Source organism: Neoarius graeffei, chromosome 2, assembly GCF_027579695.1.
Source record: "Neoarius graeffei isolate fNeoGra1 chromosome 2, fNeoGra1.pri, whole genome shotgun sequence".
Classification (NCBI taxonomy): domain Eukaryota; kingdom Metazoa; phylum Chordata; class Actinopteri; order Siluriformes; family Ariidae; genus Neoarius; species Neoarius graeffei.
Window position 1 is genome coordinate 77392361 of NC_083570.1, and position 144179 is coordinate 77536539.

Genomic DNA, 144179 nt, shown 5'->3' on the forward strand with positions numbered 1-144179 from the left:
TTCATATTTTGCTAACATTATTATATCTTTATTGTTTGTTCACATTGATATTTTATTGTTTGCATTTCTTGTTCTATCAATTTCTTAGTTACATTTAAAAATTTCCTTTGTTCTTGTTCTCTGTTCGTTTAACACATGCTGTTGATTACTGTTTTACATTAATTGTTTGTATAAGTTTTAGAATAAGCTAAGTTTTGCCTCACCATGCAACTAACTTGTTTATAGAATAAGCTTTGCCTGTAACCCACCCTGTGTGATGTAGACATATTTTCCTTTTTTGTCATGGTTTCAACTTTGGCTCATATATTCTCAACATTGTAGATATTGAATTCTCACCACTGTAGATATTCTTATAGAAATAGAAGTACAATTAACTTTTTAAATACACCTTTATATAATAGCAACAAGACACACACAGGCCAGTCCCAAGTCTGGATGAAAGGTGAGGGTGGCATACTAACCCTTATCATGCTGGATTTAAATAGGCATTTTTAATGCCCATGAAGAAGTTTTATTTCTTAATTAATAAAATATCATGAGAATAATTGACAAACCATACATTTCCTGAAAGGGTGGACTTTTTGGAATAATCCAGTGAGATTTTTGCAAAGCCTTACCTGCTCAGGGGTGACTTATAACCCTAATTACCTGTTAATTAGCTAATTAACAGGTATGCTCAGGTGAGCCAAAAAGGGGTGAAATGTTGTATTTTTTTAATGAGACAAGATATAAACACCAAATTTTCAGGATATGTCCTTGGGGGAACTAGTATTACATTTTTTGCAAATTCAGCTCATTTGCATAAACCGTTGCCATGGCAACAGCAGATACCCTAGCAACTGGGGGTATACTGGGTTTAGCATGGTCTGGTTGTACCAGAGAGGGTCAGAATAGTTATTTTTGTTGTAATGAACTAATGTAGACCTAGTTTGGCTATTTTGATAGATTTCATCATCTTTGGATATTTGAATAATATATGGGATCAGATCTAATTTACCATATTATTTTATCTGTTCTTCTATTTCAGTCATAGCAACCAACATTTATACTTCATTCTTTAATCACTAAAAGTTGATACACGTGTAGCCATATTTCTTGGCAGTGTATGCTGAAATTTTGATATTAATATACAAAGTCTGAACGATTTTACACCATCTGAAGCTAAAGCGCGTGTGTTGAAATGCTGTTTTACGATTTGGCAAGTTGTAAACCGAGCGTGACGTCGTGCGCTCTGATTGGCTGCCGAGTTCAAAATGAAGCCGTTCGTTAACACCTGATAGTTAATTTATGCAAGATCGTATTTAAACTGTTTACCTGGCCTTTTGCCAGGTTGGGGAGCGTGGAGTTTGAACATATTTCTATTTGAATTTCACCGTTCTGATGGTCTCCTTGACGCAACCGTCTTCGTCTACAAGATGCTATTTTCCTGCCAAAATGACGCTTCCAAACAGCACCAAACATCTCCAAAGATGCACGAAGACGACACTCCTGCCGCGGAGCGGAGTGTGACGAAAATAAAGATGGCAGACCTCATATCGAAAAGGTGCATTTTACGAACAATTTCTTCACAATTCTGGGTAAAATATGAGTAATAAAATTTGTTAATTTGTATCGAAAACATACTGGCCCGCCCGGGCCACTGTTTGGCCAAATTTAGTGGCCCGAACTGGCCCCAAAGACGTAAAACACACTGCTGGGCCATCGGGCAAGTGCTAATGTCGAGCCCTGAGTGTGCATGTGACAAATAAAGGTTTCTTCTTCTATGAATGCATAGCACTAATTATGTAGAAAGGGATGTATACTTGCTACAATCAAAAGGAAACACCAGGTAAAAATATAGCCACACAGACACACACACACACACACACACACACACGAGAGAGAGAGAGAGATCTGGGGATAAAAATTAAGACACCACAGCAAAATTATCAGTTTCTCTGGTTTTACTATTTATAGGTATGTGTTTGAGGAATATAAACATTTTTTGTTTTATTCCATAGACTACTTACAACCTTTCCCCTAAATTCCACAGGGGAAAACACACACACACACATATATATTATATAAATAATGTGTGTGTGTGTGTGTGTGTGTGTGTGTGTGTGTGTGTATGTGTGTGTGTGTCACTGAGAGAATTTAATTGCAGAAAATGACAACTGGTCAAATTAACAAAAAAAAGGGTTTTCAGATCTTCAGTAATGTATAGAAATCAAGATCATATTCAATTTTAAACAACAGAATACTAATGCTTGAATGTAGGCTGAGTTTAGAAATCAGTATTTGGAGGGAAAACCCAAAAATTTATTCACAGCTTTCATGCATCTTGACATTTTTTCCACCAGTCTTTCACGTTGCTCTTGGGTGACTTTATGCCATTCCTGGTGCAAAAATTCAAACAGCTCAGCTGTGTTTGAAGGCTTAGAACCATCCATCTTCCTCTTGATCACATTCCAGAGGTTTTCAATGGGATTCAGATCTGGAGATTGGGCTGGCCATGACAGGGTCTTGATCTTGTGGTCCTTCATCCACACCTTGATTGACCTGGCTGTGTGGCACTGTCCTGCTGGAGCACCTAATCCTCAGAGTTAGGAACATTGTCAGAGCAGAAGGAAGCAAGTTTTATTCCATGAAAACTTTGTACATGGCTTGATTCATGTGTCCTTCAGGAACAAAAACCTGCCCTATTCCAGCCTTGCTGAAGCACCCCAAGATCATCTCCAATCCTCCAACAAATTTCACAATGGGTGCAAGACACTGTGGCATGTAGGCCTCTCCAGGTCTCCGTCTAACCATGACCAGGTGATGGGTATATCCATCCATCCATCCATTATCTGTAGCCACGTATCCTGTACTACAGGGTCGCAGGCAAGCTGGAGCCTATCCCAGCTGACTATGGGCGAGAGGTGGGGTACACCCTAGACAAGTCGCCAGGTTATCAAAGGGCTAACACAGAGACAAACAATCATTCACACTCACATTCACACCTATGGTCAATTTAGAGCCACCGATTAACCTAATCTGCATGTCTTTGAACTGTGGAGGAAACCAGAGCACCCAGAGGAAACCCATGCAGACAAGGGGAGAACATGCAAACCCCACACAGAAAGGCCCTTGCCGGCCGCTGGGCTCGAACCCAGGACCTTCTTGTGATCTTGTAAAATTATTCATCCCCCTTGGTGTTTGTCCTGTTTTGGTGCATTACAAGCTGGAACAAAAATTGATTTTTCTTTTTTTGGGGGGTGTAGCACCATTTGATTTACACAACATGCCGACAATTTTAAAAGGTACTTTTTTTGTGACAGAAGCAATAATTAAGATGAAAAAACAGAAATCTGGAGTGTGCACAGGTATTCACCGCACACTTTGTAGAGCCACCATTTGCTGCAATTACAGCTGCAAGTCTCTTGGGGTATGTTTCTATTAGCTTAGCACATTTAGCCACTGGGATTTTTGCCCATTCCTCAAGGCAAAACTGTTCCAACTCCTTCAAGTTAGATGGGTTGCACTGGTGTACAGTAATCAAGTTATCCCACAGATTCGCAATTGGATTGAGGCCTGGGCTTTGATTAGGCCATTCCAAGACATTTAAATGTTTCCCTTTAAACCACTCCAGTGTAGCTTTAGCAGTATGTTTAGGGTCATTGTCCTGCTGGAATTTGAACCTTCATCAGCTCATGTACAACACGATTTTGTGGAATAATTGTTATATATACACACACACATACATACATACATACATACATACATACAGTGGTGCTTGAAAGTTTGTGAACCCTTTAGAAATTTCTATATTTCTGCATAAATATGACCTAAAATATCATCAGATTTTCACACAAGTCCTAAAAGTACAACCCCAATTCCAAAAAAGTTGGGACAAAGTACAAATTGTAAATTAAAATGGAATGCAATGATGTGGAAGTTTCAAAATTCCATATTTTATTCTGAATAGAACATAGATGACATATCAAATGTTTAAACTGAGAAAATGTATCATTTAAAGAGAAAAATTAGGTGATTTTAAATTTCATGACAACAACACATCTCAAAAAAGTTGGGACAAGGCCATGTTTACCACTGTGAGACATCCCCTTTTCTCTTTACAACAGTCTGTAAACATCTGGGGACTGAGGAGACAATTTGCTCAAGTATAGGGATAGGAATGTTAACCCATTCTTGTCTAATGTAGGATTCTAGTTGCTCAACTGTCTTAGGTCTTTTTTGTCGTATCTTCCATTTTATGATGCGCCAAATGTTTTCTATGGGTGAAAGATCTGGACTGCAGGCTGGCCAGTTCAGTACCCGGACCCTTCTTCTACGCAGCCATGATGCTGTAATTGATGCAGTATGTGGTTTGGCATTGTCATGCTGGAAAATGCAAGGTCTTCCCTGAAAGAGACGTCATCTGGATGGGGGCATATGTTGCTCTACAACCTGGATATACCTTTCAGCATTGATGGTGTCTTTCCAGATATGTAAGCTGCCCATGCCACACGCACTAATGCAACCCAATACCATCAGAGATGCAGGCTTCTGAACTGAGCACTGATAACAACTTGGGTCGTCCTTCTCCTCTTTAGTCCGAATGACACGGCGTCCCTGATTTCCATAAAGAACTTCACATTTTGATTCGTCTGACCATAGAACAGTTTTCCACTTTGCCACAGTCCATTTTAAATGAGCCTTGGCCCAGAGAAGACGTCTGCGCTTCTGGATCATGTTTAGATACGGCTTCTTCTTTGAACTATAGAGTTTTAGCTGGCAACGGCGGATGGCACAGTGAATTGTGTTCACAGATAATGTTCTCTGGAAATATTCCTGAGCCCATTTTGTGATTTCCAATACAGAAGCATGCCTGTATGTGATGCAGTGCCGTCTAAGGGCCCGAAAATCACAGGCACCCAGTATGGTTTTCCGGCCTTGACCCTTACGCACAGAGATTCTTCCAGATTCTCTGAATCTTTTGATGATATTATGCACTGTAGATGATGATATGTTCAAACTCTTTGCAATTTTACACTGTCGAACTCCTTTCTGATATTGCTCCACTATTTGTTGGTGCAGAATTAGGGTGAATGGTGATCCTCTTCCCATCTTTACTTCTGAGAGCCGCTGCCACTCCAAGATGCTCTTTTTATATCCAGTCATGTTAATGACCTATTGCCAATTGACCTAATGAGTTGCAATTTGGTCCTCCAGCTGTTCCTTTTTTGTACCTTTAACTTTTCCAGCCTCTTATTGCCCCGTCCCAACTTTTTTGAGATGTGTTGCTGTCATGAAATTTCAAATGAGCCAATATTTGGCATGGAATTTCAAAATGTCTCACTTTCAACATTTGATATGTTGTCTATGTTCTACTGTGAATACAATATCAGTTTTTGAGATTTGTAAATTATTGCATTCTGCTTTTATTTACAATTTGTATTTTTTCCCAACTTTTTTGGAATCGGGGTTGTATATGGATCTGTGACACCTGCATGTTTCAGCTTTCAGATGTAACGCAATTTGCTGGTTTAATCTAAAATTTTAATCAGCATGATGTTTTCCGCGCATCACCATCTTGGTGTGACATATTTCCATCTCATCTCATTATCTCTAGCCGCTTTATCCTGTTCTACAGGGTTGCAGGCAAGCTGGAGCCTATCCCAGCTGACTACGGGCGAAAGGCGGGGTACACCCTGGACAAGTCGCCAGGTCATCACAGGGCTGACACATAGACACAGACAACCATTCACACTCACATTCACATCTACGGTCAATTTAGAGTCACCAGTTTACCTAACCTGCATATCTTTGGACTGTGGGGGAAATCGGAGCACCCGGAGGAAACCCACACGGACACGGGGAGAACATTCAAACTCTGCACAGAAAGGCCCTCGTCAGCCATGGGGCTCGAACCCGGACCTTCTTGCTGTGAGGCGACAGCGCTAACCGCTACGCCACCATGCCGCCACACATTTCCTTCGTTATGCTTATTAGTTAAAGCTCCTCATGTTCAGCTATTTCTTTACTGTAGGTCTGTTGGGCCATATAGGAAAACAGACCCAAAATGTAGAAAAGTGACCCTTACTACATCAAAATGATAACATCTCGTCTGCATGATATTGTTCTTGTGAGACATAGGAAAATGCCATGCACAATTAAAAAAGTTGAAAATTTCAGATGACTTCGCAGTCAGTACCTTTAATGCAGCTGAGTTATGAAGCCAATAAAGCCCAAAGTAGGCCTGAATTAAATGACTTAGGAATATGGAAATTGTATCAGTCTGTTTTAATCATGCTTCTAAAAGGCAAATGGCCAGAATTCAGAAAGGAGAATTAGTGATTTATCAGCCCTTTTTTAGTCCTCCTCTTTTTGGTCCCTCATTCTTCGTTCAAGACCCCCTTACATGCACTTTGTTTGTGTATAGGTGCTGAAGAGCTCTTACTCTGTTCTTCAGTTGCACCGGGAAAACATTTGTTTTGACATGGTACTGGATTGCAATATTAATTCTACCTGCTAATTTGAAAGGTTAAGATAGGCTGTGGGGGGAATAAATAAATAAATTTGACATGCTTCTGCTCACCTGCACCTCCTTTTTTAATGGAGATGAGGTTCAGTGTTACCTTTATCACAAGAATGCAAAATGGGGGATGGGGGGGTCAACAAAGAATGTTCATAGCAGGTCTTGGAAGAATGTTCATTTAATAGGTTATTTGAGAAAGCAGAAAAAAAAAGGCAGTGCAGGTAGAGAGGAGTGTTCTTATCAGAGTTCATTAATGTAACTTCCTCTCACAATAGGGCCTGTGCATAAAACTCTCAGTCTCCTTTAATGACTGGATATGTCCAAAGCAGCCAGTCTGTGCAGTCTTCCAGCACTCTAACAAATGAAAAACTGCCACAGTTGTGGACACACGCACACACACACACACACACACACACACACACACACACACACACACACACACCTATATATTTAAACTTTGACAACCCTATTTCTATGTTCTATGAATGTATCACAAGCAACTCTGCTTACACACATGCTGCTATATGAGGCAATCAAACCAGCTTCTCTCACTGACTTTAAAACTTGCTTAGTGCAGTGACATTTTTGTGATGACAAAAAAAAATTCACTTTTAGATTTTTCTTTGACATTTTAATGGTAGAAATATCTGCTGACAGAAAATTGCAACAAACACATTTGTGTGTGTTTACAAATGTGTGAGCAGTCTAGAATTTTTTGTATCTATATGGCAATCAATTTGGTGAGTGTGCAGTTCATTAAATTCTGTTAATTATATGATGGTCTGTATGCAATGGGGCATTAACTTCTGGGTTGTTTTTTCTTATTTGTTTCACACAATTTTTTTTTTTGCCATTTAGTTTATCATTCAGCAAATTAGTGTTCTTTCAGCAACCTTAAGAGATGGGACTGGACTTGAAGTGAGAATATACACTTTACGTGAGACAGCTATTATTTTTCTCTTGTGTCTGTGCTAAGAGACAGTCAGAAAAGATGTTATCCTAATTGTCATTGTCAACAAAAATGGGTTGCATCCATGGATGGTGAAGTATCCTGTCAGATTGCAGGCTCTTATGGATGCAGATGCAGGAGAGTGCGGGTGCAGTGCAAACTGCAGATAAAGCCGAATCAGGAATTGTAGTCAGGAAATGGGCGGAGGTCGATCAATCAGCAAACAGAGCAGTGCAGGGCAGATGAGAAGATGAAGTAGGAAGTAAATGTAAACAGTGGTCTTTAACAGAAAGTCAGTCAGAAAACAAATGGCTTGGTAAAGTCAGGTAGGGGACACAGAACGATACCTTGCGAGGTGTGTTTGTGACTGCTGAGCTTATATAGGGAAGGTGATTGTGGGATAATTGGAGACAGGTGATGTAGTTAAAACTCTGGTTATGGGGGGCACTGTGTATCATGGGAAGTGTAGTCTGGAGCGGCCATGTTTGGACACTGCGCCGAACTCAGGTTTTCAGTGCTGTTACTGACACATTCATTTTCTATAGAGGATGTGCAGTCACATGACCCGTCCGTGTTTACTCCGCCATATTGGACGGCTTCAGGATTGTTTACCTTGCGCGAGCGTAATGGATCCAGGAAGTAATCCCCAAGAAAATTCGCAAAATACCCGATCTACATCGCACGATAACTTGTCTAAGTTTGTTCAGCATCTTGAAGGTGACGTGAGGCAGCGTTACATGGAAAAGTGTTCCAGGTTGGGGATTGCAGAGCCGTACAATTTGCCACAATCCTTGTTCAGGGAAATTCGGAGCTGCGGTGCCGGCGATTTGCCCGATCTGGCCTACCACGACATTTATAATTTTCTTGTTAATCGTGAATCGTGTTACACTGGCAAAGCCCTCAAAGCTTACAAGAGCCTGGAAGCTTATATTTTGTTGCGGGATGGGTATCCCAACTATACCTCTGGAAGGTTCCGAAGAAGAATGTCTACTTGATAACCTCACGGGTAAGTGGCATTAAGACGTTTATCATAAAGAGACTATGCAGGACGTTTTATCGTAAGAATGTTCTAAATCTAAACTCCGTTCCAGATAATGACAGGGTTGTAAATATGTATGTTTTTGTCTGAAAAAAAAATCACAAATCACCGCTATCTTTATCTGTGCAGAATTATTATTCAATATCAGATATAAATGTATTAGAAGATTACACCTACCTGATATGAAGTGTTCACTACAAATTCGGCTGGTAGAACTGGGGTACCAGTTTTCTCTTCGCACAGCGGACACCCATTTTGCACGTCTCTCCTCGTCTGCGGGGAATCTATAAAATGACAGGCCCTCCTTTTGGCCCTGTCTATTGGTACAACCAAATGCTGAACAAGATATAACCATTCTCGAAAGATCTACTCCCACACACTTGATAATTAGAATGGGTTCGTCTAAGTTCTATGCACGGCCATGCCGTCCAAGATGGCAGATAAACAAATATCACGTGACCTCGTGACGTCACGTGCACGCTCTCTATACCACATATTCATTGCAGGTCATGGGTGGGCTGGAGGCAATCACAGTTGACATTTTGCATGAGGCAGGGTACACCTTGGACAAGTCTCTAATCTATTGTAAGGCTAAAGGCCAATTTATGCTGACCACCCAGTCCTCGCAGACGGTGTCGCAGATAGTGTCTGCGTAGCCCTCCCACCTTCGCAGATGCTCTGCGCGCACCTCCCAAAAATTGTGACCACTGCAGAAGCCTCGCAGACAGTGTCGCAGACTAGAGGGCTCTGATTGGTCCACTCTACATCCGCTGTACACGCACTCCCGCTTCCCTACTTTCCCGGTTTGTTTTGTTTTCACGACCGGCATTTTTAAAAACACAAGCGAAGCTGGAGCAGCACGAAGAGCGGTTGATTGAGGAAGTACGTACATCTATACGACTCCAGTTCTAGTCATTATAAAAAAAAAAAGTTCTAGTCATTATAAGTAACCGGAGGATAAACACTCCACTAACCACACCCACTAACTACTCCTAGTGACTTTGCGCCCCCTTGCGTTGTGCCGGTGAATAACATCACGCACGCCTATTTCTCCCCGCTCAACAATAAATTACAACTGTCTGCGAAAAGCTATCTGCGAAAGCCTTGTCACAAGAGCATGCAGAGGCCTTAACACAGAGACAGACAGCCATTCGCACTTAGCCAGTTGACCTAATCTGCATGAGTTTGGACTATGGGAGGAAACCAGAGTACCCAGAGGAAACCCACGCAGGCATAAGAATATGCAAACTCCACACTGAAAGGACCCTACAGGTTCAAACCCAGAACTTGCTTGAAAATTTCTCCACCAAGGGATGAATAAAGTTTCTTATCTTTGCTGTGGGCGGCACGGTGGTGTAGTGGTTAGCGCTGTCGCCTCACAGCAAGAAGGTCCTGGGTTCGAGCCCCGGGGCCGGCGAGGGCCTTTCTGTGTGGAGTTTGCATGTTCTCCCCGTGTCCGCGTGGGTTTCCTCCGGGTGCTCCGGTTTCCCCCACAGTCCAAAGACATGCAGGTTAGGTTAACTGGTGACTCTAAATTGACCGTAGGTGTGAATGAGAGTGTGAATGGTTGTCTGTGTCTATGTGTCAGCCCTGTGATGACCTGGTGACTTGTCCAGGGTGTACCCTGCCTTTCGCCCGTAGTCAGCTGGGATAGGCTCCAGCTTGCCTGCGACCCTGTAGAAGGATAAAGCGGCTAGAGATAATGAGATGAGATGAGATCTTTGCTGTGAGGCAACAGTACTAATCACTGCATCACCATGCCACCCCAAGTTTATATCATTTAATAAATGTACAATTTTATACATTTCTGATTTGTACTTTGATAGAAAGTAATTATCCAAAAGAAAAAAAATTGCAAGGATAAAATACCCTGTGACAAATGTTCATATCATCAAATGTCCAGCATGCCATATTTTGCTAGTGGATACTTATTCCACTGGGTTGTTCCAATAATGTTCCACTATTACATAAATTGATATAAGGATTATGAAAAAGAATAATTTTAAAGAGAGCTTTAAAAAAGTATTAGAAAAGAGTGTAAAAAGTGATTAGGGCTCCTAAAGTGTGAACTGGATAAGTTTTAGCTATAGATTAGCAAAGAATCCAGAAGAGAAAAGCAGTAATTAATATTTGATACAATTTTGAGTGTGAATGATATAATGACACGAGTGTAATTGATCTAGTCTTCTATAACATACAGAAGAATTTTTAATTTAATAATCAATGCTCTGAGATGGCTATCTGACAAATTGTAGGCCAGGAACCATGCCCTGATCTTTAACTCTAAGATGCCCTGGAGTGTGTTTTACTCAATCCAACTTCTTATGAAAAATTGTGAAAATCTGTAGAATGTGTGTGATGGTGCTATCAAATTTTCCCTCAATCCAAATATTATTATTATTATTATTATTATTATTATTATTATTATTATTAATAATAATAATAATAATAATAATAATAATAATAATAATAATAATGTAGGCTACAGTCCTGTATAATACATATACAGATGAATTTGAATTCAGTCCTTTCAGGTAATTTACTTGATTATATTGTGTTCATTTACTGACTAAATCTAGTAACGACACCTTATATGAGTCAAGGCATGGAGTTTCAATAAAACATTGAGTCTAGCCACCAGTGCTTTATAGCATAATTTCAGCTTGAAGGTAAATAAGTTGACAGCCTTCTAGGTACTGATTAGGGGGAAAACATCAGAATCAGAATTGTATTATAATTCTACAGCTGTGCCTCTACTGAGCACTGGCACAGATTAGAACTAGAAAAGCACTCGGAGAGCGCAGACCTCCACCAAGAATCCTTTAAAAAATTCCGGGATCCAGACGGTGATCCGGATCACTGCCAAAATTTAATGGATTGTTACTTGTGCCCAGTCACACCTCTGGAAAAAATTTCATAGCAATCTGTTCATAACTTTTTCCATAATGTTGATAACAGACAAACAAACAAACAAACAAACAAACAAACAAACAAACAAACGCTACCGAAAACATAACCTCCTTGGCGGAGGTAATTATGCTCAAGAGTCTTCTTTCTGATGTGTAATTGTTGGTGTTTTCATGAAAAGAACATGGTACTCTGACCTATCATATGTGTTTTGAGAAAGATATGGGTGACTGAATGGAGTATCACAGTGCACTGTAGGTGACAGCTGTGCTAGGGCTTGTTTGTGTTTGGGGTGTAGGGCACAGTTGTGTGTGTGTGTGTGTGTGTGTGTTTAAATAGCTTAAGACAGCTGATGCCTGTCATCCAAAGCACCTTTTTCTAACAGAACATTCATCATGAACAAAATCAAATCAACATTTTAGCTCTGTGGAATGACAAGATAGAGTAGTTGATTTTCTGGATTTTCCACTTTCTTTTTCTTTCTATCACTTGTGTGATGTACCTCGGATTGGTCTCTTACAACCCGTGAAGATTGTTGAAACATGGCAGGAGCTGTGATGTGCTGCAGTTATGGACACATTCCACTGTATGCAGTCTCATTTCTACATCATGCCCTGGTGTCCACTAAGTTCCATATCTCTCTTTTTCACATACTCTTTCTGCTCTTTTTTGTTGCGAGAGTTTCTCTTCCTTTCTCACTTGGTTTGTCTCTTCATTCTGTATCATTTTATTCTTTTCTGCACCATCCCCCTCCATACACACTTTCTCATTTTGATTATCCTTCTCTAACATTGAGATATCATTATCTAGCTTCAACAGAGTGCCACACTGCCCTGTCAAATTCTCCCAATTTTCTGTTTTCTTTTCTCCTAGCTTCCTCTTTTATTTCTCTCCTTTCTTACCCAAGCCCTGCTGATATATACCCACAGAATGGCTGCTTTGAATCTGTCCCTGCTGAAGGAAGGTTGTGTTGAGCTGAACAGAGTGATATTAGCAATAGAGGGTAGGAAAACGATTCCAGAATGTTGGCATGTGTCCTGCAGTGTCTGCCAGACCTCTCACCCCAGTGGCACAGCAGCATTTGGCTCTGCCTGTTACCTATTCTTTGTTGCAAACCGGAAATTTGTCTATTCTAATTCTAAAGGTTGTTCTCATGCTTATTAATCTCATACACATATGGTTGATGTGACCAAATACAGTATAAAATTTGTAATTACCCAGTATGATATTACCAGCAGTGTGACAGCTGAGCTAAGAACAGAGGAGAAGATGTAGAAAGATAAAGGAGTTAATTTGCAAGACATTTCTGTCAGTGTCAAAAATAGTAATTCCTAGAAACCTACTACATAATGCACATGACCCTAATTTCGCTCAGTAGCATGTTTCAGTATGAGATGATCATAGTCACTCCTTAATATAGGACATGTTTAAAAATCATATGTGTAACAATTAATTTAAAATGGAGAAGATCACAATTTTTACTAAATAAGGCTTGTCTTTATCCCTGTGGTGATTAATTGTACAGTTGTCAGAGTGCACCTACGGATAAAATCACAGGGGAGAACGGGTGCGTTGCAAACTGCAGACAGAGCCAAATCCGGAAATAGGAATCATAGTCAGGGACGGGTGGAGGTCAGTCGATCGGCAAACAGAATAATGTAGGGCAGATGAGAAGACGAAGTCGAGACTAAATGTAAACAGTGGTCAAAACAGGAAATCAGGCAGAAGTCTAAACAGCTCAGTAAAGTCAGGTACAGGATGCAGAACAATACTTCACACTGACTGTTTGTGAGAGCTGAGTATATATGTGCTTGGTCATTACGGGTAGATTGGTGACAGGTGATGTAATTAGAATTCTGGTGACGGGTGCACTGTGACTGTTGGGAATTGTAGTCCTGAATGGCCATGCTTGGAGGCTGCTCTGAGCTCAGGTTTTCAGCATCGGTACTGACAACAGTGATGCCAAGAAATCATTTTTACCTTTGAATCTGAAATTATTCAAATCTGATTGGTGATGCAAGCTTCCCTGACAGAAAATATAAATTGTGTGGGTGTTTAAACTCCAGTGTTCATCTGTCAGTTTTGCAACCGTTGTGTTCAGAGACGTCTCATTTCGTTATCTCTAGCCAGTTTCTCCTGTTCTACAGGGTTGCAGGCAAGCTGGAGCCTATCCAAGCTGACTACAGGCAAAAGGCGGGGTACACCCTGGACAAGTTGCCAGGTCATCACAGGGCTGACACATAGACACAGACAACCATTCACATTCACACCTACAGTCAATTCAGAGTAACCAGTTAACCTAACCTGCATTTCTTTGGACTGTGGGGGAAACCGGAGCACCCAGAGGAAACCCACATGGACAACATGCAAACTCCGCACAGAAAGGCCCTCGCCGGCCACGGGGCTCAAACCCGGACCTTCTTGCTGTGAGGCGACAGCGCTAACCACTACACCACCGTGCCGCCTTTGTTCAGAGATGTGATTTGTTTAAAAATAAATGGGCATCCGCTAAATGAATCGTCTCCCTCTCAATATGCATGAGTTATCTCTTCTTGTGCAAGAACACAAGTGATAGCCACAGAATTAATTATTTCTTTATAGGTACTTCTTTTTTTTTGTGGTGTGGTGCTTATGCACAGGGTGTGTGTGTGCTGTAGTGCTGCTTCCAGCTATAGCCACCATCTAGCTCAGTGAGCGAAAAGAAAGGCCAAGTGCGCAAGCTTTCTCCTGGTGGTTTAATGGCTGCCACACCAAGACTCTTACAGTGCCTCCTCGCTGGCACACCATGGGTAATACTGAACTGTGAGGGATCTTGGAGCAGGTCTGAGCCCCAGAGGTGCTGGGGCTCAGACCTGGTGAGCAGGCCCACTGGTGTGTGGACACACCCTGGCACTTGCCAATCAGCCCCCTGCTGCCTTGTAGGGTAGGCCTCTTCAGGCAAAGGCTAGGAGAAGGGCACTCTGAATTAAACCGGGGCAGGCGAGGCTCATCAGTCAGGGATGGCAGCTCGCCTAGGAGAGGGAAACTCTGATCACAAACCTCCATTGCCTTGCGGCTACACCTTTATGAGGAAAGGCTTCGGGAGTCAACCCTGAGGAAAAATCTGGAGCTGGAGTCCCTAATGTGGTCCAACATAAACAGAGATGTTCTTCCAGCAACTCCTGCAGCCAGGCCGCCTCCAAGTGTAATGCCCCGCATCCCCTTGGGTTCAGTCAGTGCAGCCAAGAGGGGGACCCTGTTGACTGGGCAGCACAGGGTCTCCATACAACTTGCCCAGGCTCACGCCCTGGAGAGGTCACTCCAGTCTCGCCACAAGGTGAGAGCACAACACGGAAGACAGCAATCACAGGTTATAAGTCCCTACTTGATTGGTGGAGAATTGGATGCCACTGATTGTCTTCGATGGTGGGAGGAATTATCGCATTCCACTGGTCAGCTACCACCCGCCTCAAGCCAGGCAGCCCCCGGACAGTAAGGTGCTGACCCACCATGGTCTGCCTGCTCTAGTGGGTGCCTTGAGCTTAGAGCATGTGCTCGACAAGCAGATTGTCAAACCTGCACCATGCAATCACCATAGACACACAATGAAAACTCCAGCTTTTCGAATTGCAAGCTGGAATGTGCGTACTATGTGCACTGGACTATCAGATGACCTACAAGAAATCAACGACATCTGCAAGATACCAGTGATCGACATGGAGCTGCACAGATTAAAAGTTGACATTGCAGCCCTTCAAGAAATGTGTCTTCCCAAGAATGGATCGCTCAAGAAAGATCACTACACATTTTTTCTGGCAAGGGAAAGGCGCAGAGGAGCCAAGAATGCATGGAGCTGGCTTTTGCAGTCAAAAACTCTACTTCAGATGATTGAACCCCCTACAGATGGCTGCAAGCGCACACTCACCATGCGCTTGTCTACGATGGCTGGTCCTGTAAACCTCATATGCGTCTGTGCACCAATGATGCAAGCTACTCCTGGAGCGAAAGACCAGTTCTATGAGCTGCTAGACCACATAGTGCACCAGATCCCCTTGTGTGAACACCTCTATCTCCTAGGAGATTTTAATGCCCTAGTCGGAGCTGATCGCGAGTCTTGGCCGACTGTGCTTGGTCACCATGGCATTGGAAAGATGAATGAGAATGGCCAGAGACTCTTAGAACTGTGCTGCTATTGTGGGCTGTGCATCACCAACACTTTCTTCTGAAACAAGACTTGCCACAAAGCATCCTGGAGACATCCAAGGTCAGGCCACTGGCATCAGCTGGATTTGGTCATAACTAAGTGTACCTCCCTCAACAGCATGAGGAACACAAGGGCATACCACAGCGCTGACTGTGACACTGACCACTCACTCATTGTGTCAATGATAAGACTTTGACCAAAGAAAATCCACCTTTCAAGGAAGAAATGCCAACCAAAGATCGACACCTGCCACACTACTATCCCAGCCAAAAACCCAGAGTTCCTACAACACCTCGGAGAGTCACTGCCAAACATCCATGCAGAAACTGCTACAGACAGGTGGAACTCACTTCATAGTGCCATCTACAAAGCTGCTGCCCAGACATATGGAAAGAAGGAGCAGAAGAATGCAGACTGGTTTGAGGCCAATATAGTGCAACTGGACCCTGTCATCACCGGCAAGAGAGAAGCTCACCTTAACTACAAGCGTCATCCCAGTCAGAGGAACCTACTCGCGCTCAAGACAGCACGCAAGGAAGCCCAAAGAACAGCCCGCCGCTTTGATAATGACTACTGGTGCCAGCTGTAAAACAACATCCAGCAAACATCCGACACAGGTAACATCAGGGGGATGTATGATGGCATCAACCAAGCCACTGGCAAGCCAACAAAAAAGACTGCTCCCCTGAAATCAAAGACCATCACTGACAAGACCAAACAAATGGAACGACGGGTTGAATACTACCTGGACCTATATTCCACTGAAAACTTGGTCAGCCAAAGAACCTTAGATGTCACAGACAGCCTTCCTATAGCAGATGAACTGGATGCTGAACCCACATTAGAAGGACTTAGCAAAGCCATCGATGCCATTAAGAGTGGAAAAGCACCGGGAGAGGATGGAATTCCACCTGAGATCATCAAATGCGGGAAACAAGTCCTGCTTGAGCCACTTCATGACCTGCTTCTTCTTTGCTGGAGAGAGGGCAAGGTACCCCAAGATATGTGCAACACCAAGATCATCACCCTGTATAAGAATAAAGGGGACCGAAGTGACTGTAACAGCTACAGAGGTATCTCACTGCTCAGCATCACTGGCAAAGTCTTTGCCAGAGTGGTACTCAGCTGACTGCAAGTTCTTGCAAACCGAATCTACCCTGAGTCTCAGTGCACCTTCAGAGCTCAGAGATGTACAGTGGATATGATATTCTCAGTACGACAGCTCCAAGAGAAGTGCTGGGAGCAGCAGATGCCACTGTATATCGCATTTATTGACCTCACCAAAGCCTTTGATTTAGTGAGCAGAGACGACCTCTTCCAGCTCCTGCACAAGATTGGCTGCCCTTCCCAGTTACTCAGCATCATTGCTTCTTTCCGCAACAACATGCTAGGAGTAGTGAGCTACAACGGAGAAACCTCAGAGCCTTTTGCCATCAAGAGCAGCATAAAACAAGGTTGTGTCCTAGCACCAACTCTGGCATATTTTTCTCCATGCTGCTAAACTTTGCATTTAAAAACTCCACAGAGGGCAGCCACCTGCACACAAGAAGTGACGGGAAGCTATTCAACCCGGCCAGACTATGAGCAAGGACAAAGGTCTGCACCGTGCTCATCAGAGAACTGCTCTTTAGGGCCGGTGACACCGCAGATCTAGCAACAGCCAGAGCCAACCTGTCCTGCGGCATCAGAGAGGCAAAACTTCAGTACAGCATAATACAACCATAATACCAGTGCCAAAGAAGCCCCTCCCATCCAGCTATAACGACTATCGGCCCGTAGCACTGACTTCCATCATGAAGTGCTTTGAGTGACTGGTCATGCAGAACATCAAGTCCATCCTCCCTCCATCTCATGACCCATTCCAGTTTTCATGTAGGTCAAACAGGTCCATTGAGGACGCTATCTCCGCTGCTCTACACCCAACCCTCACTCACCTGGATTCAAAGAACACCTATGTGTGAATGCTGTTCTTGGATTACAGTTCAGCATTCAACACAATCATTCCCCAGCAGCTAATACAAAAACTCGGACATTTAGGATTCAACACCTCTCTTTGTAACTGGGTACTGGACTTTCTTATAGGGAGGCCGCAGAATGTTCAGGTTGGCAGTAACACCTCCAGAACCATCATGCTGAGCACAGGGGCCCTACAAGGGTGTGTGCTCAGCCCGCTGCTCTTCACCCTGCTGACACATGACTGTGTACCAATCTACAACACCAACCACATCATCAAGTTTGCGGATGACATGACTGTAGTGGGCCTCATCACAAACAATGAACCCAACTACAGGAATGAGGTGAGCCAACTGGTCCAGTGGAGTAAAGACAACAATCTCTTCCTGAATGTGGGGAAGACCAAAGAGATTGTGGTCAACTTCAGAAGAGGTCACTCACAGCATCCCCCTCTGACCATTAACGGTGCTGCAGTGGAGAGGGTGAGCAGCACCAAATTCCTAGGGGTGCACATCACTGAGGACCTCTCCTGGTCCAACACCACCACATTGCTGGCCAAGAAGGCTCACACTCGCCACTACTTCCTCCGCAAACTGAGGAGTGCACGAGTTCCCCCCCCAATCATGTGTTCTTTCTACAGGGGCACCATTGAGAGCATCCTCACTGGCTGCATCACTGTGTGGTATGGAGGCTGCAATGCCTCCTGCTGGAAGACTCTGCAACACATAGTGAACACAGCCAGCAAGATCATTGGTACCCCTCAGCCTTCTCTTACGGACATCTATCACTCCCATCTCACCCACAGAGCCATCAGCATCGCTGGTGACACCTCCCACCCTTCACACTCACTCTTCAGCCTCCTGCCCTCAGGGAAAAGGTACCGGAGCCTCCAGGCCTGCCCCACAAGATTACTGAATAGCTTCATCCACCAGGCTGTCAGGATGCTGAACTCTGTCCACTACCTACCCCCTACCCCTGGTCTGTAACACATTCATTCATTCAAGAAACTATTTCATCCATTTGCACATCACACTACAATCATTTGCATTACTGTTGTATCTACTGCTATTGCTCATTTGCACTACTGCTCATATACACCTCATAAGCTACTCTTTTAAGCAACTTCTCCATTACAGATTTTGTACTGTATTTGCACTACTGCTATTTTGTACATTGTTTAATTTTAGAGTGTATTTTTACCTATATTATCTATATATATATATATATATATATATATATATATATATATATATATATATATATATATATATTGTTTTTCTTAATATACATATTTTTTTAATCTGATTTTACAAGTAAGGTGAGAGAGAAACGGCATGTCAATTCTCCTATATGTCCTGGATAGTGAATTGACAATAAAAAATCTTTGAATCTTCGTGGATGACTTAGCCCTGACCGCCCATTCTGTAGAAGACCTCCAACTCCTCATCGGTCAGTTCTCCACTGTGTGCAAGGAATTTGGTCTAACAATTAGTATCAAAAAGACAAAAGTTATGGGTCAGGATGTTCCATCACCTCCATCCATCTACATCAATGACCAAGTGCTCCAAGTGACCAGCAGCTTCACTTACCTGGGCTCCACTGTCAGCTGTAACCTGTCCCTTCACCACGAGCTGGACAAGTGCATTGCCAAGGCTGCAGGTGTCATGGCCAAACTCAACAAGAGTGTCTGGAGCAACAACCTCCTGACAAGCAACACCAAGGTCAAGGTTTACAAGCCCTGTGTCCTGAGCACTCTCCTGTATGGCAGCAAAACATGGACAACATATGCCAAGCAAGAAAATCATCTTGAAACCTTTCACCCATGCTGCCTTCAGCGCACTCTAGACATCACATGGCGCGATAAGGTTACCAACACCTTTGTACTCAAGCATACCGGCTGCCTTAGTAAGCATCTCACCCTCTGTCAGAGAAGGCTTACTGGCTGGGACACGTGCACCACATGCATGATGGCCGCATCCCCAAAGACCTCTTGTATGGTGAACAGGCATTGGGACAGCGTGCAGTCAGCTGACCGCTACTCTGCTTCAAAGATGCGTGCAAGCGCAACATGAAAATGACGAATATCGACCCCAATGGATGGGAGAGTCTAGCAGGAGACAGGGGAAGATGGCACCACGTAGTCTGCTCTGGTATCAAGAGAGGAGAGTCGCACCAGAAGCTGTTAGAAAAGAGCAGATGAAGGAAACTGAGGCAACAAGACCAGGCCCTCAACCCATGATCACACTACACCTGTGTCAACTGTAGAAGAGATTGCCATGCGAGGATTGGACTACTCAGCCACTCCCGACACTGCTCACAACCAGACTGACAACCACCCAAGGCGCTACCATCATCTTCCGAGATGGACAGATGCCACGACGATGACTTTTTTCCTGATTCTCTTCTTTGTATGATTATATATATATATATATATATATATATATATATATATATATATGGCGGCACGGTGGTGTAGTGGTTAGCGCTGTCGCCTCACAGCAAGAAGGTCCTGGGTTCGAGCCCCGGGGCCGGCGAGGGCCTTTCTGTGTGGAGTTTGCATGTTCTCCCCGTGTCTGCGTGGGTTTCCTCCGGGTGCTCCGGTTTCCCCCACAGTCCAAAGACATGCAGGTTAGGTTGACTGGTGACTCTAAATTGACCGTAGGTGTGAATGTGAGTGTGAATGGTTGTCTGTGTCTATGTGTTAGCCCTGTGATGACCTGGCGACTTGTCCAGGGTGTACCCCGCCTTTCGCCCGTAGTCAGCTGGGATAGGCTCCAGCTTGCCTGCGACCCTGTAGAAGGATAAAGCGGCTTGAGATAATGAGATGAGATATATATATATATATATATATATACACAAGTGTGTGTGTGTGTGTGTGTGTGTGTGTACTAGTGCATCTCAAAAAATTAGAATACCATGAAAAACTTCCTTTTTTTCATAATTTAATTCAAAAAGATAAACTTTCATATATTCTATATTCATTACATGTAATGTGAAATATTTAATGCCTTTTTTGTTTTAATTTTGATGATTATGGCTTATATCTCATGAAAATCAGAAATCCAGTATCTCAAATTATTAGAATATTCCCTAAGATCAATCAAAAAAAGGATTTACAATACAGAAATATCCAACTTCTGAAAAGTATATTCATTTATACACTCAATACTTGGTTGGGGCTCCTTTACCATGAATTACTGTATCAATGCGGTGTGGCATGAAGGTGATCAGTCTGTGGCACTGCTGAGGTGTTATTGAAGCCCAGGTTGCTTTGATAGTGGCCTTCAGCGTATCTGTATTTTTGGGTTGGGTGTTTCTCATCTTCCTCTTGACAATACCACATAGATTCTCTATGGGGTTCAGGTCAGGCAAGTTGGCTGGCCAATCAAACACAGTAATATCATGGTCAGCAAACCATTTGGTTGTAGTTTTGGCACTGTGGGTAGGTGCCAAGTCCTGCTGGAAAAGGAAATCAGCATCTCCAAAAAGCTCATCAGCAGATGGAAGCATGAAGTGCTCTAAAATCTCCTGGTAGATGGCTGTGTTGACTTTGGACTTGATAAAATACAGTGGACCAACACCAGCAGATGACATGGCACCCCAAATCATCACAGACTGTGGAAACTTCACACTCTGCTTCAAATATCTCAGATTCTGTGCCTCTCCACTCTTCCTCCAGGCTCTAGAACTGTGATTTCCAAATTAAATGCAAAATGTACTTTCATCTGAAAAAAGGACTTTGGACCACTGAGTAACAGTCCATTTCTTTCTCTCCTTAGCCCAGATAAGACACTTCTGACATTGTCTCTGGCTCAGGATTAGCTTGATATTAGGAATGCGAAAGTTGTATCCCCTTTCTTGAAGATGTCTGTTCGTGATGGGTCTTGATACACTGACACCAGCCTCAGTCCACTCCTTGTGAAGCTCTCCCAAGTTCTTGAATCAACTTTTCTTGACAATCCTCTCAAGACTGCGGCCATCCCTGTTGCTTGTGCACCTTTTCCAGCTACCCTTTTCAGCAATTACCTTTTGTGGCTTACCCTCCTTGTGGAAGGCATCAGTGATCATCTTCTGGACAACAGTCAAGTCAGCAGTCTTCCCCATGATTGTGGCTGTGTGTACTGAACTAGACCGAGAGATACACTGTGTTCATACTGTTTTACTCAAACTCGAAATGAAATATTCTCATATTTTGAGATGTTTTTTTTTATGTTTTTGTACTGTATGCCATACTGATTAAAATTAAAATAGAAAAATGCTTGAAACATTTTAGTTTATGTGTAATGAGTCTATAATATATAACATTTTCACTTTCTTAAATAACTGATGGAAAATATTGAACTTTTTCACAATATTCTAATTTTTTGAGATGGACTAGTGTGTGCACGCACGTGTGTGTGTGTATATATATATATATATATATATATATATATATATATATATATATATATATATAATATACCAATAATATGAAAAAAAACAAATTCAAGTTATTACTCTGTTCACAGGCACTATTTATTTCACTCTCCTCCTGAGTTAGCTTGGGGGCTAAATGCTCACATTTTAAGACCAAATGAAAAGCATAATGAGTAATCTCTTCTTCACATAAAGTAATGTCAATTTTCCTTTGCTCTGTTGAAATTCTCCTCTGGTAAATTTTGAATTTAATTTATTCTGAACTAGCTAAACCAAACTTTCTAACTGTGCATAAAAATCAATAATGAATTAAACATGAAAAGATGGATTTTAATGCTATTACTTGGCAAAGTCAAACAGGGAATTGCATGGGAAGAGAGGGATTCTGTTGGAGCTGAAAGTGAGTTGTAAGTTCGCATTTTGGCCTCATGATCCATTCATTAAACCCAATTTGAAATGGCAGCTATTAATCCACAAGTGAACCATACTAATGAATGTCATACAAATGATTCTTAAAGCATGAATTGTGCACCCATAAGTGTCAAAAAATGCAAATGCATGACTACACTGGCTCAGATTAGAATATCATACCTAAAGCTATAAATCTGGGCTTTCCCCCCATAAATGATCCCAAGAGCAAAACCAAAAGAATTATTACACACTTACAGTTCAGAATACTATGGACAGAATTCTTTGAGGAAGAGATCACAGTCTCTGTTTCTTTATGGGTAATCTGCATCTTGAATTGCATAAATGACTAGCATAGTCTTCATGGCCATGTCCTGATGTCTTCTATCAAATTATTCTCAGCACCAACCTGATCACTCAGACCATCAAACAGTAAAATACTGGTCATTCCTAAATGAGCGTTGAACAAAAAAAAAAACCTTGAACTGTAGTTAGCCCAAAGTTTTGGATTTCTCTCCTAAACATTGAAAAACTTGTAAATAATCCTAAAGCACATTTGTTTTTAACACCTGAACAAAAAATTGATAAATGTACTAAACTTTACTGCTTTTCAGATGTAGCTAATTAGATCTTTCAGTTTTTGTTTGTCTTGTCTTTGAATTTTTATCTCTTTTACAAAGTACTTAAAACGCTCCAATAGGGATCCAAGAAGAACTCCATTTGATACAGTGGTGCTTGAAAGTTTGTGAAATTCTTCCAGATACCTTGAAACATTTCATGATATTATGCACCATAGAGGGTTCAATATCAAAATTCCTTCATATATTTCTTTGTGGAACATTGTTTTTCATCATTTCAATAATTTTCTTTTGCATTTGTTGACAAACTGGAGATCCTTGGCCGATATTTGCTCTTCAAAGACTAGGTCTTTCCTTCAAAGACAAGGGCTCTCTATTTTGATTACAGTCATCAGGTGACATCACCTTTTTCAAATCACACCATTATTAAATTGTTTTACTTCATTACTAGCCCTAAATTGCCCCATCCCAACTTTTTTGGAAGGCATTAAATGCAGGAATGGATGTATATTCACAAATGAAATGAAGTTGACCATACAAAACATGAACTATCTTGGGTTCATACTGTCTGCAATGAAATACAAGTCAAAGTAATTTTACAAATCACTGTTTGTTTGTTAATTTGCATTTTCCATACTGTCCCAACTTTTTTCTGATTTGGGTTTGTATATTAAAATAATACACACCAGGGTGATATACCCAACACTAAGTTAATTATTTTTCATATTCCAGCACTGTCTGAGATGTGCTATTCCACATATATCACTGTGATGCAATGACAATGTTTCAATTTTAATTGTTGATTTGCCAACAGTTATAATGTTTAATGAACAGCACACTACTTTTTAATGGTGTGTAGTTATTCAATGTTGTGGAATGTCTGCAAGACAAGTTAGTTCCTGCTACTCCTTATGTTATAGCAGTAAACCCGCACCTCTGTTTCCTCTTTGTCTCAAATAAAAAATAGCTTCTCATTTTACAAAGAAACTGGAAAGCATGAACTCCTGTCCTAAAAACTTTCCTATGCTGAGAAACTTTACAAAGCACTGACTGTTACAAAGTAGAGACACTCTAGAATCTTTCCAAAAATATAGATAGATAGATAGATAGATAGATAGATAGATAGATAGATAGATAGATAGATAGATAGATAGATAGATAGCAGCACGGTGGTGTAGTGGTTAGCGCTGTCGCCTCACAGCAAGAAGGTCCGGGTTTGAGCCCTGTGGCTGGTGAGGCCTTTCTGTGCGGAGTTTACATGTTCTCCCCATGTCCGCGTGGGTTTCCTCCGGGTGCTTCGGTTTCCCCCACAGTCCAATGACATGCAGGTTAGGTTAACTGGTGACTCTAAATTGACCGTAGGTGTGAATGTGAGTGTGAATGGTTGTCTGTGTCTATGTGTCAGCCCTGTGATGATCTGGCGACTTGTCCAGGGTGTGCCCCGCCTTTCGCCCGTGGTCAGCTGGGATAGGCTCCAGCTTGCCTGCGACCCTGTAGAAGGATAAAGCGGCTAGAGATAATGAGATGAGATTGTTAGGACTGGGACTGTTTTGGCCTCTAGAGGCCGCTGTTATTTCCTTTTTGTGTCATGTTTGTTTTGGCCTCTAGAGGCCGCCACTGTTCCTGTGTTTTGTGTTTGTGTTAATTGCCTGTTTAGTCCTGATTATTTTCACCTGTGTTCAATTTAGTTTGTGTATTTATACCCCCTGAGTTCAGTCCTCTTGTCACAGAGTCTTTGTGCTGTTATGTTTATCTCCAGTTTCCTCTGTACCGTGTTCTTTGTTTTGCACTTTGCTTTTCTTTTGGACCTAAGTATTTACTGTGTTTTTGGATCTTCTGAGCGTTCAGCATTTTGCCTTTCCTTTTGTTTTTGGACTTTGCACCTTTGGATATTTTTATTTTTTTTTAATCTTCTGAGCTTTTGGATTTTCTTTTTTTGTTTTTTTATCGGATTGTAAATATTGTACATAGTGTAAATAAACTGTTGTTTGATACTTTTTCTACTTCCGCCTCACACCTCTGCATTTGAGTCATCCCCCTGGTGGCCTAGTGGGGCTTTGCTGGATTATCACACCAACGAACCAGGTTTGAATCCCAGCAAATCCCTAACAGAAAGACTCCGTCATGACCGACTCAGCAGAGGCTGCTTCAACTGTCTACCCAGCCAACCTTCAGGGAATTACGGCAGCTTTGACACGCTTCGGAGCAACCATGGACGCTCATGGACGTACGCTCACCAGCCAATGTGAGGCCCTTGCTCGCCACAAGGAACTGCTTCAGCAAATTGGGAAAACCCTGGCACAGCTGACATCTCTGTCGGCATCTCCTGATCCAGCTCCCGCTCTTGCTCCTGTGCCTCCTGCCATGCTGCCTTCTTCACTTCACGAACCCAGCCTTCCTGCACCACAGAGGTACAACGGCAAGCACAGTGAGTGCCGAGAGTTCCTTACCCAGTGTCAACTTACCTTTGAGCTTCAGCCTACCACCTACACTACGGATCGCCGCAAGATTGCCTTTGTGATCACCTTATTAGCTGGTAAGGCGCGAGCCTGGGCTACTGCTATCTGGCAAAGACAGGGACCTGAGTGCCTTGATTTCCAGCTGTTTTCTGAAGAGATGCTTCGGGTCTTCGATCAGGCGGACATCAGTACCGACGCAGCCCGAAAGCTCATGTCCATCCGGCAAGGAGGAAGCGTCACAGATTACGCCATCTCATTCCGGACGCTCGCAGCAGTAAGTGGATGGAACGAGACTGCCCTGGTGTCACCCTTCCACCATGGTCTGTCTGACCCCATCAAGGACGGTCTGACCTCTATTGGATGCCCAAGTGACCTCGAAACCCTCATCTCACATGCTATTCGTCTGGACAACAGGATGAGAGAATGCCACCAAGCCTTGAGCCCCCCCAGCCTCCCTACCTCTACCTGGAGACCGTCTACCTCCTTCAGTGACTGTCCAGAACCCATGCAAGTGGGTCGTACTCGCCTCTCCGCATCTGAAAGGGAGCGGAGAAGGAGGGACAAGTGCTGCATCTACTGTGGCAAGCCTGGTCACTTCCGAGCATCATGTCCCGAGCTCTTGGGAAAAGGACCACCCCGTCCAGCTGAGGGAGGGTTGTGACAGGGCCTACCCTCTCTCCCAGACTCCCTGGCCAAGGAATCTACATCCCGGTCTCCATCTCCTGGGGTGAGTCTGTCCACTCTTGTTAAGCTTTGTTAGACTCAGGGGCAGCTGGGAACTTTATGGATATTCACTTCGCCCAAAGCGTCAATATTCCGACTGCACCTCTTGAAGTCCCACTGTCTGTGTCTGCCCTCGATGGCCAAGCATTAGGTGATGGAAGAGTCACCCAAGTTACTTCTCCAGTCTTCCTCCAGTCTCAAGGTCACAAGGAAGAAATATCACTGCACCTGATTCCTTCACCTGAGTTCCCAGTTATTCTAGGCCTTCCTTGGCTTACTCGCCACAACCCTCGCATAGACTGGGTAACTAGCCAGGTTGTGGAATGGGGCCCTGCATGCCATGCCTCTTGTCTGCTCTCTAGCTCTCCTGTGTCTCCTGCCGAGCCCCCTGATCTCACCGAGTTATCTCAAGTTCCCACAGAGTACTGGGATCTCAAGGAGGTATTCAGCAAGAGCAGGGCCGCCGTTCTTCCTCCGCACCGGGCCTACGACTGTGCCATCGACTTGCTCCCTGGGACTACCCCTCCTTGTGGCAGACTGTTTTCCCTCTCTCAGCCAGAATGCAAGGCCATGGAGGAATACCTCAAAGACGTCCTGGTCTCTGGGTTCATTCGACCCTCCACCTCACCTGCTGGTGCCGGCTTCTTCTTTGTCGGCAAGAAGGATGGGGGGCTCCAACCATGTATTGACTCCAGGGGCCTGAACAAGATCACTGTGCGCAACCAATATCCCCTTCCGCTGATGTCCACTGCTTTCGACCTGCTCCAAGGCGCCACCGTCTTCACCAAGTTGGACCTACGGAACGCATACCACCTCATCCTTATCCGACAGGGAGACGAGTGGAAGACCACCTTTAACACCCCGACTGGGCACTACGAATACCAGGTGATGCACTTCGGACTCACCAACGCACCAGCTGTTTTTCAGGCCCTAATCAATGACGTCTTAAGGGACATGATTAACCTGTACGTTTTTGTCTACCTCGACGACATCCTTATCTTTTCCAAGACCATGCAGGAGCACCGCCACCATGTCCGCCAGGTTCTCCAGAGGCTGCTACAGAACAATCTGTTCGCCAAGGCCCAGAAATGCGAATTTCATGTTCCCGAGGTCTCCTTTCTGGGATTTATTGTATGGACAGGCCAACTCCAAATGGACCCTGCCAAGACCCTGGCCATCCGGGACTGGCCTACTCCCAAGTCTGTTAAGGATGTTCAGCGGTTCTTAGGATTCGCTAACTTCTACCGCAAGTTCATCAGGAACTTCAGTTCTGTAGCAGCACCCATGTCAGACCTTACCAAAGGGACAGGTGGATCTTATGTCTGGTCTCCTCAGGCAGAAAAGGCGTTCAAAGACCTCAAGGACCGCTTCTGCACGGCACCCATTCTGGTCCTCCCGGACACCTCCCAACCATTCATCGTGGAGGTGGACGCCTCGGACAGTGGTGTCGGCGCGGTGCTCTCTCAACGTTCGGAAGGAAAGCTGCACCCCTGCGCTTACTTCTCCCACCGCCTGAGTCCTGCGGAGTCCCGGTACGATGTGGGGGATCGAGAACTGCTAGCGGTCAAACTGGCCCTTGAGGAGTGGAGGCACTGGCTGGAGGGAGCGCAACATCCATTCCTGGTTTGGACTGACCACAAGAACCTGGAGTACCTCCAGCAAGCCAAGAGACTGAACCCTCGACAGGCTAGGTGGGCCCTGTTTTTCAGTCGGTTTGACTTCACCCTCTCGTACCGCCCCAGCTCCAAGAACACCAAACCTGATGCACTGTCCAGGCTGTTCTCTGCCACTAACAGGGAGAATGAAGTCGGGCCTATTATCCCTGTGTCCCGGATTGTGGCCCCTGTCTGCTGGGGTATTGAGGAGGCTGTCCGACGAGCCCAACGCCAGGACCCCGGTCCTGGGACGGGGCCACCGGGCCTCTTGTATGTCCCACATCAAGCCCGGGCCAAGATTCTCCAGTGGGGTCACTCTTCCCCTCTCACCGCCCACCCGGGAGCTCGGAGGACCCTGGACTTCCTGAAAAGACGCTTCTGGTGGCCTAACATGGAGAAGGAAGTAAGGTCATTTGTCCTGTCCTGTGAGGTTTGCACCAGAACCAAGAACCCACGACAGCGTCCCCAGGGTCTCCTGCATCCTCTGACCATTCCCCGGCGTCCCTGGTCCCACGTGGCAGTCGACTTCATCACGGGTCTCCCTGAGTCACAAGGTAACATGGTCATTTTGGTCATAGTTGACAGATTCTCCAAGGCCTGCCGCTTCATACCACTGTGCAAACTCCCCTCTGCTCTTGAAACAGCGAAACTTATGTTTAATCATGTCTTCCAAGTCTTTGGTCTTCCACAGGACATCGTCTCAGACCGAGGGCCCCAGTTCTCCTCCCGAGTGTGGCACGGGTTCTGCAAGGTCATCAGAGCCACTGCCAGCCTTTCCTCTGGGTTTCACCCACAGTTCAATGGTCAGACAGAGAGGCTCAACCAGGACCTGGAAACCACCCTGCGAGGCCTGGCTATGGATAACCCGACATCGTGGAGCACCTGGCTGCCATGGGTAGAGTACGCCCACAACACCCTGCAGTCATCGGCCACCAAGCTGTCGCCATTCCAGTGCCAATTCGGGTTCCAGCCACCTCTGTTCCCAGACCAGGAGGAGGACGTGGGGGTGCCCTCGGTCAACCAATATGTGAGACGGTGTCGCAAGACCTGGAGCAAGGTCAGGAAGACCCTCATACAGACCTCCAGAACCAACCAGACTCAGGCCAACCGCCATAGAAGACCTGCCCACGCTTTCCACCCTGGGCAGCGGGTTTGGCTGTCCACTAAGGACCTTCCGCTGCGGGTGGAGAACCGCAAGCTTGCTCCTCGCTACATTGGCCCCTTCAAGGTGGTGCGCAGGGTGAACCCTGTCTCCTACCGGCTCCAGTTGCCCCGGACTCTGAGGATCAACCCCACTTTCCACGTTTCCCTGTTGCGGCCCGTACTGACGTCTACGTATGCCCCTGCCCCTAGGAACCCCCCACCCCCCCGCATCTTCCAGGGTCAGACTGTGTTCACTGTGCATCGCCTGCTTGACTCCCGCCGGGTCCGCGGCGGGCTGCAATATCTGGTGGACTGGGAGGGCTATGGTCCTGAGGAGCGCTGCTGGGTTCCTGCTCGGGATGTCCTAGATAAAGAACTGTGTCGGGACTTCCATTCAGCCCATCCGGATCGCCCTGGGAACGTCAGGAGACGCTCCTGGGGGGGGGTCCTGTTAGGACTGGGACTGTTTTGGCCTCTAGAGGCCGCTGTTATTACCTTTTTGTGTCATGTTTGTTTTGGCCTCTAGAGGCCGCCACTGTTCCTGTGTTTTGTGTTTGTGTTAATTGCCTGTTTAGTCCTGATTATTTTCACCTGTGTTCAATTTAGTTTGTGTATTTATACCCCCTGAGTTCAGTCCTCTTGTCACGGAGTCTTTGTGCTGTTATGTTTATCTCCAGTTTCCTCTGTACCGTGTTCTTTGTTTTGCACTTTGCTTTTCTTTTGGACCTAAGTATTTACTGTGTTTTTGGATCTTCTGAGCGTTCAGCATTTTGCCTTTCCTTTTGTTTTTGGACTTTGCACCTTTGGATATTTTTATTTTTTTTATCTTCTGAGCTTTTGGATTTTCTTTTTTTGTTTTTTTATCGGATTGTAAATATTGTACATAGTGTAAATAAACTGTCGTTTGATACTTTTTCTACTTTCACCTCATGCCTCTGCATTTGAGTCATCCCCCTGGTGGCCTAGTGGGGGTTTGCTGGATTATCACACCAATGAACCAGGTTCGAATCCCAGCAAATCCCTCACAGAGATGAGCTTCTCATTTTACAAAGAAACTGGAAAGCATGAACTCCTGTCCTAAAAACTTTCCTATGCTGAGAAACTTTACAAAGCACTGACTGTTACAAAGTAGAGACACTCTAGAATCCTTCCAAAAATAAATAGATAGATGGCGGCATGGTGGTGTAGTGGTTAGCGCTGTTGCCTCACAGCAAGAAGGTCCGGGTTCAAGCCTTGTGGCCAGCGAGGGCCTTTCTGTGTGGAGTTTGCATGTTCTCCCTGTGTGTGTGTGGGTTTCCTCTGGGTGTTCCGGTTTCCCCCAAGACATGTAAGTTAGGTTAACTGGTGGCTCTCAATTGACTGCAGGTGTGAATGGTTGTTTGTCTCTGTGTCAGCCCTGCGATAACCTGGTGACTTGTCCAGGGTGTACCCCGCCTTTCGCCCATAGGTAGCTGGGATATGCTCCAGCTTGCCTGCGACCCTGTAGAACAGGATAAGCATTTACAGATAATTGATATATATATATTTTATATCACAGGTTATATCTTGCTAACCTCTTCCCAGAGTGTTATGTTATTTAATTCAGTAAAGCATTAGGAACAGAATTAAAATAAAATATTCTTAACCCAACATGATATCTTGAGTTGACAGAGCCAAAGAGCTTTTCCTTACCAGTGTTGTGCATGAACGCACTAAATGAGCATAGTTTATTGAACAGTTAACTGAGCGAATCAGTTTGCAAATAATGACTGTGAACGTGAGTGTCATTCACTCCCACAAGAAGGTCCTGACCAGAAGGTGGTGGTACTGCACCAAAAAACTGTTTACCAACCAGCAAAAACCATCAGAAGAAGAACTGCATTCTACTGCAGCACCTGAACCAAGAAATTACATTTATAAACCTATCTATTTTGAGTTGTCCTGCTTTATGATACACTAAGTGGTAAATATTTATATTCACCTTGGTTTTTCTTGGCTTAAAAAAGTTCTTTATGCTTGTTGTTCTATAGGAGTATGCAGTAATTAATTTCATTTGGGAAGTTGCAATGATTGGGGCTGGGGAGGGCTAAGTAAAAGGAGGTTCTCCTGAAAAAGAATAGTTCAGAGCAACTCATTAAATATTTTTGGAAGAAATGAACATGAACTAGTTCATTTTGTGGACTGTGAACTATGAACGTGAACTACTTCATTTTCATCTGTGTGAACTGAAATTTGAGCTAGCTCTTGTTAAGTGTGAACTTGCACAACACTTTTGTTTACTGTCTCTAATTTTTAAAGACACACACACACACTAAACATATTTTGCTTCCATGTTATCTTGCTCTACTTTACCACTATCAGGGATGAGAGTTTTCCACTTTTCGGCGGATTTCCGCTTTTTCTGAGGAAAAAACGACCTTTTTATATTATGCCAAATCCGTTGAGAATTTTTTTTAATTAATTTCGGGGGGCACGGTGGTGTAGTGGTTAGCGCTGTCGCCTCACAGCAAGAAGGTCCGGGTTCAAGCCCCGTGGCTGGTGAGGGCCTTTCTGTGCGGAGTTTGCATGTTCTCCCCGTGTCCGCGTGGGTTTCCTCCGGGTGCTCCGGTTTCCCCCACAGTCCAAAGACATGCAGGTTAGGTTAACTGGTGACTCTAAATTGACCGTAGGTGTGAATGTGAGCGTGAATGGTTGTCTGTGTCTATGTGTCAGCCCTGTGATGACCTGGCGACTTGTCCAGGGTGTACCCCGCCTTTCGCCCGTAGTCAGCTGGGATAGGCTCCAGCTTGCCTGCGACCCTGTAGAAGGATAAAGTGGCTAGAGATAATGAGATGAGATGAGATGAGATGAGATGAATTTCGGGGGGTTGGGGTATGTTCCTTCATGCTGTTCAAACTTTATTAACTCCAACGATGTTTACACATTATTTGTAAGTCACCATCTTTAGTCTCGTTTAAATCTCGTTGAATGTGATGTAAAATTCATGTTATCTACATTGTTATTGGTCAAAACATCGATGTCGAGACCATAATAGCCAATCAAAACAGTTTTTACAAAGACACCCACATCCGCTTTCTTTTATCAAAACTTACACATGTTCGTGAGCTGCATATCAAAAATACTTTCCTCTAATCGGCGTTTTTTCTCAAGATGCTGAATACTATTGACAAGCTAGATGAAGCGAAGGCATGTGAAATTGATGCTGGTATAAAAAACAAGTTTAGCAAAGCAAAAGGAAAGCAAGAGAGGAGTGTGAGAGAGAGCAGAAGAGAGCCAGGTTAGAGCATATAAAAACACAGGAGGAGCTGGCTAATGAAAGAAAAAGGAAAAAAGAGAGGACTGATAAGCTTTTGGCTTTGGCCAAGAAGCTGAAGTCTAAATGATCAAATGAAAATTTGTTTCAAAAATAACTGGGAACTGTTTTGATTGATTGATTGATTGATTGATTGATTGATTGATTACTTTATTCTGAACAATAAAGAAAGATATAAAAATAAAAATTTAAATAAAAAATACAATAATCAAAACATCATCATAAACAAACAGAATAGCGTAGCCACAAGGCAATAACATAATGTTCAGAAAGGATTAGGAAGAAGTAATAACTTATCCAATCCTAACCCTCTATACCACCGCTAATCAAATGTCACTTTCCACCATAATAAACTATATATACAAAAGAAAACAAAAGCAATAAACAAAAAAGAAAACATACCAACATACCAAAACATACCGACATGGTATAATATCGACCAAATCAAATCATATATACAGATACTTATGTTATGCATATATACACACATACAATACATATATACAGTACATACATATACACATACCTATAACTATATACTAAATACAAGAAGACCAGTCACAGACTTACTCTCAATTTCATCATCACCTATATAGTCTGCCTGTCCTCATTCTCATATATTTTTATTAACATGTTTTTATATAATTTTTTAAACAGTTTTATGTTGGTGCTATTTTTGAGTTCATTTTCCAGACCATTCCACAATTTCACCCCACAGACTGTTATGCACATACTTTTCAGAGTTGTTCTAACATTTACTCTCTTAAAATTAATTTCCCCTCTCAGGTTATACCCACCCTGCCTTTCCATAAATGTATTTTGTACCTCACCCGGATGAAGGTTATGTCTTGCTTTATACATAATTTGTGCAGTCTTGTGTTTAACCAGATCCGTGAATTTCAGAGTGTGTGCTTTTACGAATAATGCGTTTGTATGCTCAAGATATCCCGTATTATTGACAATTCTTATTGCTCTTTTTTGTAATGTGCATAACGGCTGCAGGTTAGATTTGTAGGTATTACCCCATATCTCCACACAGTAGCTCAGATATGGAAGTATGAGTGCATTATACAGAGTATGTAGTGATTTATAGTCCAGAATGTGTCTTGATTTCCCCAAAATTGCAGTAATCTTTGCTATTTTTGCTTTAACATGATTAATATGCGGTTTCCAGCAGACTTTATGATCAACAATCACACCCAGAAATTTTATTTCATAAACTCTTTCTATGGTTATGTTGTCAATTTTCAATTCAACTTGAGGGTTCGACTTATATTTTCCGAATAACATAATCTTTGTTTTACTCAAATTCAATGACAATTTGTTTACATTAAACCACCTTTTTAATTTATTCATTTCAGTTGTGATTGTTTCCATAAGCTGCTGTGCATTGTCCTTGGCGCAAAAGATGTTTGTATCATCAGCAAATAAAATGCATTTCATTATACATGATACATTACATAAATCATTAATGTACAATATAAACAGCTTAGGACCTAAGACAGACCCTTGCGGTACTCCACATGTTATGGGCAAATAATCAGATGTGTGATCTCCAATTTTTACAAATTGTTGCCTGTTACTTAAGTAGCTCCTCACCCAGTCCAAACCAACCTCTCTGATACCATACCTCTCTAATTTTTTTAATAGAATGTCGTGATTTATTGTGTCAAATGCTTTCTTTAGATCTATGAAAATTCCCATAACATGTTTTTTATTGTCTATACCATTTGTGATTTTCTCAATAAGTTCCATTAATGCCAGGGTTGTTGATCTGTCTTTCCGGAATCCGTATTGACTGTCAGCTAAAAGTTTATATTTTTCAATGAAGTTGTCTAGTTTTGCTGTGAACAGTTTTTCGAGGATCTTGGAGAACTGAGAGAGTAAAGAAACTGGCCTGTAATTTGTGTAATGGTGTCTATCTCCACATTTATATAAAGGTATAACTTTAGCTATTTTCATGTTGTTTCGAAATTTACCAGATTGAAAAGACATATTACATATGTGAGTAAATGGTTCTGCAATTTCTTCAATAACTTTTTTTATTAAACTCATATCAATATCATTCCAGTCAGTGGAGGTTTTACTTTCACTTCTCCTTACAATATCTATGACCTCTTTTATGCCAGCTGCACCAATGAATATAGATTTAGGATTTCTCTCCCATCGAGCAGCCTCCGCCCCTCCAGGTGTGTCTTTATCCTGAATCTTTTCTGCCAAATCTGGTCCCACATTTACAAAGAATCTATTAAAACCATTTACCACTTCTTCCATATTATTTATTGATCTGTCATTCTCAATATAATGATCAGGGTAGCTTGTGTTTTTGTTTTTAGCTCTATTCCTAATAATACTATTTAGTACATTCCATAGCCCCTTCATGTTATTTTTATTACTATCTAATAATTTATTATAATATTCCTTCTTACATGTCCTCATAATGCTGGTTAATTTATTCTTGTATTTTTTATATTTAACTTCTGCCTCCAAAGTTCCTTTTTTTTATGAATTGTCTATACAGTGTGTTCTTTTTTTTACAGGCATTTTTTAATCCTTTGGTGATCCATGGACCATTTGCTTGTTTTTGTCCATCATTGTATTTCCTTACAGGACAGGTTTTATCATATAGTGTTTTAAAGATATTTAGGAATCCACTGTATGCTTTGTCAATATCTTCTTCCTCTATACTACTTTCCAGTTCTGTTTAAGTAATTCACTCTTAAGTGTCCTTATATTTTCTTCGGTTCTTATCCGTTTGTATTTCAGCTGATTCATATCCTTAGGTTTCCAGTACAGTTGATGAGTACAGTAGGTTTCCAGTACAGTTAACTGGGAACTGTAAATAACTTTTAACTGTAAAAAGTGTAAATAGACATTTTCCTTTTGAAGAAAACATACAAGTGATGTGGACAATAAGATAAAGACAGTCCCCATAAAATATGCATTTGTTTGATTCAATACATTGAATATATGATAATTTGAATTATAGCTGACAGTGTTGATAACTATATAACTTTAAAGTTTAAATAGACATTGTGAAGAAATCATATACAAGTAATGTGGACGTTAGGAAAAGCTCAGTTTCCATAAGATATGAATGTTTTTATTTAATTCAATATATTGAATATATGAAAATTTGAATTATTAATGGAACTGTAAATAACTATGAATTTTAATGGACTTTTTTAGGAAAACAAGTGATGTTGACAATGAGTAATAACCAGTCCCCATAAAATGTAGATATTATTTTGAATTAATGCAATACACATATTGATTTTGATACATATTGTTCTATATAATAGTGTTTTATTTCAATAAGTATTAAAATAGGCATCAAGTGTTTTAATTAACTACAGCTCAGATTGCAGGAAATAGGGTGTGTAAGGCCTCATTTTGAAAAAAAAATTCCCGGGGGGTGTCCCCGGACCCCCCTTATTACAAATTTTCTGCTTTTTTCATCAGGACCCACTCTCATCCCTGCACTATCTAGGAGCAACTTCAAACTTAATAAAATAATTAAGGGAATCAAACACAAGAATCTGTGCTGTTGTAGGCAAATAATTACAGACAAAGTGATGTGATGCCACCCCAAAGTTGCCTGTTTTCTAGGAACCAATAATGGCACATCCTGAAGTGTTTTGTTCCAGTTATACTACATCATTTTGCCGACCATTATAATTAAAATATCTATAAACAGTCATTCACTCACCAGGATCTCTTTGTTTCTCTCTCCTGAAGTAAACAAAAAAACAAAATACAAAAACAAACAAACAAACAAACAAACACCTCTTGTTACATTTTACTTGGTTTCTCCTCAAGAAACCAGAAGTTGCAAACTCATCTGTCCTGAAGATTTGTCCATGGTGGAAGACTTGCAGAGTAATAAAACAAAGCACTGACACTGGAGACTCCCTCTATAAATGTGAAATCAACATTTCCTTCTAGAAACCTTCTTCATTTTCCCATTATATGTTTTTCTTTGTGAAAAAAAAATGTGCACGCTTATTCTGTTTATATTAGCCTTAGATTATGTGCCATACCAGTGCCTGTGAAGGAGCTGTTACTATGGAAATGATAATGTATTAGGATTAATGAATGCATAGAAACCTGTGAATTGCTTTGCAGCCAGCACTACTGTCAAAGCTGTGCTGTTATTGTAAAGTAATGAACATCTTCTGATCAAATGAGAAAATCAAGAGCACTATATTATAAAAAAAAACTTAACATGCAGTATACATTAAGATATTCATACATTAAGATGGAATGCATTCTTAATTTGTTTACCTTCTGCTTATAATAATGTACTATATTTTAATGCCATAAAAGCTGTATATGCAGATCCATTTGTATCTCTCTCAGCATGTGCATAGTCCTTTGTACTTTTATAATTGGCAGAATTCACACACTATATAGTGTGCAGTCATTTGCAGTTGCCAATCCCTTGTACTTTCCTTATCAAAAGGTTTCTTGCTCAGGAGAAAACTGGAGGATATCTCTTCTGATACCTTATTGTAAAAGGGCAATGTGGGTTGAAGTAGAGGAGGACACACAGGGTAACACTTCCCTCAGGCAATCTCTCCTGGATTCAACCACAAACACACTTCCATGCTGGGCTCTCTCTCAGTTTGGTCCAGTTGTCTTTTCTCTTGCACCCTCCTCTTCCTTCTCTCCATGCCTCTCTTCTACTCAAATTCTCATTCTCCCATGTCCTCCAGGTACAAGTGGCATGTTTCAAAATCGACTTTCTTGTACTCTCTGTCCTTTCTTTTTATTTCTGTTTTAGTCTTTTTTTCTGAGCTACCTTACACAACTTCAGTCTGTCTTCTTTGTATCTGCCTAATCTGAATGTGTTTTTTAGTTCCAGTTTGATGAACAAGGTAAAGGAAACCCTCCCCTACTCTCTCTCTAGCTTCATCCTTTCTTCCCCACTTGCTCCTGTTTTGCTCTGCCTATATGAAGCTTTTCTGAGCCAATCAGTCCTCCAGCCCAACAAAACAGCATTGACACACAGCTGCGTGCTCTCAAAGCACAACAACCCTCCATCACTCTAAATACCCATTTCAGCCAACAACAACAACCCAGAACAACATTCAGTCTATTGCAAATTCTTTGTCTGTTCCTTTGTCATTCCCTCTCTTTTTTGTTTTCCATACTTCTATTCTCTCTCTCTCTCTCTCTCTCTCTCTCTCTCTCATTGCTCTCTTCTTTTTTCTATGTACATTAAGCTTTTCTGGGCCAATCATTCCTCGAGTCCATCAGTTCTCTCTCTCTCTCTCTCTCTCTCTCTCTCTCAAGGAACCACAGACTTAATGAGATGTGTATTATAATTTATACCTATGCATATAAGAGGAATAGATCTGCTATTGATGGATGTCTTGCTTGCCAGAAGTGACCCCTCTGTGTGCCACAGAGCATCCCAGTGGATTACAGTGGAATGTTGACATAAAAACACATTGAGTAAACAAGTAAAGCAATGCTTACACACTGCAGCCGTAATGTGGAATCAGTGGAGGTTGAGCCAAGTGGTCCAGATGAGACAAGAGTGGGCACGATCAAGCTTTATCCTGCAGGCGTGTTTCTCACATAAACCAAAAGTCATGTCTCACTGTGATCTCTTGAGGCAAGAATAGTGCATTCTTGCAGAGAGGTAGAAATTATATAGGGAATAAGTGAATGCAATGAAATGGGAAACAGTTTTCTGAAGAATTAGCATGAACTAACTCATCTGAAAAGTAACAAGTAATGAAGTAAAACTTGAGCTTAGAATTCAGTTTTCCCTTATTATTCCATTTTAAATGAAAAGCAAAATAATTCTTGCTTATTGGGATTTTTTTAAATATGAGAAGTACTGCTGGGGGTAAATACAATGGTGCTTGAAAGTTTGTGAACCCTTTAGAATTTTCTATATTTGTACATAAATATGACCTAAAATATCATCAGATTTTCATACAAGTCCTAAAAGTAGATAAACAGAACCCACTTAAACAACTGAGACAAAAATATTGTACTTGGTTATTTATTTATTGAGGAAAATGATCCAATATTACATATCTGTGCGTGGCAAAAGTATGTAAACCTCTAGGATTAGCTGTTAATTTGAAGGTGAAATTAGAGTCAGGTGTTTTCAATCAATGGGAAGACAATCAGGTGTGAGTGGGCAGCCTGTTTTATTTAAAGAACAGGGATCTATCAAAGTCTGATCTTCACAGCAAATATTTGGGGAAGTGTATCATGGCATGAACAAAGGAGATTTCTGAGGACCTCAGAAAAAGCATTGTTGATGCTCATCAGGCTGGAAAAGGTTACAAAACCATCTCTAAAGAGTTTGGACTCCACCAATCCACAGTCAGACAGATTGTGTACAAATGGAGAAAATTCAAGACCATTGTTACCCTCCCCAGGAGTGGTTGACCAACAAAGATCAATCCAAGAGCAAGGCGTGTAATAGTCGGCGAGGTCACAAAGGACCCCAGGGTAACTTCTAAGCAACTGAAGGCCTCTCTCACATTGGCTAATGTTAATGTTCATGAGTCCACCATCAGGAGAACACTGAACAACAATGGTGTGCATGGCAGGGTTGCAAGGAGAAAGCCACTGCTCTCCAAAAACAACATTGCTGCTCGTATGCAGTTTGCTAAAAATCACATGGAAAAATGTCTTGTCCATGTGAAAAGGCTAATGGAAAAATGTTTTGTTGATGGATGAGACCAAAATAGAACTTTTTGGTTTAAATGAGAAGTGTTATATTTGGAGAAAGGAAAACACTGCATTCCAGCATAAGAACCTTATCCCATCTGTGAAACATGGTGGTGGTAGTATCATGGTTTGGGTCTGTTTTGCTGCATCTGGGCCAGGATGGTTTGCCATCATTGATAGAACAATGATTTTTTAATTATACCAGCGAATTCTACAGGAAAATGTCAGGACATTTGTCCATGAACTGAATCTCAAGAGAAGGTGGGTCATGCAGCAAGACAGCGACCCTAAGCACACAAGTTGTTCGACCAAAGAATGGTTAAAGAAGAATAAAGTTAATGTTTTGGAATGGCCAAGTCAAAGTCCTGACCTTCATCCAATTGAAATGCTGTGGAAGGACCTGAAGCAAGCAGTTCATGTGAGGAAACCCAACAATTTCCCAGAGTTGAAGCTGTTCTGTACAGAGAAATGGGCAAAAGTTCCTCCAAGCCGGTGTGCAGGACTGATCAACGGTTACCAGAAATGTTTAGTTGCAGTTATTGCTGCACAAGGGGGTCACACCAGATACTGAAAGCAAAAGTTCACATACTGTACTCTTGCCACTCACAGATATGTAATATTGGATCATTTTTCTCAATAAACAAATGACCAAGTACAATATTTTTGTCTCATGTGTTTAACTGGGTTCTCTTTATCTACAAACCTGATTCCAAAAAAAGTTGGGACAAAGTACAAATTGTAAATAAAAACGGAATGCAATAATTTACAAATCTCAAAAACTGATATTGTATTCACAATAGAACATAGACAACATATCAAATGTCGAAAGTGAGACATCTTGAAATTTCATGCCAAATATTGGCTCATTTGAAATTTCATGACAGCAACACATCTTAACAAAGTTGGGACAGGGGCAATAAGAGGCTGGAAAAGTTAAAGGTACAAAAAAGGAACAGCTGGAGGAGCAAATTGTAACTCATTAGGTCAACTGGCAATAGGTCATTAACATGACTGGGTATAAAAAGAGCATCTTGGAGTGGCAGCAGCTCTCAGAAGTAAAGATGGGAAGAGGATCACCAATCCCCCTAATTCTGCGCCGACAAATAGTGGAACAATATCAGAAAGGAGTTCGACAGTGTAAAATTGCAAAGAGTTTGAACATATCATCATCTACAGTGCATAATATCATCAAAAGATTCAGAGAATCTGGAAGAATCTCTGTGCATAAGGGTCAAGGCCGGAAAACCATACTGGGTGCCCGTGATCTTCGGGCTCTGAGACAGCACTGCATCACATACAGGCATGCTTCTGTATTGGAAATCACAAAATGGGCTCAGGCATATTTCCAGAGAACATTACGGTATCTGTGAACACAATTCACCGTGCCATCCGCTGTTGCCAGCTAAAACTCTATAGTTCAAAGAAGAAGCCGTATCTAAACATGATCCAGAAGTGCAGATGTCTTCTCTGGGCCAAGGCTCATTTAAAATGGACTGTGGCAAAGTGGAAAACTGTTCTGTGGTCAGATGAATCAAAATGTGAAGTTCTTTATGGAAATCAGGGACGCCGTGTCATTCGGACTAAAGAGGAGAAGGACGACCCGAGTTGTTATCAGCGCTCAGTTCAGAAGCCTGCATCTCTGATGGTATGGGGTCGCATTAGTGCATGTGGCATGGGCAGCTTACACATCTGGAAAGACACCATCAATGCTGAAAGGTATATCCAGGTTCTAGAGCAACATATGCTCCCATCCAGACGACGTCTCTTTCAGGGAAGACCTTGCATTTTCCAACATGACAATGCCAAACCACATACTGCATCAATTACAGCATCATGGTTATGTAGAAGAAGGGTCCAGGTACTGAACTGGCCAGCCTGCAGTCCAGATCTTTCACCCATAGAAAACATTTGGCGCATCATAAAACGGAAGATACGACAAAAAAGACCTAAGACAGTTGAGCAACTAGAATCCTACATTAGACAAGAATGGGTTAACATTCCTATCCCTAAACTTGAGCAACTTGTCTCCTCAGTCCCCAGATGTTTACAGACTGTTGTAAAGAGAAAAGGGGATGTCTCACAGTGGTAAACATGGCCTTGTCCCAACTTTTTTGAGATGTGTTGTTGTCATGAAATTGAAAATCACCTAATTTTTCTCTTTAAATGATACATTTTCTCAGTTTAAACATTTGATATGTCCTCTATGTTCTATTCTGAATAAAATATGGAATTTTGAAACTTCCACATCATTGCATTCTGTTTTAATTTACAATTTGTACTTTGTCCCAACTTTTTTGGAATTGGGGTTGTACTTTTAGGACTTGTGTGAAAATCTGATGATATTTTAGGTCATATTTATGCAGAAATATAGAAATTTCTAAAGGGTTCACAAACTTTCAAGCACCACTGTATGTATGTATGTATGTATGTATGTATGTATGTGTGTGTGTATATATAACAATTATTCCACAAAATCGTGTTGTACATGAGCTGATAGCCGATAAGGCATGAATCAGCCATGTAGAACAAGGTTGAGTGGAATAATTGTTATATTATATCCGCATTGACTGGATTTTGAGAAACAGAGCATTTTAATTGTATTTTTTGCAAATCTGATAAAAAAAATCTTCCTAGAAAACGTTCGACAAAATAATTAATGCTGAGGTGGACTTCTTAAAAACCTATCGATGGCTGCACAGATTGACTTTAGTGTTGCTGTTTTTTTGTAGAAAGTGCCAGCTTGCTGTCGTGCTGATGTATAGAATAGCTTTAGACATTTTTTAAATTCTTCTTTGGACATTTCAGTTATGTAATTTTCAAACTTCTTTGAGCTTTTGAAACAATCTAAAAAAATTCAACAAATTTTAATGCTTAAAGATGAAGAATGTAAACAAACCGGCAAAATGAAAATAGCAGTCTATGAAAAATGCTTTAATAATAATTATTGAAAAATAAAAAAAGATATATTCTTACCATCAAATACTTTTATCAACCTCTCTTATCAACAATGTGTTTCCACTCACAGAACTTTCGCTCACTCACTGACTTTTGTTTTTCGCACCATTCTGTGTAAACTATAGAGACTGCTGTTTGTGAAAATCCCATGAGATCAGCATTTTCTGAAATACTCAAACCAGTCCATCACCAACACCCATGCCACAGTGAAAGTCACATAGATCACCCCCCCCCATTCTGATGTTTGAAGTGAACATTAACGGAAGCTCTTGATTTCTATCTGCATGATTTTCTGCATTGTGCTGCTGGCAAGGGATTGGCTGATTAGATAACTGCTTAAAACAGCAGGTGGATGGGTGTATCTAACAAAGTAGCTGGGGAGTTTATATTTGTGCGTGTGTGTATATGAAAGAAGTCAAAGTCCCTCCCATGCTAGGACCTGATCTTCGCAGGCAGGCTCTGGTCCTATTGCTAACCAGGCACTTAAGGCACATTGGGCAGCACCGATCTATCTCCATAGCCTCTTGCCTATTACATAGTCCTCTTTTTATATCTGCATATCTCTCATATATATATATATATATATATATATATATATATATATATATATGTATATATATATACATACATATATATATACACACACAGTGGGGAAAAAAAGTATTTAGTCAGTCACCAATTGTGCAAGTTCTCCCACTTAAAAAGATGAGAGAGGCCAGTAATTTCCATCATAGGTATACCTCAACTATGAGAGACAAAATGAGAAAAAAAATCCAGAAAATCACATTGTCTGATTTTTAAAGAATTTATTTGCAAATTATGGTGGAAAATAAGTATTTGGTCAGTAACAAAAGTTCATCTCAATACTTTGTTATATACCCTTTGTTGGCAATGACAGAGGTCAAACGTTTTCTATAAGTCTTCACAAGTTTTTCACACACTGTTGCTGGTATTTTGGCCCATTCCTCCATGCAAATCTCCTCTAGAGCAGTGATGTTTTGGGGCTGTCGCTGGGCAACACAGACTTTCAACTCCCTCCAAAGATTTTCTATGGGGTTGAGATCTGGAGACTGGCTAGGCCACTCCAGGACCTTGAAATGCTTCTTACAAAGCCACTCCTTCGTTGCCCAGGCAGTGTGTTTGGGATCATTGTCATGCTGAAAGACCCAGCCACGTTTCATCTTCAATGCCCTTGCTGATGGAAGGAGGTTTTCACTCAAAATCTCAAGATACATGGCCCCATTCATTCTTTCCTTTACACGGATCAGTCGTCCTGGTCCCTTTGCAGAAAAACAGCCCCAAAGCATGCTGTTTCCACCCCCATGCTTCACAGTAGGTATGGTGTTCTTTGGATGCAACTCAGCATTCTTTCTCCTCCAAACACAAGTTGAGTTTTTACCAAAAAGTTCTATTTTGGTTTCATCTGACCATATGACATTCTCCCAATCCTCTTCTGGATCATTCAAATGCTCTCTAGCAAACTTCAAATGGGCCTGGACATGTACTGGCTTAAGCAGGGGGACACGTCTGGCACTGCAGGATTTGAGTCCCTGGCGGCGTAGTGTGTTACTGATGGTAGCCTTTGTTACTTTGGTCCCAGCTCTCTGCAGGTCATTCACTAGGTCCCCCCGTGTGGTTCTGGTATTTTTTCTCACCGTTCTTGTGATCATTTTGACCCCACGGGGTGAGATCTTGCGTGGAGCCCCAGATCAAGGGAGATTATCAGTGGTCTTGTATGTCTTCCATTTTCTAATAATTGCTCCCACAGTTGATTTCTTCACACCAAGCTGCTTACCTATTGCAGATTCAGTCTTCCCAGCCTGGTGCAGGTCTACAATTTTGTTTCTGGTGTCCTTTGACAGTTCTTTGGTCTTGGCCATAGTGGAGTTTGGAATGTGACTGTTTGAGGTTGTGGACAGGTGTCTTTTATACTGATAACAACTTCAAACAGGTGCCATTAATACAGGTAATGAGTGGAGGACAGAGGAGCCTCTTAAAGAAGTAGTTACAGGTCTGTGAGAGCCAGAAATCTTGCTTGTTTGTAGGTGACCAAATACTTATTTTACAGAGGAATTTACCAATTAATTCATTAAAAATCCTACAATGTGATTTCCTGGATTCTTTCCCCCCATTCTGTCTCTCACAGTTGAAGTGTACCTATGATGAAAATTACAGGACTCTCTCATCTTTTTAAGTGGGAAAACTTGCACAATTGGTGGCTGACTAAATACTTTTTTACCCCACTGTGTGTGTGTGTATATATATATATATATATATATATATATATATATATATATATAAAATCATGGGCGATTGCTCTAAGACAATGACGGAGGCTCAGCCTCGTCTAAAAATGACGAACATCGTGTAGGATGAATTGCGCTAGGCTTATGTTATAGCCGACCTTATAACATTGCTATTTCAGATCCAGAATCATAGAAATATATGTGCTCAATCCACTACAGTGCGAAATCATTCCCTTATAACTTTAATGTGTGCGTGAGTTTTTCCCCCTCGTGACAGCGTGATGCAGCCCAGCCTCAGTGGACTTCAATGGCATTCGGGAGCTCTGCGCTTTTCAATCTCAAAATGCAAGTTGGTTATTGGACAAATACTGCTAAAATGCCTGCCTACGGACTCCCAGCCTCACATGGGAGGGACATGGCAAAGCTTTCCGCGAGGAGACTGGTGATTGGTGAAAGCGGCCGGATATTTTCTTTGATTGACAGCTTGTTTTAAATATAGACAGGCAGCGGTGAATTTCAGTTCAGTCCCATGCGGATTCGCAAGTGCTGTGGTGTATTGTAAGAGATCAGCTTACATTTCGATTTCATTCATTACATACGGTTTCTACCAGCTTTTTTAGTTTGTATATATTTTCATTGTAAATAAAGTGTAAATATAGTGTTGTCAAGTTTGCTATCTTAGTTCCAGAAATTTCGTTTATTTGAGTGACTGAACTTGAACTTCAGGGGGCTAGTCAGCTAGCAAGAAAGCTGCGCACGGATGCCAAGCATTGCTGATTTAATTTTGACAAAGCCATTTGCCAGTCTTCCTTTCGAGGAAAAAATTAAAGAGCAGGGTAGACCAATGCCTCAAATTGACTTGGTGAAAAAGGTAGGGAATAATACTCATTCCTTTCAGCTCTCCTGGTACGAGAAAGTGAATTGGCTAACAGCAAGTGACCCACATCAACAACAGTAAATAGGCTACTTTAGTAATATGTCATGGATGGACCAAAAATATAGAATCTATTTAAAATATTTATGCTGAGTATATTATATTGGAATATATATTTCTCTGGATATGAATTAAACACAGCTACAATTTGGAAAACATTTTTAAACAAAAACACAGCCGAGAACATTTCACACTACAGACCTGGATTAAAAGTGAAGGGTTATCAAAATTGTCAATAAAACATTTCTCAGTCAAAATAAGTAAAATATAGGGAAAGTGTCATTGAATGAAATGTGTGGCACCCAGCTCTATGTTTGGCTCCCCAAGGTCAGTGCTTGTGCCTATTCCAGAACACTCTGCTGTTACTGCTGAGGTTCCTGACAAAGAGCTGCTTTCAATAATGATCAATTTTTAAACAACATGCCACAATTTTAAAATATAAAATGTTAAAATATACCCCCCAACACCATCATGTATATTGGACAGTAGGCTAATGGGCCAAAAGAACCTGTTATTTCACAGTTTGTGACCCTGCCAACAATCAGCTAGATCAGAGGCAAGAGTATGGGCACAATTGATGTTTTTTTTCTTTTAAAATCTGGAAATATCGTAACCAACCAGCCTCCCCTGTTTGAAAGACTACCAGCCGCCACTGATATATATATATATATATATATATATATATATATATATATATATGACGCGGTACGCGGTGGTCCGGACTACCGTTGTGGTCCGGACCACGCCGTTTTCAGGTGTGGTCCGGACCACCAAGTTCAGAAGACAAATAAAAAGTCTTACTGTGATGTTGCATGGTTTCATAACCACCCTGAGACATAATGACGAAAGTTGGTAAAATTATTTTTCACTTCCCTCGTGGCAGCTCCCGCTTTTTTACATGCGTTAGAACTGGTATCTTTTATTGCGCGTGTGTTTTACGCATGCATTTCTCTTCCGGTTTGAGAAAAAATAACAAATGATGTACGACTTTGTAAAAAAACTCGTATTAAATGACAAACACAGTATGATTTTGGTAAGTTTTTATTTATATCGTAATATAATACAGCATACGGTGAACCGGACCACAATCCAGGAAAAATAATTAATTAATGCCCTCGTTTTGTATGGAAAATACGGTGATCCGGACCACCGCGTACCGCGTCATATATACACACACACACACACACACACACACACACACACCAATAACATTAAAGCCACTGACAGGTGGCATGAATAATATTGATTATCTCATTACAATGGCACTGCCAAAGGGTGGGATATATTAGGCAGCAGTGGAACAGTCTGTTCTTGAAGTTGTTGTGTTGGAAGCAGGAAAAATGGGCAAGTGTAAGGATCTGAGCAACTTTGCCAAGGGCCAAATTGTGATGGCTTAATGACTGGGTCTCAGCATCTCCAAAATGGCATGTTTTGTGGGGTGTTCCCAGTATGCAGTAGTTAGTACCTACCAAAAGTGGTCCAAGGAAGGACAGGCAGTGAACTGGCAGCAGGTTCATGGGTGTTGAAGGCTCATTGATTCACATGGGACATAAAGGTGTAGTCCCACAGAAGAGCTAATGTTCTGACACATTTCTGTTTTAGCCAACATTAACTTTTTCAGCAGATGATGCCACAGTAGTTCTTCTGTTTTTAATGGTTTTAAAGATTTGCAAATCATTGCATTTTGTTTTTATTTATGTTTTACACAGCACCCCAACTTTTTTGGAACTGTGGTTATAGTTAGCTGAATAAAATTTACCATTTTAGCATATTTATATTGCTCTCAGCATTATTGTTGCTGGATCTATTTCTCCTCTTGTGCTCCCCCAACTGCAAATATTAGATCCTTTACTGCTGTTACTTAACGCCATACATTTTTCTGTGAATTATGACTGAATGAGTCTTGTAGCGGGCGGTGTGTTGAAAATCCATGAGGCTTGGGACAGGCTTAACTTTCTGAACTAGACTGGAGGAACAAACAAGATGAGGAGAAACCTATAGTTCATGCAGTGCAATATTAGGAGCACAGCAGAGGATAAATGGGGATTATGTATTTTTTAACTACTTGTAAATAATATTTTTTCACTTTGTTTCAATCGAAAGTAGTAGTACTGTAAGTATCTGAGATGTAAAACATTGATACGTTTCATAATTTGCTCAATAAATTGTATCTTAGGGTGCAGTATTCTATAGGCAGCCATTTCATATTGATCACAAGGTCCAGTTTGAAAATGGTGATGCAAATGGCTCACTCAGTTATATTTTGTTTCATTATTTTATTGGTGATGACCATACTTTCATGTGTTAAAAAGGTTCATTTTCTATTATATTAGGGTAAAGCTCTTGTTAAGAATGTTCACTTACATAATGGTCTTTTAATTTATCCAACCACATCTCATAATTATTATACTGTAATGATTAGACATTTAACCATGTACAAACAATAACATAGTTTTACTTTATACATTAAGAACCATTGTTTCTGATCCTAAAATAATTAATAAGCAGGGAGAGACAACATTGACATGGTCTTAGAATAAACAAACACATTTAATCCAATATATTGAATCTTCTGGCAAAATATTAATGTTTGTAATAGACTGACCAACAGTCATGCAAAACAGGGTGAATGGACGAATATAATAAAACTATAATGAGATGAGTATAATTTGGGATCATGCAGTGTTGTAAAAGATATCTTGAGGTAAGGTCAGAATTAATTTTTGTGAGGTAATAATATAAATACTATCCACATACACAAATGGGGGGGGGGGGGAGTAATGTCCTTCTGGCAGAGGACTTAAAACATTGGGCGCTAGAACATAATGTACATTTTTCAAGAGACCCAGAATGGTTGAGGCAGTGACCCACATCAGGAGGATTTAAATTTAGACTTCATCTGTTCTCCAGTGGACTTATTGTCACGTCATTAATTTCATTATCTAATTTGACAGTAGTGGCAAAAATAAAGTGCACTCTGAAAGCTCACTGCAGTAGATGAAATAAAGAATGTGGGGAAACAGAATGCTCAAAAAGGCAGATGAAAAGATGGAGAGATAGAATGAATAGCAGGATAGTAGTTAAGACTTTATCAGTGATAGGTGCCAAATAAACATGTTCACATTCAAGAAAATAATCAAGGTAAAATGATTGTGTATACAGCATTGTTCCTATTTTATTACTCCTCTTCATAAAGATTTACTAAACATGGACACTTGATAAGGGCTCATATTACATGCATATGTATTCTCCTTCTTATTTTTCCAGTTTTAATTAGGTCATGTCTGTAAGCTACCCAATGTCAAAGAGTGTGAGCTCAGAGGGCCTGGCACCAATCAACACGTGGGATTTTTTTTTTTTTCTGCAGGTGTATGCAACAACACAATAGCATTGTCATTTTAATTGTATTTCCCTGTGAAAAAGAAAAAAAAAAGCTAGATTACTAGCCTGGCTTGATTACTACAGGGAAAGGCCCTTGACACTGAGCACAGAATACACCTTCACATGCTTATTTTCAGTAAGGCTTTTGTTTTGTTTTGTGTTTTAACATACAAGATTACCAGATGCTTTTTTTTCTTTTCTTCTTCTTTGTGAAACCTCCCAAATGAGAGCAGTTTTGAAATGAATGTGACATATTCGCTCATATAAGCAGTGGAGAATGAAGATGCAGGGTTACTTAAGTCCCCTGGTGATGCTCACAGGGAAAGCCTCTGTGGCCATTTATGCCACTGATTCAGGTTTATTTCACTATTTCATGCTTCAACTCAGTTTAACTACAACCCCACATTTCCAACCCTATAGAGTACATCTATCAGTGGAGTTGTCATGGCAAGCATGAGCCAAAATGTGAGGAAGTGTCTCCAGTATTCTGATGATATTTGGGATTTTCCCCTGATAGAGTCCACATGCACCATCCAAACAGAAGAGTAACTGAATGTGGTGTGCTACAGGGAAATAGGTCCTAAAGTTATACAAAATAGTCACAGTTCATATTTCTCTAATGATCTATATGGTTTCCTGTATTTCCCAGTGTTGCCAAATCTTGGGTGTTTTTTTAGCGTTAATGTGCACCTTCATTACACCTCATTAAAGCCATACACCAAAGAATGCACTTAGTGCCTACAGCTGGGGCCTGCCCTAATAGATGTGGCTTATATCCATATATCAGACAAACTGCCTGGCATACGTGATTAGCATAGAGTTTGAGGGTGAACATGTAGAGCATATGTTGTAATTAATGAATACAAAATTAAGCATATATATTTTTAGTCTCATTAGTATATATACTCAAACCATGGTTTGCTGGAGAAATATGAAGTCCTGCTGCCTGTGGCACCTGATCATGTAGACAGATGGGTGTCTGTGTTGTCATGCTGCTCTGTTGAATTTCTAATGGGGTGATAGGAGAGCACCCACAGTTTGTGTGTCTTCTCCAGAAAAGCTGCATAACACTGTTTCGTCTCCTGAGGAAATTGTCATGGCTACTGAAGTGTAATATATTCACCCCATCATCATCAAGTACTTACTCACTCTCTCTCTCTCTCTCTCTCTCTCTCTCTGAAGTACATCTTCTGGAATACCAAAATAATGAAATATATGGATAAAGATGAATTGGACTGTCTCAAAGGCTGTGGGAAGACCTGGGAGAGGGATATGTCTTAAAGACTTTGAAAAATTGATTATTTGAAAATTGATCTCTTTAGCCTGTGCACACACTGAATATGAAGAAATGAAATGGTTGATATCCATCAGCATGTTAGGCCACCAGTATTTAGTTTGCAATAGTTGGTATATGCGCTTACTGCCTGGATGCCCAATAGTGGCATGTGCCCAAGTGATCACACTGCCTCTGAAGTATGGGGGGGACATAAGTATGATTGGCAAGGCAGTTGGCAGGGATATGATATGGAATGATTTGAGTAAGTTCTTGGTCAATCTCCCACGTCAGGGATTTTATCAAGCATGCTGGAGGGATAATTGGTTCTGGATGCTGGATTGGAGGGGTTGATACAGGACAGCAAATCAGCTTTTGTGGTCTTAGATCCAGGACTGTAGGCTATGGTAAACTAAAAATGCATGAAGAAAAGGGCCCAGTGGGCTTGACAATGATTCAGGCATTAAGCAGTCTTCAAATTCTCCAGATTTTTGTGATCAGTGAAAATGGTGAATGATCGGTTGCCCCCTTCAGCCAGTGTCACTACTCCACAAGTGCAAGCTTGACAGCCAAAAGCTCTCAGTTAACATAATCATAGTTCTGTTCTGTGGCGCTAAGTTTCTTGGAAAAGAAAGCTACAGGGTGCAACTTGGGCTTCTTACTGAAATGCTGAGACAACACTGCTCTAACTCCAGACTCAGATGAGCTCATTTCTACAACAGAAGGCTTAGTGGGATTAGGGTGTTTCAAGATGACAGCAGACATGAATGCTGTCAAGCTATGAGAAGGCTGTTTCAGCAGCTTGGTTCCATTGAAGATGCTTAGGCCCCTTTTTGAGCAGGGCAGTAAGTGGGGTTGCAGTGAAGCTGAAACCTCTTATAAACTTCCTGGAGAAGTTAGCAAAGCATAGAAAATGTTGGAGCTCTTTGACTGTGGTGGGAATTGGCCATATACTTATTGCTGTAACTTTCTTCTCATCCATGGTTACTCCTTCAGCACTGATACCATCCCAGGAAGAATATCTGGTAAGTATGGAACTCACACTTTTCTGCTTTGACAAAGAGGTGGTTTTCAAGGATTCAAGTCAGGACTTTCTTGACATGATTCACATGACCTTCTATGCTGGGGGAGTAGATTAATATATTATCAATCAATATTGATCAAGCATTAGAAGACACTTGGAGCAGAAGATAGTCCATATGGCATGATGCAGTACTTGTAGTGACAAGAGGTGGTGCAAAAAGCTGTCTTCCAGTCATCACCCTGACAGATGCACACCAGATTATAAGCACTGCATAGTTCGAGTTGATCTAAGTTGTTCAAGCACCAAGGGAAAGAAAAGCAAGGGATAAGGGCATTTCACTATAATCTGGCTCAGTCCTCAAAAATCAATGCATGGTCTGAGGCACCCTCCTTTCTTTTCCATGAAAAATAAAGCAGCAGAAGCAGACAATGTGGAGGGATGGATGTACCCCTGTTGTAGAGCCTCCTGGATATAATACTCCATTGCCTTTTACTCAGAATTAGAAAGTGGGTAGATGCAGCAGTGAGGAGGCAGGCTGCCAGAAAGGAGCTCTTTGACATAGTTATAGGCTTGGTGAGGGGGGATCCCACTGACTTTGTCCTTACTGAATACTTCTGTGAGTTCCCAGTAACACACTGGAATACTGGTGTTTGCGGTTACTTCAGGGCTTTGTAGCAGCAACTGTGAGTTTGGGGAGATTGAAACAATTGTTAATGCATGATGTGGGCCACTGTAGTATTTCTCTGTCCTGCCATGAAATCTGTAGATCATGCTGCTGCAGCCCTGGGAACCCCAAAATGATGGGTTGGTCCTTGGTTACTGTGACAAGGAATTAAATAGTTTCATAATGCAAGGCACTGACAAGGAGTATGAGAGGATTAGTGCATGTCATGATAATGCCACTCCCATTAGGTCCACCATCAATGGTCCTGATCCTCAGGGGCTGTTGGAATAGGTATTTCAAGTCTTTGCATGGTACCACTATCGATGGAGTTTCTGGCAGCTCTGGACTCTATCAGGGCTGAAATAGCATAAACAGACTTTGAGAGCCTGATCTGTACATCAAGCTTGAAAGCTTGGAAAGAGGGAAAGTTAAATGATGCTCCTCCTACTCAAGTGAGTAGGATGCTTCTTTGCTTTGCTCCTGCTTTGCTCCTGCTTGATCTTTATTTTACTTTACTTTCTCAGTTAATTTCCACTACTTTTTCATTTTATTTTTCATCTTTATAAGCTTTTAATTTTAATTTAATTTCCACTATTTCTTCATTTTATTTTTCATCTTTATAAGATAAGTTAGCTTTAAAAATAAAATGCCAGGGGGCAAAAAATCCAGGAGATCCTGCAGAAAATGCACAGAACTAGAACAGAGGATTTCTATCCTGGAATCAAAGATTGATGCTCTGCCAAAGACTGATGAATTAAGAGCAATATCTCAGGAAAGGAGTACAGAAACAGTGGCTGAGAATGCAGAGAATGTACCCCGACAAGCCGATGACATTGCAGATTGAGTGGATGAATTCATCGATCTAACAGGGCAAAATGTGAGTACAGATGAAAATAAAAACAGAAGACTTATTAACTCAACACCAGCTTGTTCTGATACTGTGCGACCCATGCTCCATAGCCATGCTATCAGAAATAGAGCTAGGTCTACAAATTACAATAGGATTTACAATCCACAGCCCATAATGCTTCAGAACAAATTTGAATGCCTCAGGGATGTGGAAGCGGAATTTTCAGGCGGACAAACACATCGAACACATCACAACCGAAGAGCTGTGGGAAGAGGCAAAAAGCAGCTCAAAACACCACCTGATCCCACAACCCTTGTTCTTGGTGATTCCACTGTAAGACATTTAAAAGGACATGGAATGATTATTTGCTGCCTTCCAAATGCATCCATCTCTGGCACCAAAGACAGCATTTTGAAACTCATGTCCGAGCATAAAACTATTAAACATATTGTTGTGCATGTGGGAGCAAATGATGTTTTCAGAGAACAGCTGTTTGTCCAAGAGGACTTCAAAAAACTCTTTTCTCATCTCTATAAGACCAGAATACAATCTTTTATCAGTGGCCCACTTCCTGCAAGGGGAAGTTTTGCATTTAGTTGACTTTTCAGTCTTAACACCTGGCTTGGAAAAACTTGTTTTTCATCTGGTATGAACTTTATAGACAATTTTAACCTTTTCTGGAATCGCAGAGAATTTTTCAAGCCAAACAGCACTGAACTTAGCTGGATTGGGACCAAAGTTTTAGCAGATCATTATAGACTTGCAATTTTCTCTCAGTCAACACTGAAGAGAACAGTTGATAAGATGTTGCAGACTGACCTAGTTAATATCAACAATACCTCTGCAAAGACAAAACAATCATCTATGCAAGTCTTCACCAAGGACACACAGCCATCTTGAGCAGACTGCCAAGAACCATCTGGGGCAGACTGCCAAGGACAACAACAATCACACGGAGAATGTGAGCATGCGATTTTATCATGCGATTCCATCCAGATTAAGGACCTGACTAAAGATAACCATGTCAAGGTTGCTTCGTCCACTTCTCGACCCCATGCAACTATCACAGAGACAATCAGTGAGACAGTCACCACAGAGACAGTTTTGGAGACACTTACAAAGGCCTCACCAAAGTCTCGCTCTTCTGAACTTATCATACTATCTCCGTCTCCCCCTTGCATGGATTTCCCAAATAGTATGCAAAGACTGATGCAAATGGCTACACTCTCTTTTTCCAGCCCAAATCTGTCGCGACAAGCTGTGTACCCAGTTCATCAAAAATCAACCAACAGACTGAACTGTGTTCGCCCAGGACTTTCAGCTGGCTACCAATCTTTTTCACCATCTAAAAGATACATGACATCTCCAATCCTCTCAATCTCAAAAAAATGGAACATAAAGAAAGTCTAGTATGATGTGCTGGGGGTCCCTGCATTGGGTGTAGTTTTGAAAACAAGCTGGGACACAGCATGCCTATGCCATTCTCTATTCCTGTGTTGATAAGAAATAGAAAACATAGAGCATATTTAACCCAGGGGGTAAACCAGTCTAGTCTCCTTCCTGTTTCAAAACAACATCAGAGTGCCCAAGCGGATATTACTTCTAGACTTTCTGTAAAGCTAGCTCTTCTGAACGTTAGATCACTTTCAAACAAGTCATTTTTAATTAATGATCTTATCTGCAAACATAATCTTGATTTTTTGCTTCTAACTGAAACTTGGCTGGATCAAGCAAATAGTGCTACCACCCTTATTGAAGCAACTCCCCCAAATTTTAATTTTATGAATGTTACCCGACAGGGGAAAGGTGGAGGGATCGCAAATATATTCAAATTCTCTTTTCAATGTAAACAATCCTCACTTGGTGATTTTACATCCTTTGAACACTTATGTGCAATTGTTACATGCTCTCCTAACATATTATTATTATTATTATTATTATTAACTATTTACATGCCTCCGAGACATTCAGCCAAAGTTTTTCTGGAAGAGTTTGGTGAACTGTTGTCAGTCATTTGCTTCGAGTTTGACTGTCTTATTATATCTGGGGATTTTAACTTGCATGTAGATAATCCTGAAAACACCTATGCCAATGAACTACTTGCACTTATTGACAACTTCAACCTTGTACAACATGTACAGGGGCCAACCCACTCTCGTGGTCATACCCTTGACCTCGTCATCACAAAGGGTCTTACTGTTTCTACTCCTGTTGTTGACCTGGCCTTATCTGATCATTTTTGTGTTTTCTCTGATGTTTCTATGTCTCCTCACATTCAGAACAGCTCAATGACTATGGGTAGGAGAGTCATAAACGACAACACGTGTGTTCTCTTTGAGCAAGCTCTCTCTCGGATCTCAACCAAAATGTCAGACTCTGTAGATGATTTACTGGAAATTTTAATTTAAATATAACCCAAATTATGGATGATATTGCTCCATTCAAAATCAAAAGAGTCAATGATAAGCAGAAAGCACCATGGAAGCAATACCCAGCTGTTAAACTGCTAAAGAAAGAATGTAGAAAGACTGAAAGAAAATGGCGCAAATTTAAACTTCACATCCATTATCAAATCCATAAAGAGATGCTTTGTAAATATAATTATGAAATTCGTAAAGCAAGACAGTCTTTCTTCTCCAACATCATCAACAGGAATATGAACAATGTCCATGTGCTATTTTCAACAGTAGAGAAGCTAACAAATCCCCCACCACAATTAGCACCTGAACTTCTCTCAGTTAATAAATGCAATGAGTTTGCATCCTTCTTTAAAGGTAAAATTGATAAAATACGGCTGTAGTGCGGATCAAGTGTGGGTGGAGCACAGAGGACGGCAAGACAATGTTTGGAGACAGAGAAGGCTTATTTATTTTTCCAACTTTTCAGTTGAAGCAGCGTAAACACACACACACCCAAACACACACACTCTGCATCCAATCCCGGGTGGCGCTCCCTCTGCTCTCTCTCAGCCTCCTTAAATAGGGAGCGGTTTACTGGGAAAACACACACAAAACACAGGTTAATTACCGTCAGGTGTAGCGATGCTGCCACTCACCTTCCCTGGCTCCACCCTCCTGTCACAGACCGGCGCTTGACCATGCCCCCGCTGCCACATACCCCCACCGCCTGACTCAGGCCAGGCGCCCGTCCGGCCCGCAGCCGACTCCCCCCCCCCCCGACGGGAGAGGAAGTCCGCCACGACCATCTGCGCCCCCGGCCTGTGGACCACCTTGAAGTTGAAGGGTTGGAGTGCCAGATACCAATGGGTGATCCGCGCGTTGGCATCCTTCATGCGGTGGAGCCACTGGAGGGGCGCGTGGTCCGAACAGAGGGTGAAAGGGCGCCCCAGCAGGTAGTAACGGAGGGCGAGGACCACCCACTTGATCGCCAGGCACTCTTTCTCAATTGTGCTGTAGCACCCCTCACGCACTGACAGCTTCCGGCTGATGTATAGGACCGGGCGGTCCTCCCCCTCCACCTGCTGGGACAAAACGGCCCCCAGCCCTCTGTCCGACGCATCCGTCTGAAACAAAAAAGGGAGAGAGAAGTCAGGGGAGTGTAAAAGTGGCCCCCCACACAGTGCAGCCTTTACCTCAGAGAAAGCCCGCTGGCACTGCTCCGTCCACTGGACCGGATCTGGTGCCCCCTTTTTAGTGAGGTCAGTCAGCAGGCTGGTGACGTCCGAATAATTAGGTATAAGCCTACGATAGTAGCCAGCCAGCCCCAGGAACTGTCTCACCCCCTTTTTGGTGTTGGGCCTCGGGCAGGCCGCAATCGCTGCTGTCTTATTAATTTGGGGACGCACCTGCCCGTTGCCCAAGTGGAAGCCCAGATACCGTACTTCCACCCGCCCAATTGCACACTTCTTCGGGTTGGCAGTGAGTCCCGCCCGCCTCAGCGACCTAAGGATGGCCCTCAGGTGTTGCAGGTGCCACTGCCAGTCATTACTATAAATGATAATGTCGTCTAGGTAAGCGGCCGCATAGGTGGCGTGGGGCCGGAGGACCCTGTCCATCAGCCGCTGAAACGTAGCGGGCGCCCCAAACAGCCCGAATGGAAGTGTGACAAACTGGTGTAAGCCGAACGGTGTGGAAAAGGCCGTTGTCTCCCGGGATAATGGAGTCAAGGGGATCTGCCAATATCCCTTCATCAAATCCAGTGTCGAGTAAAAGCGAGCCGTGCCTAGTCGATCGAGCAGCTCATCAATACGAGGCATTGGGTACGTGTCAAATTTAGACACCGCGTTGACATTTCTATAGTCCACACAGAACCGGACCGAGCCGTCGGCCTTGGGAACCAAGACCATCGGGCTGCTCCAGTCACTGTGGGACTCCTCGACGATGCCCATTTCGAGCATGGCCTGAAGTTCTTCCCGAACCACCTTTTTTTGTGTTCGGGTAATCTATAAGGACGGCTATGCACTACCACCCCCGGGGGCGTCTCTATGTGGTGTTCTATGAGGTTAGTGCGACCGGGCAGGGGCGAGAACACATCCGAAAACTCGGCCTGCAACTGGGCGACCTCCGTGAGTTGGGTCGGGGAGAGGTGGTCTCCACAGGGGACCGGAGAGGTACGTGATGCCAATGTCCCTTTTTGGATCTCCGTCCCCAGCTCCGCCTTCTCTGGAACTACCGACACCAACGCCATGGGGACCTCCTCGTTCCAGAGTTTCAGCAGATTGAGGTGGTAGATCTGTAGTGCCCGCTCCCTGTCCGTTCGCCTAACCTCATAGTCGACGTCCCCGACTCGCCGTGTGACCTCAAAGGGTCCTTGCCACTTGGCGATTAATTTGGAGCTCGACGTGGGCAACAGGACGAGTACCTTATCTCCCGGAGTGAAGTCTCTAAGGCGCGTGCCCTTGTTGTACAGGCGGGGTTGCTGTTCCTGGGCCTGCCGCAAATTCTCCTGAGTTAGGTGGGTGAGCGTGTGGAGTTTTGCGCGCAGATCCATAACGTACTGAATTTCGTTTTTGCTCTGTGAAGGTCCGTCCTCCCAATTTTCCCACAGTACATCTAAGATGCCGCGTGGCTTATGCCCATATAATAATTCAAACAGGGAGAACCCCGTGGAGGCTTGGGGGACCTCTCGCACTGCAAACAGCAAGGGTTCGAGCCACTTATCCCAGTTACGTGTGTCCTCACTTACCAATTTTTTGATAATGTTCTTGAGGGTGCGATTGAACCGTTCAACTAAACCGTCCATCTGTGGGTGATAAACGCTGGTGCGGATCGGCTTAATACCCAGTAGCCCATACAGTTCGCTCAGTGTTCGTGACATAAACGAGGTGCCTTGGTCAGTCAGAATCTCTTTCGGGATTCCAACCCGGGAGATGACGTGGAAGAGGGCCTCTGCAATACTGCATGCTGAGATATTGCGAAGAGGCACCGCTTCCGGGTATCGCGTTGCATAGTCCACCAGAACCAATATAAAGTGGCACCCTCGTGTTGACCGATCTAATGGCCCGACGAGATCCATCCCAATTCTTTCAAACGGGGTCTCGATTAATGGTAGGGGGTGCAAGGGCGCTTTTGGAATGGCCGCTGGATTTACTAACTGGCATTCGCGGCACGCCGTACGTCGCAGCGAATCCCCGGCCAATAGAATCGGGCCATTATCTGGGCAAGTGTCTTATCCTGCCCGTGGTGTCCAGCCATGGGATTAAAGTGAGCCACCTGGAATACCAATTCCTGGCGGCTCTTTGGAATTAACAACTGGGTGACTCGCTCTTTCGTTTGAGTGTCCTGCGTCACTCGGTATAACCTATCCTTCAAAATGGAAAAATAGGGGAAGGACGGGGTGGCGTTCGGCTGGAGCGTTTGACCATCGATTACTCTCACTTGGTCAAACGTGTGTCGCAGAGTCTTGTCTCGCAATTGTTCCAGTGGGAAATCCGCGAGGGATTCCCCAATAGAAAGAGGAGGGGCCAGCGGCTCCTCACTCTGTCGCGGAGATGACGTAGACGGCTCTGCGACCGCAGCTCCAGCCAAAGCGACACCGGGACCTTCCCCTGTCAACCGGCAGGACCCACTCTTTACTAGGCATGCCATTAAACCCCGAAATCCCGGCCAATCAGTCCCCAAGATCAAAGAGTGGGTAAGGCGAGGATTAACCGCCGCCTTCACTATCGATTTTTCCCCTCTGAAATATATGTGGACCAACACCAACGGGTAGCTGTGAACATCCCCATGCACACACAACACCTTCACCCCCTGTGCTCCCCCCAATACCTCATCTTGCACCAGGCTTTGGCGGATCGAGGTCTGATTGCAACCCGAATCCACCAACGCCTGATATGTAGCCCCTTGGACACTCACCGGTATGCGATATGCTCCGGCCCGATCGAGGGCAGCCTCTGGCGTGTCGGGGATCCGCACCACCACCCCCACCTCCATCGCTGCGCACTGTTGCTGCAGGTGGCCCAGTTCCCCGCAGCGCCAGCAAACCGGCCCGGGCCTTCCCTCTGCAGCTGTGTTCTGGGGCTCACTCACCTGAGGGGGGGGGAGAGACAGACACAGAAGGGAGAAACGGGAGGGCACCACGGGTGCGGTGGGCCGGCTGGGGTGGAGCTGGCCCCCGCCTCCGTGGTGGGGGAATGGGGTGAGGACGGGACACGGGAGGAGGGGTGGAGAGAGAGAGAAGAGGAGAGAGAAGATGATGTCGTCCGTTGTCCTGCCACCGGAACAGCCGCCAAATGATCCTCTGCCAGTCCTATGGCCTGATCCAGCGACGCCGGGCGGTGGCACTGGACCCACTCCGCGGTTCCGGCTGGTAAGCGGGCGATGAATTGTTCCAGCGCCACCTGGTCGATAATTCCCTCGGCGTCGCGATCTTCGGCCCTCAGCCACCGCCAGCAGGCGTCCCGGAGCTGCTGGCCAAATGCGAACGGGCTGCCGACTTCCTCCATCCGCAGCGCGCAGAAGCACTGGCACTGCTGCTCGGGCGTGCGCCCCACGCGCTGGAGGACGGCCCGGCGAAGGTCGGCGTAGGCCAGCCGGCGGTCGGCGGGGAGCTGTAGTGCGGCCAGCTGCGCCTCTCCCATCAGGAGGGGGAGGAGGCGCTCCGTGCACTTCTCCATCGGCCACCCCGAGGCTTCGGCGACCTGCTCGAACAAGGTGATGAAAGCCTTGGGGTCGTCCTGCTGGCCCATCTTGGTCAAGGTGAGGGGAGACGGGCCCGCGGCTGGGGCGCTGGTGGACCCCACCGACGCAAGGAGACACCGGAATGCCTCTCGATCTTCCTGCTGGGCCAGCACCAGGGCTTCGAAGCGGCACTCCTGTTCCTTTCGGAGCGTGACGAGTGCCTGGTGCTGGCTCTGCTGAGCCATGGCGAGGGCGTGGACCAAGTCCGCGAATGGGGAGGATTCCATGGAGCTGCAAAGCTGGTGCTCCACCTTCCCGGGTTTCGGCACCACTGTAGCACGGATCAAGTGTGGGTGGAGCACAGAGGATGGCAAGACAACGTTTGGAGGCAGAGAAGGCTTATTTATTTTTCCAATGTTTCAGTCGAAGCAGCGTAAACACACACACACCCAAACACACACTCTGCATCCAATCCCGGGTCGCGCTCCCTCTGCTCTCTCTCAGCCTCCTTAAATAGGGAACGGTTTACTGGGAAAACACACACAAAACACAGGTTAATTACCGTCAGGTGTAGCGATGCTGCCACTCACCTTCCCTGCCTCCACCCTCCTGTCACAGACCAGCGCTTGACTACGCCCCCGCTGCCACAACGACATAATATTGCTCATAATATATCTCAGTTGCAAATAATTGAAAAACTGCAATCACCAGTGACACAGACAGATAACTTCAACACAATGTCAGAATTTTGTTTAATTGATTATGAGACTCTTGAAAAAACTGTACAAAATCTCAGTTCCTCAACATCTGAATTGGACATTCTGCCCACCAACTTTTTTAAGTCTGTTCTACATCTTATAATTACAGATGTGCTTCAAATCATAAATACATCCCTAGAGACTGGCATTGTTCCTGTGTCCTTGAAAAAAGCCGTTGTAAAGCCCCTACTTAAAAAGAATAATCTGGATGCTTCAGTATTAAATAACTACAGGCCAATATCAAATCTACCATTCATCGGGAAAATCCTTGAAAAAATTGTCTTCAATCAATTAACTGCCTTCTTGATATCAAACAGCTGTTTTGATAACTTTCAATCAGGATTTCGTGCCAATCATAGCACTGAAACAGCACTGATTAAAGTTATAAATGACATATCTCTTAATACTGATGCAGGCAAAACATCGGTCCTGGTATTACTGGACCTCAGTGCAGCTTTTGATACTGTTGATCACAACATACTGCTATATCGACTTGAACATTGGGTTGGGTTGACTGGTAAAGTTATCAATTGGTTAAAATCATACTTAAAAGATAGAAGCTTCTTTGTTACCATGGGAAATTGTACCTCAGCGTCAATGTCCTTGACCTGTGGTGTCCCCCAGGGGTCGATTCTTGGACCATTACTATTCAACCTTTATATGCTCCCATTTGGGCAAATTATCAAGAACAATTCAATTTTATATCACTGCTATGCAGATGATACCCAAATTTATCTTGCTCTATCACCTAATGATTATGCCCCCCTTGAATGTCTCTACCAGTGTATCGATCAAATCAACAACTGGATGTCACAAAATTTTCTTCAGCTGAACACAGATAAAACAGACGTAATTCTATTTGGAAAAAAAGATGAAAGACTCAGGATTACCACTATTCTTGACACAAAGGGGATTAAAACAAAAGAAATGGTTAAAAATCTTGGTGTTTTCATTGACAGCGAGCTAAACTTTGAGAGGCATATGAAAGCAATCACTAAAACGGCATTTTATCACCTAAAAAATATTTCCAAACTAAGAGGACTTATGTCAAAAAATGATCTGGAAAAACTTATACATGCCTTCATCTCTAGTAGGGTTGATTACTGCAATGGCCTTTTCATAGGCCTGCCAAAAAAAAACGTCAAACGACTTAAGCTGGTTCAAAATGCAGCAGCTAGGGTTCTCACACGAACAAAAAGAACAGAACACATTACTCCAATTCTAATGCCGCTTTTCCACTACCAACGTGGCTGAGTTGGGCTGAGCCGTGCCGTGCTGAGTTGGGCTGAGTCGAGCTGAGTGGGGCTGTTGGAGTTGCATTTCGACTACAACCGCGCTGAACCGTGCTGGCTGGAAGTGGGTGGACACATTGGGCGGAGTTAGCGAAAGTGGGTGGACGTCACGTGATGTCGTTAGGCGGCGCAAACAGTGACATCAGTGATCTTTTAAGCGGTAGTCTCATGACCCGGATAGTAAACAATAAACATGGAGTCGTTAGTGTTGCTGGTCTTGGTGCTGTGGCTTGTTGTCACCGACAACGCCAACAGATACTGGGAAGAGCGTATAGATGAGGTGAGGCGCATAAGGCTTCAGAAATTCTCGTAATTCGTAATTCTTCTTCCGGGTTTACGGTATTTACAGATCCCAGCGTGCTCGCGGGGCGTGTGGGGGCATGTGAGGACACTCCTTCTTACCAATCAGTGCACAGGGGAGTGTCTCCTCACGCCCCTAGCCCCACTCGGCTCGGTTTGGCTCGCTTCAGCCCTACTCCAAAACGGTGCGAGTTTTGGGTGCTGAGCAGGGCTGAAGCGAGCTGAGTCGTGCTGTTCTGAGGTAGTCGAAACACGAGCCGTGTCGGGCTGAAGTGAGCTGAAGCGAGCTGAAGTGAGCTGAAAAAGGGTAGTGGAAAAAGGCCAATAAGGTCCCTTCACTGGCTTCCAGTAAGCTACAGAATTGACTTTAAAGCATTGCTGCTGGTGTACAAATCTCTAAATGGTACAGGGCCCAATTACCTCTCTGATATGTTGTAGTGGCCTAACCCAATCAGATCTCCCAGATCGCAGCAGAAAAATTTACTGTTAAAACCTGTTGTTAAAACAAAGTGTGGTGAAGCAGCTTTTAGCTACTATGCAGTACAGCTATGGAACCAACTGCCAGAGGACATCAAAAATACTCCTGCTGTTGGCAGCTTCAAATCTAGACTAAAGACCAAGCTGTTTTCAGATGCTTTCTGCTAAATTATTAATATTGCTATCTCTACATGTTTTAAACTCTTTACTTTTACAGTCTCTCCATGTTTTAAATTCTACTTAACTTTTATTCTATTTTATTCTGCTGGGTTTTTTTTTTAGATTGAACTTTTATCTCATTTTATTATTTTATTTCTACTATTGTTTAATTCTTATTAATTTTCTTCCCCATTTATTTTATGTAATTTTATTTTCTATTGTTTACTGTTTTGCTTTTACTTCTGTAAAGCACATTGAACTGCCACTGTGTATGAAATGTGCTATATAAATTAACTTGCCTTGCCTTGCTTTAAATGGATTCACTGGGAGAGAGCTTGGTGTGGTTGGTGATCCCTCAGTAGTTGTTGATGCTATGGAGCTTCCCTGCCAGGAAGGACAGCTTGACACACGATGAGTGGGGTCCTCACAATAGAAACAAAGTCTCTCTGTGTCTTCACTCACATTCAGAAAATTTTAGCTTGGTGTGTGAGATCTCCATGGTTCTCTGTGACATGTGGGCAATACAAGAGGGTTTGTAGTGATGGCCAATTCTGGAGTAGATTGTCAAGCCAAATGGACACATTGATAAGAGAGTTAAGAAAGGCTTGATCATCCTGACAGGTTAGTTCAGTGAGAATTTTGGGATTGTGGCCTTGGTGAAATGCAGCTTTGACAGTATCATTCCAGCCACTTTGTGCTGTGAGCATACAAAATTCAAGAGCATACTCAGCAACTCAACTCTTCTCTTTGTTAGCATAAGTCACAGACCTGCACCCCTTCAGGACTGATCTAAAACTTGGGAAAACAACTCAATGAATTGCTTGTAAGAAGAAGTGGGTTCTCCACTTTTCTCCCATACAGCAGTCACCCACTTGAGTGCTTTACCAGTGAGAAAATTGATACAGTGGTCCTTGAAAGTTTGTAAACCCTTTAGAATTTTCTATATTTGTGCATAAATATGACCTAAAACATCATCAGATTTTCACACAAGTCCTAAAAGTAGATACTGTAAAGAGAACCCAGTTAAACAAATGAGAGAAAAATATTACACTTGGTCATTTATTTATTGAGGAAATGATCCAATATTACATATCTATGAGTGGCAAAAGTATGTGAACCTCTAGGATTAGCAGTTAATTTGAAGGTGAAATTAGAGTCAGGTGTTTTCAATCAATGGGATGGCAATCAGGTGTGAGTGGGCACCCTGTTTTATTTAAAGAACAGGGATCTATCAAAGTCTGATTTTCACAACACGTTTGTGGAAGTGTATCATGGCACAAACAAAGGAGATTTCTGAGGACCTCAGAAAAAGCGTTGTTGATGCTCATCAGGCAGGAAAAGGTTACAAAACCATCGCTAAAGAGTTTGGACTCCACCAGTCCACAGTCAGACAGATTGTGTACAAATGGAGGAAATTCAAGACCATTGTTACCCTCCCCAGGAGTGGTCGACCAACAAAGATCACTCCAAGAGCAAGGCATGTAATAATCAGCGAGGTCACAAAGGACCCCAGGATAACTTCTAAGCAACTGAAGGCCTGTCTCACATTGGCTAATATTAATGTTCATGAATCCATCATCAGAAGAACTCTGAACAACAATGGTGTGCATGGCAGGGTTGCAAGGAGAAAGCCACTGCTCTCCAAAAAGAACATTGCTGCTCGTCTGCAGTTTGATAAAGATCATGTGGACAAGCCAGAAGGCTATTGGAAAAAATGTTTTGTGGACAGATGAGACCAAAATAGAACTTTTTGGTTTAAATGAGAAGCGTTATATTTGGAGAAAGGAAAACACTGCATTCCAGCATAAGTACCTGATCCCATCTGTGAAACATGGTGGTGGTAGTATCATGGTTTGGGCCTGTTTTGCTGCATCTGGGCCAGGACAGCTTGCCATCATTGATGAAACAATGAATTCTGAATTATACCAGTGAATTCTAAAGGGAAATGTCAGGACATCTGTCCATGAACTGAATCTCAAGAGAAGGTGGGTCATGCAGTAAGACAATGACCCTAAGCACACAAGTAATTCTACCAAAGAATGGTTAAAGAAGAATAAAGTTAAAGTTTTGGAATGGCCAAGTCAAAGTCCTGACCTTGATCCAATCGAAATGTTGTGGAAGGACCTGAAGAAAGCAATTCATGTGAGGAAACCCAGCAACATCCCAGAGTCGAAGCTGTTCTGTATGGAGGAATGGGCTAAAATTCCTCCAAGCCGGTGTGCAGGACTAATCAACAGTTACCAGAAATGTTTAGTTGCAGTTATTGCTGCACAAGGGGGTCACACCAGATACTGAAAGCAAAGGTTCACATACTTTTGCCACTCACAGATATGTAATATTGGATCATTTTCCTCAATAAATACATGAGCAAGTACAATATTTTTGTCTCATTTGTTTAACTGGGTTCTCTTTACAGTATCTACTTTTAGGACTTGTGTGAAAATCTGATGATGTTTTAGGTCATATTTATGTAGAAATATAGAAAATTCTAAAGGGTTCACAAACTTTCAAGCACCACTGTAAACTGAGCAAGTCTTTGTTGGTCTGTGGTCTCCCTTTGAACTATATAAAAAAAAAAAACAGGGAGCATTACAGCAGATATCCCTTGCACTCAGACACTTTTCCTGAGAAATTGTCAGGATTGGGGATAAGCATGCTAGAGTTCGTAACTGAGAGGGTAGCCTAGGAGTGCCTGTGACACAACAGTGGTGAGTTGACTGATGAGGGCATCAGGTTTAGCCAGACATTGCTGCTGTTCTTCTAAGAGATGTTCCTGTACAGACAAGGCAGCATGTTTGCTCTCTTGACCTACATCCATGAGGATGCTGAAGTATTCTGTCAGGAATGCATGAAAAGACAGATGTAAAAGCTCAAGAGAGTTTATTTAGGCAACCTGACAGACACTTCCAAATTATAGACAAAAATCAGAATCCAGAAACAGGCAAAGGCCTGTCAAGGCACAATCAGATTATCCAAAGGAATATCAAAAGGCACAGTCCAAAGTGCAAACAAAGTCAAATCCAGAATAAGCAGAACAATAACAAGAGGCTTAGTAAAGTCAGACTCAAGAGACTGAGCATATATTTCACAATGAATTAAGATAACTGAAGTCCTTAAATACTGTGGCTGTGCGACTGTGAAGTGATTTAGTTCAGGTATGTGTGATTAATAATCAGGGGTCTGTGAGTGGTGGAGTGCAGGATGGGTGTTATAGTCCATGATGGCCATCTTGGAAGGCTGCTGTGAATTCTTGGAAGTGGGTCTTGGAATCAAGCAGGTGCAGACATGACATGATCAGAGAGCTTTCTGAATTAACAAGCAGCATGGTTATTTAGAAGCCTGTTTGTCCTGATCAGTTGAACAGACTCTGGGGTGCAATAGAAACCACAGATTTCCCTGTAAGCAGATCTTTTGTTCATAGCTGTCAGAACAAGATTGTAGATAAATTAACATATAATAATACTTTTTTAATAATTGTATGTAATAAAAACTTTACCTTTCCCATCTATCAAGATAAACTACATCTGTTTGTAAAATCATACATGTATCTTAGCCTGTCACATGATCTCTGTACAATATAAATGAATAACATATTATTATTATTATGGCTATTATTAATTTCATTAATTAATTAATTATTTTATTTTTGCGGTTGTCTCGGCTCTTCGATGTTACGACTAGTTAATTTTTTATAGTACTGTGCCTCAGCTGTATTATTCATCTCATTCTCATCTCATTATCTCTAGCCACTTTATCCTGTTCTACAGGGTCTCAGGCAAGCTGGAGCCCATCCCAGCCAACTATGGGCGAAAGGCGGGGTACACCTTGGACAAGTCGCCAAGTCATCACAGGGCTGACACATAGACACAGACAACCATTCACACTCACATTCACACCTACGGTCAATTTAGAGTCACCAATTAACCTAACCTGCATGTCTTTGGACTGTGGGGGAAACCAGAGCACCTGGAGAAAACCCATGCAGACACGGGGAGAACATGCAAACTCCACACAGAAAGGCCCTTGCCGGTCACGGGGCTCGAACCCAGACCTTCTTGCTGTGAGGCGACAGCGCTAACCACTACACCACCGTGCCGCCCTGTATTATTATTATTATTATTATTATTATTATTATGTTGTTGTTGTTGTTGTTGTTACTTGAAGGATTTAATTTCAATTAAAGATTGTAGAACAAATTAATTTGGGTTCAGGTTGCCAGCAACCCACGATGGATTGGTGGTATAGAAAATGAATGAATGAATAATAAAATTAGGAGGTACTGATGGTAGTTTCATATTAACACCACTATAATCACTGCCAAATTATGTTTTTTCTATGATCTTTTCCAGATCTATTATCTGACCCCTAGCATCCTTAATACCAGAATGCTAATCTCTCTTGCTCACTCAGTATTACTGTATACTGTAATTTTTTCCTCCTGTGTACCAGTTCAGAATGCTGAGACTTCCATCATGTCTCAAGATAACTTTAATAATTGTACTGCTTTTATTTTCAATCCTCTTAGAAAACCCAAGGGCAGTGCTTATTTATGCTTATACAAGGAATCCTGTTCCATCCCCCCTACTGTTTTGTTTCTCCATTCTGTCGCAGCAGACCCTTGTCATTTTTGCTCTATGAAACATGACAATACGAATTTGGAGCAGAGAAATGTGATGCAAGCATGCAAGAATACAGACTTATGCACTGAAGAAGGCTTTAGTAAGGGAATAAGATAAAGCTCCACTAAAACTGACACAGTGAAACAACATTTTCAAGCACAGGGTAGGAGATTTGGAGTGGCAGCTAGGTAAATGCCTTTTAAACTGTGTTTTTGACAAACATTTGCATTTCAAATAATGTAGATTTTTGGCTTAGTTTTTGGTGTGACTTACATCTGAATTGTGGTGTTATTGCTGGTGTGCAGGTGGTAAAAGCAAAGCTATATTGAGGTGAAGAGCTGAATGGGGATCCTTGAAGAACTTTTTTTTCTGTTAATGTTTGGCAAATTATTTTAATAAAATATAATGCAAAATATGTAACATGCAGAATTTATTTCTAGAATTCACAGAAGTATGAAGATCAGGTTCACATAAATTACAGAAATTGTCGAAGATCAGCCTACTTAAATATTTTCTCCAGAAAAAAAAATCGTCCATTCAACTTCAGTAAATATTTTCTTCTAGGCAGCGTTGTGGAGGGGTAATTTAGTGTATCCAAGCAACCTACCATATTTTTGGAAGGTGGGGAGAACTGGAGAACCCAGAGGAAATCAAGACAGGCAGCAAGAGAACAGGCAAACTTCCAAACAGACAGTAAGCTGACCTCAAGCTCAAATTTGGCACTGAGAGCTGTGAGGCAGCAATGTCACTGCGCATGCCACTATGCCTGCATGCCACTATGTCTTTTTAAGGATTTTTTTCCTCTGTTTCATCTCTGAATCATTATCTTATGCGATGGCCTTTTTATGGGTTTTCCAAGAAGACCCTCATTTAACCTCTTATTTTCAATAGCGAGACCTGAAATGAATCAGCAGCTTTCAGGATAAAAATTTATTACAACCCCAATTCCATAAATTTGAGACACTGTGTAAAATTTACACCTGGACCAAAAGCATGCTTAATGTTAAACTGAGCTAGCAAAAGTTTTGCTACAAATGCCTTGCCCAGCCCTATAAACAATGATTGGCAGCATGATGACAGAGCGGCTGTGTGACGACCACCAAAATACATTTTCTGCTGCTATATTTAGGGCTTGAGATAAGTTGTTTGATGTCTTTCACATGCCTCCTATTTCTGCTGTGTTGCACTTCCATGCATCTGTGAACCGGTAGCGGAAGGAGAGAGGAGGGATGCTAGTATCGGCGCACTTAAATAATCTTTCTCTGTGCACCAAATAAATCCCCATTACACATATAACAGAGTGGAGGGGCTACCCAACAGATTTTTGCTGCAGTTCCACTTCTTTTATAAGGACTTGGTGAAGCCCAAACCTCTGGAGCACTTGTGGGTAGGTTGTATGATTTTTTGGCTCACTGGACCAGCATGATGGTGGGTTGAAGGGCTACTCACAATGCAGCACCCATGCCTCCGGAGCTCCAAGTCATTTGGTGTGAAGCTGAAGTCCTGGTTCCAGCCTTCCAGGAAGGAGGATCCCCATAATTTTTTTTGGGAGGGCTAATACCCGGGAGGCTGACAGGGTGGCTCAACCCAGAGGACAACAGGGCTGCCTCCGGTGCACCCCAGAAGCTGACAGGGTGACCTCTGCTCCACTGCTTGCCCCAGAGCCCAACAGAGCAGCGTCTGCTCCAGATTTCAGTGAGGACAAGTCCATTGCTCCACTGCCTGGCTTCAGCAGAGACAAGCTCTTCACTCCACCACTTGGCTTCAAAGATGTCATTCTCTACCACCTGGCTTCGAAGATGTCGTCACTCTGCCACCTGGCTTCAGTGGGGACGAGCTCTTCCCTCCACTGCCTGGCTTCAGCTACATTGTTGTCACTCAAACCAAGCCCAAGCCAAGATCAAAGTTCAAGTTTATGCCCATGATAACACCAGAGCCCATGCCAAGATCAAAGCCCATGTCCAAGTCCATCTCCATGCCTGAGTCCATGTCCATGCTAAGGTCAGAGTCTAAGCCAGAGTACATGCCTGAGTCCATGCCCATGCTGACACCTGTATCCATGCCCATGTTTGATTCCACGTCCATGCCAGGGTCCATGCTCAAGCCCAGGTGCACACCTGATTCCATGCCCATGCTGATGCCTGAGTCCATGCCCCTGTTTGAATTCATACCCGTGCCAAAGCCAAGGTCCATGCCCATGCCCATGCTTGAATCCATGTCTATGACTGAATGCATGTTTACTCCAGAGTCCATATCTGGGCCTGTGCCTGAGCCCACATCCATGCCTATGTCTGAGCCCATGCCCATGCCCACATTTATGCCTGAGCCCACATGCGAGCCTATGCCCAAGCCCATGACCATGTCTGAATCTATGCCCAAGCCAACACTCAAGCCCATGTCTATGGCAGAGTTCATGCCCATGTCAGAGTCTATGCCTAAGCCCATGTCTATGCCTGACCCCCCCAACCATCCTCCTGTCCATGTTTTATGTTCAAGCCCGAACCAAAGCCTCCACCTTTGTCCTTGCCCTGTTCAAGGCCTGACTGGAACCCAAGCCCAGGTTCTGGTGCCATGTCCATCCTGAGCCAGAGTGGCACTCTGAGGGGACGTGTTCTAGTGCCAGGTCCTGGGAATGACCCAGGAGGTTTTCAGCTCCTGGAAGAAGCTCATTGGAGGTGGTTTCTGTCATGCCTGTGCACATGCTTGAGCTTGGCTTGGCACAAGCAGCTTCTCTCATCCATGCACACAGAGCACATTGCATATGCCATAAGAACAAATTAATATTGGGTTCACCTACTGCTGTTTTGAGTGCAATGAGCGCACTCATATTGTCACAGTCCGGTCCAGTCCATCCATGCCTTAGATTGTGGGACTTCCATGCTGGCTCCAGGCCGGATCCAGGACAGGAATTCAGTCCTGCCTTGCTGAAGGCCATTTCCTGAAGCGGCACTCCCACACCTGCTACCACTCCTCTCCCATCAGCCAGGGCTTTTTAAGAACTGTTTGGAGCTACTCCATTTGCCAGACTGTCTCTTGTAGACTTTCCTCACCTTGCTACAGCTCATTGGTTTTGTGTCTTCTTGATTCCCCCTGACTGAATTTTTCCTTGTATTTTTGTGAAGATTTTTCTGTCCTGTTTTTTGTCCCTGATTGTGTCTACCTGCTCCTCTGTGTTTTTGACCTCCTGGCCTGTTTTTTGACTACTGGTTTTTGCCTGAGCCCTACTGTACCTTTGCCTTTCTGCCATCTACTTCATTAAAGAAGTTTTGTCTTTACACTGCCTCTTTTCTGAGTCTGCTCTTGGGTCCTCACTTCACCTCAGCTCGCCACTCGTGACACATATAAGAACTCTGGCAACACAAAGATGGCACAAAGTATTCACATCTCTAATGTTCTCCATGTTACTGAGCCTAGTTTTTTGTTACTCTGGTGTATGACTCTGTTTTCAGTTTTAATGTATTTTTGTGACTGTCTTTGCCTCATGTCAAATGCCTGTAATGTATTAGTTTTCTCATTCAACACAGACTTGTATCTCCTTTATCCAATATGTTATTCCACAGCCCAAGTTCATGCTGAACATTAAGAGCACAAAGAACATTAGAGATGTGAATACTTTGTGCCATCTTTGTGTTGCCAGAGTTCTTATATGAGTATGCTGATTACACTCAAAACAGTAACAGGTGAATCCAATCCTTACGGTGTATGCAATGTGCTCCGTGTGCATGGATTTCTGTATGCCTGCCTGTAAAGAAATGCCTTCCTCTGATTATGTCCATCTGCAACCCACTTGTATGATGTGCATTTAATTCAGGCTGATCCCACAGCTACACATTAGGATGGGATGAGACCTGGAAGATCTAAATTGTTCAGAAAGATAGAGAAAAATGTGTATGGGTATATGAGAGAGAGAGTGCACGATGGCAGAAGTTATTTTAGTGTACAGAAGTGATCTTAGTGTACAGGGATTGTGTATGTTTTCCACTGCACTTGCACTACTGCATTTACACTGATTGTAGTAGTTGAAAGATAAAACAGCTTCATAAATCACAGTACATCATAATCAGTGGAATATGTAGTTTCAAATTTGACATTTGCAGTAATTACTTCAGTGTGTCTATTTTTCCCCCTTCTTCATATAATACCCCTCCTTTCTCATGTGCCGGAAGAAAATATCTGGCTTTATTTCTAATAGCTCACACTACAATGCACGTGCTATAGCAAATGATTTTGTACTGCATATAGGTGTATTCTATTTTGATATTATATTTGTGTGTAACCCCAGAGAAAGCAGGGTGATCAAATTGCAGTGTTTATTCAAGGTAGGAAATGCAAATCTAAGCAAACATTGTTCAAAACTGTAAGTACAAACCAAGATGAAATGCATGCACAGGCAGCAAGGAAAACAGAAAAAAAAGGACACAGCAAAATAAGTCAACATCTGATATACAAATGGAGAAACAAATAGCTTAAAACAGCAATGGCATGCATGTCTTTGTGAAATGAACCTGATACTGAAATCCCCTTATATTTCTCCTAACGTGCTGGAATTGAAATCAGGTGCATGAAGTTGAGTATCAACTGGCAAGGGAATTTCAATGTTGATTGTAATCATCTCTCTCCTGCAAAAATGGCTAATACAGCATGAACTTGGGCTGTGGAATAACATATTGGGTAAAGGAGTTATAAGTCGGGGCAGCATGGTGGTGTAGTGGTTAGCGCTGTCGCCTCACAGCAAGAAGGTCTGGGTTCGAGCCCCGTGGCTGGCGAGGGCCTTTCTGTGCGGAGTTTGCATGTTCTCCCCGTGTCCGCGTGGGTTTCCTCCGGGTGCTCCGGTTTCCCCCACAGTCCAAAGACATACAGGTTAGGTTAACTGGTGACTCTAAATTGACCGTAGGTGTGAATGTGAGTGTGAATGGTTGTCTGTGTCTATGTGTTAGCCCTGTGATGACCTGGCGACTTGTCCAGGGTGTACCCCGCCTTTTGCCCGTAGTCAGCTGGGATGGGCTCCAGCTTGCCTGCGACCCTGTAGAACAGGCTAGAGATAATGAGATGATGAGATGAGTTATAAGTCTGTGGTGAATGAGGAAACTAATACATTACATTACAGGCATACATTGTTATCCAGAGCAACATACAACATACCCAGAGCAGCCCAGGGGTTAGGTGCCTTGCTTAAGAGCATCTCAGCCAATTCTGCCGGTCCAGGGAATCAAACCAGCAACCTTTTGGTCCCATAGCTGCTTCTCTATCCATTAGGCCATGGCTTCCCCCAAAACAAACATATCTGTGAAAAAGACCCTTTGGATGCTACCTTGAGATTATAATATAGTCTAAGCAACTTGAGTGACCCAGATGGCCTGGCAGTCACTCACTTAGTTGTAGAACCAAGGTTACATATGTGACATTCTGTTTTACTTCCTTATCTTCCAGACCACCAGGTCAGTTTCCTTCCAAAGTCATAACAAGGGTTTATAACACTTCCCAGTGTTTTCCCTCAACAGTGCATTCCTTGGTCAGGGTTTGCAATAACCGCTCTTATATTTTCTATGGGGAATGAAAGAAAACAAGAAAACAAGTTTGCTCCCTTCGGAGGATGATAGATGTGGTTGATGCTGATATTGTTACAAGTGATGATGAATCACTCACTGTATTATTATTAGTGTAATGTATTGTTGATAAGAATCATTGATTCCATTCAGGGCTTTGAACCGGTTCAAGGAACGAAAACGAAAACCGGGAACTTTTTCTGTTTCACATGGAACAGAAACGAAACCAGAAACTTTATTATTTTTTATGTTCCGGAACAGAAACGCTTATTAAAAATAATGGTAACCGGTTAATACCGGTTTTTATTTCGTTCCTCAAAGTTTCCGTAGCCTACAAATAAAAAAGCCATTCTTCTCCTGCGCAAGTTTCTATGACCCGCTGGGGTTCACTTCCTGTGTGACGTTCGCTGACTGAATGGAGAGAATGGGAAGGTGGACTACTATCACGTCTCCATGTGATAATAAGTGAATTACTGAGTGTCTGAGTAAGGAAGAGCCTGAACGTTGCAACCTCCCTATTGGCTGTTTGTAAAAATGTATCAGTTGTTGCCCTTCCCATGGGAATCATCGCAGACTCGAGAGACGAGACCTGACGAGTTAGTTAGTTGGTAGCAGAACAAAATGTCTGGACACAAATCGGGTTTTCAGAAAAGGAAAGAAAATAAACAGAGGGTCGAAAATACAAAAAAGGAGGCAGAAAATGCAAAACGAGTTTTAAGGTAGGACAAATGGTTACTTTTTAAGGCAGCCCGCTGTGGCTGCAGGCTTTCAGTTGTGTCATTGAATGGTTACTTTTCTACTTTTCTAAGGCAGCCCGCCGTGGCTGCCTGCAGGCTTATTTATTATAGCCCATTTAGTTAAAATAGTTGATATAAAATGTTTATAGTTATGTGATGGTTGTCCTGATTTAGACTGTTTTTTTTTGGGGGGGGGGGTTGCGCGATGTTGCACCCGGGTCCAGATTAGGGCAGAACTGGCCCTGGCTACATTTCAGGTGTAGTTTGTTTTATGAATGTATGTACTTGCATAGATGTGTACTTGGTCTTCCAATATGGCGCCTAACAAAATCTCGCGGCGCGGTGACGTCATGCGGTAGCCCTCTATAGGGCCTGACTAGCCTTTGGTAACACACTAAACGAATTATCTTTCATTTTTGGCACTTTTTCTGTTTGTGTAGATGGGAAGACATACTGAGAATCCAAATCGCCAACATTTGAAATAATAATTGTTTTGAATTATTTCTTGTCTTATTTAATGAAGGTTGTAATAGAATTAGGCTACATTTGGCTTAAGCTGGATGAGACAGAGACATAATTTTATAGCCATTTGTTAAACAGCTGACAGGGAACGTAATTAACCGTTCCGGGAACGAAATTTTTTTGTTCTAACCGGTTCGGGAACGTCTATTTAATGGTGGAACCCCAAACCGGAAATGTTAAAATTCCGTTTCTGTTCGGAACGAACCAATAGGAAATAAAATCTGGTTCAAAGCCCTGATTCCATTAGTATTGTACTTTATAATTGACAATGATAACCACTCAGTACTGTACCTTATTGAGGATGAGAGTGACTTTTATAGTTTATTATATGTAAACCTTTATGAAGAGGACTGATCATGAACTTCATTGAGGCCACAAATCACTAGAATTCTCATGATCTGATATTGTTCCTGACCACAGAATACATGCAGAGTGATGGCACAGCATTTAGACTGTAGAAGTCCATGTCATCACTGTGTCCATCAGATACACCCCTCTTGGTGTTACCTTGCAGCAGGCCATAGTGCATGTTGAATAGCACTCAATGAAAGAGGAATGTGGCCTGATGATGTAGCTTACAGCAGGTTATGGTTACTGAACTGCTGGTTGTCCAGGTGGTGCTCTGAAAATAATGTGGGCTTTATAGACAACTGGAGTAGTTTTGAGGGCAAGGCTGGCCTGTTAGGGCGGGATGGAATCCATCTCACTTGGGAAGGTGCTGCTCTCATTTCTTGCAACATAGCTCATAGTCTCAGAACAGGCCAAATTAACTTGCGACAATCCAGAGCCAAGGCCAGGGGTCAGACGATGAACAGGCTAAACTGACTGTCTGCTAGCTGCACAGAGTCATCACTCAGGTTCCACAATATTGAGACTGTTTCTGTTCCCCGAGCTAGACAAAAAAGTAGAAATACTCAAGGATTTTGTTCTAGTTATCAAATTAATATAAAATTAGATCATACTGACTGTATAGTCACTGCTAGCACCTTTGATCTAAAGGTAGGACTATTAAATATTAGACCTCTTATGTTTAAAGCGCTAACTGTTTAATGAACTTATTGCTGATCAGGAGTTTAATCTACTGTGTTTAACAGAAATATGGATTAAACCAAATGAGTCTGTAGCATCAAATGAAGCTAGTCCTTGTGGATACAATTATATACACCAGCCTTGTCTAACTGGCAGAGGAAATGTTGCAGTTATTTCCAATGATTATCTAGGTGTGACACAAAACACCTGGACATAAATTCAGTGCATCTGAAGTTCTTCATACTAACATAATATCCGTCCATTATCTGTAACTGCTTATCCTGTGTAGGGTCGCAGGCAATGTGGAGCCAATCCCAGCTGACTATGGGCATATACACCAGCCTTGTCTAACTGGCAGAGGAAATGGTTGCAGTTATTTCCAATGATTATCTAGGTGTGACACAAAGCCTGGACATAAATTCAATACGTTTGAAGTTCTTCATACTAACATAACATCCATCCATTATCTGTAACTGCTTATCCTGTGTAGGGTCACGGGCAAGCTGGACCCAATCCCAGCTGACTATGGACAAAAGGCAGGGTACACCCTGGACAAGTCACCAAATCATCACAGGGCTGACACATGGAGACAAACAACAATTCACTCTCATACCTACAGTCAATTTAGAGCCACCAATTAAACTAACATGCATATCTTTGGACTGTGGGGGAAACTGAAGCACCCAGAGAAAACCCACACAGACACAGGAAGACCATACAAACTCCACACCAAAAGGCCCCAGTCAACCACTGGGCTCGAACCCAGAACCTTCTTGCTGTGAAGCAACAGTGTTAAACACTACACCACCATGCCACCTCTAACATAACATACATAGTCACAAAAAATAAGTCTACCCAGTCAATTCCATTACTTATTATTTACAGGGCCCCGGGGCCATATTCTGAGTTTCTTTCTGAATTTGCGGATTTCATCTCAGACCTGGTTATTTCCTTAGACAAAGCCTTAGTTGTTGGAGACTTTAATATTCGGCCCTGCAATGACCTGGCGACTCGTCCAGTGTGTACCCCGCCTCTTGCCTACAGTCATCTGGGATAGGCTCCAGCTTGCCTGCGCCCCTGCACAGAATAAGTGGCTATGGATAATGGATGGATGGACTTTAATATTCACTTCTATAACCCAGAAAACCCTCTGAAAACAGTGTTCATGTCCATTCTAGATTCAGTATGGGTTAATCAGAACATCATAGGACTTACTCATAATGGTGGTCACACTCTTGATCTAATACTAACATTTGCATTAAATATAGAAAATACAGTCACACTTCCACAGTCTGAAGCTAGCTCAGATAATTATCTCATCTTATTCAAAATATGTTTGAGCAATAATATATGCTCCTTGCCATGCTACTGTGTCAAATGTACATTCACATCAACTACTTCACAAAGTTTTATTAATAGTTTCCCAGAGAAATCAACTTTGATTAGATCATGATCAGACCCCACAGAACTTGATCAGGCAACTGAATGCTTAGAGTCAGCGTTCCACTATACTTTAGATAATGTAGCTCCACTTTAAAGAAAAATTATTATAGAGAAAAAAACTAGCACCATGGCATAATGATTACATACACAACTTAAAAGAGACTACTCAAAAATTAGAACATAAATCTTGTCAGACAAATCTGGTAGTATTCCAATTAGCATGGAAGGAGAGCCTCCTGAAGTATACAACAAGCTCTTAGAGCTGTAAGATCAATGTATCTCTTCACCCTAGTAAAGGCTAACAAAAATAATGCTTTATTCTTATTCAATAGTGTAGCAAAATTAACTAGAAAAAAGACTGCCATACACACACACACACACACACACACATACACACACCTCTGCAATATGTAGGAGCAACGACTTCATGAATTTGAAGAGCGAAGTCCATCATGAGAGTGAGTCCTCCATGTTTGCCCATGCCAATTTGTTTTGGTTAAAAGTAGGCCAAACACACCCCACGGTGGTATCACACCCATGTGATATTGTTGTCCACTTGCCTCAGCAGTCTCCAGAATCGTAAAATGCAGGACACGTTTTATCTTGGCAAAACATTTACATAAGATACATGGTGTGTGCAGCAGTGCAACTCTTCAATTTCAACTCAAATCAACTTCAATTCAATGTAAAACATCTCAAAACTCCAACAGCAATAGAAATAGAACATTTTTTCCCAGAATTCAACTTTGCAGTCAGAACCTTTAACATGGTTTTACTGATCTCTTATCCATCTTAAATGTGAGAAAAATGATTTTATTCCATCTAATTGAGCCACTTCTTTTGTGAGCAATGGCTTGTGGTTAACAAATATAGTAATATGCTTGGTAGGATTTGCACAGACAGGGATGTATGATGATATTATGTCCAGTTGTTCTTTTAGGTCTGAGCTGAAGTTCAGGAGCATATTCCAATCTACTGTATGCATTCAAAGCTGCCCTGAGGCATGATGATGCTAGATTCAGTCCATGATTTCTCAGACCACTGCCTTCTTGGAACCTGGCAGATGTAGTGGCACCATGAAAGATCTGTAGGATCCAGGTATAGACATACCACATATCCTTTTTTTTTTTACATGTGGAATCTACCGATCATAGTTCTTTTGAACGTTATATGAATGAATGAACCCTTTAATATCACTAGTCAAGTACCAGCAAAACAGGGGCGATTTCTCAGAGACAACAAGGGAAGCCGAGCTTCCCCTAAAATTCTCTCCCCAAACTGCGGCATCTACGACATTGAATTCTCATTAAAACAATAACTTGCATAACATAATATATGCCCAAGATTGTATTTACGTTCATAACTATCCTGTAACTTATTTGAGTGACGTCTGACAAACTTGCAGCTCGCTATGAGAATCACCTTTGCTGCCAGGCTGTAACCATCGTTGCCAGATACTGCTGACGTTTTCCAGCCAAAATATGTTAAAAACCCACCAAAATCCACTTAAAACCGCCCAATCTGGCAACACTGGCTGTAACCTTTCTTATTTCAATGGGCTCTATGCGCTGGCAGCCGGGTATCCGTTGCAGTCTATGAGAGGGCTCTGAACAGCCAATTTCGGCTAGTTGTTATTGGTTAAAATCGACAAAATCATCACTTCCAGGGAAGCCGGGCTTCTCTGGGACTAAACAAGACAGTGGGAGGGGCAAGAAGCTGGGCTGATGAAGGATTATTGGAGGTAGTGTTTGAAAGACATGAGGAGGGCGGTACTTCGGCGAGGAACACGGAAATATGATCAGTGAGTCCCCAGTGGATGTTGAGAAAGTGTAGTCGTGTGCCAAAGTGCTGTCTGACTTTCTTTTCATATAAACGTTTCTTCTCATTGATGTCTCTGTACATTACTCTGTAAATAAATGTAAATATTACTCGTTGTGCTCCGTTAACTTTCATCCATTCTATCAGTTTGATCATTTGTGAATTCACTCGTTTATTTCATTTGTAGTTCAATCTAGTTGTAGGCTAGCTTGAGCCTTATTGGGATCTGCAGTGCTAGCTGCTAACAGAAATTGGTGAAGTCTCTGGAAAGCACAACCAGCTGGTATGACAGGGTCACAGACCATTTTCTGGAAAAGGAGCGGAGGGCAGAATTTGTGTATAAATAGTGTTCATGTTCATGAATCTGAAGTGTGTATATTGTTCAGTAATGTTAAGAGAATGGTGGGCTCTGTGTTATAGGTTATACCTGGGTATAATATTCAAGGTTCTGTGTGTTGCATAGCCTACCTGGTTATGAATTTCCAGACTGTGTTCCAGAAGATGTTCAAGGATGTGTTGCACAGCTGGGTGTTGTGTTAAAGACTCTGTGTTGCATATCAGGGTATGATGTTCAAGGCTCTTCGTTGAATAGCCAGTGATTTTTGGATGTTTGATATTTTTGATTAAGGATATGAGGCACTAGCCTGGCAAGCCAGACTATAACATGAAATGTACAAGCAAAAATACTTCCTGCCACTAGGTAGGGTTGTCTAGTTCACTATGCTAATGGGGCACACCTTTCTATGCTTTGATATCTGGCCTACAGGTTTTATGATGAATGCGTAAAATGGGCTTCTCCTGTTTTAAAAACCAGCAGCTGCCACTGCAGCAAAATTGACCATCAACCTGTCCTTACATACACACATACACACAATTGACAGAGGGGGAGCAGACAGGACAGGAAGATAGGGATGAAAAAAAAAAATACAGAGTAACATGAGGAGAGGGGAGGAGAAAAAAAAGCAACCCCCACACTATGCTCCTATGAGGAGTACAGTGTGGGAACATTAAAAAACACCTCAGCACATAAGCAAAAAATAACACAAGTACACTTTACAACATGAAAACTCGGGACTTGGGGGGGGCGATAAGGGGGAGGGGAGGAGGTAGAGGTAACCCAGCGCAAGCAAGCAGCCGTCCGCTCCTGCAGCCATGATGGCACTGGTCACGCGCCTGCTTGTCACACTGGGGGGTAAAAGTGGCGACCGCGGGAAGTGGGGGAAGGAATACGAGAGCGTCTCACAGCAGTGACCTTCAGGGTGAGATGTTGGCCCCTTGGCTGAGGCCAGTGCTGTCTGAGGGAGCCAAAAGCAGATAAGATTGGGATTGTTTGGTCTTGGGGCGAGCAGCCGCATACTTTTACACGACCACTCTGTCCATTCTGTCCATTCTGGTCTCGGAATCAATCCATTTCCTTTGCAAAGCCAAAAGCTTCTCCATGATGTCATCCATGTTGCGGTTCAAGTTCTGAATAGCCACAGTCTGAGTGCCGACAGCTCTGCCCACCGCTTCAATCATGTAGGGCAGCTTTATGGGGCTTTGAACAGCTGTCACCGTTGTCTGATTTCCTCGGGACTTAAACCAGGGCAATGCCTAATCCAATCAGCAAAAGTCCTGCAATCATGGTTCCGAATAGGTAGATGTCTTCAATATGTGCTTCCAGTGAGAAACTATCAATAAGTCCCTAGTATGTAGACAATATTGGTACATACAGTGGTGCTTGAAAGTTTGTGAACCCTTTAGAATTTTCTATATTTCTGCATAAATATGACCTAAAACATCATCAGATTTTAACACAAGTCCTAAAAGTAGATAAAAAGAACCCAGTTAAACAAATGAGACAAAAATATTATACTTGGTCATTTATTTATTGAGGAAAATGATCCAATATTACATATCTGTGAGTGGCAAACGTATGTGAACCTTTGCTTTCAGTATCTGGTGTGACCCCCTTATGCAGCAATAACTGCAACTAAACATTTCTGGTAACTGTTGATCAGTCCTGCACACCGGCTTGGAGGAATTTTAGCCCATTTCTCCATACAGAACAGCTTTGACTCTGGGATGTTGCTGGGTTTCCTCACATGAACTGCTCGCTTTAACTTTATTCTTCTTTAACCATTCTTTGGTAGAATGACTTGTGTGCTTAGGGTCATTGTCTTGCTGCATGACCCACCTTCTCTTGATATTCAGTTCATGGACAGATGTCCTGACATTTTCCTTTCAAATTCACTGGTATAATTCAGAATTCCATTGTTCCATCAATGATGGCAAGCCATCCTGGCCCAGATGCAACAAAACAGGCCCAAACCATGATACTACCATCACCATGTTTCACAGATGGGATAAGGTTCTTATGCTGGAATGCAGCATTTTCCTTTCTCTAAACATAGCACTTCTCATTTCACCAAAAATTTATATTTTGGTCTCATCTGTCCACAAAACATTTTTCCAATAGCCTTCTGGCTTGTCCACGTGGTCTTTAGCAAACTGAGGACGAGCAGTAATGTTCTTTTTGGAGAGCAGTGGCTTTCTCCTTGCAACCCTGCCATGCACACCATTGTTGTTCAGAGTTCTCCTGATGGTGGACTCATGAACATTAACATTAGCCAATGTGAGAGAGGCCTTCAGTTGCTTAGAAGTTACCCTGGTGACGTCGCTGACTATTACACGCCTTGCTCTTGGAGTGATCCTTATTGGTTGACCACTCCTAGGAGGGTAACAATGGTCTTGAATTTCCTCCATTTGTACACAATCTGTCTGACTGTGGATTGGTGGAGTTCAAACTCTTTAGAGATGGTTTTGTAACCTTTTCCAGCCTGATGAGCATCAACAATGCTTTTTCTGAGGTCCTCAGAAATCTCCTTTGTTCGTGTCATGACAAACATGTGTTGTGAAGATCAGACTTTGATAGATCCCTGTTCTTTAAATAAAACAGGGTGCCCACTCACACCTGATTGTCATCCCATTGATTGAAAACACCTGACTCTAATTTCACCTTCAAATTAACTGTTAATCCTAGAGGTTCACATTCTTTTGCCATTCACAGATATGTAATATTGGATCATTTTCCTCAATAAATAAATGACCAAGTATGATATTTTTGTCTCATTTGTTTAACTGGGTTCTCTTTATCTACTTTTAGGACTTGTGTGAAGATCTGATGATGTTTTAGGTCATATTTATGCAGAAATATAGAAAATTCTAAAGGGTTCACAAACTTTCAAGCACCACTGTACACCTGTACAGCAAATGTCTGATCTTCTATCACACATTACAATGCAATAATGTCGCACTTTCTCTTCTCTCTACAGGGCTTATCAGCCAACTCTGTCAGCTGCTGTTCTTTGTTTAAGTGAGCCACAGAAAAGCTTATCTTCCTTTTAGTGGTGTGTCTTGCAAGTTCAATGGTTGCTTCCTGCACCATCAGGAGACACAATCAACATTATGTTGTAGGGCAACACTTTGTAAATGTTTGTTGAAGATTTTATCGTCCCAAACAATTTAGGCATTGTTCATATCCATCATCCAACTACATCAGGTGCTTGTAGAACATTCAACTCACTTGTGTCCCCTAAAACCCAGTTGTAGTCCACTCACAAATTAGGGAATGAGGAACTTGGAGACAGGCTTGACATTAAAGGTATGCTTTATTTTTTTTCTTCACATTCACTTTTCAGTGTTTGAACAGGTAATACTGGAGAGTGAGGACTGTCCATTTGGTGACACTCCTTTTTGATCATACTCTACTTTGTCTCTCACACTGAGAGCTTGCAGCCGATGCACAGCATGGGGTGCTCCGCCCCATCCACCATGTGGGACAATATGGCCCCAGCCATCTGTCTGACATGACAGTCTGCAAGACAAAAGGGAGAGAAAAGTCAGGAGAATGCAACAGCGGGCCCCCAAACAAAACCACTTTAACACAGACAAAAGCCCATTTGCATGGCTCCATCCACTGGACTGGATCTGGTGCCCCCTTTTTCGTGAGGTCAGTCAACAGGCTGGTGACATCCTAAACATTAGGTACAAACCTCCTGTAATAGCCAGCCAGCCCCAGCAACTGCCTTACTAACTTTTTTGTCTTGAGTCTTGGGCAGGCTGCAATTGCTGCAGTCTTATCAATTTGGGAATGTACTTGCCCATGACCCAAGTGAAGCCCAGATACCATACTTCCACCCACCCAATTGTACACTTCTTTGGGTTTGCTGTGAGTCCCATGTGTCTCAGCGATCTCAGGACAGCCCTCAGATATTGTCAATGCTGCTGCCAGTCGTTACTATAAATAATGATGTCATGTAAATAGGCAGTAGCATATGCACAGTGTGGGCAGTGGAGTCTGTGCACAAGATGCTGAAATGTTGCTGGGGCTCCAAACAATCCAAACGGAAGTGTGACAAAGTGGTGTAACCCAAACAGAGTGGAAAAGGCTTTTGTTCTTGCGAGATAATGGTGTCAAGGGAATCTGCTAATATCCCTTCATCAAATCCAGTGTTGAATAAAAGTGAGCCATGCCTAACCAGTCAAACATTTCATCAATCCAAGGCATGGGATATGCATCAAATTTAAACACCACATTGACTTTTCTAAAGTTGATATAGAACCAGACTGCCTCATTGGTTTTGGGGACCAAAACCATTGGGCTGCTCCAGTCAGTCTGCAACTCTTCAATTCCCCCTGTCAAACATGGCCTCGAGTTCATCCTGAACCACATTTTTTTTTGTGTTTGGGGAGCTGATACAGGCAATTGTGCACCACCAGTCCTGGAGGAGTCAAGGTGGTGCTCTATGAGATCAGTGTGACCAGGAAGGGGTAAAAACATATCACAGAATTTCTCCTGCACTGCGCTGGATAGCTCATCTCTCTCTCTCTCTCTCTCCCTCTCTCTGAATACTCACCTCTCTCTGCAAGAACACAGAAAACACAAAGGTAAATTGTCAGTAATCAAACATAGGTGAAACTGATCACACATTACCTGCTAGCTCTTCCTGACTCCTCACCACCCCCAGCTGATGCTTAACCATGCCCCTGCTGCCACAACAGTATATTAGGAAACTGGAGGAAATAAACAAAAGATCAACAATTTGCAATTGAAATGAATGAACTTGTAAAGTTATGATATAAATTGTGACATGGTCGATGTTTGTACAGGTACATCATGCTGCTGCATACCAACACAAACAAACAACCAAGCATCTGATCTCTAAGTCTGGAACACATGTTGTTAACTCAGTACCAAAATTCTAAGTTATATGTCACCCAATTTGCATGTCAACAAACTCTCCTTGAGGGTGCACATTTTATACCATATTTTATAAGGATTTCTGAGTGCTTCTTAACATCTTTAATCAGTTTCTTCTTTTCATCTGCAAGATGAGAATGTGAAAGAAGATGAGCATTATGTCGCAGGGGCCTTCTCTAACCCTTTCAGACCCTGCATCCACTGGAAGGGACATGACATATTCTTTGGTTTAAACCAATAAAAATGCATGTTATTTATTTTTTGTTTATCTATCTATCTATCTATCTATCTATCTATCTATCTATCTATCTATCTATTTGAATAATGATTGGTCACTGATTGGTTCCTGATTATCCAATCACAATGAAGTCATGACCTGTAACTTGCTCTCGGAAGGTTTCAGCCATCACACAAGATAAGCATGGCTCACCATCTGGACAGGAGGAGGAGGAAGCCCCTTTCTCACCTTTTAAATATGAATGTACGTCTATGGTAGCCTAATATATTTGCATTAAATATAATCTTAATCTTATCAAGTGATAGTATTTAACCTCCTAGGGCTGAGCGGTCACATGCGTGGACAGCACTTTATGGAAATTCGGAACAAGAATCCACATATGTGGACATACTTTTTCTCTAAAAGTACATCTTATCAAAAGATGATGCTTAGTTTTTATTCTAATCAGGTTCTAATAAGCCCAAATAGCAAAGAGAAATAAAAAATGCATGTAAAAAAACAGCTTGGGCCTTAGGAGGTTAAAGTTAATTTAAATATATTTCAAAGCTGGAAAGCACATGATTTTTTTTTTTTAAGTTTAATGTCCATCACAGTGGACATCCAGTCCTGAAAGACAACAGCAGTCGCTTGATGATTTATTGTTACTATACCAGGTTGTGAATTTCTGGAAGCATTTCAAACCTAATATGTAGTTTGGCAACATAAATCATCATTAAAGTAAGTTTTATAATGTACTTTTAGAATATAAAGTCACAGACTTTCTTGAACTTCTGATAAATGGAAAATAAGCCAATATTGACTGCTTGAATTTGGGAAATGAGGCAGATTAGGCCAGGAGTAAGGTACTGAAATGAGTAAAATAAGTTGTTTTATTGGCTTCTGATAGGGACAATGGAGAGGTTCCAAACATGCCAGAAGAATTTGAGTTAGCAGCTAAGGCTGAGGTCAAAGACAGTGTAGTGACAGAGGAGTATGAGGATCTGACAGTTACCAGGAAGAAAGAGATTAAATAGCGTTGTAGGCCATTCACTACCATCCTGGATCCCCTTCATTTCAAAATGAATGTGGCCAAATGTCTTATGAGAGTTGAAAACCCAGTGGGGGTGAAAGGTGGAAGGCCCAGCATGTCTCCTGAGCCAGTTCACGTCCATCAGCCCAAACATGCTCAGGATATAAGGCCCCTACCTGAAGTACAGTTTGACATGGTGGACCACATGCTGCATTATGATGACAAACTCTACTAGATGTAAGAGGCTCTACTGTATAGAAAAAACACGTCTTTTGTGACAAATTCAACATTCAACTGTGCTTTGTACCAAACTGAAATTGTTTCCAAGTAGCTCATCGAAAATGAGTTAATGAATGATAACACACACACACACAAACTTTTCACAATCTTTAGTTCATATCTGATCATTTGATGACATTATTACTAAAATAATATGGCAATTTGTTCTGAAGGTTTCTTGATTTTATGTTCATTTAGTCATGGCATCCATTGTAATAAACACGGGAAAAAATGAATAAAAACATGACTTGAAAAAATCAGACTTCATTATTACATTGAAGAAGAGTAAAACTCGGCTGTGTAAAAAAAAACGCTCAGCAGAAGAAAAAAAATCTGTTAGGACTAGGACTGTTTTGGCCTCTAGAGGCCGCTGTTATTTCCTTTTCGTGTCATGTTTATTTTGGCCTCTAGAGGCCGCCACTGTTCCTGTGTTTTGTGTTTGTGTTAATTGCCTGTTTAGTCCTGATTATCTTCACCTGTGTTCAATTTAGTTTGTGTATTTATACCCCCTGAGTTCAGTCCTCTTGTCACGGAGTCTTTGTGCTGTTATGTTTATCTCCAGTTTCCTCTGTACCGTGTTCTTTATTTTGCATTTTGCTTTTCTTTTGGACCTAGTAGTTACTGTGTTTTTGGATCTTCTGAGCTTTGGTATTTTTGCCTTTTCTTTTCTGTTTTTTTTGGCTTTTGTTTTGTACTTTTGGATTTTTTTTTATTTTTTCCCTTATATCTTCTGAGTGTTTTTGTATTCTTACCTTTTGGATATTTTTTGTACATATTGTAAATAAACCTTTTGATACTTTTTCTACTTCTGCCTCACGCCTCTGCATTTGAGTCATCCCCCTGGTGGCCTAGTGGGGGTTTGCTGGATTATCATACCAATGAACCAGGTTCGAATCCCAGCAAAACCCTAACAGAAAGACTCCATCATGACCGACTCAGCAGAGGCTGCTTCAACTGTCTACCCGGCCAACCTTCAGGGAATTATGGCAGCTCCGACATGCTTCGGAGCGCTCATGGACGTATGCTCACCAGCCAACGTGAGGCCCTTGCTCGCCACAAGGAACTGCTTCAGCAAATTGGGAAAACCCTGGCACAGCTGACATCTCTGCCTGCATCTCCTGATCCAGCTCCTGCTCCTGTGCCTCCTGCCATGCTGCCTTCTTCACCTTGCGAACCCAGCCTTCCTGCACCACAGAGGTACGATGGCAAGCACAGTGAGTGCCAAGAGTTCCTTACCCAGTGTCAACTCACCTTTGAGCTTCAGCCTACCACCTACACTACGGATCGCCGCAAGATTGCCTTTGTGATCACCTTATTAGCTGGTAAGGCGTGAGCCTGGGCTACTGCTATCTGGCAAAGACAGGGACCTGAGTGCCTTGATTTCCAGCTGTTTTCTGAAGAGATGCTTCGGGTCTTCGATCAGGCAGACATCAGTACCGACGCAGCCCAAAAGCTCATGTCCGTCCGGCAAGGAGGAAGCGTCGCAGATTACGCCATCTCGTTCCGGACGCTCGCAGCAGTAAGTGGATGGAACGAGACTGCCCTGGTGTCAGCCTTCCACCATGGTCTGTCTGACCCCATCAAGGACGGTCTGGCCTCTATTGGATGCCCAAGTGACCTCGAAACCCTCATCTCACATGCTATTCGTCTGGACAACAGGATGAGAGAACGCCACCAAGCCTTGAGCCCCCCCAGCCTCCCTACCTCTACCTGGAGACCATCTACCTCCTTCAGTGACTGTCCAGAACCCATGCAAGTGGGTCGTACTTGCCTCTCCGCATCTGAGAGGGAGTGCAGAAGGAGGGACAAGTGCTGCATCTACTGTGGCAAGCCTGGTCACTTCTGAGCATCATGTCCCGAGCTCTTGGGAAAAGGACCGCCCCGTCCAGCCGAGGGAGGGTTGTGACAGGGCCTACCCTCTCTCCCGGACTCCCTGGCCAAGGAATCTACATCCCGGTCTCCATCTCCTGGGGTGAGTCTGTCCACTCTTGTCAAGCTTTGTTAGACTCAGGGGCGGCTGGGAACTTTATGGATATTCACTTTGCCCAAAGCATCAATATTCCGACTGCACCTCTTGAAGTCCCACTGTCTGTGTCTGCCCTCGATGGCCAAGCATTAGGTGATGGAAGAGTCACCCAAGTTACTTCTCCAGTCTTCCTCCAGTCTCAAGGTCACAAGGAAGAAATATCACTGCACCTGATTCCTTCACCTGAGTTCCCAGTTATTCTAGGCCTTCCTTGGCTTACTCGCCACAACCCTCGCATAGACTGGGTAACTAGCCAGGTTGTGGAATGGGGCCCTGCATGCCATGCCTCTTGTCTGCTCTCTAGCTCTCCTGTGTCTCCTGCCGAGCCCCCGATCTCACCGAGTTATCTCAAGTTCCCACAGAGTACTGGGATCTCAAGGAGGTATTCAGCAAGAGCAGGGCCACCGTTCTTCCTCCGCACCGGGCCTACAACTGTGCCATCGACTTGCTCCCTGGGACTACCCCTCCTCGTGGCAGACTGTTTTCCCTCTCTCAGCCAGAATGCAAGGCCATGGAGGAATACCTCAAAGACGCCCTGGTCTCTGGGTTCATTCGACCCTCCACCTCACCTACTGGTGCCGGCTTCATCTTTGTCGGCAAGAAGGATGGGGGGCTCCGACCATGTATTGACTACAGGGGCCTGAACAAGATCACTGTGCGCAACCGATATCCCCTTCCGCTGATGTCCACTGCTTTCAACCTGCTCCAAGGTGCCACCATCTTCACCAAGTTGGACCTACGGAACGCATACCACCTCATCCGTATCCAACAGGGAGACGAATGGAAGACTGCCTTTAACAACCCATCTGGGCACTACGAATACCAGGTGATGCCCTTCGGACTCACCAACGCACCAGCTGTTTTTCAGGCCCTAATCAACGACGTCTTAAGGGACATGATTAACCTGTACATTTTTGTCTACCTCGACGACATCCTTATCTTTTCCAAGACCGTGCAGGAGCACCGCCACCATGTCCGCCAGGTTCTCCAGAGGCTGCTACAGAACAATCTGTTCACTAAGGCCCAGAAATGCGAATTTCATGTTCCCGAGGTCTCCTTTCTGGGATTTATTGTACGGACAGGCCAACTCCAAATGGACCCTGCCAAGACCCTGGCCGTCCGGGACTGGCCTACTCCCAAGTCCATTAAGGAGGTTCAGCGGTTCTTAGGATTCGCTAACTTCTACCGCAAGTTCATCAGGAACTTCAGTTCTGTAGCAGCACCCATGTCGGACCTCACCAAAGGGACAGGTGGATCTTATGTCTGGTCTCCTCAGGCGGAAAATGCGTTCAAAGACCTCAAGGACCGCTTCTGCACGGCACCCATTCTTGTCCTCCCGGACACCTCCCAACCATTCATCGTGGAGGTGGACGCCTCGGACAGTGGTGTCGGCACGGTGCTCTCTCAACGTTCGGAAGGAAAGCTGCACCCCTGCGCTTACTTCTCCCACCGCCTGAGTCCTGCGGAGTCCCAGTACGATGTGGGGGATCGAGAACTGCTAGCGGTCCAACTGGCCCTTGAGGAGTGGAGGCACTGGCTGGAGGGAGCGCAACATCCATTCCTGGTTTGGACTGACCACAAGAACCTGGAGTACCTCCAGCAAGCCAAGAGACTGAACCCTTGACAGGCTAGGTGGGCCCTGTTTTTCAGTCAGTTTGACTTCACCCTCTCGTACCGCCCCAGCTCCAAGAACACCAAACCTGACGCACTGTTCAGGCTGTTCTCTGCCACTAACAGGGAGAATGATGTTGGTCCTATTATCCCTGTGTCCCGGATTGTGGCCCCTGTCTGCTGGGGTATTGAGGAGGCTGTCCGACGAGCCCAACGCCAGGACCCCGGTCCTGGGACGGGGCCACCGGGCCTCTTGTACATCCCACATCAAGCTCGGGCCAAGGTTCTCCAGTGGGGTCACTCTTCCCCTCTCACCGCCCACCCGGGAGCTCGGAGGACCCTGGACTTCCTGAAAAGACGCTTTTGGTGGCCTAACATGGAGAAGGAAGTAAGGTCATTTGTCCTGTCCTGTGAGGTTTGCACCAGAACCAAGAACCCACGACAGCGTCCCCAGGGTCTCCTGCATCCTCTGACCATTCCCCGGCGTCCCTGGTCCCACGTGGCAGTCGACTTCATCACGGGTCTCCCTGAGTCACAAGGTAACACGGTCATTTTGGTCATAGTTGACAGATTCTCCAAGGCCTGCCCCTTCATACCACTGTGCAAACTCCCCTCTGCTCTTGAAACAGCGAAACTTATGTTTAATCATGTCTTCCGAGTCTTTGGTCTTCCACAGGACATCGTCTCAGACCGAGGGCCCCAGTTCTCCTCCCGAGTGTGGCACGGGTTCTGCAAGGTCATCGGAGCCACTGCCAGCCTCTCCTCTGGGTTTCACCCACAGTCCAATGGTCAGACGGAGAGGCTCAACCAGGACCTGGAAACCACCCTGCAAGGCCTGGCTATGGATAACCCGACATCGTGGAGCACCTGGCTGCCATGGGTAGAGTACGTCCACAACACCCTGCAGTCATCGGCCACCAAGCTGTTGCCATTCCAGTGCCAATTCGGGTTCCAGCCACCTCTGTTCCCGGACCAGGAGGAGGACGCGGGGGTGCCCTCGGTCAACCAATATGTGAGACGGTGTTGCAAGACCTGGAGCAAGGTCAGGAAGACCCTCATACAGACCTCCAGAACCAACCAGACTCAGGCCAACCGCCATAGAAGACCTGCACACGCTTTCCGCCCTGGGCAGCAGGTTTGGCTGTCCACTAAGGACCTTCCGCTGCGGGTGGAGAACCGCAAGCTTGCTCCTCGCTACATTGGTCCCTTCAAGGTGGTGCGCAGGGTGAACCCTGTCTCCTACCGGCTCCAGTTGCCCCGGACTCTGAGGATCAACCCCAATTTCCATGTTTCCCTGTTCCAGCCCATACTGACGTCTACGTATGCCCCTGCCCCTAGGAACCCCCCACCCCCCCCGCATCTTCCAGAGTCAGACTGTGTTCACTGTGCATCGCCTGCTTGACTCCCGCCGGGTCCGCGGCAGGTTGCAATATCTGGTGGACTGGGAGGGCTATGGTCTTGAGGAGCGCTGCTGGGTTCCTGCTCGGGATGTCCGAGATAAAGAACTGTGTCGGGACTTCCATTCGGCCCATCCAGATCGCCCTGGGAACGTCAGGAGACGCTCCTGGGGGGGGGGTCCTGTTAGGACTAGGACTGTTTTGGCCTCTAGAGGCCGCTGTTATTTCTTTTTCATGTCATGTTTATTTTGGCCTCTAGAGGCGCCACTGTTCCTGTGTTTTGTGTTTGTGTTAATTGCCTGTTTAGTCCTGATTATCTTCACCTGTGTTCAATTTAGTTTGTGTATTTATACCCCCTGAGTTCAGTCCTCTTGTCACGGAGTCTTTGTGCTGTTATGTTTATCTCCAGTTTCCTCTGTACCGTGTTCATTATTTTGCATTTTGCTTTTCTTTTGGACCTAGTAGTTACTGTGTTTTTGGATCTTCTGAGCTTTGGTATTTTTGCCTTTTCTTTTCTGTTTTTTTTTTTTTTTGCTTTTGTTTTGTACTTTTGGATTTTTTTTAATTTTTTCCCTTATATCTTCTGAGTGTTTTTGTATTCTTACCTTTTGGATATTTTTTGTACATATTGTAAATAAACCTTTTGATACTTTTTCTACTTCTGCCTCATGCCTCTGCATTTGAGTCATCCCCCTGGTGGCCTAGTGGGGGTTTGCTGGATTATCACACCAACGAACCAGGTTCGAATCCCAGCAAAACCCTAACAAAATCAGGTCTGAAGGGGCTCGGCTATACACATGATATTACAATCTTGGGGTGATGACTTTGCTCAGTACTTGACTAATATTTTCTTATATTAGTACACAGCATGAAAACTCTAAAAGTTCAGATAGGAAACCTCTGTGGTAGTCCATAACATAAGGAAGTAGAATCTTGTCATGACTGTGAGGATATCAAATAAGCAGAATACTTGCCTCTGCGAAATGATTCATGACTACCAAAAGGAAGTATAACCATCATGGTCTAGTCAATGCTGATAAAGGCTTGCTGTCTTACTGGCTGAGTGATCCACATCTACAGTAAAAGGTTTTGTGGAGTTCAAGTTGCTGAGCAGAATCTTTGTTTTGAACTTGGTCAGTAAGTAGAAAGCTGAAATCTCCTCTGTCCAGCTGAAACATCAAGGAGGGCAGTAAGAGGGCTGATACTGTGCTGAAATCTCTCACAAACTGCCTCTACAAGTTTCAAGCATTGTAGTTTTGAATTTTGTGTTGTTCTGTTTGATATTGCATTACTTCTGCTTTTAGCTTGTCCAGTTGTACCCCATACGTGTTAATGGCATGGCCCAGGAAGGATATACATGTTTGCTATACCAGGCACTTTTTAAAATGCTTATATTAAAGTAATTTCCAGGAAGTTTGTGTTGGACTTATAAATTAAAGAGTAATCTTCAACCTTGTAAATGTAATCTCATACCTACCAACCAGACTCCCAATAATACAGTGTTTTCCCCTACATTTGTTCAAATAATGAGTCCAAAAGAGCATTATTGTCAACTCAGTCCCTGTCAACTAAAATAAAACTATCCAAACACAGTTGTCCTATAATGCTGTATGAAGAGCAATTTAAAAAAAAATGATGTGGGGATGAGCTACATGTGGCTTAGAGAATTCATGTGTTAGTCTTTCAGGTTGCCAGTTGGCTGTTGTTGTTCAATAAGGAAAAACTATATAATTAGTAGGAACTGGCAATAACTAACTTGGGAAATTTTTTGAGGAAGGGGGAAAAAACCCACTCTGCCAGTCATATCCTGCTGGATCCTCATTAATGAAGGTTTAAGACTGATGGGGCAATAGAGATCCCATATGACATGGCTGTATATTCACTGTAGCTGAATATAGTTTGATATGCATGTTTGATAATGGTTTTCAATTTGTTTTCCTCCCTTATCAGTTTGTAGGCATCATGTGGCTGAGATGGTAGGTTATTTTCTTTTCATTATTATTATTATTATTATTATTATTATTATTATTATTATTATTATACTAATTTACTTATCTTAGGGTTGTGGACAGGACAGACGAAACTAAATTGTCCACATTTCATCCAGTAGAAATGCTCTGGTGAGAGATTAATATCTGTCCAAAGGACTATGAAGAGGCAAATTAGCCTAAAGTTAATTCTAACCTTACTCAACACCTCGCAAATGTGACAAGGATGAGCCTTCCTGATAAATTTAACTTGTGGGATTAAAGATAATTTACACAGAAGGCCAGGAAAATGATACTTTTAGTCTCTTGATACTTAAAAAGGCAAAGCAGCTGTGTCTCCTCACTAGTAAATGTGGATAGATTAAACACAGCTTTTAAATTGGAGGTGAACTCCTCCAGTTCACTACTTTTCCCATAATCAACAGTGACCAGGCATTCAACAAATTCAACCTTGTATATTGGGAAAATAAATAGAACATTGCAATAATATTTGCATAGCTGGGTTTCTGTCATATTTTTCCTGCATTGTGGATTGTAAGGCTTGCAGGACAATTGAGTGACTCAAAGATCGAGGAGCAGAATGATAACGTGCTCCTCAATCTTCTATAATAAGTCAGACCTTTACTTATAACTGTAAATATGTGCAAATGGGCAGAACTCACCTTTCAGATGATGAAAGCAAGTGTTGTGCCTGGGAGGGAATTTGTCTGCACTCTGCAGAAAAGAAACATATATTGCAGGGCCATATACAGGTTCAACTCTGGGGCAGAGGCTGATGAATTAGTTACAGTTAGATGCTAAACCACTTCTTTGAGCAAAGTCATGAGTACTAACTGACTATACTTTATAAAACTGTTTTCTATTTCTGTGATTCCTGCTTACAAATCTAGTGGTACTGCTGCATCAGTTTTGCAGTGAAATCTTCTGTAATGCCCAGGATAGACAGGTTGATGCAATTTCAGAGTTTATCAAGGTAAAAACCACAAATCTAAATAGATACAACTAGAAATCCCAGTGAAAAAAAACAAAAAAATACACTACATCACAAATGAGTCAAAAAACAGACGGGGGGGGCTACACTAGACACCAACAAGAAGATTAATGCAATGAATGATACAAGGTCTTAACAGTCATATTGTGGAAAGAAACATTGTTCAAAAAGCCAGAGAAATTAAGTTTGTTCGGTATTCTCAGAGGTGGGTGTGACAGTATGGACTTATGATTGCTTTAATTTGGGCTCTGTATCAGGCATGATCAGAACAAATGAAAACTACCATGGGTCAAATAGGCACATTTTTTGCAGCATAGATGCCCATACCCCTAATATGAAACACACTCACAAAAATATGTGAAACATATTTTTTTCACTAGAAAACTAAAAACATATTTATTGTTCTTGTCTTATCGGCAAGCAGATTATTTTAACTATTAACAAAATACATGAAATCTATGAGTGAGCCCTCTGTCAGAGTGAATTTGTAAACCATAAATATGTTAGCAAATCAATACTGATTGTGTGGTGTGACATCAGTTGTTGATTATAGTCTATTTTGCGGATTAAAATCATATCTTAATATATCATTTGAGTGAAGCTAACATTGACAATGTTTGAGTATGTATGTCTCTCAGTATTAATTATAGCTGATATTTTATAAATTATGCTACAAGTTTTATCACCAGGGGCTATGAAAAGGATATTGTTCTGGTATGTGCACAATAGAAATAATAAAATGATGATGAAAATTAGAATGAGTGCTCTTTAAGAACTGTGTCTGCAAGTTTTATGAAACATACTTTTAAATATAATATACTGCAATATACTTTTAAATAATTTTCTTTTAAATATACACAAGTATGTGTATACACACACAAATACACAACTGTGGGGCCTTTAGCAGGCTCTGGACTGGAGGATTATTTACACAGTTTACAAGTAGGAAAAGGTAGATTCATGATTTATTTAACATTAGCATTTTCCTTTTCCCTTGTGTTTCAATGAATGGGACAGTATCCTCAAGGAACAAAGAAAGGAACTGTCATCCGTCTAGCTCGCTGGGGAATGAAGTGTGGAGTATCATCTTTGCACTCTCTCACTCTGGTTCTTTCCTTTAGGAGTTGTTGAAACAAAAAGATATGAATAAACTGAATCAAGCAATAAAGAGGGGAATTATCAAATATGATAATACCTGTTGTTTTATTGATACTTTGCTCTAAATATCTCTCAGTAAACATTACTGAGTAGTGATGGGGTACAGTGCATTTGTCCTGGAATAATCATACTTGCTTTATTCTGAACATTTATAAATTCATTCATTTATTTGATTGTGAAGAAAACCTTATGATAAATAGGAAACATTTCCTCATTCTCATTTTCAAGGTTTTCTACCTTTTACTTCAGGAATTAAAATAGTTTATAGTCATCAGATCCCCAGGACAATTACAATTTGAAATAACCCCTTTGTTTCTTTTGCAAAACTTCTGAATTCTGACATCATTAGCTACATAACAAAATGAAGTATATAAAATGATAATAGCCAGATAAAATTGAATTAATTGGGGACATTTAGATTTGTCATCTGTGACAGGACACACCTGTGTTGTAAGTCCTTTTTGAGTGACTTAAAACTCATTTTCTTTAAGCAAAGCTTTTGGCAGTCTGACTTCCAGCTATTCCTCCAGTTAATTTTAACTCCATGTCATCAGAGCTCATGCACAAACAAACAAACAAACAAACAAACAAACAAACAAACAAACAAACAAACAAACAAAGCAACAAACACATGGAAATAGTAATGAAATGCAAAATTTGTTTGTTAATTTTTATTATTCTTACTGTTGCTGTTGTTCTTGCAGGGTGAGCCACCAGGTGAAACTGAGTGTGAAGATGTCCAGAGACTGCTGGCACTGTGGATAATTTGGCAGGTGAGTGAGAAGAGCAGAGATGGTGATGAGTCCATTTCTTTTATCTAAATGTCAGACAGTACCTTTCTTTCTATTGTATGAGTGATCATGAGTAGCATACTTTACCTGAGATCAGGAACCTTTGTCACATTTGGTGGCTAATAGCTAATGGTTAGCACCAGTGCTTGCCTTCAGTTTTCATCTTTTTTAGATAGCATATTCAATAACTTAGTATATTGAATCACATAACATGCATAACTGCATTTATTCAGAGAAGGTGCAATGATATACAGAGGAGGAGGCAGTGTCTAGAATCAAAATCCACATTTATTCAGTGTACACAGGAATTTGACACAGCAAATAATGTTAAAGACATATGCTGTAACCAAATGTGCATGCACGCACACACACACACACAAGTTTAGACACACCTCTTTTTTTTAATTAAAAGACACTTCATGTCTGATGTACTGATGAGCTATTGTTTCTCTTTACTTTGTTGAGTGGTTCTTCACATAATATGAATTACTACATTTGGAAAATGGGCTATTACTGAATTTTTATGATTTACTATTTACTGTTTGATGGTCTCAAATGCATGAAGAAGGCAAGAAATTCCACGAATTAACTTTTAACAAGGTATGCCTGTTAAATGAAAAGCTTTCCAAGTGACGACCATGAAGCTGCTGAAAAAGTTAAACTGCTGAAAAAGTTAATGTTTACACCTTTTTGTTTTAGCCAGCATTAACTTTTTCAGCAGTTTGTGCTATAGTAGCTCTTCTGTGGGATTGGACCGTATGGGCTAGCCTTCATGCCCCATGTGAATCAATGAGCCTTTGACACCCATGACCCTGTTGCCAGTTGTCTGGTTGTCCATCTTTAGACTACTGTTGGTAGATATGAACAACTGCATACTGGTAACGCCCCACAAGATGTGCCGTTTTGTAAATAATCAGACCCAGTCAGGGGCTTCAAAGTTTGGGAGAATATCAGGGTACAAATAATTTACAGCAGGGTGCAAAATGGTAAAATGTCTGCCAGCGGCAGACATAATGCACGCAAAGCGTGCAGGAGATAGATAGATAGATAGATAGATAGATAGATAGATAGATAGATAGATAGATAGATAGATAGATAGATATGCATGCAAGTACGAATTTTTCATGGGGCGGGATGGTTTGGAACAGGCCATCTAAAATTGGGATAACATTTACCCGGGACGGGTATTTGAGGCGGGTCGTCTAGCTTAAGCTTGATTAGCATTGTTACGCACGCCAGTGTTTCCCACAGAAATTTTGGAGACTATGGGGGAGGCGCGGGGGTTGTTTAAAATTGAGTGATATGTTAAATATTAAGTTATTACTGAAAAACTATTGATTAAAAAAACAGACACTGAGAAATGGTCCTATAAACAACTTTACCAATATAAAAGATTACCAGGACTACAAAAATGCAGAAAAATAGGCTTTACTTATCCAAATGCTCCTGTTGGTTCAAAAGTTAAAGTGCAGAGAACCTCACAGCACAACATGAAGTTACCTTAAAATATAAAATAAATGCCTCAGCTTTCATGTAAGAAAAAAAAAAAACTATGAATACTAGTGCTGTGTGCAGGCAGTCTCTCCTGAAGACTAAATTAAACAATAATTATAAACTAATAAAATAAATGGCTCAGGCTTCATAGAAGAAAAAAACAATTTGAACAGAATCTCACAGTATGATGCTGAAGCTGCCTAAACAATCGAAAATAAAATACCATTTTGGCAAAAAAGTTGGCATCCATTAATTTCTTGTATTAAGTAAAAAAATATGTTGCCAGATACTGCTGACGTTTTACAGCCCAAAATATGTTCAAAACCCGCCAAAATGCACTTAAAACCGCCCAAATTGGGCGGGAAAACGCGCAATCTGGCAACACAGGCGGCAGGAATGGCTGCACTCATGTCGAGGATGTAAACACAGTTGACGCGGCAACGGACATACATGACATAGTGGATGTAATTTACGTTCACAACTTTTTTTGCTGTCAGAAATATTTAATATTAAATTTTGTGACTCGACTGACAATAGCCGGCGGCATAACAAGCCATAGCCGGCGATTTGCCACCGGTGACCGGCTACTTTTGAGACCGCTGCCCAGTCATCTAGCCATCACAATTTGGCCCTTGTCAAAATCGCTCAGATCCTAATGCTTGTGCTTCCAACACGTCAATTTCAAGAATTGACTGTTCTCTTGCTACCTAATATGTTCCACCCCCTGACAGGTGCCACTGTAATGAGACAATCACTGATATTCACTTAATCTGTCAATGCTTTTATTGTTATGGCTGATCGGTGTTTATTTAATAAATATATAATAGTTATATAATAAATATATTATACATACATTTCTATCCACATTCACTGGATATGCGCAATCACACACTCGGATTGGCTACTCTACTATGAGGCTATCAGCTCATATACCGTGAGTAGGGAAAAACAAAAAAACAAAATGGTAGAGCACATCAAGTCAGATATATCACATAATCAAGTATTTAGAAACAGAAAGAGCTAAATAAAAGAATATCATTTCCTCCCCCCCCCATGGAGCACTTGCATGTGACGTCACAGCCGATCCAGATTGCGACAGATGCCATCTTGTCGTTCAAACGCCATATTTCCGCCTTCTACTTCTGCTTCTGCTTTTACTTCTACCTTTTCTTCTGGAAAACCCTACTATATACAATTCTACTACAACGGCTGCGGCTACAAGCTCTCCCTACCTATGCACGTTTTTTATGTTTTTTGTGTGTATTTTTGCATGTTGTTCGTCTGTACCGGACTTCAATATCCACTACAACTGTATGGACTTACTGGACATTGGTTTCCAGCAGAAAATGACGGTTTGTAGCGATTTCCATCGCATGCACAACATTCCGGATGAGATAGCGAGACCAGCGGGGTCTCCGTGGATTGTTATCGGAAGCAAAGGGAAGGAGGCGGCGTCGGGAGCGGAAGCAAAAGCGAGGCTGCAGAGCCGGCCTGTTGACTAAGCTCAGAAAACAGCCACTCAAACCTCCACTGCTAAGCCTCTACCTCTCCAACGCCAGATCCATGGTAAACAAAACGGACGATTTGGAATTACAGCTGGAATTACCTTATTCTATTCTATAATCGGCTGGTCAGTGCTATACTCAATACTTAAGTGACTTACCCGTCCAATGAGGATTCTTGTTTACAAGATGCCCCATCTGAGTCACTGACAAATCCTGAATTTCTGTAAAGATAACTGTCCAGAGATTTATAAGCATGCAGTGCTTCACCACTGAACAGCGAGGGAAAGTTAATGAGGTAATTACACACGTCTGGGTATTCCGCTGGCAGTTCAAAATCCGGTCGTGAAAACTCCGTCCGGTAAGCCATAAGGGTCACTAATCTGTAGATCGTTTATTTTAGACATATATCTAGTTATCTGTTCATTAGAAAAATGAGCCGTGTAGTCCGTCGGTTGACATTGATCCATTCTGTACATGAGTGCAGCAGTATTCAGTGGTGTTTTTTACCGACAAGATGGCGGCTGTGTACTTTCCGGTCACGTGACTGCAAGATCTCTATATCTCCTGTTTCACACTCCAGCCCAGTCGGTGGTGGTAATGCACCTTTACATTGTTTTGCCAACCACCAAAAAAAAAAGAAAAGAAAATGGCAGACCATGTTACTGAACCAACCAAGGATGAAATAAAAACTACTCGAAAACAAAACCCCCAAAAATGCAACAAAAAAGGAAAAAAAGGAATTAAAGTATTTGATGGTAAGAAGGTGTCTTTTCTATTTTTTAAGAATTATTATTAAAGCATTTCTCACAAATTGCTACTGTTATTTTGCCTTTTTGTTTACATTCTAAGCAGAAATTATTGTCAGACATTTTGGATAAAGTTTTTATTTATCGAATTTGCAAAAAATAAAAATGCTCAGTTTCTCAAAATCCAGTGAATGTGGATAGGACAAAACAGTGATTCCACTCAATTCTGTTGTATATGGCTTATAGCTGGCTGCATGGTGGTGTAGTGGTTAGCGCTGTCGCCTCACAGCAAGAAGATCCGGGTTCGAGTCCCGTGGCCGGCGAGGGCCTTTCTGTGTGGAGTTTGCATGTTCTCCTCGTGTCCGCGTGGGTTTCCTTCGGGTGCTCCGGTTTCCCCCACAGTCCAAAGACATGCAGGTTAGGTTAACTGGTGACTCTAAATTGACCATAGGTGTGAATGTGAGTGTGAATGGTTGTCTGTGTCTATTGCCGCTTTTCCACTACAAACGCGGCTGAGCCGTGCCGTGCTGAGTCGGGCTGAGCGGGGCTGTTGGAGTTGCATTTCGACTACAACCGCGCTGAACTGTGCTGGCTGGAAGTGGGTGGACACATTGGGTGGAGTTAGCGAAAGTGGGTGGACGTCAGGTGATGTCGTTAAGCAGCGCAAACAGTGACATCAGTGACAGTGGCGGAACAAGTCAGAGCCGGGCCGGGGGCGGGGCAAATGACCGGGCCCTTTATTAAAGCTTATCATAACATCATTTTAGGCTACAAAATGTCCGCAGCTGCGGTGTTTACCAATTTCAACACTACCGGGTGCAACTATGTTATTTAGTACATCAAGTCCTTCAAACGAACATGTAACTCAGAAACAAAAAACATTAGGATACTGTACATGGCTCATAATAAAACATCAATAGCCTATACTGCGCACATTATTTGAAGGGCATACGAATGAGCGCTCAGAGGTTGCAACGGTGACAGGAAGAGTCAGAAATAAAAGGAGGGCGGTGCAAACCTCACTGAATGCACTGTGTTTACCAATTTCAACACTACGGGGTGCAACTATGTTATTTTGTACATTAAGTCCTTCAAACGAACATGTAACTCAGAAACAAAAAAACATTAGGCGACATACTGTACATGGCTCATAATAAAACATCAATAGCCTACTGCACGCATTATTTGAAGGGCATACGACGAGCCTTGCGCTCCGCGAACTCGTCCACGATGCTCTGTATGTCACTGATTCAGTGAGCTTTTAAGCGGTAGTCTCACGACCCGGAGAGTAAACAATAAACATGGAGGACATGGAGTCGTTAGTGTTGCTGGTCTTGGTGCTGTGGCTGTCACCGACAATGCCAACAGATACTGGCAAGAGCGTATAGATGAGGCGAGGCGCATAAGGCTTCAGAAATTCTCGTAATTTGTAATTCTTCTCCTTCCGGGTTTGCGGTGTTTACAGATCCCAGCGTGCTCGCGGGGCGTGTGTGGGCATGTGAGGACACTCCTCCTCACCAATCAGTGCACAGGGGAGTGTCTGCTCACGCCCCCAACCTCACTCGGCACGGTTTGGCTCGCTTCAGCCCCACTCCAAAACGGTGCAAGTTTTAGGGGCTAAGCAGGGCTGAAACGAGCTGAGTCGTGCTGGTTTTTGGTAGTCGAAACGCGAGCCGTGTCGGGCTGAAGTGAGCTGAAGCGAGCTGAAGTGAGCTGAAAAAGGGTAGTGGAAAAGGGCCATATGTGTCAGCCCTGTGATGACCTGGCGACTTGTCCAGGTGTACCCCGCCTTTCACCCGTAGTCAGCTGGGATGGGCTCCAGCTTGCCTGCGACCCTGTCGAAGGATAAAGCAGCGAGAGATAATGAGATGAGATGGCTTATAGCTGACTCGGTGCGATGTACCTCATCTGCTACCAGCGCATATCCAACTCAATTTTGTGGAATCTCTGTTTCACTGGATATATATACACAGTGCGCAGCGTAAATGAGTACACCCCCTTTGAAAAGTAACATTTTAAACAATATCTCAATGAACACAAACAATTTCCAAAATGTTGAAAAGATAAAGTTTAATATAACATCTGTTTATCTTATAACATGAAAGTAAGGTTAATAATATAAACTTAGATTACACATTTTTCAGTTTTACTCAAATTAGGGTGGTGCAAAAATGAGTACACCCCACAACAAAAACTACTACATCTAGTACAGGGGTGTCAAACCTGATCCATAAAGGGCCGTGTGGCTGCAGGTTTTCATTCCAGCCATGCAGCAGCACCCTGATTTGGCTTATTCAATCAACTGACACACCCACCCTTTAATCAAGGGTGGGTGTGGCTGCAAGTATTTGACTGTGTGAAGACAGTTCAGTTGATTGAATGAGCCAAGTCAGGTGTGCTGCTGCATGGCTGGAATGAAAACCTGCAGCCACAAGGCCCTTTATGGATCAGGTTTGACACCCCTGATCTAGTACTTTCTATGGCCTCCTTGATTTTTAATGACAGCACCAAGTCTTCTAGGCATGGAATGAACAAGTTGGCGATATTTTGCAACATCAATCTTTTTTTTCCATTCTTCAACAATGACCTCTTTTAGTGACTGGATGCTGGACGGAGAGTGATGCTCAACTTGTCTCTTCAGAATTCCCCAAAGAAAATAATTTCTTTACACCACAAAGGTGAAGGCTACAAGAAGATCAGCAAAGCTTTACTTATCAGTCAGAATACTGTAGCAAAAGTGGTACAAAAATGTAAAGAAAGATGGAACTGCAACCATCTCACAGAGACGTCCAGGTCGTCCATGGAAGTTAACACCTCGACAGGAGTGTCTTCTGATGAGAAGGGTTGAAGAAAATTGGCATGCAAGTTCACTGCAGTTATCTAAAGAAGTAGAAAGCCAAACTGGGGTGACTATTTCCCGTGACACAATATGGCATACACTGCAGAGGAATGGCATGCATGGATGCCGTCCACGAAAGAAGCCTCTCCTAAAGCCCAGGCACAAAAAAGCCCGCCTAGAGTTTTCCAGGGCCCATGCTGACAAAGATGAAGACTACTGGGACTCTATACTCTGGAGTGATGAGACCAAGATAAATGTTTTTGGAACTGATGGCTTCAAAACCGTATGGTGTCGCAAAGGTGAGGAATATGAAGAAAAATGCATGGTGCCTACAGTGAAACATGGTGGTGGCAGTGTCCTTATGTGGGGCTGCATGAGTGCTGCTGGTGTCGGGGAGCTGCATTTCGTTGATGGCATCATGAATTCACAAACGTATTGCTCTATACTGAAAGAGAAGATGCTACCATCACTCCATGCCCTTGGTCGTTGTACACTTTTCCAACATGACAATGATCCTAAACACACATCTAAGGCCACTGTTGGATTTCTGAAGAAGAACAGGGTGAAAGTGTCATGCTCCTCCCCGGACATCCACTCCGGAGATTATGGCTCTCTCACACCAGCGCCGATCCGGATCCGGGACAGGAATTCCTTCTCCCATGAACTCACTTCCTGGTTTTCACTGCTGTGTATAAATAGGCCATTCTCAGATTCTGTTTTTGCCAGAATGTCTCGTTTGTTTTCCCTAGCTGTTTCTGTGCCTTAATGCTTTTTCATGGTTTTTTTCTCTCCAGTGTTTTTCCCTTGTTCATGTTTTTTTTGCACTAGCTTTTTCTCATTTATGTTTTTTTTGCACTAGTGTTTTTTTTCTTGTTCATGGTTTTTTGCACTAGTGTTTTTCTTGTCCTTGTCTGCCTCATTTGTTTTGTCAAGTTTTTGTCTCCTTTTTTACATGGACTATTTTTGCTACTTTTTTCCTGGATTAAAACCACCTCATTTATTGGATTATTATCTGAGTCATGTTCTGCTTTTGGATCCAATCTCACCACACCTCCACCACCCCTAACAGTACGTTCTGGCCAACATGGATCCAGCAGAACTGACTCATCTGAGAATGGCTATACAGCAGCAAGGGACTCTCCTCGGGACCCACCAACAAGACCTACAACAAATTACCCAGAACCTCGCTACCCTGTCCAGAGCACTCAATCTTCTCACCATGCAGATGCAGCGCTGTCAAGCTGTGCCTATCCCTGCTCAGCCATCTCCTACTTCAGCCCTGGCCACCACCTTTCTCCATGAACCGAGACTTCCAGCGCCTCAGCCCTACAATGGAGAACCAGGTACTTGCAGATCGTTTTTGTCTCAATGTTCGTTAATCCTAGAACTGCAACCTCTGGCCTTCCCCACAGAATGTGCCCGGGTAGCATATACAATAACGCTCCTCACCGGCAAGGCCAGAGAGTGGGGAACAGCAGTCTGGGATGCCAATGCACCCTTTTCTTCCGGTTTCAAGGATTTCTCAGAGGAGATGAGGCGAACTTTCGACCACTGTCTGTCCGGCCGGGAGGCGGACAGAGAGCTCATGGAGCTGCGGCAGGGGTCCCGGTCTACCTCAGAATACGCTATCGAGTTCCGGACGTTGGTGGCTTTGTACAGTTGGAATGAGAGTGCCCAGATTGACGCGTTCCTGCATGGCTTGTCTGACGCCATCAAGGACAAATTGGTGTCACAGGAACTGCCGTCAGACCTCTCCAGCCTCATGGACCTCACCAACCGCATCGATGCTAGGATCCAGCAATGGAGGAGAGAGAACTGCCCCAGATTCACCTTCTCTCCACCTCCCACCGCGTCCGTTGAACCCATGCAGGTAGACCGGGTTCAGGTGTCAGCGGAGGAACATTGCCAATGGAGCACGGGGACCTGCTTCTACTGCGGTCAGCTGGGACACATCTGCCAAGCCTGCCCACTAAAAGGACGAGCCCACCAGTGAATCAAGGAGCCCTGGTGGGCAACACTCAGAACCAGTCCCCCGCTAATCATCCATTACTTCCTGTCATCATTATCCATGACAACCAGCATCACCACCTCCAGGCCCTCGTCGACTCGGGGGCAGACAGGAACCTGATCTGCTCTGCCACTGCCAAGCGTCTGGGAATCCCACTACTTGCTCTTGACGTCCCTCTCACTGTCCTGACACTCAGTGGCATTGGCTTGACCAACATCACCCACCTTACCGCCCCGCTCACCCTAAGGATTTCCGGTAATCACTCAAACCATCCAGCTTCACATCATGAACAACCCCCACGTAACCATCATCCTCAGATTACCATGGTTAATGCAGCACAACCCCCACCTTAACTGGGCGGACAACCCCATCCTAGGCTGGAGCCAGTCCTGCCTAGCTTCCTGTCTGAACTCTGCTCTGCCTCCCACCAAACCACCGCAGCCTTCAGCCAGCGAGTTCCCCGACCTCTCTCACATGCCTTTGGAATATCTGGATCTCAAACTTGTTTTCAGCAAGACCCAAGCAGTGTCCCTCCCTCCTCACAGACCCTATGACTGTGGAATCGACCTCCTACCTGGGACAGCGCCACCCAAAGGACAACTTTACTCTCTCTCTTCCGTTGAAAGGCAAGCCATGGAGAAGTACATCTCCGAGTCTCTGGCAGCTGGGATTATCTGTCCTTCCTCTTCCCCAGGAGGGGCACGATTCTTCTTTGTGGAAAAGGACAAGTCGCTCTGCCCCTGCATTGACTATCGGGGTCTCAATGCCATCACGGTTCAAGAACCGCTACCCACTACTGATCATGACCATGGCCTTTGAACTATTCCAGGGAGCCAAGTTATTCACCAAGCTAGATCTACGCAATGCATACCATCTCATCAGGATTAGGGAGGGGGACAAGTGGAAGACAGCCTTTAACACCACCACTGGTCACTACAAGTACCTTGTAGTCCTTTTTGGCCTGGCCAACATGCCCGCAGTCTTCCAAGCACTCATTAATGATGTCTTAAGGGACTTCCTAAACATCTTCGTTTTCGTGTACCTGGGTGACATCCTGATCTTCTCCCACTCCCTGGAGGAACATCTGGGTCACGTCCGGCAGGTCCTCCAGTGCCTGCTAGAGAACAAGTTGTTCGTCAAGGCAGAAAAGAGTGAATTTCACCAGAGCTCTGTCTCATTTCTGGGATTCATCATCTCCCCAGCAAGGATCCAGGTGGACCCCCCTCAAGCTCGAGGCAGTTGCCGATTGGCCCACCCCATCTTCGAGACAAGAGCTCCAGCACTTCCTAGGATTCGCCAACTTCTACAGGCACTTCATTCGCAACTTCAGCACGGTGGCTGGCCCTCTCTCAACCCTGACCTCGACCAAGACCCAATTCAAATGGGGGGAGGAAGTAGAAAAAGCCTTTTCCATGCTCAAGCACAGGATTACCACAGCACCCATTCTCACCATACTCAATCCTACCAAGCAGTTTATTGTCGAGGTTGATGCTTCCAAGTCAGGGGTCGGAGCTATACTATCCCAGAGGGCCAGTGATGACAAGGTCCACCCATGCTCCTTCTTCTCTCACCGGCTATCCCCAGCCAAACAGAATTACGACATCAGAGACTGAGAACTACTGGCTGTTAAACTAGCCTTGGAGGAGTGGAGGCACTGGCTCGAGGGGACGGAGCTCCCCTTCCTAGTCTGGACCAACCATAAGAATCTGGAGTACCTCAAGTCCACCAAACACCTTAATTCCCATCAAGCCCGTTGGTCTCTCCTTCTCCTGGTTCAACTTCACGCTCTCCTACCACCCAGGCTCCAAGAACGGCAAACCCGACACCTTGTCCAGGATGTTCTCTTCCCACCAAGAGGAGTCTAAGCCGCCCAAGACCATCCTTCCTCCACGCTGCAGAAGGCCCTGGAGCAGGTAACCCCAACAACATTCCTCCTAACCATCTGTTTGTTCCCTGTTCTGTGCAAACCCAGGTGCTGCAGTGGGGTCATGGCTCCAAGCTGGCCTGTCATCTGGGAGCTGCCCGAACCCTGGCACTCATCCAGCAGCACTTTTGGTGGCCATCCATCAAGGAGGATGTCCAGGAGTTCATGGCAGCCTGCGACACATGCTCCCGGAACAAGACAACCAATCAACCCCCTGCTGGCTTGTTAAGACTCCTCCCAACTCCACATCGACCTTGGTCTCACATCACCCTGGACTTCATCACAGGACTCCCCAACTCAGGTCCAGGGATGCCAGTTCTTGGAGTAAGTACCTACCCTGGATCGAGTATGCTTATAACACTCTTCCTTCATCTGCCACAGGTCCCACCCTTCCAGTGCTCCCTAGGGTACCAACCACCACTCTTCCCCAACCAAGAGGAGGAGGTCACCATACCCTCAGCCCAGATCTTCATACACCACTGTAGGAGGACATGGGCATTGGCCTGGAGAAGACTCATTCGCTCCGCCCTAACATCCAAGAGGCAGGCTGACAAATGCCGCTCTAAGGTGCCCACTTACCGGGTGGGGCAACGAGTCATGCTCTCCACACGCCATCTGCCACTCAGAACCGTCTTTCGCAAGCTGGCTCCCAGGTACCTAGGACCCTTCCTCATCAAAAAGGTAATCAACTCATGTTCTGTCAGACTGGCACTACCACTCACCATGCGACGCATCCACCCCACGTTCCACATGTCACTGCTTAAACCTTTGGTCTCTAGTTCTTTTCCCTTGTTCATGCTTTTTTTTTGCACTAGCATTTTTTTCTTGTTCATGTTTTTTTGCACTAGTGTTTTTCTTGTCCTTGTCTGCCTTGTTTGTTTTGTCAAGTTTTTGTCTCCTTTTTTTACATGGACTATTTTTGCTACTTTTTTCCTGGATTAAAACCACCTCATTTATTGGATTACTGTCTGAGTCGTGTTCTGCTTTTGGATCCTATCTCACCACACCTCCACCACCCCTAACAGAAAGTGATTCAGTGGCCAAGTGTGTCTCCTGATCTGAACCCAATTGAACACCTATGGGGAATTCTGAAGAGACAAGTTGAGCATAACTCTCCATCCAGCATCCAGTCACTAAAAGAGGTCATTGTTAAAGAATGGAAAGATTGTTGTAAAATGTTGCCAACTTGTTCATCCCATGCCTAGAAGACTTGGTGCTGTCATTAAAAGTCATGGAGACCATACAAAGTACTAGATGTAGTAGTTTTTGTTGTGTGGTGTACTCATTTTTGCACTACCCTAATTTGAGTAAAACTGAAAAATGTGTAATCTAAGTTTATATTATTAACCTTACTTTCACGTTATAAGTTAAACAGATGTTATATTAAGCTTTGTCTTTTCAACATTTTGGAAATTGTGTTCATTGAGATTGTTTTAAAATGTTACTTTTCAAAGTGGGTGTACTCATTTATGCTGAGCACTGTACACACACACAGAGACAAGAGACATAAGACACAAGAGGAGATACATTAAATTTGTACCTGACTGAAATCTACACTTGAAGACTAGTGGGTAGAAGGAGTCTATTGTGTTGTAGCCTGTGATTTCCCTTTTTTTTCTCATTCATCCCTTAATGTTTTTAAGTGCTATCTAATAATATCCAACAATACATGACATCCAATTTTTCACATGAGGCAACAATTATATTAAATAACTGATGGCAACACTGGAACTTTAAGTGCCTTTGTTGATTTAAGCAACAGGCTACTGTTATAAATCTGGCATTACTGAATGCATCCAACAATGCTCTGTTTTTCTCAGAAGAGTTCTCAAGTGGCTGTTCATTTGATCAGCAAAAACTGAATTACTGGAATCATGCTCAAGATTTATTCTACCGTAGTTTTTTTTTTCTCTCTCTCTTTTGGAAGAACATGGGTTTAATAATCCAGCCACTAAGGTGCACAAGCCAGTGCACTCTTCATGCCAGTCCCAAGCCTATATGAATAGGGAGGGTTGGGTTAGGAAGGGCACCTGGCATAAAACTCATGCCAAATTAACTATGTGGATGATGAAAAAGAGGACTTTCACATTGGATCAGTCAAAGCCCAGATTAACAATGAAACACTGTAACTGTTTCCCAGCAGGGTAACATTGGAAACTATGCTACTGGTGGGAAAATGAGGAGAAAGAGAGGTGGAAAGTGAATTCAGAAGGAATGTGAGAGTAGAAAATGGAGCAGAGTGGAATTGAAAGTTGGAACTTTAAATGTTGGCCCTATGACTGGTAAAGGAAGATAACTGGCTGATATGATGGACAGGAGGAAAGAGTGTCATCTTGTGTGTACAAGAAACAAAGTGGAAGGGGCATGCCCCTCAAGTGGGGTGTGAGATGGAGGAGAAAGAAGAATTCTGGAGAGAGTTGGATGAAGTGGTTGAACGTATATCAAAAAAAGGAAAAAGTGATTGGAGCAGACCTAAATGGGCATGTTGGAGAAGGAAACATGGGGTGATGAGGTGGTGATGGGTAATTATGGAATGAAGCCGAGAAATGTGGAAGGGCAGATGGTGGTGGATTTCACAAAGAGGATGGAAATGGCTGTGATGAATACATACTTTAAGAAGAAAGAAGAACACAAAGTAACAAGTGTGGAGGAAGGTGTTCTCAGGTGGACTATATTTTATGACAGAGATGCAATCTGAAGAAGATTGGAGACAGCAAAATGATAGCAGAGGACAGTGTAGCTAAACAGCATTGGGTAGTTGGGAGGATGATCTTAGAGCTTAAAGAAAGAGAAAGCTAAACCAAAAATCAGATGGTGGAAGTTGAAGGAGGACAATTGTAAGTCAGTATTTAGGGATATAGTGAGACAGACATTGGGTTGAAGAGGTATTAGATGATTAAACTATGGCAGAACTGGTGAGGGAGACAACTAGGAAGGTGCTGGGAGTGACATCAGGACAAAGAAAGGAACGCAAGGAGACTTGGAGGTGGAATGAGGAGTCAATGAGAGTATAAGGAGGAAGAAGTTGGCAAAGCAAAACTGGGATAAAAAGAGAAATCAAGAGAGCAGATAAGAATACAAGGAGATGAGAGAGAAAGCAAAGAGAGCGGTGGCAAAGGTGAAGAAGTCATGTGATGAACTATATGAAAGGTTAGACACTAAGTCTCTGTCCACACGAGTATGCGGCCTCACCTAATACGCTGTCATTTTGAAAAAAATCTCCGTAAACACTGTGTCATTTCCAGAAATATCTGCGTCCACACGGATTCACTGGAAACGACCCCAAATGCTGTAGTACATATGCCAGGCCTGTATGTGGTGCTGTGATGCTGCCACACCAATACACTAAAACCAGAAGAGAAGCCATGGAGCATGCGTATAAAGGTCACGTGCTGTTTACAAACAAGCTCATAACACGAGAAGAGGACGATCATGACCAATGCAACTCTGAGAGTTGTTTCTGCAGTACGAGCACAAGCCTGTAGTCCGCCATTGTTGTTGTTATGACGTGTCTAGCGGCGGTGGCTGAGGTTAAAGGTTAGAGAGGCGGGGCTAATACGTCATTTCTGAAAAAATCTGCATTCGCCGTCCAGACGACTCTGGGCTATCCGGCGTTTTAGGATTTTCCCACTCTGGGACCCATTTTCAAAAAATACTGGTTTCACACCTCGAAAAAGCCAGATCTGTCTGGACGCGAGGCTGAAACGATAAAGTATTTATGCGGATTTGACAAAAACGTACGCGTGTGGACAGGCCCTAAGGATGGAGAAAAGGACATGTATTGATTAGCAAGACAATGAGATCAAGCTGGAAAGGATGTACAGCAGGTTAGGCTGATAAAGGATGCAGATGGAAGTGTGCTGACAAGTGAAGAGTGTGTGCTGACAAGGTGGATGGAGGATTTTGAGAAGCTGATGAATTAAGAAAATGAAAGAGAGAGAAGATTGGCAAAGGTGGAGATAGTGAATCAGAAAATACAGCAGACTAGTAAGGAGGAAGTAAGGAGACCGATGAAGAGAATGAAAAGTGTTCACACAGTCGGGCCAGATGATATACCAGTGAAGGCATAGAGATGCTTAGGAGACATGGAAGTTGACTTTTTGACAAGATTGTTTAAGGAAAAATTCTACCAAATGGTCCTTTAAATTCTGATATTCAAGAAGATTTTTAAAAAAATAATTATTTCAAATTGATAGTTTGAGCAGAAAAAATGCTGTTAAGCTAGTCCAAAAGCATGCAAATGTCCACTTACCGTGTACAGGGTCACAGGAAAGCTGGAGCCTATCCCAGCTGACTATGGGCGAGAGGCGGGGTACACCCTGGACAAGTCACCAGGTTATTGCAGGGATAACACATAGAGACAAACAACCACTCACACCTACGGTCAATTTAGAGCCACCAATTAGCCTAACCTGTATGTCTTTGGACTGTGGGGGAAACCAGAGCACCCGGAGGAAACCCATGTAGACAAGGGGAGAACATGCAAACTTCACACAGAAAGGCCCTCGTCAGCCGCTGGGCTCGAACCCAGAACCTTCTTGCTCTGAGGCGACAGTGCAAACCACTACACCACCGTACCACCCTGATTCTGCTACCAATTCAACATAATGATGATATTCTCAAGTCAAGTCAACTTTATTGTCAAATATGCTATACATGCTCGACATACAGCACAGATGAAATTTCAGTCCTCTCTGACCCACGATGCAAACAGGCAATGCAATAAATAAAAATAGAAGAATTGAAATAAACAATATAAACAGTATAAACACTCTAGATAAGAACTAGACATAGACTAAACACTCGTGTATGTGTGTATATATATATATATATATATATACACACACACACACATACACACGCATATATATACACATACACACACACATACATATATACATACACACACATACACACACACACACACATACACACACATAAATTGGAGCAAATAAACAGTCAAGGGCACTTGAGGTATAGCAGGTAAACATGAAATAAGCAGTATAAACAATAAACTAATAACTGTTAAGGTGAGGTAGTGCAGAATAGTGCAAATGAGCGAGGTAAAGTGAAATGCCTGAGTTCAGTGTGTGAATGAACATTGAGAGTGTGTGTGTGTGTGTGTGTGTGTGTGTGTGTGTGTGTTTTGGGGGGGAAACTGTGAGGGTGACATGTCAGATGCTGAAGGGGCGGTGGGGGGGGTGTGGGTAGAGTCTGTGGCAGGGGGCAGAGGGGGGAGGAGGGGCAGAACAGGGATGGAGTTGAGCCTCCTGACCACCTGGTGAAAGAAACTGTCCTTGAGCCTGCTGGTTTTGGCCTGGAGACTCTGCAGTCTCCTCCCCGACGGCAGCAGACTGAAGAGGCTGTGAGATGGGTGGGTGGGGTCACCTGAAATCCTGATGGCTTTGCGGGTGAAGCAGGAGTTATAGATATGTAGTGAAAATTCATTATGTCTGATTATTATAACTATTCTTTAAGTTCGTTTCTTAAGACACGTATTTTCTAGTATGTTACCTCATTTGTTGACAGTTTCGGCGAACACTTCCGCCTTCTTCAAAACAGTCACCAGATGTCGAGTGGTGACGTGCCTTATCAGCTGATGTTACTCTATGGAGGCGTGAACGTCCCGCCCAATTTGACAGGTAGTCCACGCCTCCTGCTGTCAGGTCGCTGCCCCAGGACTGCGCTCCAGGTGTGTGACAGCGCGTACGCTCCCTCATCCCGGTTCATCGTCCTCTGCGCCCGCTTTCGTATCTCCACTGCCTCCAAAATCCAACGCTGATATCTATTCTCTTCAGCGCGAATGACTCTGGCCTCTTCCCAATTCATAATATGATTTTGTCATTTGCAGTGGTCTGAAATAGCTGATTTTAAGTTTTCTTGGTTTGCTTTTTCTTTTTCGGATCTTGTGAGTCTTTCTGTTGTTTCTTTTTCACATTCTAATTGGTGTTCTTTCCTGCGAGTATGGAAGCATCTGCCCATTTCACCAATATAGACTTTTTTGCATGACCGGCAAGGGATTTCATATATGACATTACATTTATTGTCCAGTTGTATTTTGTCTTTGGGGTGAACTAGCAGCTGTCGGAGGTTCTTGTATGGTTTGACCGGGGTGTTGATGTGGCATTTCCTCATGGATCGTTGGATGCGTTCTGTAACTCCTTTTATGTATGGTAATGTGACAAAGCCCCGGTTTGTTTTTTCTGTGTTTTTTCTTGTTTGTTTGTTTTTTTTCTTTTTTTGTGTCTGTAATTTTCCTTTTCGAATTGCCCACGGTGGATATTAGCAGTTTTTTAATGCCTGTTGGATGTGTTGTTCCTTCTCCTGTCTGTCTTTCTCCTCCGTGATGTTCTGTGTTCGGTCGTATAGTGTTCTGATTACTGACATTTTATGTGCTATGGGATGTTCAGATGTCCAGAGAAGATATTGGTCGGTATGTGTAGGTTTTCTGTATGTTGTAATTCTGATATTGCCTTCTTCTGTGTGGTGTATTTTTAGGTCCAGAAATGCTATTGTCTTGTCCGTTTCCTCTTTGTGTGTGAATTTGATGTTGCCTGTCTTGTCTATGGAGTTTAAATGATCCGTGAGTTGTTGTGTGTGGCCTATTTTGGTTATTTCAAGAATGTCATCAACGTATCTTTTCCAGAAGATAGGTTTGCAGTCATCCGGTGCTGTTTTTATGGCTCGGGTTTCCAGATCCTCCATAAAAAAAGTTGCATAGAGTGGCAGATAGCGGGTCCCCCATTGCAAATCCCTCTTTTTGTCTGTAGATTGTACCTCTGAATTGGAAATATGTGGATGTGGAAATGAAATGTAATAGTTTTGTTATGTCCTGTGCTGTAAGTTTTGTACGTTTTTTCAGGGTTCTGTCTGCTTTTAACCGGTTTTCTACTATGTTGAGAGTGTTTGTGACCGGTGTTTTTGTAAAGAGGGATATGACGTCATGTGATACAAAGATTTCATCCTTTTTTATCTTGATTTCCTTTAGTTCTTTCGCCAGTTGTTTTGAGTTTTTGCAGTGGTATTCCGTGAGTCCGAGGAGAGGTTTAATTATGTCTGCCAGTGTCTTGGAAAGGTTGGAAGTAACTGATCCTATACTGTCTACTATGGGTCTTAGTGGTGCTCCGGGTTTATGAATTTTCGGTGTGCCGTATATCCGGGGGGTGATGTCTGCTGTGGGGATGAGGTGGTTATATGTTTGTTTATCAATTTTGTTGTCGTCCATTAACGGTTTGAGTAATAGTTTTAGTCTTTTTTTCTTTTCCTCTGTCGGGTCTTTTTTGAGTATTTCATATGTGTTTGGGTCCGTGAGCATTTCATTCATTTGTTTTTCATATTGATTAGTGTCCATGATAACCGTGGTCCTCCCTTTATCAGCCGGTAGTATTGTTATTTTCTTGTTTTTTGTGAGTGTTCTGATGGCTTCCATTTCCTGTTTAGTTGTGTTTCTGGATGGCGGTTTAGCTGAGGTGAGGATGCCTGCTATTTCGTTCCTTAATGCGGCTTTCTGTCCTTGGTCCTGTAACATGTTGCATGCTAGTTCCGTAGCCAGTATGAATTCTTCATTCGGGATTTTATTTGGTGTGATAGCATAGTTTAGTCCCCGTGAGAGTATAGTGTGTTCTGCTGTTGTTAGTGTGTGTTTAGACAGGTTGCATATCCATTTTTCATTTATTTGCTTGTCCTTGCATTTATTTTGTTTCTTTTTGATAAGTCTATTTAGTTTTTTAATATGGCATGCTTTTGTTTTTGAGAATTCTTATTCTTGTATTGCATTTAGATGTTCTTCCATACTTTTTTCCATGTCACTGCTGAGTTTGAACCGGCGTTTGAAATCTTGTGTTCTTTGTGTTATTTCCGTACTTAAATTGTTGATTTTGTTTGTCATGCATCTAATTCTTTCTCTTACCAGAGTCATTCGCGCTCTTTCGATGGTCCTTTCCGCGTTTCTTGTTGGAATCGGATTTTTTATGTAGAGGCTTGCTGGAATGATGCCTTCATCCCGGCAGCGGAGATTGAAGCGGAGATGGTTTCTTTGTCACGCCAGTTTTTTCTTTAGATTTTCCAGGTAGCGTACCTCTTTGGCACAATCTTCTCCATAACTTATTTTTAATATGTAGTGAAAATTCATTATGTCTGATTATTATAACTATTCTTCAAGTTCGTTTCTTAAGACATGTATTTTCTAGTATGTTACCTCATTTGTTGACAGTTTCGGCAAACACTTCCGCCTTCTTCAAAACAGTCACCAGATGACGAGTGGTGACGTGCCTTATCAGCTGATGTTACTCGATGGAGGCGTGAACGTCCCGCCCAATTTGACAGGTAGTCCACGCCTCCTTCCTGAAGAGAATAGATATCAGCGTTGGATTTTGGAGGCAGTGGAGATACGAAAGCGGGCCCAGAGGATGATGAACCGGGATGAGGGAGCGTACGCGCTGTCACACACCTGGAGCGCAGTCCTGGGGCAGCGACCTGACAGCAGGAGGCGTGGACTACCTGTCAAATTGGGCGGGACGTTCACGCCTCCATAGAGTAACATCAGCTGATAAGGCACGTCACCACTCGACATCTGGTGACTGTTTTGAAGAAGGCGGAAGTGTTCGCCGAAACTGTCAACAAATGAGGTAACATACTAGAAAATACGTGTCTTAAGAAACGAACTTAAAGAAGGAGTTATAGATATCCATGAGAGAAGGGAGAGAGACACCAATGATCCTCTCAGCTGCTCTCACAATGTGCTGCAAAGTCTTGCAGCAGGACACGGTGCAGGCGCCGTACCACACGGTGATGCAGCTGATCAGGATGTTCTCGATGGTGCCTCTGTAGAATGTGTGCATGATGGGGGCCGGGACCCTTGCTTTCCTCAGTTTGTGGAGTAAGTACAGATGCTGTTGGGCTTTTTTGGCCAGTGATGCGGTGTTGTTGCTCCAGGACAGGTCTTCAGAGATGTGCACACCCAGAAACTTGGTGCTGCTCATCTTCTGCACTGCAGCACCATTGATAGTTAGTGGAGCATGTTGGATGTGCACTCTCCTGAAGTCCACAACAATCTCCTTTGTCTTCTCCACATTCAGGTGGAGATTGTTGTCCTTGGACCACATGGCCACGTGGCTCACCTCACTCCTGTAGATTTTCTCATCGCCATTGTTGATGAGACCCACCACAGTCGTGTCATCTGCAAACTTAATGAAGAGATTAGAGCTGGATGTTGGTGTGCACTCGTGGGTCAGCAGAGTGAAGAGGAGGGGGCTAGCACACATCCTTTGGGGGCCCCTGTGTTCAATGTGATGGTGCTGGAGGAGTTGCTGCCAACCCGTACAGCCTGTGGTCTCCCCATCAGGAAGTCCAGCAGCCAGTTGCACAGGGAGGTGTTGAGTCCCAGGTGGTCCAGTTTATGAATGAGCTGCTGAGGAATGATTGTGTTGAATGCTGAGCTAAAGTCTATGAACAGCATTCTGACATACGAGTCTTTTGTCTCCAGGTGGGTGAGGGCTGAGTGGAGGGCAGTGGAGATGGCATCATCGGTCAAACAGTTGGACTGATATGCAAACTGGAAAGGGTCCAGGGCGGGGGGGAGGGCAGACTTGATATGCCGCATGACTAGCCACTCGAAGCACTTCATGAGGATGGGAGTGTGTGCGACAGGGCGGTAGTCATTGAAGCAGGAGGGAGACAGCTTCTTTGGGACCGGGATGATGGTGGTGGCTTTGAGGCACGTGGGGACAACAGCCTGGCTCAACAAGATGTTGAAGATGTCTGTAAAGACATCTGTGAGCTCCTCGGCACAGTCTTTCAGGACATGACCAGGAATGTTATCAGGACTCGGGGCTTTCCTTGCATTTGTCATCCTGAGGGCTCTCCTCATGCTGTCTGGGGACAGCGTCAACACCTGGTCGCCGGGAGGTGGTGGGGTCTTCTGTGCCATGGTGCTGTTGTCTGCCTCAAAGTGAGCAAAGAAGTTATTCAACTGATTCAGCAGAGAGATGGAGTTATCACAGGTCTGCAGCAAGGGCTTGTAGTCTGTGATGGTCTGAATCTCCCGCCACAGGTTCCTGGTGTCTCTGCTGTCATTGAAGTAGTCAGCAATTTTCCTGGAATACTGTCTCTTGGCCACCCTGATGCCTCGTGACAGGTTGGCCCGAGCTGTCCTCAGGCCCACCTCGTCCCCAGCTCTGAAGGCAGCGTTCCGAGCCCTCAGGAGCCTGTGGACTTCCCCTGTCAGCCATGGCTTCTGATTGGCCCGAATGGAGCTGGTTCTGGTGACTGTCCATGCACTTCCTCATGTAGGCAGTGATGGTCTCTGTGTACTCCTGGAGATCTGTGGTGTTTTTGTAGGTGGCCGCCTGTCTGAACATGCTCCAGTCAGTGGTGGAAAAACAGTCCTGGAGTGCCTCTGAGGACCCCTCTGGCCACACACATATCTGCTTTGTAGCTGGTTTGGTGACTTTAACCAGTGGCCTGTATGCTGGCATTAGCATAACAGTGGAGTGATTTGAGGCCCCAAGGTGGGGGAGGGGGAGGGCTTCGTAGGCATCTTTATGCATGGTATAAACATTGTCCAGAGTATTGTTTCCATATGTGAGAAAGTTGATATGTCCATAGAGTTTTGGAAACACACTCTTGGGGTTTGCATGGTTGAAATCCCCAGCCAGGATGAGGAAAGCATCTGGGTGGGCTGTCTGCTGCTCACTGATATGCTGATAGAGTTCATTCAGTGCTTCACTCCTGTTGTTATTGGAGCCGGGAGGGATGTATATTGCTACCAGCAATATGGCTGTAAATTCCCTCAGCAGGTAGAATGGCCAGCACTTAATAATTATAAACTCCACCAGTGGTGAGCAGTGTTTGCATACCACGACAGCATCGTGGCACCAGGCATCACTGATGTAAACACAGAGTCCTCCACCATGAGTCTCCCCCCCCCCGACTAGTGCTCTGTCTGACCGGTAGCTTGTTAGCCGGGCTAGCTGAATGGCACAGTCCGGGACGCTGTCGTTAAGCCATGTTTCCACAAACACGAGGACACAACACTCACTCAGACTTTGAAGATGAGCGGAGTAGGTGGACATAATCCAGCTTGTTGTCCAGCGAGCGTACGTTGGCCAGAGTGATGGTAGGGATAGCTGGCCGGTGAGGGCTAGCCACTAGCCTAGCCCGGATACCTCCGCACTTGCCCCTCTTCTGCTTCCGCATGTTCCGCCTGTGGCGCCTCCACTGTGGGCTGGATGCAGGAGTGGGGGTCGGTGGTTGAGCAGGCCTCTGGAGCAAACTGTAGTCGCATAGCACTTCCATGTCCGCTGGATTTATATCCGTGACTATACTTCTGCGGATGTTGAGCAGAAACTCACGGGAGTATGTGCGCCTTAAGACTGATGGACACAACAAAGACGAACAGATACACACTGTTTTAAAACACAAAAAAACACGAAAACACCGTTCTGTCGGGACAGAGAGGAGTCGCTGTGTGTTCGCGCTGCCATCTTTCTAATGGATTGTCTCTTTTTGACCACTGGATAATATATAAAATATGGATCTCATATCAGAAAAGCATAAAATTACACATTCTGGTACTCTTACTAGCAAAATTAGTCAGCTGAAAGTCTGGCAGGACACAGTGACATCTATGTATTGGGTGTGGCAAGAAGGCCATAGAGTGTGACTGCACCTGAAGCCAAATGATCTGTTATTAATCCAACAAATAGAGCGGAATAAGATAATCAGGTGAAACCACAATTTTGCTGACTATTTTAAGATGCTGGTGTTAATATAAAACACTTGCTTTAGCACATATCCTCTGTAATGTCCATTAGGCAGCTGGGCCATAGAAGGTTCACGCTGCACGCTGCATGCTGCATGCTGCACGCTACACGCGTGTAAAGAAAAGTGGACAAACATAGCATGACTTGCTCTGGGCCATAGAACGGCATTCACGTTGCACGCTGCACGCTGCACACTTCACGCGTGAAGCGAGAAATGAACATGCACACTTTTTTCTAGGCGTGAAGATGGAAATTCCAGTCAATGCATGCGGTCACCGCCGCGCCAGCCAATCAGAACGGGTCTAGGGAGATAACTCTATGCTTTCAGGGGAAAACTTCAGAAAAAATATAATTGAATGGTATAATTGAAAAATAGTTCTTCATCGGGATTGTCAAGCAGATTATAGAATGTTCGGTGAAATTCACCACGGGTTTCTCTCAGAAGGAAGTGTTCTCGGCTCCAAATTCTGTTCCTTTTTCTCTTCCTCTGTCTCAGTAAAAGCAGAATGAGGCAATCGTCGTCATCCGAAGAGTCCATATTGTTGGTTACTCGGTCAAAGTAGAACAGACGCAACACGTGAACATCCAAGCATGAAGTTTAATGGCCCAGGGTCCGGTTCTTCACGTGAACGTGTAGCATGCAGCATGCAGCGTGCAGCGTGAACCTTCTATGGCCCAGCTGCCTTACAGTACATACACATAGAGGCATTGGTTTCAGATCGTGTTCATGCAAGAAATACCAAAATTATCGGTCTGAAAAGTTTTCATGGCATTGTGAATTAGTGTAATTCTCTATGCTCAACAAATAACCAACATAGGAAGCTACTACTTCATGGACAGTACACCCTCCTCTAAGTCTGTGTCTACTGATTGACACCAAAATAACAATTGTGTGGTCCTTATCATCTTCTAGAAACAAACAAATAACCTAGGATGGCTGCAAGAAAACATAACAGATTTCAAATATCTAGGCCAAGTCATTTTTTCCCCAAAAATTAAACCAACATTTAGAAACCAGGTGGGGAAAAATAACTACACACTTCCTACTGCCACAATCATTGAGGGAGTAATTAGCAGTCAGTTGTTACTAATGAAATGCACAAGATTAATTAATCATCAAGAAATAAGCATGGCTTTCATGGAAGTGGGGCTAGGAGAAGGCTGCTTCTCTCCAAAAAAAAAAAAAAAAAACAGAACTTTTGGCAGTTTGGTGTTCTGGAGTACTCAGATATGTGTGTACATAATACCAATAAGAAGTGAGAAGGAGCCTTCAGTAAAGTTTCCCATCTTCCCTGGAGTCAGTGTCCCAGTAATTTCAGTACAAGGCCAGACTGTGGTGGGTTTCTCAAAAGCCTCTTAATGCTATGAGCAGCTTAACCAGGAGAGAGAGTGCTCATTGTGCTGCTTGCATTACCATTTAACGATGATCTTTGTGCTACAATGCTTTTTGGAAACTCGGCACTGGTCAGTGGTCAGAGACATAATGAAAAAACCAAGAGCTATATCATGTAACCTACAGGCCTCTGTAAGCCCATTCAATATCTGTGCTCATGACAGCACAATCAGGGGGGAAAAAAAGACTGAATAAGCATGGCTTTCATGGAAGTGGGGCTAGGAGAAGGCTGCTTCTCTCAAAAAAAAAAGAACACCCACAATGTGGAAGCACAAATTAGGTTTGCAAAATTGCATCTGAACAAGCCACAAATGTCCTAGAGCAATATCCTTTGGATTGATGAGTTTAAGGTGATATTTGGTCATCAACGCACAGTGCCATGTTTGGCAAAAACAAACACACTATATCAACACAAATACCTCAAACCAACTGTGGTGGAGGATTGATGATTTGGGCTTGTTTTGCAGGGCCAAATTTGGGTCATCCAACAACAACAAAAAAATACATTTTCAAATTAACATTTGAATTATTAAAAAAAAAACCTCAAGGTTTTGGAATGACCAATTCAAAGTTCAGATGTTGTGGCAGGATCTTAAAACAGCTGAGCAAAAATGTGTGACCTCAAACAGCAGTGTAATGAAGCAATGTTTTAAAGAAGAGTTGTCCTGGATTGTCAGGAATGCAGGTGACAGAAGGATGTAAAAGTGGCAGAAAGTTTAGTAAAGGCAAGCTGGCAAACAAATCCAAATTATGAAGCAAAGGCAGAGCCAATAAACAGGCAATACACAGGATAACACAGGCAGAGACAATGAGCATAAAACAAATTACAGAATAATATCAATAACCAGGAAGTCAGGCTGCATATAAAGGCTTGGTAAATTCAAGAAAGAGAGCACTGAGTGTTTACTTCACAGTGTGTGTGTGTACGTACACAGGGTCCTTATATATACAGCAGCAATTAGGTGAGATTGGGAACAGGTGTAGCAAATAATCAATATTTTGGAGATGGTGGGTGGTGTGGTTCAGGTTGTCATGTATGGAGGCCACTGTGAACTCTGGGAAGTGGAGTCTTGAGCGCGACCAGGTACTGATGTGACAGAACCCCCCCTGCCCCCAGCACCCATGAGGAGCTCACACTGGGAGTAATACTTTTTCAAGCGTGGCACTGGAGGCAAGTGGCTGGTTTGTCAGGGTTCTTGTCATGGAAATCGTGACAGAGAAGTGGGTCTAAGATATATTTAGACAAGACCCAACTGCATTATTTGGGGCTGTCACCCTTCCACTCCACTATGTCTTTCAGGTTGTCCTCCTTGCAATGAAAGTTGAAGATATTGTGCACAATATACGTGGGCTGTCCTTCCAGGATGAACAGCGCAGGATCTGAAATAGATGGGAGATTGGAGCCTAAGGGACCAGACATGGTGTGTTTCAGGCATGATATGTGAAATGTAGGTGAGAGGTAGCTGTGTTGGGGAAGGTCAAGGTTGTAGGTGATGTCATTAACTCTTTGTAGTATCTTGAAAAGACAGATGAATTTAGCACTGAGCTTTCTGCAGGATTGAGAATTCCTAATGTCCTTGGTGGACAGCCACACTCTGTCACCTGGGCTATATTGAGAGGTTACTCCTCTATGATGGTCAGCAAAGTGCTTGCATCTTTGTGCCACTTGCTTGAGGCACTTGTGCACACTCTCCCACACCTGTTCACTGCATTTGAACCAGTAGTTGACTGTGGGTACACTGGTGGGCGAGTCAACCCATGAGAAGAGAGGGGTTGATAGCCAAGTATGCATTGGAAGGGCATAAGTTGGGTGGCAGAGTGTCACAGTGAGTTTTGGGTGTACTCAGCCCATGGCAGGAACTGCACCCAGTCCCTCTGGTTTTCATTACAGAATACCCTGAGGAAACACCCAATTTCCTGGTTGGCCCTTTTCACCTGGCTCCACCCCCCTATGGCCCCGATGTCTCCTCATGCTTTGGACCCTCTTGGCTGACCGCTTCTCAGGCTGCAGGCAACCAGAGTACAGCTGGCCTAGAGTGTCAGTGCAGCTGGGAGCTGTTCAACATTGAGAAGCAGCGGTTCCAGTTGTTCCGATTCCTGCATGACTAAAGGTAAAGACCGGATGGCACTTAAATAGGCAAAACTAGTCCTGCTGGCCAGAAAGGTAGAGCTAGCAATAGGACAGTTTCAGAGGCCTTCTATTTCAATGCTCATCATTGTGCCCTTTGAGCAAGGTAACCCATTTCTGTAATTGCATAGTTTGTATGGGGCATTTTCATATGATCATGACTTCTAATATTGTCTTTGATTCCTTTAGATGTTGCACCTACTGGCCAGCATACTTTATCTGAAACATAAAAGGCATTTTCCTTTGTTCAGTAAATCTCTTCATTTCATTTGAGTTCGGTTTTTATTTATTTTTGCCTTATTCTTCAAAACTTTACATGCAAGATTCCTTCATCATACAGCTGGGGTATGCCTTTGTATAGCCACTTCCTATAATACCACAAAGTTTAATATGAAATTTTAAATTCTACGTTAATGATAAGTTCAAGGCTGAAGTACAATATCTAAGCCATGACATAAGTGTTAAAATAAAAAATGGTTTGCAAATGGTCATCTGAGGAAAGAAACCAGTCAAAATAATGGAAAAATAAATTTATGGTCTCAGGCAGGTTAAATAATTTAACTGAAAACATTCAAACTTAACTGTTTTCTGGCATCAATTCCTGCCTGATTTTGAATGTCATGCCTTTGTCCTGAGACCACACATTGCTGTTCCTGCTCTTTCTGCTTTTCTGTTTCCTCCATAATTTGAATCTCTGCTTTGGCCTTCACTGCAATATTGTGCAACATTGTAGTGACCACCACGACTGCACAGATTCTGGTCAGGGAGGATCTGAGGCCACCCGAGTATCTGTGGATGCAGCAGAAGCACATTTTCCACATGCCAATGGCTCGCTGTCTTCTCATATATATATATATATATATATATATATATATATATAAGGCGGCACGGTGGTGTAGTGGTTAGCGCTGTCGCCTCACAGCAAGAAGGTCCTGGGTTCGAGCCCCGGGGCCGGCGAGGGCCTTTCTGTGCGGAGTTTGCATGTTCTCCCCGTGTCCGCGTGGGTTTCCTCCGGGTGCTCCGGTTTCCCCCACAGTCCAAAGACATGCAGGTTAGGTTAACTGGTGACTCTAAATTGACCGTAGGTGTGAATGTGAGTGTGAATGGTTGTCTGTGTCTATGTGTCAGCCCTGTGATGACCTGGCGACTTGTCCAGGGTGTACCCCGCCTTTCGCCCGTAGTCAGCTGGGATAGGCTCCAGCTTGCCTGCGACCCTGTAGAAGGATAAAGCGGCTAGAGATAATGTGATGTGATGTGATATATATATATATATGAGACAGTCATATATATATATATATATATATATATATATATATAATTTTTTTTTAAAGCAATGACTTTTTTTTCTGGCCACTCTTCCATAAAGCCCTGCTCACTTCTATTTCCATTGTGGATCTTTGCAGTTCCATCAGTGTTATCTTTGGTGTCTTTGTTGCATCTCTGATTAATGCCCTCCTTGCCTGGTCTGTGAGTTTTGGTGGGCAGCCTTCTCTTGTCAGGTTTGGAGTGGTGACATATTCTTTCCATTTTGCTGTAATGGATTTAATGGTGCTCCATGGGATATACAAAGTTTGGAATTTTTTTTTATAACCCAACCCTGATCTATACCTTTCCATAACTTTGTCTCTGACTTGTTTAGAGTGCTCCTTGGTTTTCATGTTGCTTGCTTAGTAGTGTTGCAGAGTCAGGATCTTTCCAGAACAGGTTGATTGATACCGACATCATGTGACAGATCATGTGACACTTTGATTGCACACAGGTAGATCTTCATCAACTAATTATGTAACTTACAAAGTTAACTGGTTGGGCCAACTCTTATTTAGAGGTTTCATACAAAAGGGGGTGAATACCTATGTGCACTCCAGATTTCTGTTTCTTTTCCATCTTAATTATTGTTTGTGTCACACTTTAAAAAAAAGTTTACACTTTTAAAGTGGTAGGCATGTTGTGTAAATCAAATGTTGCTAACCCCCCCTCCAATTGATTTTAATTCCAGCTTGTAATGTGACAAAACAAGACAAACATCAAAGGGGATGAATACTTCTGCAAGACACTGTAATGATATTCTGTGAGAAAAAAAGTGAAATCTACTAAATCAAAAGAATCATATTTCATGTTAACTATCAGTGTAAACAAAAGCATCATCTGCCTTGCATCAATGTAAACAAAAGCACACAACTGGTAGCATGGTTCATGGATGAGATAAATAAAGCTTAAACTTTACAACTTATTGCAACTTAACTTTTCTTTACAACATATTGCAACGTAGTGTTTCTTTACAAACTTAAATTTTTTGTAAGCATTTTTCCCCAAAGCATTTAATTTGTAAAATTCAATAGCACATCCAGGTGTAAAAATCCATAGCACTTCAAGGTTTCATGACTTGTTATTAGGAGAAATCTGTGGCCCTGCTGTGTCAGGCAAGAATGAACTATTTGGTGTGGACAAATTTGAAGGGATGTGGATTCCTCCCACTGGTGTTGATGTGTCTGCAAGGAACTGAATGAATAAAGTGTTGCCCAGAGAAGAGCCAAAAGAAGGAGATTCAAACTGCCCAGATGTACCAGGAACAGCTGAGGTCTAAGGAGGGTGGCCTTGTCCTTCTCCTTTTTGTTGACCTGCAGGTGGACCTTACTGCTGCACAGGAGTTGCTATTCTGTATCCACGGAGTAGAGCAAAAGTCACTCAGTCATTTGGAGCTGTAGAGGACGGGCCTGGTTTCACTGGTGACATGGCGAGACTCAGGTAGTACTGTTGCTGAGCTTGCTGGAAAGCTGGGAAGTACTGTTGAGGTGGTTGTTAATGCTGCTGCTATTATTGCTGCTGCTGCTACTGCAAGGACTGCTGCTCCAGAACTAGCCTCTTCTCCCTAATCTTACATTTGTACTTCATTAGCAGCTCCATCATCTCCAACTGGAACTTATCCCAGGCAGAGGTGGGCAGTAACAAAGCACATTTACTTGAGTACTGTACTTAAGTACACTTTTTGAGTATTTTTACTTTAGTTGAGTTATATTTTTTTGGAAACTTATGACTTTAACTTCATTACATTTGAAAGACAAATATCATACTTTTTACTCCACTAGATTTCTATTAAGGTCCTCGTTACTCGTTATTATGAAGCAGCTTTGAAAGTGGATGTTTTTTCTTTTCTAAAATGTGATGGATTTTTCACAGGTGACACTGAGACAGCCTATCAGTAATCACTAGGGTCATGTCATGTCCATAGACTGTATAAAATCAAGTTCAGTGATTTTCTCAGCAGTGTTATTTGAACACAATCAGTTGATGGCAGAATGGAAGGAGGCAGTTCTTCTGGGGAATGCACGCACCCATGGCCATACCTAGAACCCATGTTTCAGTTTTCTGCAAGGATTAAAGATTAATTTTCATTTTAAATGTTTGCCTTGTTTACCTAAAATGAACCACATCAAGGCCTACAAAAACTTGCTGTTCAACCTGCAGAAGCATATTGAGATATGTGAACATTTTATTCCAAGAGAAAGCTTGCAATGAAGTTGTCTGTGCTTTTAGAGCTAGCGGTAACATTGCAATAGCAATGCAGTCTGGTTAGTCAAATTACTTTATAAGGATTTGCCTGCTAAGTTGCTGTAGCCTTGTCCATGGCTAACATTAACACACAGCTAGTTAACTTGGACACTGTTAGTGAGCATGCAAAAATGGAGTTACACTAACATGAATAACATTAACTTATCTGAAGTCCTTTCAGAAATATGTTTTAGCATAATCTTGCCAAATAAACAAAATGTAGAAATCTTTCTTTTCTAGTAACGTTAGCTACCCAATATAATTTTGAGTTTGAAAATAATTTGCTAGCATGTCAGGTAGAGCTTCATTGACTAGCTAGCTTAACATTAAACCACCATGATGCACAGCATACATTCATTTTGAGAATTCACAAAATAATCCAGTAGGTTGCTTCAGAGGCATGAGGTATTATAAGCATTGTGACAATAATACAACAAAATGTTGACAGAAAATGTACTTTTAATACTTAAGTATTTTTAAAAGCAAGTACTTCAGTACTTTAACTTAAGTAAAAATTTGACTGGACAACTTTCACTTGTATGGGAGTAACATTTGACCAGTGGGATCTGTACTTTGACTTAAGTCATGAAGTTGGGTACTTTGTCCACCTCTGATCTCAGGCATCCATGTCCATTTGCAAGGTTTCAGCATATAACATTTCAGTCCATGTCTTCTTGGTCATGGAGAGGTTGTCCAATGGCTCCTGTTGCTGCAGTGAGGCGAGCTGACTCTGGACATTGCCAAATGTTGAACAAATTTCTTCTACCAACTGCAAAACACAAACCAAGGAGCCCACCATTACAAAAGTCTACTCAAAGAATCTTGCAGTAAGCACAATAAACCAGAAAATGCAATGGAAAAGAAAAAAATGGCATAGCTAATACAAGAGGAAGATATTGATATTTACTCTGGTCAAAGATGGCCCTTACTGCTCCTCTTGTTGGCTTTTTGATCCTCTGGACTTCTTGAATGGTCCATGTAGGACTTTGAGCGGGTGGGTGGAGCACAGAAGTACGGCAGGCCAGAACTGAGTTTCAAAAAGCTCTTTATTTTCAGCTTTTCAGCTTTTCAATCTCCCAGTCACACAGACATGCACACACATGAGTCGTCTGGTTGGGGAGAGAGCTCCCTTCCTCTGCTCTCTCTCTCGTTATATAGGGCGCGGTCACTGGGGAAGACACACAAACACAGGTTAACTGACATCAGGTGCAGTGATTCTGCCACTTACCTTCCCTGACTCCGCCCTCCGGTCACAGACCGCCGCTTGACCATGCCCCCACTGTCACATACCCCCACCGCCCGACTCAGGCCGGGCAGCCGTCCGGCCTGCAGCCGACTCCCCCCCCTCCCCTTGACGGGAGAGGAAGTCCGCCACGACCATCTGTGCCCCCGGCCTGTGGATCACCTTGAAGTTAAAGGGCTGGAGTGCCAGATACCAATGGTTGATCTGCGCATTGGCATCCTTCATGCAGTGGAGCCACTGGAGGGGCACATGGTTTGAACAGAGGGTGAAAGGGCATCCCAGCAGGTAGTAGAGGAGGGCGAGGACTGCCCGCTCGATGGCTAGGCACTCTTTCTCTATCGTGCTGTCGCGCCCCTCATGCACCAACAGCTTTCTGCTGATGTACAGCATGGGGTGATCCTCCCCCTCCACCTCCTGGGACAGAACAACCCCCAGCCCTCTGTCCGATGCATCCGTCTGCAACATAAAGGGGAGAGAAAAGTCAGGGGAGTGTAACAGTGGCCCCCCACACAGTGCAGCCTTCACCTCAGAAAAAGCCCGCTGGCATTGCTCCGTCCACTGGACCGGATCTGGTGCCCCCTTTTTAGTGAGATCAGTCAGCGGGCTGGTGACATCTGAATAATTAGGTATAAACCTACGATAGTAGCCAGCCGGCCCCAGGAACTGTCTCACCCCCTTTTTGGTCTTGGGCCTCGGGCAGGCCGCAATCGCTGCTGTCTTATTAATTTGGGGACGCACCTGCCCATTGCCCAAGTGGAAGCCCAGATACCATACTTCCACCCGCCCAATCACACACTTCTTTGGGTTGGCCGTGAGACCCGCTCGCCTCAGCGACCCAAGGATGGCCCTCAGGCATTGCAGATGCCACGGCCAGTTATTACTATAGATTATAATGTTGTCTAAGTATGCGGCCACATAGATGGCGTGGGGGCGGAGGACCCTGTCCATAAGCCACTGGAACGTAGTGGGTGCCCCAAACAGCCCAAAAGGAAGTGTGACAAATTGGTGTAAGTCAAACAGTGTGGAAAAGGCCATTTTTTCTCAGGATAGTGTAGTCAAGGGGATCTGCCAATAACCCTTTGTCAAATCCAGTGTCAAATAAAAGCGAGCCATACCTAGTCGATCCAGCAACTCGTCAATACAATTCATTGGGTATGCATCAAATTTAGACACCGCGTTGATTTTTCTATAGTCCACATAGAACCGGACCGACTCGTCGGCCTTGGGAACCAAGACCACCGGGCTACTCCAGTCACTGTGGGACTCCTCGATGATGCCCATAGCGAGCATGGCCTCAAGTTCTTCCTGAACCATCTTTTTCTTGTGTTCAGGTAGCCTGTAAGGGCGGCTGCGCACTACCACCCCCGGGGGCGTCTCAATGTGGTGTTCTATGAGGCGGGTGCGGCCGGGCAGGGGCGAGAACACGTCTGAAAATTCGGTCTGCAACTGGGCAACCTCCGTTAGCTGGGTCAGGGAGAGGTGGTCTCCACAGGGGACCAGAGAGGTAAGCGATGTCAATGTTCCCTTTTGAACCTCCGGCCCCAGCTCCACCTTCTCCGGAGCCAATGACACCAATGCCACGGGGACCTCCTCGTTCCAGAGTTTGAGCAGATTGAGGTGGTAAATCTGTAGCGCCCCAAACTGTCCATTCGCCTCACCTCATAGTCAACGTCCTCAACTTGCCGTGTAACCTCAAAGGGTCCTTGCCACTTGGCGATCAATTTGGAGCTCGACATGGGCAACAGTACGAGTACTTTATCTCTCAGTGCGAACTCCCAAAAGCACGTACCCCTGTCATACAGGTGGATTTGCCATTCTTGGGCCTGCCGCAAATTCTCCTGGGTTAGGTGTATGAGTGTGTGGAGTTTTGCCCGCAGGTCGATAACGTATTGAATTTCATTTTTGCTCGATGAAGGTCCCTCCTCCCAATTTTCCCGCAGTACATCTAGGATGCCGCGCGGCTTATGCCCATATAATAATTCAAACGGGGAGAACCCCGTGGAGGCTTGTGGGACCTCTCGCACTGCGAATAACAGGGGTCCGAGCCATTTATCCCAATTGCATGCGTCCTCGCGTACAAACTTTTTAATTATATTCTTGAGGGTGTGATTGAACTGTTCAACTAAACCGTCCGGTTGTGGGTGAAAAACACTGGTGCGGATCGGCTTAATTCCCAGTAACCCATACAGTTCGTGCAGTGTGCGTGACATAAACGAAGTGCCTTGATCAGTCAGAATCTCTTTGGGGATTCCGACTCAGGAGATGACATGGAAGAGTGCTTCCACAATACTATGTGCTGAGATATTGCGAAGAGGCACTGCTTCTGGATATCGCGTTGCATAGTCCACCAGAACTAAAATAAAGAGATACCCTCGTGTTAACCGATCTAATGGCCTGACGAGATCCATCCCAATTCTTTCAAACGGGGTCTCGATTAATGGTAGAGGGTGCAAAGGCACTTTTGGAATGGCCACTGGATTTACTAACTGGCATTCGTGGCATGCCGGACACCACCTACAGACATCGCCGTGAATCCCTGGCCAATAGAACCGGGCCATTATTCGGGCTAGTGTCTTATCCTGCCCCAAGTGTCCAGCCATGGGATTAAAGTGAGCCACCTGGAATATCAATTCCCGGCGGCTCTTTGGGATCAAAATTTGTGTGATCGACTCCTTAGTCTGAGTGTCCTGCGTCACTCAATATAATCTATCCTTCGTAATGGAGAAATAGAGGAAGGACGGGGTGGCATTTGGCTGGAGCTTTTGACCATTGATTACTCTCACTTGGTCAAACGCATGCCGCAGAGTCTCGTCTCGCGACTGCTCTAACGGAAAATCCGCGAGGGATTCCCCGAGAGAGGGAGGAGGAGCCTGCTGCTCCTCACTCTGATGCGGAGATGACGTAGATGGCTCTGTGACAGCTGCTCCTGCCAGTGCCACACTGGGACCTCCCCCTGCTGAACTACGGCAGGACCCACTCTTCCCTAAATGAGTCATTAACTCCCGAAATCCCGGCCAATCAGTCCCCAAAATTATTGAGTGGGTAAGGCAAGGATTAACCGTCGCCTTTACACTAAATTTTTCCCCTCGAAATAGAATGTAGACCGACACTAAAGGGTAATTGTGAACATCCCCGTGCACGCACAACACCTTCACCAATTGTGCTCCCCCCAATGCCTCGTCTTGCACCAGGCTTTGGTGGATTGAGGTCTGATTACAGCTGGAGTCCACCAAAGCCTGATACGTATCCCCTTGGACACTCACCGGTATGCGATATGCTCCGGCCCGATTGAGGGCGGTTCCTGGCGCATCGGGGATCCGGACCACCGTGCCCATCTCCATTGCTGAGCACTGATGCTGGAGGTGCCCCGGCTTGCCACAGCACCAGCAAACCAGCCCGGGCTCTCTCTCTGCACCAGCGCTCTGGGGCTCACTCACCTGAGGGGGGGAGAGACAGAGACAGAAGCGGGAAACAGGAGGGCACCGCGGGTGTGGCGGGACGGCTGGGGTGGAGCCGGGCCCCACCTCCACGGTGGGGGAATGGGGTGAGGACGAGACACAGAAGGGGAGGGAGAGAGAGAGAGAGAAGAGGAGATCTGCGATCCTGATGTTGGAACAGCCGCCAGATGATCCTCTGCCAACTCGATGGCCTGATCCAGCGACACTGGGCAACGGCACTGGACCCACTCCGCAGTCCCTTTGGGAAGTCGGGCGACAAACTGCTCCAGTACCACCAGATCAACAATTCCCTCGGAGTCGCGGTTGTCAGCCCTCAGCCACCACCGGCAGGCGTCCCGGAATTGCTGGCCAAATGCAAATGGCCGGCCGACCTCCTCTAGGAGTAGAGCATGGAAGTGCTGGCGTTGTTGTTCAGGGGTGCCCCCACACGCTGGAGGACGGCCCAGCGCAGGTCTGCGTAGACCAGCTGGCTGTCGGCGGGGAGCTGTAGTGTGGCCAGCTGCACCTCGCCCATTAGCAGGGAGAGGAGGAACGCCGTGTGCTGCTCCACCGGACAGACCCAGGCCTCTGCTGCTTGCTCGAAGAGCGCTAGGAAGGCCTCAGGGTTGTCGTGTGGGCCCATCTTCATTAGGGTGAGGTGGGGAGGGCCCGTGGCGGTGGAGGTGGTGGACTCCGCCGACATGAGGAGGTGCCAGAATGCCTGACGATCTTCCTGTTGCGCCAGCACCAGGGCCTCAAACCTTTGTGCTTGCTCCTTTCGGAGGGCGACCAGCACCTGGTGCTGGCTCTGTTGGGCCATGGCAAGGTCGTGGATCAGGTCCGCAAAGGGGAAGGACTCCATGGGGCTGTTCTCCTCTGTGCTCCTTCCTGGTTTTCAGCACCACTGTAGGACTTTGAGCGGGTGGGTGGAGCACAGAAGTACGGCAGGCCAGAACTGAGTTTCAAAAAGCTCTTTATTTTTAGCTTTTCAATCTCCCAGTCACACAGACATGCATACACACATCAGTCATCTGGTTGGGGAGAGAGCTCCCTTCCTCTGCTCTCTCTCTCATTATATAGGGCGCAGTCACTGGGGAAGACACACAAACACAGGTTAACTGACATCAGGTGCAGTGATTCTGCTACTTCCCTTCCCTGACTCCGCCCTCTGGTCACAGACCGCCACTTGACCACACCCACGCTGCCACAGGCCACCTTTGGTAGTTCTGGAAGGTGGTCTGGATGGAACTGTTTGACATGAAGTTGCATCAGACTGCACCCCTTCTTTTTCCTCAGAGTCTATTTCTACCACTGGAGAGCTCCATCCCTCTTTTTCCTAATCTCTGTCTGACTTGGTCTCAGTTTTCTTGGAGCCTTGGATTTTCTGTTTCAACCGGAAATATTCAAAAGCAGCATTTCAAATGTATGACACATGTAATCAGACAAGAAGTTTTCAAAAAAAAAATCATGTAATCTCAGAAACTATTTGAATGCTCCTTATTTTTACTGCCTAGTTCCCAGGAACTCTGGCAATCCAGTCATGGCACACAGTGAAACTTCTCATGATCCACATCTCCTTCTTAGTGAGATTTTGCTTGGTTGACCCAGAAGGTCCTGTCCTCATCAACTTTCCATAAGCTGTCCTCAATTCTATTAGACTTGGATAGATTCTACTATCCAAGTCTTCAGCTGTTTGCCAGTGCAGGGAGTTGTCAGGGTGGTTACCTTCTCATCCAGCATTTTCTGATTTTTCTAGGTGTCTCTGTAATTCTTCAGGCTCCTGTTATAGAACTTTTCTCTGGACCAGGTAGCCACAACCTTCTCATCTTTCTTGCACAGAAGTAAGCTCTTTTTCTTCTTCTCTGCAGCAGTAAAATCCCCTTCTTTGGCTTCAAAAGATGCAGCAGCAGCAGGGGCCACAGAACTAACAGCTGAAGGAGGTCTGGGAGGCTGGAATGCAGGAGTAGAATCTTTTTGGCTTTCTGGAGGCTGATTCTGAATTTTTGCAGGCTGAATCTTGCTTTCTTCTGCAGGCTGAGCCTGTCTTTTTTTCTGCAGGCTGTCTCTCTTCAGAATAATGGTGGCTCTCATCATCATTGTAGTCTTTTGCAGCCAAAGTAGCAGCAATAGACCCTTTTCAGTCACGTGACCTTCGTAAACGTGACCACCATTTTGGACATGTAGCGGACTTCGGCTCGAATTGGTTTGAATGCGAGGAAGGCGACAAACGGAGAACATACAAGAAAAAGGAGCGAGATGCAGAAAATACCTTCGCTATCCAGCGACGTAGGGCATTTACAGGGCGAGCAGAGGGAGAAATAACAACAGTAACGACACATTAGCAACGCCGTACAGAAATAACGGTTTATGGCACAGACCCTTTCGGTTCTCGCTCATCTAGCTGCTACAGTGACTGCTTAGACTGCAACAATAATACCTAACACACATTTAAGTATCCGTCGTAAAGACGTGAAACTCGTTGAGTGACGAGTGTGTTCATTGATAAGCTAACACAACCTAAAAGTAGACATACCATCACACTGCCCTGGCGCTGTGTACAGTTTACCTTCTATGGTTTGTGCACTCACTAGTTGCCATTACTTTCTCCAATCGTTGTGACAGATTACAGGGAACGGCCTGGCGTTAAGAGACAAATACATGTTCCTCTTGTTTTGAACACTTATTTGTAGACAGTACTTAATTTGTAAAGTGGGAGGTCCCGGAGCGCAGAGGATGAGCGGCTCCGGAGCGGAAAAAAAGAGGAGAGGGGAGGGGGGCTCTGCGCTGCGCTTCTGGGCATGTTTTGTAATAACACTGCAAATTAAGTTCATCTGCAGATATTTTGTGGATGTCGTTTCATGAGAGAAATCACCAACAAGACAGATATCAAAATCAGACATTAACACTAAATAAACTTGCATTTTTTAATTTAATTATTATTATTATTTTTTTTTGTTGTTGTTGTTGTTACATAGTCAGAAGAGGTGTCGGATCACCGGATCCAGTGTAAATAGCTGCCGGAGCCAACGCCCGAGGTTCCGGAGCGCGCTCCGGCTTGCTCCCCTCAAATTAAGCGCTGTTTGTAGGACACTGCTTCTGATCTGTCCTACAGTCTACCAACAGCAAAGGAACACAACGCTAGCTAACAGCTACTACAGAAGAACAGAGGTTACAATGGGTTATTTTAGCCTATTTGGTTACACACTCGCCGCCACAGAATGTTAACAGCAATGTAATGCCTTTTCTGGCTAATTTTATTCATCTTACCTCCAACAAAGTGGTCACTACACAAGCGTTGGTATGCCGCTATCCATCTTCTCCATCGGTCAGCATCTACTGGGATCCGATAAAATGATAACCCTTGCCTTGTTTGTTGATGGTTACTACATCCAGGTGCACAACAATATAGTGGCATGATGGAAGTCTTGCTGAAAATAAACACTTTCTTTGCTGCCGTTCCTCAATGTTGGCTGTGGTAACCTACTGGTAGTACACGTCCAAAATGGCAGCCGCGTTTGTCGTGACGTCACGTGAAAAGGGTCCATAGCAGCACTTGTTGATGGGGCTGTTGACATTTTGTTGATGGGGCTTCTTCTTGGGAACCATCTTCCTCTTCTAATGTGTTCTTCTTGGTTGTAGAGGTGTGAATATCGAGTTTGATGTGCCTTCTCCTATAGACCCTTTTCACGTGACGTCACGACAAACGCGGCCGCCATTTTGGACATGTACTACCAGTAGTTTACCACAGCCAGCATTGAGGAACGGCAGCAAAGAAAGTGTTTATTTTCAGCAAGACTTCCATCATGCCACTATATTGTTGTGCACCTGGATGTAGTAACCATCAACAAACAAGGCAAGGGTTATCATTTTATCGGATCCTAGTAGATGCTGACCGACGGAGAAGATGGATAGCGGCATACCAACGCTTGTGCAGTGACCACTTTGTTGGAGGTAAGACAAATAAAATTAGCCAGAAAAGGCATTACATTGCTGTTAACATTCTGTGGCGGCGAGTGTGTAACCAAATAGGCTAAAATAACCCATTGTAACCTCTTTGTTCTTCTGTAGTAGCTATTAGCTAACGACATTAGCTAGCGTTGTGTTCCTTTGCTGTTGGTAGACTGTAGGACAGATCAGAGGCAGTGTCCTACAAACAGCGCTTAATTTGAGGGGGAGCAAGCCGGAGCGCGCTCCGAAACCTCGGGAGTTGGCTCCGGCAGCTATTTACACTGGATCCGGTGATCCGACACCTCTTTTGACTATGTAACAAAAAAATAAAATAAAATAAAATAAATAAATAAATGCAAGTTTATTTAGTGTTAATGTCTGATTTTGATATCTGTCTTGTTGGTGATTTCTCTCATGAAACGACATCCACAAAATATCTGCAGATGAACTTAATTTGCAGTGTTGTTACAAAACATGCCCCGCAGCGCAGCGCCCCCCCCCTTTTTTCCGCACCGGAGCCGCTCATCCTCTGCGCTCCGGGACCTCCCGCTTTACAAATTAAGCACTGCCTACAAATAAGTGTTCAAAATAAGAGGAACATGTATTTGTCTCGGGGCGGCACGGTGGTGTAGTGGTTAGCGCTGTCACCTCACAGCAAGAAGGTCCGGGTTTGAGCCCCGTGGCCGGCGAGGGCCTTTCTGTGCGGAGTTTGCATGTTCTCCCCGTGTCCGCGTGGGTTTCCTCCGGGTGCTCCGGTTTCCCCCACAGTCCAAAGACATGCAGGTTAGGTTAACTGGTGACTCTAAATTGACCGTAGGTGTGAATGTGAGTATGAATGGTTGTCTGTGTCTATGTGTCAGCCCTGTGATGACCTGGCGACTTGTCCAGGGTGTACCCCGCCTTTCGCCTGTAGTCAGCTGGGATAGGCTCCAGCTTGCCTGCGACCCTGTAGAACAGGATAAAGCGGCTAGAGATAATGAGATGAGATGAGATGTATTTGTCTCTTAAATCCAGGTCGTTCCCTGTAACCTGTAACAACGGTTGGAGAAAGTAATGGCAAATAGTGAGTGCACAAACCATAGAAGGGAAACTGTACACAGCGCCAGGGCAGTGTGATGGTATGTCTACTTTTAGATTGTGTTAGCTTATCAATGAACACACTCGTCACTCGATGAGTTTCACGTCTTTACGATGGATACTTAAATGTGTGTTAGGTATTATTGTTGCAGTCTAAGCAGTCATTGTAGCAGCTAGATGAGCGAGAACCGAAAGGGTCTGTGCCATAAACCATTATTTCTGTACGGCGTTGCTAATGTGTCGTTACTGTTGTTATTTCTCCCTCTGCTCGCCCTGTAAATGCCCTACGTCGCTGGATAGCGAAGGTGTTTTCTGCATCTCGCTCCTTTTTCTTGTATGTTCTCCGTTTGTCGCCTTCCTCGCATTCAAACCAATTCGAGCCAAAGTCCGCTACATGTCCAAAATGGTGGTCGCATTTACGAAGGTCACGTGACTGAAAAGGGTCTATATATACAGCTGGTGCAGGTCAAAACCAGCTTCCCATGGAGGAATGATGAGAGATCCTTTAGCATCCATGATGGCAGCCACCTGGCAGCCGTCAAGTGTACTGACAGCATCCATATCATTGCCGCAGACTAAATTTCCTTTTCATGTAATCTAAAAATTCAACCATAAGATGTACTATTGCATAAGTAAAGGCATCCATGAATCTTACATGGCTGCTGCCACTGTTCCATGGACAAACTTGATGGTTGTGACGGAATGTTATAGTCACCCATGGTAGCCCACATAAGCCCCTTGTAAGCATTATGTATGCCTCAAGGATGCTCATGGATGCCTTCATGGTTGTGACTGATGAATTCATCCAGTGCTTGACCCACAGCAATTTTCAACATGACAAAACTTTCCAGGGATGGAAGCCATGCCCTCCAGATTGTCAAGGTAGCTCCCTGGCTCTCACATATTCTGATGGAAGGGCCTGGAATGTGTCAGTTGACCCCCAGAAGGCTCAAAATTGTCTACCGGGGTCTACTGTGAAGTGATTCCAGCTATGTGAAACCTGAGCATTCATGTTAAGAGGCTTTTTGGGAAACCCACCACACCACAGTAGATCTGTAGCATGTGTGTACTTTATATCTACTAAATGAATTCTAGGTGAGACAGCTACAATTGCAGTCAGAAGTTTACATACACTTATGGACATGAATGTCATGCCAATACTGTGCTTCCAATGATTACTTTTTCTGGGGAAGAATGATTGTACAGCATACATCTAAAAGGAAAATATAAAGCAAGAATTTGGTGCAAAAGTTTTAGTTTATTTGTTGGTTTTCACAGAGTCCAGTGTAAGTTTACAGATTTAGGAGGTGGTGGTGGTGTGTGTGTGTGGGGGGTTTGCTAGATGAGGATGGTCACTTGCAGGACCCCTCCCCATGGCTCCTATTACAGAGCATTTAGACATGAACCAAAAGTTAAAGGAGTCATATTTAAGTCTTCACATTTATTTTTGAACAATAATTAGAACATTTTTTTTACAATAGTATTCCTTTTTTTAATCCAAGTTTGATCAAAACCACTGAACCTCTGGTGAGTCCTTTGCTGAGGGGATGCATGTTTCAGCAAGAGAGATGGTAGTGTTCTATTTGGGCAGGGGTGGAATTTTGATTTCAAAGTTGGGGGGCAAAGTACAGGCAAAAATCTTCAAAAGGGCTTAAATTTTTCAGATACCCCTGCCTGAGGTCTATCTGCTGTACTTGGGTTTCTCTTGCAAAAGAAATCTTGATCTCAATTAAATTACCTGATTAAATAAAGGTTGTATTTAAATGAGTGAATATCTTGGAGGAAAGTTTATCTCTCCAATACAGTTACACAGACTTGGCAAAGAGTCTCATGGTGGCCTCACTACTAAGACATTTCATTTTGGTTTCAATTTGTCACCCATCTGTACCACAGCCTCTCATACCTTTTTTGCTTGATTCTGTAATTTGTAATTCACTCACCTCTCCACTTTCTACATGCTGTTCCTGCTACCTGCCTATCACCTGGGGCAACTGTCCCTGCTGAATTACAGACACAAGAAATTATTTCCAAATAAAAATAATTTCATGAATGAAAGTCTTATACTGTAGTGAGTCAGAGATTAAAATGGTATATGAACTATTTATAATTTTAATTGATTTTTTTCTTTTTTAATATAAATATTTTTATCTGATTTTACAAGTAAGGTGAGATAGAAATGGCATTTCGATTCTCCTATATGTCCTGGATATATAGTGAATAGACAAAAATCTTTGAATCTTGAATCTTGTATAATTCTAATTAGAAAGTCAGATAGCTTATTTCTTTTTTCTGTAATTTGTTTTCACTCACCTCTCCACTGCCTATCACTATTTTGATTTATGTGATGAGTGAAGAACAGAAGTAGACTGACTGTGCTCGTTTGAAATAAGGTAAAAATAAGTCATTTTCTATGGCTAGCTCACTTGAAGATGTTTACAAAGTGATATCATATTCTAACATGATCTTGCTATGCATATTCATAACATGTTGGCTAACTGAATAGAGTGTGTCTGAAGACATAACTTACACTCTTTTTTTGGAAAAAAAAATATCGTATGTCCATCGTTTGCTGCTTGGGGGTTCTGACATTGCTAACTATTGTTTGAATCGAATCATTTGAATAATGTTTGAGTGCAAAAGAGGAGAGTGCAGCTTGAGTGGGGGCTGTTTCTGCATGGTCCTAGTGCCTGCAACCTCTCATGTTTTTGAGCAGGCACACTTTCTGCATGGTCTGAGTGCCAGCACCCCATTTTTTTATTTATTTTTTTTTTTTTCCGGGAACTTAAAATGTTTGTGTGTGTGTGCATAAGAGGGGCTTTCAAGGAAGGTGTGGAGTCCCGTGGGGGGGGCTACAACCCCCCCCACAATATAATGGTAGGGGAAACTAGAGCCCTGCACTCCCATGGGAGTCCCACGGGACTCACGGGACCCGCCGCAAAGCAGTGTGGCGCGGGACAAATTTTGAAAGCTCATTGTGGGCGCGGGCGAGACCGGAAGTGCACATATGCGCATGCGGGCAGGAGCAGGAGTGCACATATGCAGTGCGGGTGGGAGCGGTGATAAGCTGCAGTCCTGCTAACTAAAAACGTGTTTGAAATAAAATTTATAAATTATTAATTTATGCCTATCATATATAATTTGTGCTGGATATTTTATTTGGCATTAATAAAAACATTTTCAGATGCCTAAATTTGCAGAGAGAGTCAGATTGCCAGATTGAGTGAGGAATGGCATCTTAAATTTGCCATTGATCACCCTAACGGGAAATCCTTTGATCACTCTAATAACTCACAGTTCACACCCAGCTAGCAAGAGAACCATGAGTGAAGTAATTTACTGCTTGCGTTAGTCTACAACTCTAATCAGAGAGACAGGTTACACAGTGACGATAGGCTTGACTCAATGCTATCCCAGAAATCCTTCCTGTAATATGCAAATTTGGCTGTCCAATCAGAGGCGGGCAAATTTGCATATTACAGGAAGGATTTCTGGGATAGCATTGAGTCAAGCCTACCGTCACTGTGTAACCTGTCTGTCTGATTAGAGTTGTAGACTAACTCAAGCAGTAAATCAATTCACTTCTCTTACTAGCTCTGCTTTGCAAAAAAAAAAAAAAAACACACACCATTGGTACAAAGCAAGCCCATTCACTTTTTTATGCTGATCAGAGAATTACAATGGTTTCTCATGTGATAAAAATGTGCAATTCGTGATTAAATATTTTAATTGCTTTACAGCACTAATTATTATTATTAGAGACACTACATGCTGAATTCAGAAACAAGGTAAATAATAACAAACATGAATGTGAGCTGTAGATATTTATGCTCAAATCCACTCAAAGTAGGGGGCGGGGCACCATCACGCTGTGTCAAGACAAGAACTTTCCTGAGAAATAACGCGAACGTCTGCATCATGCGGGATTTGCGGGCAGGAGCGGGACTGAAAATTATAATTTTTTTGTGGGCGCGGGCGGGAGCAGGACTGCACAATGCGGGCGGGAGCGGGACTGAAAAATCCGACCCGCGCAGCCCTCTAGGGGAAACACTGAAGTCAGAATTATACATACAAGAGCAAAATGTTACATATGGCCACTTACTGGAAATTATTAATTCAGTGGTGCTGATGGTAACTTGCCAAGGCCAATGCCTCTTAACTTTCTCTTCATGGTCATGACTGACTACAGCTGGTAACTTCTCTGTGCCCATATGAAAAGTGTTGTTTGACAGTGAAAAGTTGTTGGGGGGTGTAGACACTTTTCCAAGATCTGGAAGAAGACAAAAACTGTCACCCTCAGTTGAGAGGAAATTGGTTTGGATGGTCATGAACAACTCTTGAACTACCAAGGCACAGGCCTGACATGAATTGGAAGCTGCTGGAACACTGTCTATAGTCAAGCAAGTTTTACATCACTAAGGACTGAGCCCATGTTTACATTAGACTGTATCAGCGGATCATCAGATTAACGTTTTTAAAACGATTAGTGTGCACACAGCAACACCAATACATGATTTGCGTGCACACAGCAACACCAATACATGGATACGCTCGGCTCCGCAGGCATCCTGCGTTCCAAATCACTCCGCCCTGAACAGCGAGTGCCCTCTGGAGGGTGTGCACTCCGGCCCTGCGCAGCTCACAGAGCACGTGAGTGAAGTGCACAAGCTGTGATTTGGGACTGAGCCGCTGTGTGTGTGATCCCAGCACATATCACTTACCGCTTGCAAGTGGAAGGATGGCAAGCCTAAAGACAATCATAACTACACAATGGGCAGTATTTGCATCAGTATTTGCAGTATTTTCATACTTTTATACTCTTTAATGAAAGGTGATACAAGGCGGAAGTCCGCGCCGTTTTTCAGCAGTCGCATCACATGACCAACGCCAGCGAATCAGGAAGGTGGATGTCACAGTGACATTGTCCAATGACGACGCCAGCTAGAGCTCAGCACAGTGTATCCGCGTATCCGCGTATTCTCAATGTTTACACAGCACCGGAGTTGACACGATCTGGATTGAATACGTGGACCCTGGCGGATTCCCGTTTCCCGGCGTTTCCAGGCGGTTTAATGTAAATGGACAGTGCATCCGCGAAGAAAATGAGACAGATACAGTCTAAAGTAAACTTGGCCTGAGAGGCTGCTGTCCAAGAATGAATCTCCTACGCTAAAATTGAAAACACCTTCAAGCTCAACTAAAGTTTGCAGCTGACCACACAGACAAAGCAAAAGGCTTCTGGAGGAAATTTTTATGGTCAGATGAAACAAAGATTGAGTTGTTTGGCCACAATGACCAGAGGTATATTGGAGGAGTAAATGTGAGGCATTCAACTCCTAGAACACTGTCCCAACTGTTAAGTATGGTTAACAAAGTGGATTGAATAATGAAGGAAGACTACCTCAGAAGTCTTCAGTATAACTTCAAACCATCAGCAAGATGGTTGAAACTTGATCACAGTTAGGTGTTCCAACAGGACAATAACCCTAACACATCAAAGCTGATTGTGGGACAGATAAAGCAGGCTAATATTAAGCTTTTGGAATGGCCTTCCCAAAGTCCTGATCTGAACCTTATGGGAAATATGTGGATGGCGCTTTAAAGTCATGTCAGTGCCAGGAAACCAACATGTTTAACAGAACTCTACTAAGTCTGCCAAGAAGAGTAGTCAAATATCCAAACAGAATTCTTGCAAAAGTTTGTTGATGGAAACCAAAATCATCTGGTCATGGTGAAACTTGCTGAGGAACATTTAACCAAATATTACTTGGTTGTTGGAGTTGGTGCATGCGTATTCTGTGTGACATACTTCATGGTTTCCGAGTTGTTTGCAACAAGTCTTTTTTTTTCTGCGAGTGTTGGGGTTCATCACTAATCTTTTTTTAATTTTCTCTACAAATAATTTTCCAGTATCCTTTTCATTTTTATTGTATTTTCACTTTCCTTTTTCTGCTTTTTTTTGGATGAACGCCAAGACTGGAAGCTTTCTTTTTTTCTCCTCCTATGTAAAGACCACAAGCAGAGGCCATCCACATTGGATCTGCTTTAATATCAACAGATCTTTGATAAAGGTATGTGAATCTTATCATGGCACACCTTCAGCTTGTTCATTGTGCTGAGTGCAGGACGTTTAGTCATTCTTCCTCCGTTGCTAGTGACGGCTTTATTTGTGAAAAGTGCAGATTACTTAGCTCTCTGACAGAGAAGAATGCAGTTTTAGAAGTGCATATCCAGGCTTTAGAGAAGGCTAGTGAGAATGAGAAGAGTGTAGTTTCTGTAGGGGAAAGTCTGGATGCCCTAGGTGGAGATAGTAATCCCCCAACTCTGGCATTAGAGCCCTTACAGTGGAGCAAATGGGTGATGACTCGATGGCATAAGCATAGAGCCAAAGCTACTGCTGAGGCTTGCCCACAGGAGCGCCACTCCTCTCCACTTCACGTGTAAAACAGGTTTGCTCTCCTTAGTGATGCACCCGCTGAGAAACCTGAAAGAGCTCTGGTTATAGGGGACTATCATATGGCACGTGAAATTAGCTAAGTCTTTAGGGGCACCAGCAGCTTTAGTCAGGTGTATACCGGGAGCCAGGGCACCAGACAAAGCAGGTAATCTTAGGGTCCTAGGCAAGCACAGGTTCTCAAAGATAGTTATCCATGCAGGAACTAATGATATACCCCTTCATCAGTCTGAGGTTACTAAGAGTAACTTTGGAGAGGTGTTTAAATTAGTGAAGGCGATATCCAATGCTGGAGTATGCTCTGGCCCCATCCCAATGTGGTGTGGTGATATAGTTTACAGCAGGGTATGGTCGCTGAACTGCTGGTTGTCCATGTGGTGCTCTGAAAACAGTGTGGGCTTACTAGATAATTGGGCTAATTTTGAGGGCATTGCTGACCTGTTAGGGCAGGACGGTATCCATCCCACTTGGGAAGATGCTGCTCTCATTTCTTGCAGCATAGGTCATAGTCTTAGAACAGGCCTAGTTAACGTCTGACAATCCAGAGCCAAGGCGAGGGAGCAGACGAACAGGCTAAACTGACTGTCTGCTAGCTGCACAGAGTCATCACTCAGGGTCCACTACATCGAGACTGTGTCTGTTCCCCAAGCTAAACAAAAAAGTAGAAATACTCAGAGAGTTTGTTCCAGTAACCTAATCAATATAACATTAGATCATACTAACTGTATAGCCACTGCCAGCACCTTTGATCTAAAGGTGGGACTATTAAATATTAGATCTCTTACATCTAAAGTGCGTATGGTTAATGAACTTATTACTGATCAGGAGTTTAATCTACTGTGTTTAACTGAAACAAGCCAAATGAATATATAGCATTAAATGAAGCTTGTCCTCCTGGATACAGTTATATACACCAGCCTCGTCTAACTTGCAGAGGAGGAGGCGTCGCGGTTATTTATAACGATTATCTAGGTGTAACACACAAACTTGGTTATCAATTTTATACATTCGAAGTTCTTCATACTAATATAATGCATGTAGCCTCGAAAAATAAGTCTACCCAGTTAATTCCGTTACTTATTATTTACAGGCCCCTGGGGACATATTCTGAATTTCTTTCTGAATTTGGAGATTTTATCTCAGACCTAGTTATTTCCTGAGACAAAGCTTTAGTTATTCTGAGATTTTAATATTCACTTCGATAACCCAGAAGACACTTTGAAAACAGTGTTTATGTCCATTTTAGATTCAGTAGGGGTTAATCAGAATGTCATAGGACCCACCCATAATGATGGTCACATTCTCAATCGAATACTAACATTCAGGTTAAACATAGAAAATATAGTCACATTTCCATAGTCTGAACTTATCTCAGATCATTATCTCATCTCATTCAAAATATGTCTGAGTAATAACATATGCACCTCACCATGTTACTGTATTAAACGTACATTCACGTCAACTACTGCACAGCGCTTTATAAATTATCTCCCATAGTTATCAACTTTGGATCACTGTCAGCCCCCACAGAACTTGATCAGGCAACTGAATGCTTAGAGTCAGCATTCCACTATACTTTAGATAATGTAGCTCCTCTTAAAAGGAAAATGATCAGAGAGAAAAAATTAGCACCCTGGTATAACGATGACACTCACACTTTAAAACAGACCACTCAAAAAGTGGAATGTAAATTGTGTCAAACAAAATTGGTAGTGTTCAAAGTAGCTTGGAAGGAGAGCTTCCTGAAATATAGAAAAGCTCTTAGTGCTGCTAGATCAACATATTTCTCCTCCCTAATAGAAGATAACAAATCCAAGATTCTTATTTAATACTGTAGCAAAATTAACCAGGAATAAGTCCACTATAGAGATCTTGCAGTCATGTGACCGGAAAGTACACAACCGCCATCTTGTCGGTCAAAAACACCGCTGAATACTGCTGCACTCGTGTACAGAATGGATCAATTTCAACCGACGGACTACACGGCTCATTTTTCTAATGAACAGATAACTAGATATATGTCTAAAATAAACGATCTACAGATTAGTGACCCTTATGGCTTACCGGACGGAGTTTTCACGACCGGATTTTGAACTACCAGCGGAATACCCAGACGTGTATAATTACCTCATTAACTTTCCCTCGCTGTTCAGTGGTGAAGCACTGCATGCTTATAAATCTCTGGACAGTTATCTTTACAGAAATTCAGGATTTGTCAGCAACTCAGATGTGGCATCTTGTAAACAAGAATCCTCATTGGATGGGTAAGTCACTTAAGTATTGAGTATAGCACTGACCAGCCGATTATAGAATAGAATAAGGTAATTCCAGCTGTAATTCCAAATCGTCCGTCTTGTTTACATGGATCTGGCATTGGAGAAATAGAGGCTTAGCAGTGGAGGTTTGAGTGGCTGTTTTCTGAGCTTAGTCAACAGGCCGGCTCTGCAGCCTCGCTTTTGTTTCCACTCCCGACGCCGCCTCCTTCACTTTGCTTCCCATAACAATCCACGGAGACCCCGCTGGTCTCGCTATCTCGTCCGGAATGTTGTGCATGCGATGGAAATCACTACAAACCGTCATTTTCTGCTGGAAACCAATGTCCAGTAAGTCCATACGGTTGTAGTGGATATTGAAGTCCGGTACAGACGAACAACACGCAAAAATACACACAAAAAACATAAAAAATGTGCACAGGTAGGGACAGCTTGTAGCCGCAGCCGTTGTAGTAGAATTGTATATAGTAGGGTTTTCCAGAAGAAAAGGTAGAAGTAAAAGCAGAAGTAGAACCAGAAGTAGAAGTAGAAGGCGGAATATGGCGTTTGACCGACAAGATGGCGTCTGTCACAATCTGGATCGGCTGTGACGTCACATGCAAGTGCTCCATAGACACATGCACACCTGCAGTATGTAGTAGCAACGACTTCATGATTTTTTTTTTTTTAATGACAAAATTGAAAATATCCAACAAAAAATTCAAACTACTAAATTAAGGTCAGACAATGTAAGTGACCCTGTCGTTAACAATATAACTGTATCTGATCATCAATTAGAATGTTTTACTCCCCTTGGAGAAATTGAATTACGTTCATTAATCTCCGCATCAAAATCCTCAACTTGTGTACTAGATCCCTTACCTACACGTTTACTCAAACAGATAATACCTGAAGTAATTGAATAACTGAACCGCTTCTAAAAATAATAAATTCTTCTCTTAGGATCAGCTATGTACCCAAATCCTTTAAACTAGCAGTTATCAAACCCCTGATTAAAAAACATAACCTTGATCCCTGTCAGCTGTCCAATTATCGGCCAATATCAAACCTCCCCTTTATCTCCAAGATCCTTGAAAAAGCTGTTGCACAGCAGTTATGCTTATATTTACATAGGAATAACATCCACGAAATCTATCAGTTAGGATTTAGACCCCATCATAGCACAGAGACAGCTGTGGTTAAAGTAGTAAATGACCTACTGTTGGTGTCTGATCAGGGCTGTGTCTTGCTGCTTGTGTTGCTTGACCTTAGTGCAGCATTTGATACCATTGATCATTCCATTCTTCTGGATAGACTAGAAAATGTTGTGGGAGTTCAGGGAATGGACCTCTCCTGGCTCAGCTTTTATTTAACTGATCGCTATCAGTATGTTGATGTAAATAGTGATTTTTCTAGACATACTGAGGGAAAGTTTGGTGTTCCACAAGGTTCTGTCTTGGGTGCACTGCTTTTTTCTTTATATATGTTACCTCTGGGTGATATTATTCATAAACATTGTATTAGTTTCCACTGTTATGCTAATGACACACAGTTGTATGTTTCTGCAAAACCAGATGAGAGACACCAGCTTAATAGAATTGAGGAATGTGTAAAGGACATTAGATGCTTGATGCTTATTAACTTCCTTCTGCTTAACTCTGACAAGCCTGAAGTAATTGTACTA